We start from the raw sequence: 144179 nt of genomic DNA on the forward strand, positions 1-144179 counted from the left end.
GTACCAGTCATGACACTAGCAATGAAATGAAGGAGCAGCACATCTCCAGATACTTGATTGCCTTGTTTTCTGGTGGAGCAGGGCGTAAGTGCTACACAATTTTTCAAACAAATCCGATCGTGGCAAGGTTGTTCAAGTAATGAATTAATTTCCTTAATCCTAGATGATAAATGCAGAGGGGTGCCGAAAAGGGCGCATTCTTAGCTAGGCTTTAGGAAATATTCGAACGCCTAATATGATATTGGGTATTGTCTTTGACTTGAATTTTATGCTTGAATTTAGGTGCATCTTAAAGAACCCCAAAAGGTCGAAATTTCTGGAGCCCTCTACTTGGCGCCTCTCATAATCGTATGGCGATTTAGAGATGTTAAACTTTAATAATTATTATTATTATGGCTTTAATTTTAGAACTTCAAATTTTCAAGCATTCAAATCAAATACCATTTTTCCTGTGCACAACCCTCATAAAGAGACGGTATAATGATGGCAGGGCTCATGCTATTGTGAAGTGATACTTTGACGCCCACTAGTATAATTGATTGCTTTTAAAAATTGGGGTAAATTGTAGGGACGAAGTGCAATAAATTTTACGTATTTAACTGCGTATGGTGTGCACCCCAATTCATGGCGTGCCACGAATAGAAAAAGAATGTGTGCAGAAATGATGGCATGCAATTATTCGAATGACAGAACTGTGAAAATGAACTCGCTGTACCAGATTGGGCCGTCTTCTCTTTTATCTAACTCCAAACATTTTGGATATCAGACATTCTAATTCAGGTCTTGCATAAATCCCACTATTTAGACTCACTTTAAAACAAAACACTGATTTGCACAAGCCTACTAACTATATACTCTATGCAAGCGATCTCTACACATTCATTTTTGTAAATGGTGCTTGTGCTCAATAACAGCTTTCCCATCTATGGTACAACTAAAAATTCACATTTGCATTGGTTGTCCCTAAGAACTGCAACGAATGCCTCTTATGGTATTCAAAGCAAAACAGATAGTATTTGAGTGCAAGCTCGTATTAATCAATCAAATGCTCAGACCTCATTATAGCAAAGTTATATCTTAGACGAAAATAACTTTTTTTTATATCCGAACATCCATCAATAAAGGGTATTCTTAACACTATGTCTATAGCAAAACTATAACTCATTGACTTCGTTACAACCGATATTTCCTTATATCCTGGTTTGTTATATTGAGGTTTGAGTGTACTTGCATATCCTTAGCTTACGCGAGAATGCTCTAGAAAACAAACAAGGAAGATATTTACAGAAGTGTTTCACTGTACACATAACTGTATCGGCCTTGCACTTCATTTGCGTGTGCTGAAGCTGTTGTGTGTTCAGACTACAGTACAAAATAAAAGAAGAGCCTTGTCTCAAATCGTCTTTTATTATTACAAATCCCAAAACAGATCTCTTCTCGGCTACTTTACATTTTAGGAGCACCATACGCATCTGGCATTCGTTCAATAGAAAACCTGAAACATACAGGAAAACAACATTATTGGTTAGAAAAAGGCTGACCGCAGCAGCTACACGTACATGCATAAAGTATGGAATGATTCTGAGCTCAACTCAAGTTCTTTCCTTACCACTGAGCAGGCTTGCGTGAATATTCGAGGGCTTAGAATATTTGAACAAATATTACAGTATTCGGATTCGCCTCGATTTAAATTTTAATTATTGAAAATTTTGAAGTATTCAAAATCAATGAGAGAGAGAGAGACAGGTTTATTTACAAAAAGGCACAGAGGTCGGCCTGAGCGATAGCTTGCGCTAGCCTGCTGCTCTACACTGAGGGAGGGGAAAGGGGAGAAGAAAGACTAATGAATAAGTGTATAACAAATAAATAAGTGTATAACACCCTGTAAAGGTGGTTTCACTGCAGTGGAGGTGTGCTAGGCCATGACTACACCTAAGTAGGAAACTGCCCTGCCGCGAAGCCCCACCTCAAGATTAGCTGAACATGCATTACTACTCTCACATCTATTTATCATTTTTTTATTCAGCTTATATGCTCTCAGCATAGTAAATTTTACAATGCAACATACTTTACAGGTTATCACTTGCATTCTATTGAAAGTCAAATTCTGCTACTATTCAAAAGTTATTTCCAGTTCCTTTTAAACCGAAGAGAATGGCGTTTTCTCATGCTTGTTTTAATTTTTAGAATATCGTGCAGGTTAGTTGGTCTTTACAAATACGCTCATTTTCCTTCAGAATATGTGATGTAGACCCTCCAAATTCGACTAAAAATCATTCAAGCGAATCACTGCTCGCTTCAGATTCACTTTGAGCCTAAAATTTAGTAATTCGCACAAGCCTAACACCAAGTGATCCTGGTGATAATTCAGATCAGACAAAATGCAGCTTGGATCACTGATTACACAGCAAAATGGCCTAGAAATTTGATGATACTGCAACATTACAAAACCCTAGACCTGATCCCTTTGGGAATATGCCTGAAAGCCTGTTGGACCTTGAAATAATCTTGCATTTCATTTGACTACGAGTCAAATTACATATCACACAAAACCACATGGACTAACAGACTGCACTGCATTAGCATGAATACTACGATTAGTACGATGCACTATACTCACCGCCTCTGGTATATGTACATGATGGGGACACCTGGCACCTTGCGTATCCGACGTTTCAGGTCTTTGTCGCACGTGGCCACGATGTAGCACTTGTGCTGTTAGGAGAGGAAAACGCGTTACTGACGCCACCGCGAATGCAGCAGTGTTCGCATAACAAACGGTGCCACTGGCATAAAGGCCACGCAAATGTTGTCAAACTTCATCGAGGAATTCACCACAAGGGTGCAACGGCTTATTTTCTGAAATCTGCACAGACATTTGTCATGCGTGACTTTGGGACTGATGCATGTATGGTGGATTATTGTTGAGCAGAACGCGAAAGGACCAGGAAAATGCATCTTGGAGCTCCGCTTGTTGAGAAAGGAGCAGAGGTAGAGAATCAAAGTATGTAACCAATCACATTAGAGACAGTTTCATTAAACAGTAGTTCCTTTTAAAAAATTTCCATTTACTGAAGAGTCTACTTTACATTGTTTGAGTCGCAATATTGTGAAACAGAGATGTCTTGAGAAGACCTAGCTGTCCAAGCCTAATTGAAAAGCTTCACTACAGTGCTCGTCTGATGAACTTCACATGTGCAAAATATAATCGCAAAATTTGTTTCTAGGTAACAACAAGATTTATACATTTTTTCCTTGCTGCAATTGCTCTCATTAAAACGTCACTAAAGCGAAACAAAGAGGCTTAGATCTACAAATTGTTCCCCAAGAGCTCTAACATTGTCGATTTCACCACCATAGTTTTACCAATACGGGATAAAATTAAAGCCAATGTTTCATTTCGAAATTCTGTGCATATACTGCGCATATCGCGAATTTCAAAGCACATTTTTCGTATTTTGGCGACACTGGCTCATAAACAAAAATTTCCCGAAACTTGGTATGCTATGTCTCTGGCTTTCCCAGAGGACAATGCACTTCGTCTATGTCATGGCAACTGGTGCAGCAACACGAAGCTTGTGGTGCCACTGTCATTTTCTTCTCGCACGTTTTCTCGTTTACAAAGTATCTTCTTGCGGTTAAACGTAGTGACTTTCATAGTGTGAAAGGGTAATTTACCAGAGCGAGAAGGGTTGGTTTTTCTCTTTGGTGCATTTTTTACCTCCTTTTCTCCCTCGATTCTGCACAAGCTTCAGATGCAGTGAGGGCAAACAAGCCTCCTGGCACTGAGTTTGCGCAATATGGCGGGACTCGTTCAGGTAAGGTCAACATGTGCTTCAAGCACAAGAGCACGCATGCAAAGAGCACTCTTTTTCGAAACACTCTGGCTATTGACAAGAACAACAACAACAAAAAACTCACCTGAGTGACCCTCTCTACGAGGCAGTCGTCAGCGTATGTGCCTCGGTGCATGCAGGGAAGTCGGACGAACCTTGGGTCCTTGGCTATCCTGCAAAGCACAAAATAAAGACGTCGGAGACAACTATGCCTCGCAAACACACCTGCAACAAGATTGTTATGCAAGCACACACTTCAGAGCGGCAGCAGAGATGAAAAATATGACATTAGCATGACGTACAGTGCCCGGTAAAATAGGCACATTGAATGGCTTTTGACTTCCATTCACCTAAGGTGAATGCATAAGGGACTCCAACTTTCTCGCTCTTCAAACTTGCCATCTTAAGATTATTATTTTTACGCTTCCATTAAAGCTACGAGTACGTTCTCCAATGCTTTCCTCTCCATCATTACTTTTCCAGCTTCCTGCGGCTGTAAGGAACAACTTTGCAGATAATCCTGGTTCCATGCACCCCAATATTTTTTTTTAGTTAAGGGAAAAAATGACATTTCCTTTTGATTATAAAAGACAACGTGCTAATTTCATAACTACCAAGTTTTCCCACATCCCAAACTAGCCCTTCCCAAAATGGCCACAATGCTGCTTACAGGACTACTAACACAATGGGATACCTTTTTGACATCGCTTTTCTGGTCTTTGGCCCACGTGCTACTTTAATACCGATTATAGCCTCGTGTCTACTGTCTTGACTATGTCACGTGAAGTGTCTAAAAAAACATGCTTTCAGGTCTTGCATTTCTTTGCAGGATCAAACGCACAATATTAGTGCTGCCCAAAACACTTGCTTAATGCACACTTGCGTCACGTACCTGAGAGCGACCCTGTATTTGCTCCCCAGCTTCTCAAGTTCACCAATGACACAGTCAGTGACGTACGGGATGCCTGTCGAGATGCACAAAATTTCAGCGATGCTACACCTCATCGCTAGCTACTATCCTATGAAAATAACTGACGTGAACACTAAAGAGTTATGTTACTGCATACATATACTGAATACTTTCAAAACTACCCTTTCTGAATTTTCTAGTAAAAAAAAATTCAGTACAGGAAAAATAATATATATATATATATATATATATATATATATATATATATATATATATATATATATAAAAATATGAAAGTAGATGCGGATTATGCCTTGAAAAAGACGGGGTGCCCGTCGAAACGTCGGCAGAATAAACAGTTGTTATGTGAAAGCGCATCTACTTTCATATTTATGTATATATATATATATATACATACATATATATATATATATATATATATATATATATATATATATATATATATATATATATATATATATATATATATATATATATATATTTCATTTGTGGCACTATCACTTTAATGTGTCTATCAATGCAAGAAGGCATAATTCCAATTCTATTTGTACTACTGAGGCAAAAGTGTTTGAGACATGATATACACTCAAACCTTGTTATAAAGAATCAGAAACACTAACAACGAAATATCAGTTATAACGAAGTAAAGAAGAAAAGTCTTGCAATAGATGCCATGTTAGAAATATACCTTTTAAACTAATTCTCGGATATAACCAACCCATTTTCAAGTGACATGCAACTTTGTTATAATGAGGTTTGAGTGTATATAACTGTTCAGGCTTTATGTCCCGAAACCGAAATATGATTAAGAGGGACACTATATAGCGGAGTGCTCTGGAAATTTCGACCCTCAGGTGTTCCTTAACATGGACTTAAACCTGAGCACATGGAGGCCCAGCATTTTGCCTCCATGAAAACGTGGCTGCAGCAGCCGAGATTCGATCCTGCAACCTTCAGGTCTGCAGTTGAGCACCGTTATTGCTCAACCACTGTGGTGGGTTTGGAAACTCGTTGAATTTAACTATTGACTCCTTCTGCATATAAAGCAGTAAATTTTTTACCAATACTCCAAAAGAGGTTAGTAGGTCAAAGAAGATACTATCAAAATCCACAGCATTGTGCTTAGACAGGGCAAATGCATCACCATCTTTGTCTTATTGCTTTTTTTCCCTGTCGTATCAATTCCGTGCTCGTACAAATTCCGTGCTAATGATAACAGTGGCTTGTTCTGCATTGGTGAAAGGTAGCTTACTAATGAATCTTAACTTAATTTTATTTTTATTGTCTACCCAATTGAAACATACCATTTGGAAATGTCATCACTTGTTAAAAGAAACCACGTGCATTTTAGTAACTGTAACAAACACTGGTGTTACCATGTATCCCTGTTAACAGTATTGCAGTGTAAAGTTACTCGAATGAAAAAAAAAAGTAATGACCTGCTCCTAGAAGTTAACCAAGATAGCAACTTAGTTAAAGGTCATGCATTACTAACAACCAGATACATTGTAGATCTTGAAATTTTCAATAACATAACCTTTAAGATGATTTAAAACTATCATACACACACAATTCTGCACCACATGCTAGTTGCCGACTTACATTTGGCATACAGGCAGTCCATCATTGACTGGATGACATCCAGCTTGTTTTTGATGGCAAAGTTGATGAAGTTTGTGTCGATGAGGATCCTGAACGGAGGTCCTAGCTGTGTGTTGTACTTGAAGAACAGCGCCGAGGAGTAGTGCGGCCTAGGGACACAAGAAAACATGCGCACGTGTCAGGCACTGCGTATATTTCATCCTTAAATTTGAAAACTGCATTGTAAAATAATGCAGAGAGATGCACGCAGTACAATGTGCCTCTTTTTTGTTTTCTTGTACCGTTCTGAGATAAAGGTAATAAAAAAAACAAGTGAGAACTCAGGCAGTATTCATGCTCATTTGTTTCCAGCAGTGCTTTCACATTCGGTACCTTGGTCCTTTCATTTTGCTTGTTTTAATTAAAGCTGTCAGTTTCTATATGTGTACAAGAGATGCCCAGCTCAATGTGTCAAGCCCTCATGTTAGTTACAGAAATTATGGTCAAGCTGAAATAGCATACACACTATGCCTACATGATATAAATGATGTCCCAACAATCATGCATCACAGGGGGAAAAAAAAACAGCATAACGGGAATCAATTGCATATAGTTTCCAGTACACTGTCGCACCCACCACTAATTTTTGTTAATGATATTTAATTAATTCTTAATCATATCTGTAACTTCCCAAGTACCCACCTAGTTATCAAAGTGTCAGTGACGCAGGCATGTTCAAATGACGTCTATAGGCGCTATCTTCAACAGCATACTAATTGCATGCTCAATTTTTTTTGGCTGTTAGAGAAAACCGTTGAAATGTGAAAAACAACATGCGACTGCTCTGCAAGTCACAAAAGCAGCGGCTTCAAATGGGCTTACCACAACTTACCACTTTGCCTGATGTCTACTGCCATAGACAATGTTCCGCACTATCGAAAAAGTACGGGATGCATGCTAACAACATGCAGCGCAATTTAGAAAGGATTCTTTTCACTCGATTCTATGCCACTATTATTAATCGTCTCTCAGGGCCAAATGTTCTCATCGATAATGCGAGCTGCAACACTAAAGAAAACAAGTACCATAAAAATCTGTTATCAGCCCGTTTCATCAGTGACAACCAATGGCACCAGGAGGCCTGCAAGGTTATTGTTGTGTCCACAATTAGGCCACATATACAGTCGAGCCCATAACAATCAGAAGCTGCAGCATCACCAACTTTAGTACGTATGGTGAAATAAACCATTTACAGCAATGCACGCATGCCGCATTATTGATTATAGCAATGAATTCTGGCTGTGGGGATTAGGATGTGGTAGGTAGCCGGGGGATCTAGCCTTGCATACTTTGCAGGCTATCGCCCCGCACGGTTTCGCCATTGCTAATTGTATCTAATGTCCTTTTGTTTGTTTGTTTTTTAACTAAGCACGAGCAGGCTCTTAAAAAAATTGCGCATAGCGCAACGGAAGTCTGCATAAGCCGGCGGCGTCTGTGCTATTCCACGTGCAGTATTGTGCCGGTACTCTATCTCGCTGCACCATACACCAAACATAATTGTCACTTATTACCATTCACATTCGAGGTCTGTAGCATTCAAACATTTCAAAAGAAGTTGCGACACCTGTTTCTTGAAGATCGAGCGACCACGAGGAAACACAATATCAGTCACGCTGTCACATGGCGAGCCTAAACGTTGCATTGCCTCGAATAAACCGTACCGTTCCTTCTTAAGCTCAAGACACTTAAGCAAATAGTGTTCTATATCACCATTTTCCTTGCACTTCGGGCGTCGCGGAGTCTGATCTTATGGAGCCATGCTGGTGTATGCGCTGATCACGTTCGGATGCGATGAAGCAAGCAGGCCTCTTTCCTTGATAGCCCTATTGTCACATATGGCTGGTGAGGGGTCAGCCAAAACGAGTGAAAATAATTATTGACAGATTCTCGTAAAATATGCTAATTTCCTTTGGGAGCCTTTTTTGTTGGTGCGGTGCAAGCTCAAGAGCACTCTGAGCAAGTCTGTCAGCCACCTCATTACCCGCCATACCCACATGTGATGGAATACATTGAAGCTTAATGTTTAGGCCAATGCCGTGCAGGTCTTTAAGTATTCGCAGTGATCTTTGAGTGGATCGATCCAAAACCAAACCATGTTTTAGCCACTGCAAGGCAAAGGTCGTGAACTCAGCCCCACTGCGGTGGTCTAGTGGCTATGGTACTCAGCTGCAGACTTGCAGGTCGCGGGATCGAATCCCAGTTGAGGCTGCTTCATTTTTGATGGAGGGAAAAATGCTGTAGGCCCGTGTGCTCAGATTTAGGTGTCCGTGCTGAAGGGTTACGGAACATGAAATCCTTGAAGAAAATCAGAAATTCAAGTTGCTGAATCCCCACCCACGACTCCAACATCCCCCAGCACCCCTTTGTACTTGCGGTTTGCTACACTACACAGTGCGGCACTGCAGCAAAGCTAATTTTTAAAATCCACCACGGCATAGAAATGGTGGTGGCCCTGTTAACGGAGTTTCGGACATACTATTTGAGTAACAAGTTCAGACATGTAAGAGTTTCAGCTTCCCTAAACTTCATATGTTGCCATACATTGGATCTATGGGGCTTGAGGCGATCCCATGAACGCGTCCGACTTTTCAAGAATGTAAAAAAAAAAAAAAAAAAAAAAAAAACAGCAGCTTTGTGATCCATATCACTTGTGTCTGCCGGGGTATCCCATCTGATATCATAGTTTTCTCACGAAAGCCTGCCATCGCCTTATTTTGCTTTTTTTCGCCCAACCTGTATATATCAATTGTCAGTTATAACAAAGAAACTTTTCATGGCACTTAAGTAGTGTTAAAAGTGGGTTTTACTGTATATAATTCAATTTATGAAAAATAAACAGATGACAGCTTGCACTTTTCGTTCTGTGTTTGTGTATTCACGTGGGTACATACGTACTTTGATCTTTGATCTGTATGTACAAGGTCTGGCAAGATCTATATGTGCAAGATATGACAGTTACAGCATTCGGATGATTATATATGGGGCTCAAGTTGGGTTCTCACAGTGGTATTATCACGAAGTCTTGCTGCATAGACAAGGAGTATGAAAGTTGAAAACTCATGCAATGGGCAAGTGAATTACTTCGAGCACTGCTACACAAATATGAGGAAATGCAAAAGGCAAGAATGAGTGCTTACGCCTCGGAAACTTTGATGGCATGAGGGTCCTCCTTTTTCTTCTTCTTGGGAGGGAGACGATCCTTTTCTTTTCTGTAAAAGCACAGTGAAGCCGGTAAATCAACAGTGAGAAGCACATCTACACATGTAACTGACAGGCATTTCTGACTCGCTCCGTGGTTTTGAAAAGTGTGGCACAGATTTTACGGTGGGCGCAACAAACGAACCGCTTTGACAAACCACATTGCGCATAATTTAGGGTGCACGGTTGATGCCTGTATGCATTGGAGCAGATAGCTCACCTCAGAGCCTTAGATAAGAGAGAACATTGCATTGTTTTAGGGCGAAAGTTTATTGTGACGTTATCATGACGTCATGTATTGCAAAGCTTGCATTTATTATGACGTCACATGACATCGACGCCGGGTCCAACGTGAGCCAATCACGGAAGCAATACGAAATCAGGTGAGGAGTTGGAAGGCTTTCGGAGAGAGTCGGAGGTTCAACTTATTTGTCTGATCGTCTACATAGCGTTATTATTCACGCGCGACAGTAACGTAAGGTCATGAAACGGCATTCAGAGACATCCTACACCTTCAGGGCACAGCCGACCGCTGGCAAACGAGATGTGTCAGAATGACAGCCGCAGTGCAATGTCGGTACTCACAGCCTCTGGTCCCGCAAGCTGATCATCCGCTTCATTTTGGCGGCCTTCTGCGTCGCTTTCACCTTGGCCTACGCACAAACGAAGCAGCATTAGACACGTAATACACTCCAAACGTATTAAGCGATTGATTTGCGTATCTCCACGACCGACTGTTCCGTCGCGGGCATACGCCATTCGTTCCACGTTTATCAATTGTTCATCAGCTATGCATTGCTCACACTGTAAAGCTGCTGTAGTACATACCATTTTGCTACTGGAAACGACAGATCGGAAACGCGGACAGACCACAAAAATTTTCTTTACACGTGCAACAGACGCCGCTGAAGCGAAAACAGAAGCACAATGTTGTTGGACAGTCAAAACGATTTAGGTCAAAATAAACTAATGTTTTGTTGTTTTAATCATTAATCATCTAATTGAACTCAAATTATTACATAAACAGACTACTAATACTTAAAACACAAATGCAGTAGAAAAATATGAAGCATTTAAAGTTTAAATTAGTTTTTTTTGGTGCGTGCGGTTTTTACGTACTAGAATGGTAGTGTATAGGTGTTCTGTGCTAGAGTCTCGGAGGCTCGCCGGAATCGTTAGTTTTCGCGGTTCGGCAAGTTGCGACGTTCATTGTCTGCTGGAGTGGGAAGCTTTGAAAGCCGTTCGCCGCTGCGACGTGTTTTGTGGCGTTTGGATCCCGACGCGGGCCGCAGTTTGAATCAAGAGCCATCAGCGAACCGACTGCCAAGGCATGGTGCTGTTCCAGCAGCTGACGGAGGCGTCTCAGCTGCCGACGCCCGGCCGCAGCGACTTGCACAACCGTGAGGCCGTCAACCGAAGTCCCATGTCGACGGCCACCCAATGCGCGAGCAAACTGCAAGCGCTGTTGGCTGGCCACCGAAATGCGCCGAGCAACGAGCTGCGGCCCGTGCTAAGGTGTGCGATTGTGTGCGTGCGCAGTTCGCAAACGTGACGCAGTTAGCGCTGACTTGTGACGTGACAGCTTTCGCTTGAATGCGGAGAGGGCGTGGTCCGGTTTAAAGGGACGCGACACGCACTTGATCTACCCGTCGAAATCTTTCGGTTCTGCGTGCTGCATGTCAATGCCTGTGGGTGTAACGAGCAAGCTGTGCATAAGCATGAGAGGAGATTTAATAGCAGCAATGACAAGGAGCGACTGGCAGTGGGCCGTGCTAATTAAGGTGTGCGGTATTGCGCGTGCGCAGTTCTGTGACGTAGGTTGCTTGTGACGTAACAGCTTTCGTTATCGCAGAGAGGGCATGGACTGGTTTTAAAGTGACAAGACGCGCAATTCCGTCCGTCGATCTTTCTGTGTGGCTGCCTATTTGCATTAGTGAACACTCCGTGAATTATTATGATAGCAGTGAAAAAGAAAACAGCAGAAAAGGGAAGATAGAAGCTATACGATAAAAAAAATTCGTAAACGGAGGTGTACTCAAGCACACAAACATTGTTTATGAATTTTTATAATAGCAGTTTACTTTGATCCGGGAAGGTATTGGGGGAAAGACTGAATAAGCCTGTGCGCTCGTCATTGAGAAAAAGGATGTCTGTATGTTTATGTTGTGCATAATTATGGTTCATAAAAATTTGTGCATAGCATGTAAGCAAGAGCAGCATAAGGATCAATGTAGGCATATTATGCAAAAATTAAACAAGAGTTAATGTTAGTTGGCTTTAAAGCAATTGAAAGTGAAAGTGTCGGAAATCTGAGATGACCGTGAAATGCGGTCCATTAGTGGTCCACGTCACCTATGCTACCATCTCAGTCGGGTTGTGAAAAATATTGTTGAAAAAATTTTCAAGGTTTCTTAAAAAAAGTGGCTTTCACTTTTTGTAACGCAGCAGTAGGCAATAACGAGCACGCTTTGACTGCTTTTATGCCTGCCATTTTCGGCTCTCCAGGAAGTTGCAAAATGAGTCTTCAATCACTGAGCAAGATAGAATGCAATCTCTAGCATTCATGGTCACTGTAACCCAACAATGGCTACATTACATATTGCTGGAAATTGAGTATACAAATTAGTCTACAAGTTAACATTCATTACATAGGAAGCATTATTATTCTGAGGTACATTGTGTGTACAATGTAATCATATTGATTTGTTCTCGAGCTCTACATCATGCTTACAGAGTATGTATGTGTATTTGTGCATGTGTAGCTTCAGTGTGCTGTTCACTTACGTTTTGTTCAACTTTATTCAGCAAATATAGCGACACTCTCGAAGCAAGCATCTTGGAGACTGTAAGATCAATGAGTGGCACGTTCTGCGCTGCATACGTGCAGGTAAATCGATGGGCTTCAACATTCTCTCGCATGCCAAGTTTGCTGCATTAGTATATTGCGAACAAGATTGGCATTGCCATTCTTACTTCATTAGTATAGTAGAAGTTGTGCACTCGCAGCTCTGTGGTCTGTGGAGAAGAGTTTTCATGAAAAATGTGCAATATTTGTCATACATTTTCTGTGGACTGCTTATCCTCAATCTGTTTATGTATACAATAATGGACGAGACATATTGTGCATGCCAAAGCATAAGCCAATAGTGTATACAGGTGTCAAGTCATGTTTCCGATTTTTCATGGCGTGGTATCCCACAGCTTGGAGCGTGCAATTGGCACTCGACCTTTATAGTTTGTCATGTTTTGTCTGTTTAGTTCAGTACGTTGTGAACATCGTTGGTGAAGTGTGCATGTTACTCAAGGGTGAGCTATTAGTAGTACGACTACTTCGACAGCTTCCATAGTGCATTGCATGCACGAGAAAGGAAAGAGAAAATTGAAGGCTTGGTATTATAGTGAAGCTGTACATGGCTAGAGAAAAGTGAAATTAATCCATCTTGTACACATAAAACCTCCTAGTGCACATGTTCTTTAGAAATTAGACAGGCCCCACCACTCGCAAGCGGTCAACTAAACTTGAAGAAGCAAACAGACGGGTGGCAAACATCAATTAGGATTTGCGGGCAGACATTACCAGTAATGGAAAAAGACTTGTAAACCATTGGAAATGATTCAGTGTTACGAACACCTGGCCTGCGCATTTCAGTGTCCCCGATTAACCATCTGTACGGTCATTTTTATTAACTGCAATGATGCAATGCCAACAGACAACAAAGCTGGGGAATTCATGGGGCAAAGAATCTGTTTCTATTTTAAACTTGTTACTTGTGAACAAAAAGAGAACAAAAATATAAGCAAAGAGGTAAAAATATAGACGAACACTACATTAGGAAGCCCTTGAAAACATTCAGGGGAGGTATAAGAGGTCATAGTGTCCATTAACTCTTGCCTTTTGTTGACTCACACTGGATAATGTTCACTTCATGCTTGCTACCATTTGCTGGCATTCCTGGTGCATAAGGCCATGAGTAGGTGGCACTTTAAATATGCAAGTTTCCTATTTGGGAGGTCTGGCACAATTTTTTGTAGTTGTCTGTACTGGGCCTGTCAAAAAGAGGCAAATTGGACTCCTGACAGCATTTGCTCCTTTTCCGTCCAGAACTTGCCCGAGCAGCAAGGCAGCTGCACGGACGTTGACCTTGCTCGCCGACAGCTTCAGATGGGCGAGACGTTGTTCTACAAGGCTCTGGAAAGCATTGTAATTGAATTGAAGCACCAAAAGCCAGACACCGACCTTTCCGTAAGTGCATCCGTGTGTTTTGGCCTCAAGTAGCACTTCTGTTGTTTGGCTGTGTGAGGCCTGTGCTGGGAATGGTGTAGAATGTCGAAACAATATTTTTTAAAACCTGGGCTCTGATGTTCATTCAATATTCAAAAATGTAGCATGACTACAATAATTAGGTGATTAGTAGTTAATAACTATAGTGCTATAAAAATGTGCAACAACTATTTCTAATGCTCCCACTCACTTTAAATGAAGTATTCACAGCATTGGAATCAAATATTTTAAATTTGACCCATTAATTGACAGTAAATGATAATGAACATTGACAGGCGGCATTCTATTTCCATCAATGGTCATAAGGGCCTCAAACTGCTGAAAGCTGAAATCATGTAAACATTACCTGAAGTACTAAAGCTAACAAAGTAATGTCCTCTAGTCAACTATAACTTCATTCCATTTAATTTGTCAACGATAGTACTTTGATAACAAAAATATGTGCACAATGAAAACACAGTCATGACTATGAGTGGTGCATGCATAGCACATAACTGTATGTTGGAAAAAAAAATGAACATTGCTTTTTCCTGCATCAGAACCTTTAGGAGTAGATGATTTAATTAAAGTAGCAAGTTTTAGCTCATAATGACTCGTGTAAGCCGACATATAATCTTTGCATTTGTATATGTAACTTGTGTGATGTCGTTTATTTTTCTACGTTCAAGGTTTACCTCTGCAAGAGTGCTTTCCAGCAGTCACTGTTTGCGTGCTGCTTGGAGATTGTGATGTACTGCTACAACTCACAACGGTAACACTGCCCCTTTTTTTCATAGTCTTCTTTTTTGCACAAAACTGTAAAGGAGTGCTGGTTTATTCACTGGTTCATGATGGCTTAAGACTTAAGCGTAATAAAACTAATGAAAACAAAGATTCGATCGTGGTGGTGTTGATTCATGTTTGAAAGGACGATGTTAAAATGCTAGACAAAGGGGAATGAGAGAACGTCACGCGAGTGCTTACACTTTCATCCTTGTTGTTTTTAATGCTAAATTTTTAACATAACGTGTGGTGGTCCCCTTTTTAATAAATGCTGCAGCTAGCATGCTTCGCTGCGTGTAAATTTATTCTCTTTGCCATTAGTGTTCTTTATCACGTTACACGACTGTGCTGCTGTAAAGCTTGTTTAAGCAAATTTGTCCCTGTTTATGAAATCGACGCTGCATGAACTAGTCATATTTTCGAAGATTTCTGTGCCCATCAGACTCCTTGACATTCTTCACTGCTTTTGTCAAGATAGCGTTGTTTTGTGGACATTATTGTTTATGACAATTCAAGAAACGAGTTCAGGCTATTTAGGAGGAGCAAGCTTTCATGGGTACCATGCAGTGCATTTTATATATCGAAAGTAGAAGTAAATGGGACTTTAGTACTCATGGTAAGCACCACTACAAGAAATTGTGGGGCTGCGTTGAACACAACGCGGTACAGTAACAGCTCATTAGTTCAAACTCAAGGGGGACTATAATATTGTTCAAATTGAGTGGAGTTTAATATGCGGGCGGGCACTAGAATGAATGGAAATCATGCCACACAGCACAAGCAGAACCCAGAAAAGCCACCCCTAGAGTCGTTATTGCAAATAAGGCAATATTACATGTTTGTGGCTGGTTATTTCATAAGTTAAGTTCACAGATTACTCACAGTGAACAGAAATAAGTGTTCAGTGAGTGAAACGCCAGAAACAAGCATTCATGTGAACTCTAAGCGTTAATGTCAAAATATATTATTATTTTCATGCTCATACACAAGTTCATTTACATGGCAGAGACAATGCTATCAAAATTAAAAGTAACCAGTAATTTGTACTTGCTTGCTATTCTATCGCGACCCCATGAGCATTGTTTGTAGCTTGCCCAAAAGCTCCATTGCAGCGTCCGAGTTCTCATCTGCTGAGAAATTCTGCTTTTTTATTGTTTTGCATGTCTAGTAAACTTAGTTTCTGATTTGGTTTGCCTTTGCGACACATCATGATCACTGTGAGCCAATTTCTTCGAGGAGCATTGAAAACCAGGGGGTGTTGTGGATACCGACTCGAACGACATATCGGGACTTTCCCACACAAAAATACACGGGGCTATGGTGGTACTTGGGCTTCAGTTTGAATTGACTGAGGTCAAATTAATGAGCTTTTACTGTGTCGGGGATGTCGTAGGTTCATTCGCTGTCCCGTTTGCTTCAAGACTAGGGGAGTGGGCTAGGGACGAATGGCATGGCAATGCCAGAGAAGGCTCAGCATTGCTCTGGTACGAAGCGCAACTATGATATATTACGAGACATCAAAAATAATCATTGCGGGTGTCTATCGCCTATTTCTCTGGGCAACGAAGTTTCTATCTGGTCATGGAAAGTGTGCAATGTTAGTGCACGTTAAAGAACACCGGATGGTCAAATTTTCTGGTGCTCTTCACTGCGGCGTCTTATAATCGTATCGCGGTTCTGGGACGTAAAACCTTAGATGTTATTATTATGCCCATGGAAAGTATTTTTTAATAACCTTGGAAGCACTCACACATGAATATTGGATTTTTTCTTGTCAGGACTCTTATGCTGTGACCTAGATACCATAAATAGTGGAAATATGTGCATTTGGTATAAGCATCACTTTCAGGATGAAAAAAAAAAAAAGAGGAACTACATTGTTGATTGATTGATTTGTGGGGTTTAACGTCCCAAAACCACTATATGATTATGAGAGACGCCGTAGTGAAGGGCTCCGGAAATTTTGACCACCTGGAGTTCTTTAACGTGCACCCAAATCTGAGCACACGGGCCTCGACATTTCCGCCTCCATAGGAACTACATTGTGGTAAACTAGACACAGAAATACCACCATTCTCGTTTGCTCATTGTTGCGCTGCTTTCCCCGTTTCTTGGATGTCAGGCTGTGTGTCAAGTTTAAATTCAAGTGCATTTGCAATGAATTAATTTGAGTTGTAGTGAATGTTTGTTCAACAAGTGCCTTGAGGGCACAGTTTTGCTCGTTCAGATGGGTCCTTCAAAGAGGCATATGCACCTTACATGAAAAATCGGCTGACCTGAAAAAATATAACTGAAGAAGATTCACCAGTCAAAGTTTCAGAAATAAAAAAAAAAATGTTCTGTGCAATAAGTTTTTCTATCTAGACCTGTAACCTTGCATCAATGCTGCTTCATACAGGGCACTTTTTCTTTTTGATTGATATTGCTGCATACATCGCTTGCATGACGCATAATATTGCTCATCCTTGCAGGGAATTTCCTTGGATCTTGGAGGTGTTCAACCTGAAGCCTTACGATTTTTGCAAGATCACCGAGCCTTTGATTCGAGCTGAGAAAGGCTTGTGGAGGGAAGTCATCAAGCACCTCAATCAGGTGAGAAATAGTAATTGTGTAAATTGAACCACCGTGTTATTTTTGCAAACAACGATCCAATGTCTTCAGTAACTCAAACCTCGATATAATGAACCTGGCTATAGCAGAACATTGGGGATAACGAAGTAGTTGAAGAACAGTCTTGCAATAGATATAGTGTTAGGAATAAACCTTTATAACGAATTTTCAAATATAACAAACTTATTTTTGTGCAAGATGCAAGTTTGTTATAGTGAGGATTAAGTTATTAGTGCACTGAAACGTGATTGTATGGAATCAAGCACTGAAGGCTGGAGGCTAACAAAGTAAACCAATAGCGAGGGCTTAAGCAGGGATGAGGTGTGACATAAGATAAAATGGCACACAATACACATATTTGATATGTAGTGTTCTTAGGAGACAAACAAACATGATTGGTGAGAAGTGGGACATCAGCAAAGCATGCAGGCTATGCATAAAAGGTACAGGAAAAGGCGGCAAGGAGCCTTGTCAAGTGGAAAACGCATTACTTTTTTGGGCTTTTTGTGTCCAGACACGCAGTGTCTAGCAGGCACCTATTGTCACTGGCCCTTGTGCTTAGGGCAAGGGTACGAGAAGACAGCAGGCTTCGTGCTGTGCATAAACACAGTGCACAGACACATTGACTGAAATCTCGTCTGCAAAAGCTGTCACTGACTCGGTGTGTGCTAGACAGCATTGCAGTGCGGAGGTAGCAAGTCAAGATGCTCAACTGAGCTATGATAGGTAATTTTTCACGCATATCTGATGATTCGTAGACTTGACTAGTATGAGTGGTACAGTGAATGACACACTTTTGGGATGTACCTGTCAATTCGGATGCCTTCATGACACTGCCACGTGCTCCGCAGAACTGGTATACTATAAGGACATCTGAAATGTCGGACACATATACATTGCGGTCTGGGACTTCATGATGTGATTACGGATGTAAACAGATGTTAATTGCAGACGACACTACCGCCGTGTTGACCATCTAACAGCCTTTCACCGGCACTCCTGCACGTTAATCCACCTAATTTTGTAGCAATTTCTAAAAGTCATCTTGGCCATAACGCACAGATGATGCGCAGTCAAGCACATGCAGCATGCTGCAGTGAAGCATACATAGAATTGTAAGAAATCATTCTCACAAGACACTGTACGTCTCTTGTCATAATACAATGCCTAAGGTGCCTTAGTAAGTGCACTTGCATGCTTTCTGAGCTACATTGGAGATGGCCATGGTGATTAGAGCTTTTGAGGGTTGCAAGAGAAGTATGCGTGCATGCTTTTATGAATTTCGTATGATTGTGCAGTCCATGAAGTGTCTGACAAATTGGATGTTGACTGTATATGTGAATTGCGAATGCAAGTTTCTAAAAATGTATCTGAAGAGTGTTATAGTTTTTCATGTATGACCTGCACATATTATCTTTCAAATTCGTAGCGAAAATTGAGGCTTGAGTAATTCATGAATTTTAGTGTGCAAGTTTGCTACATGGTGTTGCTTTTTGGTAATGCAAGGAAGGCGGCTTGCAGCAACACTTGCGGTTTTTTCATTTTTTTCGAGGTTTTCACTTTGTCCGTGCACATTTTGTGTTACCGGGCTGCCAGAGTACCAGACAGAATCTGCACATATATGCACCTTTTTTTTCACGAGACACAAACTACTTGCCTGATATGTGTTACATATATGGCCTTATTTCGCGAATTCATGTTGTTTGTGGCTACTCACGAGATTCGCTTTACGGAGACTCCAGTCACAGAGTCGGGGCAAGTCAAAGTGCGAGCACCAATTGCACTCACATTTATAGTAGCTGGGTTACTGTAGCAGACAAAGTGACAGGCCGGATAAGTGGTGACACCTGGTGGGGCTGAGACAAACCAGGCAAGTATAAAGATTCTTATTTCAGAAACCTGGTGCATTGTTCTGTGGTGGTTGAAATTCCTTGCACTGTCATAATTTAGAATTAGTTACCTTTTTAATATTTTTTCCTCGTGAATACTAGGTGAAAACAAATGAATGCGAATATAATTGTGGTTGCATGAATCGTTACAAGATGTCGATACCATTCCCCATTAGCCTATTATTCAAGACACCCTTTGCGTATCCTTGAAAACCATGCGCCTTTAAAAAAAAACTCTATCACGATTTTGCAACAGCAGCGATTGAATCGTATCCTAATTAAATATGCCTTAAGCACAGTTATAATGATGATTTAGTGATTTGTACAAATGTGATTGTGTTTGGTTATATTAGTACGTAATTGTTTACGTATGTGGCACTAAAATGCTGCTAAAACGCACATTCTGGTAACATGGTAAATGCAGTTCAGTATTTCAATAACACGATAATGTTCAAACGTGTACAGGTAAGCTAGAACCTCTTCTGTTTTTTTCCTCACTATGTTGTTGTGAGTGTATATGCACAGGCAGTTTATGTGCAAGAGAAAATATGGAGGCTGCACGTCACCAGCGCCCCGTGTAAAATAGATCTGGAACTTTGAATGTGCTCAAGTAGCGTGAGGCTTGAAGGTAGGACGCTTGCTGAGCTTTGTTCAGTGCTTCCTCTTGACATCTTTTAAATCCTGGATTGGGCTGACATAGGCGTGTTGTGCAGATCGAGGAGCAGATTCTGGAGTGTCACACGTGGAAGGACGACTCTCCCCTGTGGGATGTGATCAGACGGGCTCAGCAGAACATTCCCCAATGCAAAGAGGTATGTCTCTCGCACACTTCTCTTCTTGACGTCATGATGTTGCAAAATTAGTTTAGTTCTGATTCGATTAGCTAATTTGTTTGCTACGAACAGATTTCAGTGGCATATGGTGGTTGATACAGCGAAGAAAACAAGAGCCATATGTTTTTTGTGTTTTTTTCTGAAACATAGTGTAATATGTTTCAAAGCCAGAGTGAGAATTCTCTCAAATACCAAGAAACAAATAAGAAAAGGTGTTTGCATGGAAAATGACAGTTGTACAAAACACACTACAGTTGCACAATACCGGCTACAGAATGCAGTGAATCAGGAGATCCCGGGAAAATCTTTAGCCGTATGTGACATTCTTGTAAAGTTGTGATAACTTATTCTGCATGATAATTGCATGTGGACTGGGGGAACGTCTGAGCTTTTTTATTGCAATGTAAGAGCTTGCAAACTGTCGCAGCATAATATTGATAATGGGATGCAGGATGCACTAGACGTATAAAGGAAAAAAGAAATTGAAGACAGCTGACATTTTTCCTAAGCTTTTCCAAATGAAGTTTAGGCTCAGTCAAAGCTACGGTTTGCCAAATAAAAAAGTGTCCATCTTTTATTTCTTGTAAAAGGCCCTATTACAACAGAATTGAAAGTTGGGCTAGTTGGATATACCCCGCCGTGGTGGTCTAGTGGCTAAGGTACTCGGCTGTTGACCCGCAGGTCGCGGGATCAAATCCCGGCTGCGGCGGCTGCATTTCCGATGGAGGCGGAAATGTTGTAGGCCCGTGTGCTCAGATTTGGGCGCACGTTAAAGAACCCCAGGTGGTCGAAATTTCCGGAGCCCTCCACTACGGCGTCTCTCATAATCAGATGGTGGTTTTGGGACGTTAAACCCCACTTATCAATCAGGGCTAGTTGGATATGCATGGTATAACTGTCAGTTCAAGCGCATGAATAAACAGAAAGCAAGAGAGGACAAGTGCTTTCTCGCAACTAAACGATTTATTAGAAAGGTAAGTATATATAAACAGGCAATCAAAAAACAACGCATGCGTGTGCAGGCAAAAAAGTACACCCGTGGCACATTGAGAACACAGGGTAAAAGAAGAAAGATTATCTCGGAGCATAATCTAGAAAAGCAAACTCTTAATCGTGCAGCAAAACTGAAGGCTGGCTGACGCATTGTTCTCCTCTTTTTCTTATGTGAAAAGCTTCTGTCAACTCACGAGTTAATTGATTGTTAGATCGAAAAACCACTTTATTATCCTGAAAAAGAGGATAACAACCGAACTCTCTACAATGAGCAGCGAGATGCGATGCACGCAAGGATTTCAAAGAAAAATCGGGCTCTCTAAGACGAACATTGATGCACCTTCCCGACTGACCTATGTACACTTTACCACAGCTAAAAGGAGTCATGTAAACAACGCCCATCGCGCAGTCCACAAACTTTTTGCTGTGTTTCATGTGACAATGCGGAAACTCTCTGCGCAAGCGTGAACAAATAGACTGCAGTTTGATTTTGGCTGAGAAAAGTACATCGACTTTATATCTATTACCGAGTTGCTTAAGGTCATGCAATGTCTTATGAAGGTGAGGAATTACTGCTATCCTCCTACCTTTTCTACTCTCATCATGACGCCCCGAGTGGTTCCCTTCAAATTTAAGTTTCTTAATTATGTTGTTACACACGGACGTGATGACATCATTAGGATATCCTGCTTGTACTAGTTTCCTTACTTGACTGTCAAAACTCATTTACATTCTGTGTTGGCAGGACCCAAATTCGTAGTAACGATACTTCTCTTCACTAGCTTAGAGTGGCTTGACCTGTAATTGAGTATAGGCTCTACGGATCTGTTTATTCGCGCGCTTGTACTGACAGTTATACCATGCCCCATTACACTTAATGTATATAAGCGATGTGTGTTTCTAACACGGTGAGAGCCACTTATCGTGTATTGCCGATTATAAGTCAAGGTTCTTTTTCATAAAATGGCCGTCCAAAGTTCAGGGGTCAACCTATAATTGGAGTTGACCTATATGCAGAATCGTAAAGTTGATTGTAAATCATAAAGTAGACTTTTCTGAGGGGTTCAACAAACGGTTGTTGTCCTCAGATTCACTGCTATTCGACGCATCAATAATATCAGTCGCAGAGGTAATCAAGTCACAGGAACTGCTGTCTCCCAACACGAGCGTGCCGATTTCGGAGCTGTACATTTTTACGCTCTGCCATGATGATCGCAAAACTATGGTATAGCTATGGTGGCTAGAGGAGGAGGTGCTAGCAACGATGCATCAGAGATACAGCATTCTTAAAGGCGATAGTCTGTCTTGGGGACCTTTGACGGAAAAATTTTTGTCTGTCTGTCTGTACATTTGTCTGCTTGTCCGCCCTAACGATGCCTCAAACGGCATCATACGGCCAAGCCCATCCGCAGCGCCCACCAATATTGCTCAAGGTTTAGCGTTCATAGTTGTGAGATTGTCAATTGAAAAAGCAAATATTGCGCATATCTGAGGCGCCATAACAACACGTCTATGCTTTGTATGTCTGCCTTTATACTAGAAGATGCACACACAAGTAACTCTAAAGACTGTAGCGTTTATCTCGCTGCACTGACAGTGCAATGCGTTGCTCCAGAAGGTGTTTCCAACGCTTTGTTGTGACGACACTGTGGTGGCACCTGCCCGTCGCTTTGCATTCTACACCTTATCAGCTCCAAGACTGGCGCGCATCTTTCTCCGTGGTCACGCATGCCTTCGTTTTCGAAGATGACTGCCAGATGGCTCTCGTGCCTGACGTGCCTAGATGCGCTTGTTCGCCTCCGTTACGCACTCGAGGCACTCCAACGCAGCGCCTTCAGAATACCATTCACCGATTTTCTTGCGCAGAACATCAAATAAACGTTTTGTTCACTCTCTCCAGACGCAAGACTACCGTCTTTCGAGGACATTTACAGTGTAACATGTAAATTCGGGCCAATTTTTTCTTGACGAGTCGCCAACAGCATCACGGTACCAATGGTAGTGCCACCGCATCGGCGCGTATGTCAGGCAAGATCAGCAACAACATTAGTACTCGCCGCATATAAATATGACAGTGCGCTTGGCTCGCGAAGAAACGGGACATGTGTTTATCGCTAGCTAAAAATGTGAAATACGTTTGTCTGTCGCCAAAAACTCGACATGCATTTCTCGCTCGCAAAAAACGGGACATTTATCATACGCAAAAGACGTAACATGCGTTTCTCGCTTTAGTAGACAGCGTGTCCTAACAGCACTTGCTGATGAGGCAATTCGAAAATTCAGATTTCTCACGAAGCACCATGGGTGTTCCACGAAAAAGCTGGCAGCGCCGTGTGGGCTGTCAGCACTTTGCGGGTAACTAAACCACATGACCAGTCACACGCACCCCATGCAAGTGCCCACAGGCATGTGCACGTCTTTTTGTGCTCACACCTGTTTGCCATTTCTGCATTTTGCCTCACTTGCAAACAGTGGTGTGTGTGATTTGCAAATACATCGGCAACAGTACAGCGCTGCTTTCAAGCGGCAAGCAATCCTTTATGCAGAGTCAGAAAGCAACGTTGAAGCAGGGCGGAAGTTCGATGTGTTGGAAAAGTACGTGAGAGAACGGAGAAAACAAAGGACCAAGATCTTCGCGTGCACCGCGACACGCCAATTCTTTCGCGGACCGAATTCGGTACGGTACCCTGCCGTTGAGGAGGCGGTTTGAGATTGGGTTCACGACCAGAGAAGCAAAAGCCTGAGTGTTTGCTACGATGATATTGAAGCAGAAGCACGCACTATCATGAAGGATATGTGCATCCCGCTAACCAAGTTCGCACGGAGCTCTTTGAGCGAGCGGCACAATGTGTTAATGATGCCTGGTGTGGACCGCCGACCGGCATGGTCTGCATGGCGTTTTCCACATGCGGCATCTTAGTACCACCTGCACCTCTTCCGACAGCGAGTAGCAGCAGTGGCTCACACGAGCAATGACCGTGACGGCTGCATCCTTCTCTAAAGCGACGATTAGTCGCAAGCTATGTTTCATGGCCAAATGAATGTTTATTTGCATCTTTACCTCTTCTGAACGAGTTACTCATGTTTACTGGTGTGCTATAGCCGCAGCATGAGGCTGTGTTCAGAGTCAACTTTTTTTTTTTTTTTTTGCCTAGAAGGGGTTGCAAGTTGAGAGGTCGACCTTATAATCAGAGTCTACTTATGATCGGCAATATACGGTAGTAATTTTTTACAGGCCTTAGATATCGCGCTTCCTTTAGCATATTGAAGTGTACCTCTCCTGAAGAAAAGGTCTCTCTCTCTCTTTTTTATGTCTTATCAATCAGATTTGAGGTGAGCTTGATTATCCCATTTTGATTCGTGATGAAGAAATAGTTTAGTTTTGTCATTCTAAAAAGCTGTGCTATTGGTAGCTTTAAAACAAAAAAACAACAAAACATGTCCTGGTGTATAAAAAAAAGACCATCTTACTGCTCTTGGGATAGCATAATGCAAATATTTTGTTATTTTAAGTGTAGCACTAAATTTAGTTTCACATCAATATAAGTCTTCTCTCCTGAAGTCCCTGCGTGTCACATTACTAAGGTCACATTTCTTCTGTAGGTGTTTCCTCAGTGGCGAATCGAAACATTCCAAGAATCCCTCAAAAATGATGACAGTGCATCTTCAATGGCGCACCCATCACTGGGTGGCTCAGGAAGTAACCAGGGCCACTTAGACACAAACAGAACAGGTAAGTGTTCAGCAGAGTATTCGAAAATACATTTGTCAGGGCCCGACCAGAAGCAGGAAGATGTGCTGATCAATAGACTTTCCACGTAAAACAAGCACGGTACTTTTGTAAAGACATTGATAAGTGCACAAAGAAGGCTTACAAGGAGAGTTCAACTTAGATTGATAACGGCACAGCAAGCAGTGGAAGGGAAAATTATAGGTGTAATCTTGAGGGACAAGGAGAGAGCAGAGTGGGCCGAGGAACAAATGGGTATTAAGGACATCTTAGTCAAAATCAAGAAGAAAAAATGGGTATGGACCGAGCACGTAGGCAGGATAACTGCTGGTCATTAAGGGTAACAGACTAGGTTCCCAGAAAAGGTAAATGTGTGAGAGGGAGACAGAAAGTTAGGTGGGCAGATGAGATCAGGAAGTTTGCAGGTGTAGGGTGGCAGAAGAAAGTACAGGACCGGGTTGATTGGCGGAACATGGGAGAGGCTTTTGCCTTGCAGTGGGTGTAGTGAGGCTGATGATGATGATGAACGTGGTGATATTTCATAGGTCTAAATACTTTCATTAGCAGTGTGATGGATTCTCACCCTGATGTGGAGTTAGGCATTTTTCTGAGAGAGTTTTAACCCGGGCCAGTCCTGTCAGAACAATCAGTGCTGAAGTGGACTGAGCACAGGCGATCACCATCCTTGGGAGCCCAACCATCCCACGCTTGACGAAGGGCACGGAGCTTAGTAATCATGCCGACATCTTCACACCATGACAAAGTAAAATATCCTAGCAAACTGTGCTTCGGCTCTCAAAATTGCGCCACGCATGCACTCTGTATTGTATGGTGAGAGTACACTTGAGAGACGCTGCACATTTTTTGCTGGCATACGATAACACTAATTTTATTGTTTAAAAGTTATGCTCGTTTCAACATATATAAGTACAGTGTGCACACACACAATTGAAACATGGTTCCTTGCTTCTGCTTTGCACAATAGATGCAGCCACACGCAACGCAGAATCTCACCATTGCTCACGAGGGGACATGCAGTAGTGCTGAGACACCTAGTGACCACTTTACGTGCCCATTTTCTGCCCCTTGCAATAGTAATGGTGGTGCTGGCTTCACTGAACCTGTTGTGAGCGGCACATATGTTTCTCGTTTCGTGAATGGGGACCCCACGAGAAAGCCATTTCCTGTTTTTAAGTACACCGCTCGAGTCAGCCCACTCGGGGAGAGAGAGGCACCTATGAGGAGGAGGAAGTGGGGAGGGGTACTCAGGGAGGGGAACAGCAGGCGGCGGAGCAGCAGTGTAAAAGAAAGAGCGGTCGAGAAAAGACGCATGGATGGCCGCTCAGATGTTTTCCTTGTTATGTTCAAAAGTGCCTTCGTGCCTGCAAATATTGTAAAATAAATCCAGTGTATTCTAACGAACTGTGCCTTCCCTGATCAACGTCATAATTAAGCAATTCACCACAGACCCTTTGCCTCCTCCGCCAGAGAGTTAAAATAAGTTCCTTACAAGAAATACGTTAAATGATGAAGCACGCAATTTATTTATTTATGTATAAATTAGTTCAGGATTGAGTTTAACTTGTGCTCAATCCTACGTTTAGTATCTTTTCGTGTGCTGTACTGTTTCCAGATCCATCAAAAACTCATTACCATGTTCAAACCTATAGTGCACAAATGAAACAATATTGGAACATTCAAAACGTAAATGATGCTTGTGAATGTCCAGGTGTGCAGTGGAAGATAACTCAAAAGTATGGCGAAAAAAAAGTAAAAATTGTTCCAAGATTACTGGGGCATACTACAGGCCTTTCTTCATGAAGTTCCTTTCAGTGTCGCATTTACAAAACACATTTCTCTGACAGTTCAATCGAAGGCGTGCTTATCTGAGTGTCCTTTAAATTAGCAATACCACGATACCCTATTCGAACAACACGTAAAGTAATTGAACCTGCACTGGTGGCTAGTCGATGATACATTCAGAAGTGACCGTTGGGTCTTTTTATTAGCCAACCGCCATGTGCAGGCACTTGAACATAAATTTGAACAGTAGAGCATATAAGAGCCGCACTGTTTGCATGTCTTTGAATATCTGTATAGTTTCTGCATGTTATTACAGCTGTTACTGTTTCTATTTCTGGGAAGTGTGCCTGTTTGGGGGCCTGCCACAACTCAGAAATTTTTATTTTTCCTGGCTTTTTGCGTCATTCGTTTGCCTGCAGTTTCTTTTTTAAGTAATTTACTTACTTCGTAGGCCTTCAGAAGAGCAGTTCGGGCAGTTGTCATGGCAGGACTGTAACGCAGGCTGATCCTGCAGTGCCATCGCCTGAGGCTTCCGGAGATAACAGGCCTCCACGTTGCGACTCCCTGGCTCTCTTCTTTCGAAAGGTAGGTGCGACTGACGTCGGTGGTGTATGGCCAAGGGTTGTGCTCATCTACAACAAGGCACACAGTTTATGTTTCTGGGCTTGTTGGTTTCGATGCGTACCTAAACGAAAAACGGCACTGGGAAACCGGGACAGATGGGGTAACACACTTAAGCACTGATTCGCAATTGATTTGATTTTCACCAGTGCGTGAAATGTATGACATACAGAAGCAACTGAAGACATGTTTGACAACGATGTCCACTTGTCATCTGCTTGTTGCAGCTGCTAGCTCATCTGACTTTACTCGTCATTGTTTCTCTTCCCAATCAGCGCTAGTGACGCCACGCTTGCAAATGTGTCATGGTGTTTTTCTGAGTTGGCAGCTTCTACTAAAATCTTGGACGAGCAGCTGAGCACTGTCGTGCTTTCAACACATCCTCGATCGCTGCAGTGTAATCCTAAATGGCTGTCGCAAAATTTCTTTGTTTTCGTATGTATGCTATATATTTCACGCCCTGCTGAGAATAAATCAGCTGTGTGTCGGCGCTCGTGTGTGTGCCCTTTTCCGTTCTCGTCTTCTTGCGCTGTTTTTCGTTGCAAGGCACATAGATGAGGGGTCGGAGTATGCACCCCCTCCGCCCATATCACTTCATCCTGTGTGTACAGTGGGACATAAAGTTTGCTACGAGAATTTCCGCTAGAAAGAATTGTGATGCCAGTGTCTACGAGAGCTACAAGTATGACACTTTGGCCAGCTAAACTTTGGAATCGTGGCTTCGAATGGCTTAGCAATCTAGCAAATTATTTATTTTTAACAAATCATTTGCTGAGAAGTGCAACAGTTCTCACTGTTTATGCTGACGAAAGTCCTACTGTTGCATCTCTTTTCTAAAGAGGCATCACATCTTTGCTTAGTACATTAGAGATCTAACAGACTTTATCATCCCAAGGAAAGTACAGGGGATATAATTATATCTCATTTCTATTGTGTCGAACAAAGAAAAAAATGAGCCATGTACACTTATTTCCTTTGCTCGCTAGTACAGTAAAAGCTCGTTAATTCGAATTTTGCAAGGATGCTTAATGAGTTCAAATTAACATGAATTCTAACTAACGAAATTCATTGAAAAAACAGCAAGAATTGAAACCGAGTTGTTTGAAAATCAGGCAAACTGTTTATTTGCAAAAATCTGTGATTACTTTCTGCTTCCTTTCTTTGAAAATGATTGCCATAGCTTTGTTTTCTAATGCGCAAGCGTGGCGGGAAGCATCTTCTTCATCTTTCTTGAAGCTGAACAAGAGGCGCGCGACACGCATAGCCTCCATTACCTCTGAAGCTGTCGGCCGCGTCGGCGCCTCATCCTCATTGTCCTCAATCATGTCGACGGCGAGCGCTTCTCCGCCAGTCACCTGCGCGATGATATCATTGTCGGTGATAGTGCTGCAGGCCACTGCACTGCGATCTGCATCAACGTAGTCGCCGAAGTTCACGTCCCCCAGTGCATCCCGCAGTCTGGCAAGAATGACGTCGGCCTTGCGTTCGTCGAGCTCGCCAGCTGTGCCCTCAATGGTCACACAAAAGCCACTGTGGTGGAAGCAATTCACAACAGTTGTTGCCGTGACCTGATCCCAGGCCCGCACCAACATATGCAAGGCCAAGAGCAACGTCACATCGTAGCCGTTTGTAACGCGGCGCACAACACCAAACGCTCCAACATGTGGCACCTGTAAAAGCCTTTCAAGTTCCTAATGACCCCTTGGTTCATTGGTTGCAAGGCTGCCGTTGTGTTCTGCGGCAGAAACGAGAGCTTGATCGTCTTCAAGTCCACATCAACCACGTGCGTTGAGCAGTTGTCGACTACCTAGAGCACGCTTTTGTTAGCTAATTCAAATTTGCAATCGAGCTTTATCAGCCACTGTTTGAATATTTCCCACGTTATCCTTGCCTTGCTGTTGGCTGTATACTCTGCCGGTGGTGTGCAAATGTTCTTGAAGCAACGAGGCTTCAGGGCCTTCCCTATGATCAGCAGCTGTAGTTCTTCAGTCCCGGTCATGTTTGCTGCGACCAAAACAGTAATGCACTCTTTTCTTCTCTTCCCGCCAGCACAGGTGTCGCCTTTGTAGGTCAACGTTTTACTTGGCAGCAGCTTATAAAATAATGCCGTTTTATCGACATTAAATATATAGCGCGGCGATTACTCTTGAAGGAGTTCTTGCAAAGTACCGTTTTGCCACTTTGCGCATGTCTCGCTGTTCACTTCTTTGCCTTCACCAGACAAGGTGCGGAACACAATCTCGTGCCTCTCTCGGAAACGATGAAGCCAGTCCTCTGAAGCTTTAAAATCATCTATGTTCAGGCGAAACGCGAAGTTTGCTGCCTTCGCCATAACGATGGGGCCACTCAGTGGGATGTTTTGGCTCCTCGTTTCCTTTATCCACGTGAGCATTGGGCCTCCAATTTTGGGTGCTTCGCTGAGCGAAGCCTCTTGTGACTGCCAGTGAACGCATCAGTTGCGTAGGCCTCCTCAATCGCTAATTCTTTATATATCTTGAAAGACTGCTTTTTGGGATTCCAAGCTTCCTTGCGATTTCAAGCTTGCTTGTTTTGCCACCGTCCACTTTACGAAGTATTTCTACCTTCTCCTTGAGCGTTTTGGTGCTCGGTCCTTTTCCGCGAGAAGTCATAGTAAGTGCGGTATGCTAGGTCCAGCAGTCAAAGGCAACACCATCACAAAACCCACGGCACTGAAGGACTTCGTAGCTTTGGCGCACACAAGGCCCAGCGACTGAATGTGCGGCACACAAAGGGCACAGAGAGGCGTCCAGCACAAACCACCACGCGATGCAAAGACCGCGCACAGTTGGCGCAGTCTGTCGCAGTTGCGCAACGACGCCACGTGGCCATGTATCCAGGCTCTGGATTAGTTTGGATTGAATTGCGCCTGCGCTCAGCGTTCGCACCATCTATTATAGCGCCATGAAAGTTTGCGGTGGCAGCATAAAATACCATCACGCAGCGGCCCGCAGTTCGAATTATCGATAGAGGAGTCGATGCGTGCATGAACTAACGAGTTGGTTAACTCATAGACGCATATACATCATGGCTGGACCATGACCATCAGCTCAAACTAACTAGGTGCAAATTAATGAGCTTTCACTGTACGTGAGGAAACTCAGTGCAATACATCTGCACATGGGCAAATTGGGGTCAAATATGAACAGATCAACCCACCACAATGCATTGACACTTTTCTGTGGAAGAGCAAATCATAGAATCAGTTCTCGTCGTGCACGACGGCCACATTTGTCAAAAAATGGAATATGAAAATGCTTATGTGCGAAGCACTAAGTTCACGTTAAGAAAATTTTGCATGCTGGAAATTAATTTCCCACACCTTAAGGTGGTGAATCTGGTGATTTTTGTTTTGCTTCATTACATTGAACCTTGTTCAATTACCATTGCTTTGTTGCCTTTAAGACCAACCTTCCATAGTGGCAGAATGCAAAAACTCTCATCTGTAGTGCGTTTAGTGTTTGATAAAGAACACCACGTAGTTAAATTTAATCTCGAGTGGTCTGCTACAGTGTGTGTGTCGTTTAGACCACGATCTTGGTATGCTTAAACTTTCTTTGATCACGTTTGATCGCACATGATTTCCTGTGATCACTTTGTATTGTCTTCCTCAGTGAATCAGTGGCTACTGTGCTTGGCTTCTGACCCCAAAGGTCGCGGGTTCAATCCCTGCCGTTGCAGTCGCATTTAGAGGGAGGCGCAGTGGTGGAAGCTCATGTACTATGCGATGTCGGCGCACATTAAGGAACACCAGATGGCCGATATTTCAGAGTCCTCCACTGTGACGTCTTTCATAATCATGGTGGTTTTGGGGCTTAGAACACCAGATAATATTATCATTATCACTTTATATTTGAGTGCAAGAATGAAAATGGAAATGTTGTTATGAATGCAAAATGAAAACGGAAATGTTGTTACAGCCTGACCATATAGTTTCAGCCATAACGGAGAAGGTTTTCTGGCGTGGAAATCTGTGTAAAAGTAAACCAAAAGTCGCACTTGAGGACGTATAGTACATCTTGTTCCTAAGAAAGACATAATCTTTTACATATTAAACATGTTTAACACATATGATGCCAGACAACGAACCTCAGTGTTTGCCTCCTTTTGTCTGTGCTGCTCGCTATTGTTGAACGTGGCACATGTGCCATCAACTTGCCCAAAAGGTTGCCCTGATGTGTTTGTGTTGGCTACAATTTGTGAAAAAAACAGCCTCTCGGTGCGATATTGTTCAGGTGTACCACTTGGCGGCTGTGCGATTTTTGGACATGTGCGAGAGACTGGGCATTCAGAAGGACATCCAGCACAAGATCTGGACCTGCTTCGAGCATTCCCTCGTGGCACACGTCGACCTCATGAGAGAACGGCACCTCGATCAACTCCTGATGTGCGCACTCTACGTCGGTGCCAAGGTGAGCTCGTGTGTGCTCTCTTGCACGTGTCTGCTATGGTAGTTGCAATGTGTCATTATTGCGGGTCGTTATGGCATGCTGTTCGGCTTTTGTCAAGAGCCCTGCCTTTTTTTTAACGTTTTCTGCATATCATGCACTTCAGTGCAGTTCTGTTAGCTGTGCCTCTGCTGCACAGTTTTTGTAAACCTCCATTGCGTAAGCTCGCAGATTTGCAGTCAGTCAGTCGACAAACTTTATTGGGTTCTGAGGAACTACTTAGTCGTAGTTGCGGGCCGTGCCCACGTTGGGGTCGGAAGACCATGGTCCTCGGCCTGTTCGCGGGCCCTTTGGACTGCCCTTAGGTTTTTACGGAGATCGCTGCTTCTGAGGGCTTCCTCTCAGTCCTCTTGTTTAATAAAAGAGGCATTTTGTAACGCCGAACAATGCCAGGGCATGTGAGCTAGCGAGCAATACTTTTCATGGTACTCAGGGCAGTGTGGATCGATCTCCAGAGCAAAGCGACTGAATCTTTCTCTTGATAAAAAAGATCCCATTTGTAACATTCGGAGGGTATAAGATTGAGGTCTAGTCTGCTTTGGGTGCGGGAGCGGGAATTTCCTGCGCCCAAACTGATCGTGCTTCACTATTTCGTGAAAAGAATGTAATGGGTCGGATTTATGCTCCAACCCAGATTGTTTCGCGTATTTGTGCATTGTAGCTTTTTTATCTACTGTGCCGTTTGTTGTGTGTGTATTGAGCCAAGGTTCTTTACTGCGAAACATTCGGAAAGATGAGCCAACAAATGCAGTGTGGCGAAGGAAACAGAGAAACGAGCAAGGTCTGCATAAGTATCAAATGTATGTAAACGTGCTACCATTTGAAGTAGATTCATATACAAATTCAACACCACAATTATGAGTACTGCAGTGGTGATATTTTAAGCGAGTGCAGCTACAATGCCACTCTGCGGCAGATCATGTCGCATGACGTCATGCCTGCAACATTCGTGTTTTGGCAGCTCGCGGGTCAGTGGCTCAAGCTCGTCTTGACACAATGAATGACCTTGGCAGACAGCGTGCAGTAAAGCTGTCATCCTAAAAGATCCTCACGTCTTACATAGCTGGACGATCAGCTATGGGCGGTCCAGCGGGCCAAGGAAGTCGCTAGAAGCCAGGACCTTCTAGCCGACACCTAGGCGGGAGTGTTGCCCACTAGCACACCAGATACAAAATAAAGTGTTTTCGTCCATTCATTGCTAAGATGCTTTCTTTGCATTATTGTGAGGCAGTGCCGCAAGGCCAACTTGCAAGCGAAATTTGTGCGTAATTCACTCTTACTTTACCTCCCAATTCTCTGCATATTTTGTGCGATTCAAAAGCGAGAGACTATCTGAAATGACTGAAAGACATGCAACCTATAAAAGAGGCCTCCTATCGGTATGCTTGTGAAGTTCCAAGGTAAATCCCCAGACAACACAGAGACATCCTTTGGATTCTCCTAGGATGTGCTGCTTAGGATGTGTGGGAACTTCTAAGGATGTCGCAGATATTTCCCGGAAACCTCCATGAAGGCTACGAAATGAAACAAAAAACGAGACCGTCAGGACATCCTGCACTTAGGACATCTTGGGATCATAATGGGATTATATTTGGATGTTGCACATTCCACTGTATCCAGAAATTACCAGTACATGCAGCATTTGAAGGACGCATGCTAGTTAGTAGAAAGAACTGTCTTTTTGAAAGTCTTTCATTTCTTTACATGTTTTTAATACCCCTCAATATACTCTTCCAGCGATGCAATGCACTCCTGCTTTTCCATGTGACTGTAGGCTTATAACACGTTCAATGGTTCTGTTGCCTTCCTCTTTGTTTGTTATTTTCCAAATCTTGAAAACACTGCTCCATTATGTGTTTTCACCTGCTTATTTAATATGTGTATATTTATGAAGGGTTGTGCAAGTTCTCTATATATATATATGTACAGGTGCGTTAAAAAATGATCGCTGAAAATGTACACTAATTCATGAAGCAATGTGCCTATACATGTGAGAATATCATTAAGTAGATTAATTGAAACCTCGTGGGATTATATACACCATGTCCATTAAACATCTATGCATCTGCAGATGCATGCAGATGTCACGCATGCATCCATCCATTCACGTCTTCTTCCGGGATATTTAATGGACATCCGTTCGCTGAAGTCTACAGGACATCCATACGACTTCCTTTAATGGATGTGGGACTTGGGTACTTGTTTGGAGCATCCTTAGGATTTTCTGTTTTGTCTGGGTCATTTGAATAGGTGATAACGAAGGAAATCCCTGTCATGAAAGGAAGCGTTGAAGTGTGGAAAGCCAAAATTGACTATTCAAGCCAAATAATGGCCTCTCGTCTTTGGCAAGCAATACAGGACAATTTAAATGAGTGTGGCTCTTCCTTGATAAATGAAGGAAGGGAATTTTGAGGGCTCCTTTCTTTGTGCAATACAACCTTAATGAATAACAGTGGTGTCTGGTTTTCAGTCAGCTCATCCTTGGTAAGCTGCAGGAAAAAGACTTGGGGTGAGCGCTTTCCAGGCTTGGGATTAAAGAAAACCAATTACGCTTAAGCCTCGATATAGCGAACCAAGATATAACGAACGATCAGTCATAATGAAGTAAGCGTAGAATAATAGCTTTGTGACACAGTGCTAAGGATATACATATATGACAAATTTTCAGATATAGCAAAGTACTTTCATGGGAGATGTAACTATGATAATGATGATTGAGTGTAGTGCGAAAGTAAATCTCCGGTAAACAGGCACCTAAAATTTTTTCGTGCTTTTTAGGTAACCAAATTTCAAATGAATTTCGAGGCCATTCTGAACTGCTACCGAGAGCAGTCACAGAAGAAAAGTCACGTGAGTAACACCTTTGCAGATCAGCTGGCCTCTTTTTTTCTGTTTAATGTGCCTCATAAAGAATACCTCTCAAATTTTTGTTTTTGTCTGACACTGTGCAGGTGTACCGCAGCGTTTACTTGAGACGCACTGCAGGGCAGGGTGAGGTTCACTTTTCTTTCTTGTTAATCGTTCAGTCATTACGGTATCGTGGTAATGTTTACACATAACAGACATCGCGTTATGCCATTGGGAACACGTGTCCAATTTTAAACGTATATGAACTGCACATTTATCACTACATTCACACTATCACTTGTTGGTAGGGCCTAGATTGGTGAAATTTTTCAGGTAGGTATGGGGGTTCTTTCAGGTAAGTATGGGTAAGTACCATGCGTAAGCGAATGTTAAATTAAATTAGCTTCTTAAGTAGCCAAAGCCAAGCTTAGCCACTGTGTAAAAGCCGGTGCCCTTGAATTTTTCACACTTGCATCGCTCTGTGCTTGTCTCACTACACTGACTCTTGTGTTGTGAGGCATTCAAACGCCAACGGCCAGTGCATCGATCATGTCGCAAGCAAGTGGTTCATTCAGTCATTGAAAACATCAGACTTTAAACCACGCAAAGCGACACTGCTAAAATTGATTATCTCGAAATATGACCCTGTATTAAACATGCTGACTGGAGTTGATTGCGGTGCCTTGTCTTTGCCTGCATTTAAACAGTGCATTTAAACATGCTTTCCATTTCTTTTCAGATGAACGAGGTGACATCATCAAGTTTTACAATGATGTGAGCAATGTTTAGCATTTATTTTTAATTTCGTAGACTCTTGCAAGACGCAAGTATGGATGTTTTTCTTAGGTACTGCACAGTCCAAAAAAACTACACCAATTTTTTATTTCCAGTTTACGTGGCAGTGCTGACAGTGGCTTAAAGCTGCCTTAGCGTAGGTAAAGTCATATCAGTAAACGCTTGTTATTGGTCACACATATAAATTTTTGTAGTATACTCATATGCCAACATCAGCAAAGGCACAGGCTTAGTAACTGTAATTAAGTTGAGTGTGCATTAAGACACGAAAATAAAACCCATTGTGAAAAAATGCTGTGAGACGTCACAAGGGGCGATCGACTTAAAGCACGCTTGATCAGCCCTCTGTTGTAGCCTAATAAAAAGTCTAAGCTCTGCCCACAGCACCATAGCCTGTCTGCTTTTCACCTGTCAAAGACAGTCGTGCTAGTTGGATTCTGCTTGAACTGTAAGTCATTTTTCTTGGATAATGTAAGTACCGTGCGTATCAGCAGTTAAAGGTTTGTCCTTCCTGCCCAAAATATCGTGTTTGGCTGAGCGGCAATGTCAGAATCTCCGATAAAATTACTGAGGGTGTTCAAGTTTCTAACTTAAAACCAGTGACTAAATTGTGTGTCTGTATGGTAAGCTCAAATATGTGGAACATTATACGCTCAAAGCTCGTTATAATGAAGTTGCATCTTGCACAAAAATAAGTTCGTTATATTCAAACATCCGTTATAGTGTTATATTTCCAACTCTATCTATTGCAAGGCTATTCTTCGTTTACTTTTCTATAACCGATATTTTGTTATATTCATTTTTGTTATATCGAAGCTTGAGTATAAAAGTGCTTGACTTCATGAAATTGAGTACGTGCTGTACATTTATGCAGGTTCTCGGTGTGAGGGACAGCGATGGCCTTGGGGGGAACCAACATTTTTCATTAGGTTGTGTCCAACTATACTGGTTTAGAAGCTTATGTAGACTGAATTTTTCTGGAAGACAATCAATTTACGTTTGTCTACTGCAATATTGGCCGCGGCGTGTGCTGTTTGAAATGATTCAAATTAACTTCTGTGTCCATAGTATTTCTGTGCAAAATAAATTGTTTGCCACAACGTTGAGCTCTGATTGTCGCGTTTGACCTCTTTAACACGGTGAAGCGATTGCACATACAAGAAGCTTTAGTTTCCTTGTCATTGCCAAAGTGCATCTGCCCAATGCATTGTTTTTCATAAAATGAATAAAATCAATACATTGGTGACTGTTTTAGAAGTAACCTTATTGTTCATTTTGCAGAAGTGTTGCTTGGTATTGCTGTGTGCGTTTTAGTATCAAAGATTCAAGGTATGCACATTCATAAAAGGAATGCTTAACATAAAGTTACAAAATTAGCACGGAGGTAATTTTGTTGCTTGATCAGTTTAGTTCTGGAGATTTCTTTCCCAAACAACATTTATCGTGGAGTTTTTATGCTTGACTAGGGTGTTAAATAGTTCAGAATTTTCACACATGGTTTGAGGTTGACCGCTGACATTGCATAACTTTGCAGATATACGTAAGTCGGATGTCTGGGTTTGTCAAGAGCTTCTGTTCGGGTGCAAGGATGGTGAGTTTTTAAGAATACTTCTTTACTTGGGATTTCTGCTTTTATGAAGACCATGTTTCTGTACCTTAAGGTGTAACGTTAAGAGACAAGAAGAGAGCAGAGTGGATTAGGAAACAAACTGGAGTTAAAAATATCATGGTTGAAATCAAGAAGAGGAAATGGACATAGGCCGGGCATATAGCACGTAGACAGGATAACCGCTGGTCATTAAGGGTAACTAACTGGATTTGTAAAGAAGGCAAGAGGGTTAGGGGAAGGCAGAAGGTTAGGTGGGCAGATGAGATTAAGAAGTTTGCGGGTATAAATTGGCAGCAGCAAGCACAGGACTGAGTTGATTTGTGGAACATGGGAGAGGCCTTTGTCCTGCAGTGGACGTAGTCAGGCTGATGATGATGATGATGTTTCTGTACATATGTGGTCTCTCTAAACAACTCGAAGTGGTAGGCAGATTTTGTCCGTATGTACTATTAAAGGTGTCAAAGTGCGATCAAAGCAAGTTTTTTGTGACATTTCTGTTCATATTTATAAGGTGAAACTGAGCACATATGCTCTCCTGTATTTGCACTTTTTGAAACTAGGTCTTTTACAAAGTTTAAAATGTAATCTAATGTAACAAAGTAGTATTTCCATCATTTATGCTATGTTTTTTATTGTTATGTCTGACAGCATGCCTTATTCAAAATGTAAACGGAAGTTAGGAGAAGGAGTCGCCCAATGTTGTATGCTACATGAGGAACCCACCATTTGTCGCAGAATGACATCGTTTGCCTGACACCCCTGCCGCGGGCCAAGTACATGCTCAACTCACCGAAACGCCAGATTTCGCCCAACATCAAGTTGTTCGTGTCCCCACTCAAGGTTGACCGCTTCGCGACGCCCGAACGTCACACTTACCACTTCAACCAAAGCCCAGCCAAGGTGAGTATTTGTACTAAGTACTAATTACACCAGCCTCGTCGGGTCTTTTCAGCTTTCGATGTGTCCACATCAGAATCCACACGTTTCAGTCCTGGCTTAACCCTATGTTATGCCTTTCCTATATATTTTTTTTTTCATGCTGGCACAAATACTCTGTTGTAAAATTATTATAAGGAGAGAAAAAGAAAAACTAACGTGCTTTGTGTCACAGTAGTTCTGCGAAGTTGTGCCTGTAGTCCGAAATGAATGGCTGAACATAAGGTTGTGCTTCTGGAAAAGTATGTGTTAGAGGTTGTAAGCACCAGGCTATTTACATCAAAACTCGATATAACGAACCCAAATATAACAAAATATTGGTTATGGCAAAGTGAATAAAGAATGTGTAGAATGTGCAATATATATATATATATATATATATATATATATATATGTATATATATATATATATATATGTATATATATATATATATATATATATATATATATATATATATATATATATATATATATATATAGTGTTAGGTATACACTTTTATAATAAATTTTAGGCTACAACGAACATGTTTTTGTGTAAGAAGCAACTTCGTTATATTGAGGTTCGAGTGTATCTGCGCAGTTCCGTTCATTATTTCAAGCTTTCCCGACCATGTTGCACTTATGAGGTGTTATTTTCTCAGTTCATCCTTTACTTTTCGGTTAATTTATTACAGGATCTCCTCAGGATCAACGAAACAGTTAGGAGTGCGTGCGTGGATGTAGCGAGGAAGCGAATCTTGCTCGACGGCGATGCCCCGGAAGACGAGCCGCCCACGAAAAAGCACGTGCTCTACGAGAAGGTCGAGGCATTTGTGCGGGGTCGCCAGGGCACCTAAAACGGAGTTGTCAGTTTTGAAGTGTAGGTGGCTTGAGAGTTGGAAGTGCTGGGCTCCCCACTATACTATTTAACATTTTTGTTATCATATGGTGGTTTTGGGACATTAAATTCCACATATCAATCAACATTTTTGTTGCTTCGAGACTGGCTCGATTTGTCATTGCAGCAAATCTTGCGTGACATACTTTTCGTTTTGCTGGCGTGTGTCGCTTTGACGAAAATTGTCGAACCATTGCACATGTGACAAGGTTCATTGTGCCTCCTGAAGAATGTTGATTATCCAAAAAGAACCTTTGAATGTGGTGGTGCTCTTGAAGTTGCTTAGAAGTTTATGCCTGTTGCAATGGTTCAAGAACCTTTCACCTCGTCTGTACTAAAGGAACTGCAGCACACTAGCAGGGTGTGTTGCTAAAAGCAATGCTGTTTTTGTTGGTGCTGGAATGAGTGTGGCATGAGCATTTGTTTGGTATGGCCAAATCATGAAGAATCTTTTTTTTAATTGTTTTTTTTATAAAAACCTTTGGTAAGTACAAGATATGCCGAGTGGTGCCTGTATGTGTGTTTGTGCGTGTGCAAGTATTCCGTTTGACGGTTTCCTTTCCGGTGTCCCTTTTAATTTCTCTCCAGTGTCCATTAGATATCAGAATGACGATCTGATAAGTATCGATATTCCTTGTGTGGTGTAGAGAACAAAGATAGTTGGTATTCCGACCCACATAACGTTTGCCGTGGCCTTCGTGTAATGAGACAGCTTCAACCAGTAGTGGAATATACAAACTTGGTGTTCTTTTTAAAAGTGATGCATTCTGTGTATTCAAGCATATCTGTGTATGTGTACGTGTGTTTTGTTCTTACATGTGTTTCTGCAACAAGGTATTCTGCAGCTCCTGTGTTGAGTGTCTGCGCGAGGGGCCGAAGGCCTTTGCTTGGCATGAGCGGAGGTGGCGAAGACACGAGAAAGCAGTGTTGCATTTGCACTGCTCTCTCAGAGTGTCAAGTCTGTATGTGGTTGTGTCATACGAAGACCAAACACTTTTTACTGTGTAACTATGCGCACAAGCTGCTGTTTATGATTTCTTTGCGTTTGTAATATATATATACTCATAGTGCAATGGTGTTTTTTTCGTGGCAGTGCAGCAGTTTTCACTGTTATTTAGTGATCCTCTGAAACATTAAATGATGTGCATCATTGAAACATTCATATGATTATTTATTTAATGACTACAAATGCTGCTCTTGCAAGCTTCCCTGCTTTTTTTCTTTCTGATGTTTATTTTGTGACTCTTAACTTATTGTGCATGTAGTGTTTTTATGCATGCAGAGAAATACAAACCGGTGCAGTATTCACAGATTTTGTGGCTCACTTTCGGTCTGTATTTCTTAAATGTAGTGCTAGGCCTCGTTTCATGACAACTGGCTGTGCCTAGCATAGAGGTTGACAATAGACCTGCACGGGATTGTGTGTTTTCAGAGGCTCATCTAACAGGGGTATAAGTGAAACTGAAAGGGTATGGTGCACTTCAAACGCTAGGCTGGTGCGTCAATGACTTTCTTTTTTGCACTGGACGTGCCCGTGACCCACGTATGTCTGATTTTGTAAATGGTCTCTAGATCAGCTTGTTTAATCTCACAGAGTTGGATTAGAGAATGAGGGATAACTGTTGTGCAGGAGGCTAGGAGATTAACCAGAGGATTAATATCCAGTTATGTGCTGTGAAAGGGGCTAGGGTTGTCAGAGAGGTAATAAAGAAAAACTAAGCACTGTAGTGAGAATGAATACATGACAGGGATTCACTTATTTACATTGTGGTCTCCAAAACGGCCTGTACGCGAGTACAAATTCAGGACTATTCTGAAGCGTCTGGTTTTAGTCAGATGTAGGCACATTTGAAAGGTTTCAGTCGCTTTCATGACCGGCTTCATGACGCAGCGTACAGGCAGCACATTTTTGTGTGCAAAATATAATTGCATCTCGAAGCCATGGAATGGCATTCTACTAAGCCGTAATGCCTGTTATTTGGTATTTCACTATGAATGATATTTTATTTACATAAATGTAGTACTGGTCCTAGTCTCTTTCTGCACCGCCATGGCCATTTGTAGTTCACTATCATCCATCATTTCCCATTCTATTGAGCATGGGCCAACAGTTTTACAGACATGCCTGTAGAGTCAACTTCTCCGTCTTTGTTTTAATCTCACGTGAAAGTGATTAGCTTAAAATTCCTGGAACAGGGATTGTTGTTGGAGTCAAAGTTTGGACTCTAGTCACACACGACTTCAGAAGTTCGTGACACTTCCTCCTCAAAGGCTCTTCAATGGTGCACAATGCTTGCACCAGTAGGTGCCCACTCCAGACCGGGGGCATAGGCAGTGATTTTTCATGAGGGGCTGGCACAACCTTGACCTGAATTGAAAGCTGGACAGGCAGATAAAGTTGAGTGTCATTTTGCGCTCTGTATGCCATGCCAAGAAAAAATTCAGAGAGGAGGAAGCCAGGAAACAGGCCCAATGCACCACCCCCTGGCCACGCTACTGCTCCAGAACACAGTGGACACTCATAAATGGAACCTGAAGGGACTGGGAAAATGTGTTCCGTTCAACAGGAGTTCCATTTACTGAGAGGTGAACTGGGGTCCAGTATGCAGGGATTAAACCAATCATATCAGAGGCAGTTGTTCCATTTAAGCAGCAGTTCTGTTTAATAGATTTCTGTTTACCGAGAGTCCACTGTAATGTAGTGAGGCTCGCTTTTGAAGAACTTTGCCTAGTGCGCGAGCAGGACTATTTCGGTAGCCGAAGAGTCGATCCGCTGTAGTGCTTCGGTCGTCTAGGCGTAGCCTCTCCAGACTTAATAATTTCCATTCAGCTAAGTAGTCTTGGCTTCTTCAAGGCTGTAACCTTTAAGGAGACGAGACCGCTTGTTGAAACGACGCTAGCAACAACCTCATCTCGCAACTACACGGAGCATAACCTGTCGCAATGACGGGGATAAGTAATTCGGAGAAATAGAGTTGATATGGTATAGACTAGACCACCTTAGGTCCTACAGGGGTTAGTTCAAGGCAACAGTGCGTCACTGCACATGAGATAAAGGGAGTCGCTGGGCCTTCGGAAGAGCGAGGGCTCGTCTGGTAAACCAGTGCCCAACCGCACGTCCGCTGGTCTGAGCGTGGGGAGACCTACGCAAACTCTACTGAGAACCATTGGGTTAGTGAGGGCTCATCTGGCAGCGAGTGCCCATACGCCAACTCCGACGGTCGATGGCAAGCTAAGGAGAGTTCAGAACAAGGTCTACACACTGACAACACTTGGGAGAGTCTCCGCTTCTTCGCTCCCGGCGGCTGCTTTAACAAGCCCATGCACTCAAGGTCAGCGAGTGGCATGGGGCCATTGGCTTTGTTCAGGGAGGTACCAATGTCACTGGCATCTTCTAAAATGTTTGAGAGGAACAGTGGGAGAGAGGGGAAATTTCTAGTGAGCTGAAACATGGAGCAGGCATTTTTTCTTTATTTTCAACATACATGGCACCCCTATTCAAGAAATTTTCGTCAATTTCATCATCTTTTCAACTGTCTTGCTTAAAGTGAGATACAGCATGATAAGCTTGAATGTGATTGTGGTAGTCTAAAATGCCCTTGCTGTGCCCATTTGTGCAAATCGGGGAAAAACGTGCATATTTGCACAATTCTGAAGGGGTAGAGTGTTGAAAGTACAAAGACATGTACAACGTCGCTGTTTGTGTTCGTTATAGCATTTCCTGCATTTGATTAAGCTGTAAAAATGAGTTGTATGTAAGGGAACTACATTGAAATTTGTTATTGGGAGTGGCTAGTTCTGGATAGAAAATGAAGTGGGTTTCAAAACAAAACATTGTTTTTGACACTGTAATAGAAGAAAAAAAGATAATAAAAAAATAAAGCCTACCAATGAGAACTTTCAAGAATCAAGAGCATCCTTGCCAAGATTGTTCGAGTATAGTGGGGTGCCAGTTTACAGCCAAATATGAAATTTTGTTGCAGTCAAGTTTTTAGAGAGCTGCTGCACTTGCTGCCAATGATTTAACTGTTCCTTTTTGGGCGAGCAAAGTTGTGTGTAGAGTTTGCTTCCTCGGGATTGTTTTGTGGGTGTGTGGTACATACAGTGATGCGGTTTGCTTCGCAACAGTTGGCTACTTGTTGCTATTCGGTGCTTTGTCATTATTTTGTGCTGATGTATTCTACATATTGTGTGTGTGTGTACTGTGCATAAAGACCAGATGATGTGATATGTGTGGTATTTTATGTCACGAGGGCCAGTAATGGCGAAACAGTGCCGAGGAGAAGGCGGTAGAGGGAGGAAAGGCAGAAAGGGTGTGGCTCTGCCTTTCCAGAATGTGTGGGCACGCACCCGCAGAAAGAAGGGAAAGCAGCGTTCCTCTTGAATTTTGAGCTATTTCTGTAGCATGTAGCGTTGCGAATTTCGGCCGACAGGATCGTGAATGCCCTATGTATGCATTGCGCTTGTCAGCTGGAAATTGTCAAACCTAGTGACCCACTGTTTAGACACACTGTTTAAGTCTGCATGTTACCTGCAATGTGTACATGCGTGTGCGTACCATTCAAGTAATGTGCTATAGCCATAGGTTAGCACACACATTCGTGAGTCGACTGACTCGGACTCGGATAGAGCCGCGAGTCTGAAGCGAGCACGGGTGAGAGATTTTTTGAGAGAGTCTGAGTGAGTTCCACTTTTGTTTGCAACCTATACGTCCTATCTACTCATCTTCAACATTACTATTAGCCTTATTTGCATTCACATTTGCACTCATGCCTACTGACACGTATTCTAAAGCAGTGTCATTCATAAACCATTTCAATATTTGTTTATTGGAGGCATGAATTATGTTAGGAGGGTGCCCCACCCACTCTTCCAGGGAAGTTCTTAATAAAAGGTATCTTATGTTGTCATTTCTTTTCAGAAAAAAGTCATTTATTCACAACCACTCATGACTCGTATTCTAAGGTTCTGGACTAACAGACTCGTTAGTCGACTCACTCAGACTCGGATCGAGCCGTGAGTCTAAGCGAGTTCAGAGGAATAATATTTCGGTGAGTTTGACTCTGAGTGAGTCCAGCTGAAAAAAACATTTGTGCGTGTGAGTTCGGCTCAAGAAATTTTCGGCCAGTATGAGTCTGAGTGTGAGCTTTAAGGGCAGAATGTATCTAATGAGTGAGTTTGAGTGAGCTCCACAAATTTTGGCTGACCTATCAGCATTATCTTTTTTTGTGCAAGGATTGAAATATTCATATGCTACGGGGAAACAGCACTCAAAATTCCACATCTGTAGCACTTGTATAGGTAACTTGTACATATGTTTAACAGTTAATTAGGTACATCATCTCAGAAAATACCATTGAAAGTGGTGTGCAGTACAAGAGGGCTTTTAAAGCTCGTACACGGAAAAACCACTTGTAGAAGCTTGAATGCCAAGGTGGGGGGCCCTTCATACAATGCTTAATATCTGAACAAGAACAATATTTAATACGTACATAAAAGCTGAACCCATTAAAAAAATGTACGTTATTATTTTGCGAACAACTGGACTGACACCCAGTGTCAGTCTAGTTTTTCGCCCTCAACTTTGCAGTGCAGCCTTTACCTACTAGTATGTTTCAACTAGCCCCCACACAAGCTTTTCTGTACGTCTGCACTCGTGCCCAAACTTGCTAACATTATATAGTCAACGTCAGCACACAGCACATACACATACAGGATCTGTACGGATTGATAAAAACTTGTAATCTATCTAATGCATTCATACGTCACATGAGGGTGGCTTTATTTCAGTCTAATTAAAGCGCGGTTTCATGCCAACTGAAATGGATTGTGTTAGCACGTATGCTTGAGAGTAATATCGAGTATGAAACAATGTACTCAACAGCCGATCGCAATTATGCACACGCGTCGAGATGAGTGCTGATGTATATCGCACGCGCACACGTGCCCAATGAACGCCAAATAAACGCCCAATCAACGCCAAGCGCAACTCAAAAACTTAAAGGGTCACTCGCCAGGCCCCATACGAAATTTTAGTTAGTCCGTAAAAGTTATGGGGTGTCCGATGAGGAGCAGTTTGCCACAAAAATGTTTCCAATCGGTTCATTACGAGCTGAGAAAACTGTTTTTTTTTTTTTTTGAAGCGGCGTGAAAGCAGGATGAGAGGAGGCGAGCTCGAAACCCTTGCCGCTTCTCCGCGTAGCCTTCGCAAGCCGAATATCTTCCCTGCCCTCTCCGGCATCCGACCAAGAGGTCGCGTGCGCATGACGTGTCCGAACTAGTCCAACCCCGCGCACGCAAGCGACGTTTTTTTTTTTTTTTTTGTCGACTTCTGTTTTGAGGTCTAATGCCTGTTTCTGCGGGACGGTTTGGAAACGTTGGCTTATACGCGATAGAATAGATTAGCACAATGAGTGCGCGAACGTGTTGGAGTGTTTCACGGCTGCAGTCTGCTCGATGAAGTGAAATTAACTTTATTTGGTACTGGAGTACTGGTCAGACACCCCCCTAAGAGGTGTCTGCCGCAGTTATTGGCCACGTCCACGCCGGGACTGGAAGACCGTGGCCCTTGGCCCGTTCCCAGGCATCCTGGACTGCCGAGTATTGGACAGAGAGCTCGGGGCTTTTAAGAACCCTCTCCCAGTCTTATTCTGTGCTGAACTTAGCGCCATGTAACGCCGGGCACTGTCAGAGCATGTGAGCGAGTGTGCAGTTATGTGTCTCACAACTAGGGTATCCTGGAGTTATGCCATCAGCAAAGTGGCTGAATGTGCTACGAGATAGGAATGAGCCTGCCTGTAGCATCCGAAGAACCGACGACTGCGGCCAAGTGAGCTTAGAATGCAGAAGTGGATACCTCCGCCTAGACAACTGAGAATGGGACGTCACTTCGTTAAAGGTGCCAAGTGGATCGTTAAAGTTGTCCGCGAACCCACCTTCGTACCCGCTCGGACCGCCGCGGCACGTGATTTCTCGCGCAGGGCTATGGGCGAATTCGTTAGCGTTGGGAAGAGTTGAATGCACCTCTGAGCCTATATATGTGGTCCAAAAACCAGGTGATTGTGTGGTAGCCTACTGCACCCCTGGTTCTTTGATTCGCTCGCTGGATTCCGTGCCGACTGGTTGTGCCCGCGCGATTTCCGACGACAGCGTAGCTGTGGCCGACTGGGTTGGTCCTACGCCACCTCCTGCCGCCGGTCCCCAACGACGATGACAGCGTAGCTCTGGCTGACTGGATTAGCCGTATACGTCGTCTCCTGTCGCCGACAAAAGCTATCGCCAGTGGTGCCCCGTCCTCGGACTCCTGCTAACGTGTCCTTCTTTCCCGTCTTCTCCACACTTCCGTCGCTACCTGTCCCACCATCTAATTCTCTCCTTCCTCTCTCTCTATATCTCTACCTTTTGATCCTATCCTTTTATTCCCTTCTATACCCCCATCCCTCTTGAGCTACTGTTGAGGTGTCCTCCCACTGAGAGCGGGGCTCACTTTTCTCTTCTTTTCTTTCAAAATCGCTTCCCCTGGATTTTAAAATATCAGCAGCCGGGGGGGAGAATACCCCCCGAGACAAATGCACGGGTGGCAGCCCTGGAGTCAGTAAATATCTCTGGACGCGAAGGGTCCGTCATCGCCAAGGCTATCACTACCTACTCTGCTACGGAGGCAGACTCCTTCCTCACGGAAGGCGAGTCAAGTACGTGACCTCGATGATCAAAGACCACAGCTGCAAAACGATCGTAGCGGCCATACTGCGCCGCATCGACGAAAGCTCACCAAGGTTGAAAGGTGGGCATGTTGGTATTCTATGTTTAAGAAGGGCAAGAGCGCACTGAAAACCACGTGTACCTTACGTACACGCGGTTTCACATAATCTTAAAAAGATTGCCCAGTGGGCCAAAGTGCGCGTGCTCATTTCTGCGCCAAACAAGTTGGAAAGGTTGTGCACGATTACGACGAGAAATTCAAACGCAAATCGGGGGTGCAAAACTAATCACAAAATTAAGTTTGTTGATTGCGCTGAGTGTGTCGTGTATTGCCTGCTGCTATCTTGTGGTCGCTGCTACGTCGGACAAACCGGTCGTTGCTTGAATGACCGGCTGCGTGAGCATCATTACAATGTCAAAAAACGGGGCAGATGGGTTCTTAGCAATACATTGTAAAAAGCGTGTCGAACAGGGGCATTGTAAAAGTGCCCCTGTTCGACACGTGCGTGGTTTTGTGAAGAAATAGGAATCGGCTTACACGCGAGATAATAGAGGCAGGAGAGAATGAAAAGTTGGGTGACAGGTGCGTTAGTATGCTTTCTATCGCGCTGACGAAGAAGGAATTTGATTTCTTTGGTGTCCGTTACGATGCGAAGTAATGTTGCGGATACGTCTGCGCAGGAGTCGTGCTCGTCGTTGTGCCCTATAAGTAGTGTTGTGATCACAAAAATAAACTGTTGAAAGTAGCGCGATGTGTGTGTGTGTGTGTGTGCGTGCGTGCATGTGTGCGTGTGCGTGTGCGTGTGTGTGTGTGTGTGTGTGTGTGTGTGTGTGTGTGTGTGTGTGTGTCCTTTCTTTGGGTATTCGTATTCAGTGCGCTCTTACAACACCACCTAGACTATTGACAGTCTAGGTGGTGTTGGCTCTTACCCTTCTTAAACGACGAAAGCTACACTGCCCGCGGACCTACCACAAAATTAAAGGAGAGACTTGGCTCGTGCCTTTCGCCGGTCAACATTGTACTGTGGATGCACGTTACGCGGGAATGGTGCAACCTCGTACGTGCCCTTCATTGTTTGTGATAAGAAGATCTTCTGTTCCTCCTCTGTCGTATTATGATATCCCAGCGACTGTAGGAGACGCTGCCCAGCTTTCGTGGAAGAGAGTCGCGCGACCTGAGCTAGTGTTTGTGCCTCGGTCACCTCCGTGAGGGTGTTGTGCATGCCCAGATTCGTGAGCCTGTCCGTGCTGGTGCTCACAGGGAAGCCTAGTACCCTTTTGATGCTTTTACGCATTAAAGTGTCGAGTTTATCATCCTCACATTTAGACCAATTTAGCGAGGATGACACGCAATTAATGTGGCTCATGAGAAATGCGCGGAAGAGCCGAAGGAGATTGCTCTCCTTCAGCCCTCCCCTGTCAAAACCTGCGAATTTCTGCCGTTGGATTCAAGAAGGAAGCCTAGCACCCGAATACAATTTACTCTAGGAATTGACTGCCCATCCCGTGTGGTTATAGTAATCTTCACTTGATCAAGCGGTGACTCGTTCCTTCTTCCCGGTCGAGCTGGTTGATATAGAAGCAACTCCAATTTAGAGGGGAATAGCTGAAGCCCTGTATCCTACAGAAAAAGTTCTGTGATTGACGAAGTAGATTGGAGCGCCTCCTCCACTTCAGCATCCGAGCCACCCATGCACCAGACTGTAATGTCGACGGTTCTGCTCTACGCGCTGACCGCAGGGGCACGAACGCATGTGAAACGTCGGCACATTAGCCTTGCATTTGTCGCAATTCATGGTGAAAATAAAAAAAAGAACGCTCACATTCACTTAATGCGTTTCATTATTCATCTAGAGATTTATTAATCTCTTCATGCAACAAATACATAAACTACGCATGCCGTGTTAAATCATTTTCGCCATGTCACGCGCCACTGTTGTCTACGTCAGAGCACACTCGTCTACAAAGAGGACCAACGTCAATGCATTGCCATGTACGTAGGGCCATTCATACGCGCACATCATGCCCTCATTCTCTGGGCGCGCGCCGGCAGAAGGGAGGGGGAGCAGCGTTCGTCTTGACATTTGACACATTTCCGTGGCGTGTAGCGTTGCAAATTTTGGCAGACGTGATCGTAAACGCCTCATCTAAGCATTGCGCTTGACAGCTCAAAATAGTCAAACCTGGTGAGTGGCCCTTTAACATCAGACGCGGCCAACGTGCGCGGAATTGGACTGTTTGCTCACCTCAAAGACACGGGTCGACGACACGTACGGGAACACGTTCGCGAGCGAGGAAAATAAAGAGCAGAAGATACCCCACGCCCATTTTGGCCTATCCCAGGTATAGCAGGCGATCACGAGTGCACTTAGACGTTGCCCCGCCGCGGTGGTCTAGTGGCTAAGGTACTCGGCTGCTGACCCGCAGGTCGCGGGATCAAATCCCGGCTGTGGCGACTGCATTTCCGGTGGAGGCGGAAATGGTGCAGGCCCGTGTACTCAGATTCGGGTGCACGTTAAAGAACCCCAGGTGGTCGAAATTTCCGGAGCCCTCCACTACGGCGTCTCTCATAATCATATGGTGGTTTTGGGACGTTAAACCCCACGAATCAATCAAATCAGCACTTAGACGTTGTCTAAGCAGACATATACACGTTGATAGAAACGCTCGAAGTGCTTGCAAGTTCCTTGACTACCTCTAGCCATTCAGAACGTAATAGTCACAAGTCAATATGGTTGATTTGACGAGTTGGTGACATACGATTGTTTGAAATAAGAGCGCACTGCCTAAACGCGGACAGGATGGACTGGAAAGAGCGCTTCATCTTGAATTTTGAGCTATTCAGACATTACCGTTTAGGATAGACAGAGCTCTTTTCCCTGTCTACCCTGCCTGCATCTACGTAGTGCGTGCTTATTTCAAACAATCATGAATTAATTTGAATCCCAATGTGCCCCAACCATCGCATCCTCGGACATAGCTCTAACAGACGTTTTTTTTTTCTTTGCAAGCAGTCAAGTGACAGTCTTAGTGTACAGGTATGCATATGCACTGCTAAGGCCAAAGTGCAACGGTGTTTTCTGGAATCCTGTGCATCCGGTTGTCACACCTGGTCATCGCAAGCGAGCCGTACAAAAAAAAAAGTATCTGAGGAGTCTTTTTACCGCACAACGATAATGGTAATCTCGAACACTGGGTTATATATGTATATCGCCGCGCACCTTGTACGCCCAGGTCACAAATGGGTTGAGGTGCTATCAGCATAACATGGCATTTTCAGTATAAAACCGAGCCTGCAGTGTCGGACAAAAAAATGACCTGAATCTACATGTTACACTATAAATGTCCTCGAAAGACGATAATCTTGCGTCTTGAGATAGTGAACAAAACGTTTATTTGATGATATGGGCAAAAACATCGGTGAATGGTATTCTGAAGGCGCTGCGTTAGAGTGCCTCGAGTGTGTAACGGAGGCGAACAAGCGCATCTAGGATGGATGGATGGATGGATGGATATGGCTGTACCCTTTAGATCGGGCGGTGGCCAGCGCCACCAAGCCGTATTACCTAATGAACCAAAAACTATATTTTTTTCCTTAAAAAAAGAGTTTGAGGATCCGTACTTTGCAGTGAAGAGTTTAATTTTCAGTCGTGCCTTGACTTTAGCCACCAATCAGATAACCTCCTTCTAGTTAAGTCTACCCGCCTAAAGTTTATTTTGCCCTCCCGGTCCCTAAACCCCAGTGCTTTGAAAAACTCTGCGCCATCATCCTGAACTATAGGGTGAAGCCCTTTACAGAACATTATCAAGTGTTTGGCAGTTTCTTCTTCCTCTCCACACGCACTGCATACTGTGTCTACCCCTTCGTATTTGGCCCGATATGTCTTGGTTCGCAGTACTCCCGTTCTGGCCTCAAACAGTAGAGAACTACCCCGAGTATTATCATAGATCCTTTCCTTGGCAATTTCCTGCTTAAACGTTCGATAGATCTCTAGTGCGGACTTCTTTATCATGCCCATTCTCCACATGTCAGTCTCCGTTTCCTTCACTTTCTTCTTAACCGATAGTTCTTTTTGGTTTGGTCACCTGCTGTTTTCTAAGTATTTACCAGTCAACTTCCTGGTTCGCTTCCTCCATTTTGTATCGACATTCTTCATGTACAAGTAGCTGAAAACCTTCCTAGCCCAACGCTCTTCCCCCATTTCTCTCAATCGCTTCTCAAATTTTATCTTGCTGCTAGCTTCCCTGCCCTCAAATGATGTCCATCCCATATCACCTTGTACTCCCTGATTTGGTGTATTCCCGTGAGCTCCTAAAGCAAGCCTACCTATTCCACGTTGCTTAATTTCTAATCTTGCTTGAACTTCTGATCTCATGCACAAGACCGCATTGCCGAACGTCAGCCCAGGAACCATGACCCCTTTCCATATTCCTCTCACAACATCATACCTATTGTAATTCCACAGTGCCCTATTTTTCATGACTGCTGCATTCCTGTTACCTTTAGTCGTCACGTATATTTCGTGTTCCCTCAGATACTCGGTCCCATTGCTTATCCATACGCCCAGATATTTGTATTTATCTGTTATCTCTAGCGTGACCTCCTGTATTCTAAGCTCACTACCTTCGTTGTCATTGAAAATCATGACTGCTGATTTTTCCTTACTGAATCTAAAATCTAACCTATCTCCCTCATTACCGCAGATGTCCATCAATCTCTGCAAATCTTCCTTGTTGTTGGCCATTAGCACTATATCATCTGCGTACATTAATGCTGGTAGTGCCTGATCAATAAGTTTTCCTTGTTTGACTAAAGAGAGGTTGAAGCGCAGTCCACTTCCCTCTAATTTTGCCTCTAATACTTGTAGGTACATCATGAATAATAAGGGTGACAGGGGGCACCCCTGCCTAAGCCCCCGTTTTACCTCTGCAGGCTTGGATACCTGTTTTTCCCACTTTATAACTACCTTGTTACCTTTATAGATACCCTTTAATAGATTAGTGACTACATGTTCCACGCCTAGTGTGTCCAGTATTCCCCACAATTCCTCTTGAACCACGCTATCGTACGCTCCCTTGATATCCAAGAATGCTAGCCACAGGGGCCTGTGTTCCTTTTCTGCTATTTCGATGCACTGCGTCAGTGAGAACAGATTGTCTTCCAACCTCCTGTGTTTCCGAAACCCATTCTGCAGTTCCCCCAGCACCCCCTCATCCTCTATCCACGCCTGCAGTCTTTCCTTTATAATCTGCATCGCCATCCTGTAGACCACTGATGTCACTGTTATAGGACGGTAGTTGTTTATGTCAGCTTTTTCTCCCTTTCCTTTATAGATCATGCTCATCCTGCTAAGTTTCCATCCATCGGGAACTTCACCATAGATTATTATTGTGCTCACTGCCTCTCTCAAAGCCTGCTTAGACTTCAGACCTAATGTCTTTATCAGCCTAATTGGAATGCCATCTGGGCCTGTTGATGTACTACTAGGAACCCTTTTCTCAGCCCTTTCCCACTCTTGTTTTGAAAATGGAGCCATTGCACCACTTGATTCGTCCTCGTCTATTGTGGTGCATAAAGTACTTCTTTGTTGAAATTTTTCTGTCACTTTTGTTCTTATATATTCAATAGCCTCGTCCCCTTCTAGCCTAGCACCTTGGGCTGTAGTTATAAATCTCTGCTCTAGGCTCGTCTCATTTCTTAGGGAGTTTAGATGGTTCCAAAATTTGGCAGCTGCCTTTCTATCTTTTTTATGTACTTCTGCCAGCCACTGAGCTCCCTTCCTTCTAATCTTTTCATTGATCAGAAGGGATGCATCCCTTCTACAGCTTAGAAAGGTTGCCCATTTTCTTTCAACATCATCTGTCGGTTCACCCCGTTGCTTAGCATGTCTGTGTTCCCTAGAGGCTTCCTGACGTTTTGCTATGGCTCTCTTAACTTCCTCATCCCACCAACTTTTGGGTTTGTGTCTTCTTTTCCGGGGTGACTTGTCACGCGTCTTAGCAAGCTCTAGCTCAAAGAGTCTAATTAGATTCGTGTATGTCCACACTGTCTTATTATCCTCCGTGATTACTTTCTCAATTTGTTTAGTGGCTATTTCAATTTGCCTTTCTGGATAAAAATTTTCCTGTAGTTGCTCATCTTGTCTTCTTCCCACTTTCACTCCTCTTCCAAAACTTAGCTTGATACGTTTGTGATCGCTACCCAGACTTCTGGAGCCACCTTCATCTATGTGCATTCCCCTGAGCTTATCATACATCCTATGTGACATCAGTGCATAATCTATCGTCGACTGAAGCCTTCCTACCTCCAATGTTATTTGCCCTTCACACTTCTCGGTACTGTTGCAAATGATCAAATCAAGCCTTTCACACATATACATGATCATTTTGCCTGTCGGGTCGGTATACCCATCTATACCTTCTATGTGCGCATTCATGTCTCCTAGTATAATTATCTCGCACTCTCTTCCTAACTCCTGAATGTCCTTTGATATACACTCTACCATTGTCTGGTTTTCCTCTCTGGCCTTTGCTCCCGTCCACAAGTACACGAAACCAAGGAGTGTCATTTGACCTGCCACTTTCCCTTTTAGCCATAAATGTTCCTTGCACTCCTGCTTGACCCTTTGCCAGTCTGTACTTTTATGAATGAATGCCCCAATACCACCCCCCTTTCTGCTGCCTTCTGTTCTATTACAATATTCCCACGCGTAGTCCGGATTGTTCGGAGGTTGTTCCTTGTCCCTGAGATGTGTTTCTACAAAACCGTATACCATCGGCCTCTCTTCCCTTAGCTGTTCTTCTATCTCTTCCCACTTCAGCCTGTTCCTACCACCCTGCATGTTAATATACCCTATGTCTGAATTGGCTCGGCGCTCGTGGCTACGTCTATTTATGCCCCGGACTCTATCTATCTTAGATATTGGTGCCACTTTGGAATCGTATCTGTCCATACCACCTGTCGAAGAGTCTCCTTGGTTGTTTTCCTCGTTACTAGCTATCCTGCACCCCGAAGGGCTCGCTTGCCCCCCAAAAAAGCTACTGCGCGTCCTGCAAGTCGCCAACCCACCTCATGACCTAGCCGCCCATCGAAGTGAATTCTGTCTCGTTGAAACCCCCCCCCCCCCCACCTATGCACCTCTCTGTTTATTTCCACCACCTCAAAGCCTTTATCTCGACTCATCCACCATATCTCTTGGTTTGCGTTGACCACCGCTCTTTGCAGGTTGCTATCACGCACCGGTACCTCCGGTATCGTGCATATCACTACCTGTACCTTAGGAGAAGTGGCGCGCATGTCATCGACGCCTTTCGCCAGTGTGGCTGCTAGTCCTGCTGCATCTCCATTTAGGACATCGTTTAAACCGCCTGAAATTATCACTAGGTTTCGTCTATCAGCTGTCGTTTTGAGCTTTGCGCTCGCTTGCCTCATGACTGCTTCCAGCTTGCGTCCTGGGAACGCCCCTACTGCCACCCTCTTGTCACCTCTTACCCCCTCTTTGATGGCTTCTGTGCATCGATTTAAATTTGAGTCCCCGGCGATTATCACATGCTGCGACTTTTCAGCTGGAGCGTTCTGCACTTGGGGGCTACTTGCACCTGTGACGCCGGCTGCTTTGTTCCCTCCCTGCCCCACCACTACCTCGCTGAAACTGGGCCTTGCGACAGTTGAACCGGCTAAACCTGTTTTTTCCAAACTTGCTTGCTTTTCCTTCTCCACCGTTCTGGTTGCCGGTTCCCTGCTGTTCTCTCGGTAGGTCGCTTCTTTGTTCAGCTCCGCTAGCGCTTCCTCGGCGGACTTCAGTCTTTCTCCCATTGCCCTCGTTTTCTCTTGCTCTGTCGCCAACTCAGTCTCGAGTTTGGCGATTCTCATCAGCAGTTCACTCTGGGCAACCATCATTTTCTCCATTTTTTCCTCGACCTCACATTGCCTACACTTCGTGTCAGCCTCTTCTCCATCCGCTTCTACGCTTGGGTCCACTTTCAAACCCACTCCACATCCTGAACACTTTACAGTCTTTTTAACCATGCCTTTCTGACACCAATTGTCCCTATACTCGATAATTACTAAACTCGAGCCCTGTGCTACGAGAAAAAAAAAATCTAAGCTCTACTACAAAAATTTGCGTGTTCAATGTACGCGCACCTCCCCCACGGGGTGGCAAAAGAAAAAAAAAACAACAAAAAATTCAAACACACACACCCGCACTAACTAATAAATACCTGGTGACTGGCCCCCGAAAAAGCCGTACCATAAAATAAGTGTTACAAAGATTTCAACCGCTGCCTTATAATTATAAAGACAAGCTCAAAACATGCAAAAACACTTATCTGCGCAGTCGATGCGGAGCGCTCAAAAAACACGTCCATCCACCTTGACAGCCCAAACGAAAAAGGCACGGTAGGCACGAGCGCCATCTGGCAGTTATCTTTGAAAACGAAGGCGTGAGCGACCGTTGAGAAAGATGCGCGCCAGTCACGGAGGCGATAAGGCGCAGAATGCAAAGCGACGGGCAGGTGCCATTACCATGCCGTCGTAGCTAAGGTCCCTAGATGAAAGAAGCTTAGTCGTAGCAAAGCGTTGGAAACACCTTCTTGAGCATCGCGTTGCACTGTCAGCGCAGCGCGTTAAACGCTACAGTCCTTAGAGTTATTTGTGAGTGCCTCTTCTAGTATAAAGGCAGACATACAAAACATAGACATGTTGTTATGACGCCTCAGATATGCGCAATATTTGCTTTTTTAATTGACAATCGCACAACTATGAACACTAAACCTTGAGCAATATTGGTGGGCGCTGCGGATGGGGTTGGCCGTTCAGTGCCGCTTGAGGTATCGTTAGGGCAGACAAACAGAGAAATGTACACAGACTCTCACAGACTCCCCAGGTGGGCTTCAGTCTCAAGTTCATCAGCTTGGTGAGGGCTCTCTACCTTCATCCTAGTTCTGCTGTTGTCATACAAGATTGCGTCTCGAAGTCGTTCGGTGTGTGCCGTGGAGTCAGACAGGGCGACCCACTGTCGCCCGCTCTCTACGTGCTCGCATTCGAGCCGCTCTTGCAGAAGCTTTCTAAAGACACCAGCATAGGTAGATTTCCCCTTCCGCCAGGTCCCCCCCCCCCCCCCCCGTGGCAATGTTTGCCTATGTAGATGACCTCTCTATTGTCGTCCCGGACGAGGCAACTGTTTGCACCGTCTTGGACGTTATGGAGGGGTACTGCTCGGCGAGCGGCGCCAGGATAAATAAGTCGAAGAGCGCAGTCATGTATCTGAACTTCGCTCCCTCTAGTCCACGTCCTGTACATGGCCTCCCCATACAGAAGCGTCTACGTATATTAGGTTTTCATTTCGAGCCAGATGGCCTGACTACCGAAAACTGGTGGTTAGCAAGGCAAAAGCTGACCGACAGGATTAAGGAACTCGGTGCCTTGTCTTGTCCGCTTACAGCTAGGGCCACGATGATTCGATCACTGTTGTTTATTTTCCTTACGTACATAGGTTCGGTTATGCCAGTTAAGCCCCCCACCAAAGTTATCTTGGAAAATAAATTTTTTGATTTCTTTTGGGGTCGTGCCTCTCATTTTGTGTCGCGCCCCGTGTTATATTAGGTTTTCATTTCGAGCCAGATGGCCTGACTACCGAAAACTGGTGGTTAGCAAGGCAAAAGCTGACCGACAGGATTAAGGAACTCGGTGCCTTGTCTTGTCCGCTTACAGCTAGGGCCACGATGATTCGATCATCGTGGCCCTAGCTTTGTCGGGCCTCCCTGGTTTGTACGCCGGGAGGCAGGCCGCGTCTGTTTGGCGCCTGGCGCCGAACGGTGGCCCCCTTGCCAGGTCATGGCTGTCTGCCCAAAACAGGGCAGATAAGCCACCGCGCGGAAGGATAGCCCCTGTGTCAAGTCTCGCTGGGCCCTAGCGGTCAGGAGACGGGCCATGACCGCAGCGCACCCCACGCGTTGCGATAGTCCACCTCGCCAGGGTACGTTTACTTTGTGCGTTGCGACCGAAGTTGCTTCGCCGAAGGGTAGTCCCTTTGTCGGGCCTCCCTGGTTTGTACGCGTAGGGACGGAGGAGGACTAGGTATTCCCGACCTTAGCGTTGTGACCACGGCATTACATGTTAAGTGGACACGGGTAGCTCTTGATTCAGATATGCTTCTTACTAGAAGCTTCGCGTCGTATTTTCTGAGCACGCGGCTGAGGTTGTTCTCGCCTGGGGCATTTTCGAATTCAGTGCCTCGAGCGGGAACGCCTTCTGCCTTCTATGCAGGGGCCGCTTCTACTTTGGCCCGTCTCCAAGAGGGCGACCCCGAGATAGATTTAGTTTTGATCGAACTCCGCGAGTTAGTCGATAGACTCGCTCCAGAGTTACCTGAACGCTGTAGAGAACATGACCTGTCCCAACATAGTCCTAACTGGTGGTTAATTACTGCCAGTTTGCTGGACGCCAAGCGCGCTACATTCATGTATCGCCTGGCCAGAGGGTGCCTGCCTCTAAAGTTCAGGTCCTTCACGAGAATTCCTCAACGAGGAGCGTGCCCGTTTTGTGGCACTATGGAGGACCTGGTTCATGTGTTCTCACAGTGCACACTACCAGCTGCCCTCCATCGAAGGATAGCTAGCTTGTTTGGCCACCCAGGTGTTCCTTTCAACACCGTTTGTTTTCTTCATCCCCTGTCGGGACAAACGGCTAAGCAATACATGCTTCTGCTTGTTGAGTGCTCCTACCAAGTGTGGGTGGCACGATGCTGTGCCGTCTTTGACGGCAAGCGACCCGGGCTTCACGAAGTGCTTGCAAAAGTACGGAAGGAGGTCTGGTTCGTTCTCCACCGAGAGTGGCAGCGCCTAGGTGCAAAGAAGTTTTATGAGATGTGGCACCGTCCGGCAGTGATTTTCAGTGAGGCAGGAGGGCAGATAACTATCAACTTTTAATGATGGCTTTCTCTAAGGCTCCACGACTAGGCCTAGTGAGCCAGTCGCCCTCGAGTTTGGTCTGTATGGTCTTTCACCCGAGCTTTGCATGTGCTAAGGTGATCCTGTCGCCTTGTTGGGCTTTCCCCGCAAGGTCCGTGTTGGCCCCTTCTGCAGGCTCGGCGACACTACTCGTCGAGGCTGAAGGTGGCTCCCTTCCTCGAGGAGGACTAAGCCGGCTTTCAGCCGTGCCGGTTTCCGTGGGTACGTTTGGTTTGCGTGCAGCAGCACTGGCCTCTGCACCAAATAGGTGCAGAGGCCAAATAGTCCCGTAGACCCCACAGGACGGATTGTGTCTCACTGCGCCCTTGTTGTGAGGAGACGGGCCGTGACCGCAAAGTGCCTCGCGCCGAGCGATAGCCCATCCATCCTGAGGGGGTGTCGTCGCAGGCTCTCAGCCACGCGACAGGGTGAGGGCACAGGCACTTTGGTTGTGGTGACTGAAGTTACCGCGACCGAGGGCAGTCCCGCTGCCACGTTTTTAAGTATGCCCGCTTTGCGTGCGGTGTCGAGAGCCACTGCGCGGAAGGATAGCCCCTGTGTCAAGTCTCGCTGGGCCCTAGCGGTCAGGAGACGGGCCATGACCGCAGCGCACCCCACGCGTTGCGATAGCCCACCTCGCCAGGGTACGTTTACTTTGTGCGTTGCGACCGAAGTTGCTTCGCCGAAGAGTAGTCCCTTTGTCGGGCCTCCCTGGTTTGTACGCCGGGAGGCAGGCCGCGTCTGTTTGGCGCCTGGCGCCGAACGGTGGCCCCCTTGCCAGGTCATGGCTGTCTGCCCAAAACAAAACGTCCCCCCACCCACACGACCCGGGGGGGGGGAGGCAGTGCCGGGACAGACGTAGGATGATGATGGGTTGATGAGTTAAGTGTGACTCTAGGACAAAGCTCTTCGGCGCCGCGTCTCCTTTCTATCGGACAACGGCACCTAGTACTCTAAATCGTTACCCACTTTTTCTACACAGACAGACAGGCAAACCAAGTTTTTTCCGTCGAAGGTCCCCATGACAGACTATCGTCTTTAAAAGACGTGAGGAAGCCAGGCAATGGCGTGGCAGAAGACGTCGCCCCAAGCACGCCATTCTTTCTGGAGAGTGCTGTATACCGGAAGTCAGCCCGCAGTAACAAACGGTAACGTTCAGATTGGAAGCGTAGACACGTCCTTTCAAATACATTAAAAATTCCATTACATTTACTAATGCCTCCCACAGTTACACACACACATGCAAGATTTCCAAATTAAATGTTACTGCACAATGCAGGGAGATGACTATTACCCGGAAGTGTGCTGAATGATGTTGCATATATGGTACAAATATCAAACACTGACTTTCAAACATTCGTGTTGATTTCGTTTATTTCGTCAAACAACGGAACATTGTGTATCCTTCAGTTTTATTTGTAAAGATCTACGCGCTTCGTACATTTTTGTTGGTGGTAACTAACCTCGGTAAATTTTTGATCGCTCATTGTGTATAGCCAATGCGACAGATTTCAGTCATTAATAGGACGAAATTGCCCAAAATGTTCGCTACGAATTATATAATACTTAAATGCAATATAAATATCACTACCGATTGATGGAAGGCTTGCGAAACGCTTTTTGTGTACCACAAACTGGGTTCTCGGTGAGGAAGTGAATCCATCCGCACTAACAAAACGACCAGCTGGGACGTGTAACATATCGCGAATATCATACGCTAACACTTATAAATGTTCGCTATAAAGCTTTGAAGTTGGAAAAAAAACAATATATGCCATCCCCACGCCCACTACTTCTGCCTTCAACCTCTGGAGCGTATGTCTACGAAAGGTCTGTGAATGTTACTGGCCATGTGCACAACACTCAAGTTCTTGAATACGCTGATTGGTTCAGAGGTTCTGAAAACGCTGAGCCGCTGACGACTGTTTGAGCGAACACGAAGGTAAGGCAGATGTCTGCACTGAGTTGCGATACGACTGTCTTTTATCAATGATTATATCGTAAATTATTTTACAAGCACCACGCGCGTAGCGTGGCACTCCAAAAGTGCAGGCATTCAGCGCCCCCTGGCGGCGCCGGAACACTGCTTAAGGCGCCGGCCCGGCTGGGCGATGGTGCGCGTCCGGTACTCGGGCTCGTTGGAGAACAGCTCGCCCGGCATGTTCTGCCAGTCGAGTTCATTGGGCAGCCGGTACCGGTGCTTGCAGAGAAGCAGCAGCACTGGCAACGGGCGCGTATCGGGGTCGCCCTGCGGTGAGAAAAGAGACAATTATTTTAGCAGTAAACTAAAGCTGGCAGTTAACAGATAAGGTGACACATAGCCCGGAGGTACCTGAAGTTGTTATCTATGGCGTCGGTCTCAAGCTAACTTTGGCTAGAGGGAAATTTAGTCCTACAAGTATCTGTACAGGGAAAGATGGCTGGAGCATGGGGAAGGGTAGCGAACGAGTCTGAACAATAAGTCAGCTAACTGCCATTTTAGAGTAGGCCTTCACAATCATGCAAAACATAAGCCATTTCTCAAAGGAATTAGATGTCAGAATTGGCGAAATGTATGTACGCTGATCTATAGAATTGGTTTTGGACACGATTCTCCAATAGAGAATATTTGTTCCCTGGTACCCCCGTGTTTCAGGGGAGGGGTTAAAGGGTACCTCCATACCCTATAGCCTTCCCTCCCCTAAATTTGTAAGGAAGGGTTTTTTTTTGCCGGATATAAATAATGGTAGATGTTTTTCAAGGCTGTCAACAATTAAGTAGGCCCCCCTCCCCCTACCGAGGAAAAAAAAAAGATCCTGGCTACTGGCCGGACTCATCAACCTACTTATTAAAATGACATGATACAATGACGTGTGTGGGCTGGGCGGCCAGATGATGGTCCTTGGGCCACCTGTTTGAGACCCTATGGGGGCACTAAAGAAAGAAAGTGTAACACTTTCGCAAGTTAATCACAGCCTATAGCAATAAATTATTCCGCACTTATTTCAGCGCCGTCATTGTGGCCGAAGCCTACGCCCTCGTTTGCATACTGTCCAACCACCACCACCATCTCTAATCACGGTTTTGAAAGGAGTCTCACACTGTACAAATCAATCGTTCCCATAAAAGGAGCCGTCAATAAGTTTTAAAGTAATCATCAAATGACAGCAGTATTACAGCACACTGCCTCAACAATTGACCGTGGCAAAATTAATCTAATCAGTCAATAACAAGCGAAATTATAGGGATTGGAGATGTGTGCCTGATCTCTCGTCGCAATGAGCGCACTGGAAGCTGCACAGAGAGGGACGAGAAGAGAAAAAGAGCCACGTCAGCATAGCTCACGAATCACAATCGCTCCCTTCTGTCGAGATTACTGTGTGCGCTAGTGTGTGTAATCATAGCGCGGCTCCAGCACGTGGTGACACCTCCTGGCAAGAAGCGCACCTGTGCTAGATGCAACTTATAAATTATGTCAGCTATCGGCAAATAGCAGCAATCTTCCGTTTGATGCGCAGTTTTTCATCACAACATTAATCACTCAATTATGTTCTTACGGAAGAATGAAGTTGTGACGAGGCTATCTTAAAACATAGTGGCTATCTTAAAACATATATATATATATATATATATATATATATATATATATATATATATATATATATATATATATATATATATATATTGGAGGAGCGTTTGTCGCCGGATCCGGGAATAATAGGAGAATAAAAGGAGTTTGACTCACAAGTGAAAAGATTTTTTACTTGACGTTTCGACCGTGGGCCCGGCCTTCGTCAGAATGAAACAAAACACAGCAATGGTAACCACTTATATGCCAGTTGGTCACATGGATTGTAGATAGGTACAATCAATACACGTGGAAAAAATGCGTTCAAAATGTATCAACATACTGTTCGTCAGTAACATACTCGCGTAACAAGAAGATTCAACAGCAATTGACAGCTCATGTGGTGACGAAAAAAACACCGATAACAGAAGATTAACACGTGAAAAACAGCACCTACACTGTTACGGACAATTTTCAAGGATATAATAATAAAAGGTGATCAATGCGCATGACATATTACTGGCGCAAGAACGTTAAGGTGCCGGGATTTTCGTTGAGACCGAAAGCAATGGTACTGAATTTGTGGATGAGATATCTTCCTTCAGCAAGATAAAAGCTACAATTCTAGAGTCAGGCTTTAGCTCCCATCGTGACAGAGAAGTCCGGGAATCATATCTCATCCACAAATTCAGTACCATTGCTTTCGGTCTCAACGAAAATCCCGGCACCTTAACGTTCTTGCGCCAGTAATATGTCATGCGCATTGATCACCTTTTATTATTATATCCTTGAAAATTGTCCGTAACAGTGTAGGTGCTGTTTTTCACGTGTTAATCTTCTGTTATCGGTGTTTTTTTCGTCACCACATGAGCTGTCAATTGCTGTTGAATCTTCTTGTTACGCGAGTATGTTACTGACGAACAGTATGTTGATACATTTTGAACGCATTTTTTCCACGTGTATTGATTGTACCTATCTACAATCCATGTGACCAACTGGCATATAAGTGGTTACCATTGCTGTGTTTTGTTTCATTCTGACGAAGGCCGGGCCCACGGTCGAAACGTCAAGTAAAAAATCTTTTCACTTGTGAGTCAAACTCCTTTTATTCTCCTATTATTCCCGGATCCGGCGACAAACGCTCCTCCAATGTCTCTTACTCTGGATTCCGGTCGACCCACAGTGAAAAGAATATCATGGATGTTTCCAAGATGCCAGGTTTCCACAATCGTGTTGGGTGATTCGCAGACCAAGTATTTGCATCAACATTTCGATCCCGTTGTTCCCGGCACACCTGCATTTGTTTCGTTGTGCGGTGCTCTCATTGATGACGTTCACAACTTGCTCGACTTCATCCCGGATACGGCACAGACTGTGATTATCCATGTCGGCACAAATGACCTTGCGTCCTCTTCAGGTCGCTTCGCCTTCAAAAAGTACTGCTCGCTACTAGAAGCGGTGATTGCACAGCACCCTAATGTCAGGCGCATTTACGTAAGCCTTATTCTTCCACGTTCCGAAAGTCGTCGAAGAAAGTTTAGGAATAGAGCATTCATTCGCCGTTGCAATCGAGAAGCATGTCACTTGAATTTTTTGCTACGCAACCATTGCCGATTCTCCCGACAAGTGTTCTTCATTGATCATGGGTTGGAATGGCTTCCCCCCAGCCGCACACTATGCATGGATGGATTACATCCAAGTTTTGAAGGAGTCGCTTTAATCGCCAGCCATATTCGCAGGCTGTGCGGTCCTTTTCCTAGAAGCACGCCCTCTTCATGGCGCGATTCCTCTTCGGTTGACGCTTTACCAAATGCCGATTTCACTTCCGAATTCCCTGCTCTACCTGCCGTGTCAAATGCGCACCCATCGCCAAGTCCTTTGCTGCGGCTTCCAGTCGACACCTTCGTGCCCGCCTCTACCCAGTCTTCCACCCTTCCTTCCACTACAGCGCCTGCGTCAATGACCTCTTCCAGACTTCCTTCCGGTTCTACTCTGAACTCTTCCCGTGTATCTGTTGGTACACCAACATTTGGGTCTCTTGGTGCACACCGTCAATCCTCTTCGCTTCCTGGCCCTTCTAGTTGTGCCCCTCCCGCGAGGACCAACAAGCGTCTTCGACGTCCTTCTGACTCTGGTTCTCCAAGCCCCCCACCTGTCCGACCTAACCTGACCTCCTCTCCACCTAGTGGCCATCGGGCCACCGCTTCTCCCCCAAGCGCTGCATCCTCTGGTTTTCTTGGCAACCCATTCGTTCAGTGCAGAAACTCTGATGCCACTACGTTACAGCCCGAATGACTACATGTTAGCAATGGTACGTATTCTGCCTCCAACAATACCTATTTTTTGCGCACTAGAAAGGTAGTTGAAAAAACGATACGATCAGAGTTGCATGTTTCCGCATTGAATGCTTACGTGTCAGAATCAGTGGTTCCTAAAGGTCTCATGATTGTGCATCATCCAGCCGTTAAATTGTCGCCCACTCGCCAAGCAAAATGGGACGATGCACTAAAGAATGCGTCCTTGAATTTGACCCGTATCATCCTAAATCACTATGAACACTCAGCAAAATCTTTGTCGAACACTGTACGACAACTGCTTTCCCAATCAAGGTTATCATCAGAACAAGTAATACTTCTCGATGAGTATCGGCTTAAGAAACGAGATGAGATTGTCAAGATTAAGATGAGCAAACTTGCGCGTGATAATGTACCTATACCGGCCTCTCTGACGACTGTCGCGTCACGGGCTACGTCAAGAACTTCCTGTAGAACATCCGAGCATGATAACATAGTAAACCTTTCCAATCACTGTTTGTCAGATGACGAGAAGTCTGTATTATCACGTGGCCTCAATTTTTGCCCCGCTTCCGGTGGGTATAACGAATTTCAGTTCCTACAAGATTTAGACAACTTCGCCCGCAACATGAGGCTTCGAGAATTTTTCTATAATATGCCTACGTCGAGTAACTCTACTGCTCCTTTGTTTTCGAATAAGCGATGGACACCTCCAATTCAACGCGAGAAATACCTAGATCTTTACATTGAAGCGGTCCAGCGAGATCTACTCGAAGCATATCAAAAACAACAACCATTTAAGAGCAACATTTCTATTAAGGAAAAGGAGGCAATAAAGAGCTTGGCTAACAATACCGACATTGTCATCAAGCAAGCAGACAAAGGAGGCGCCATTGTTCTTATGAATCGAGTTGACTATATTTCAGAGGCTTACAGACAGTTACGAAATGACACCTTCTACAGACGCTTGGAAATGGACCCCACTAACGATTTTAAATGTGTCATCAAAAAAGAATTAGAACAACTCGTGGCAGATAAAAAGTTAACAGTCAAGGACCTATCTTTCTTGCTCCCGCTAAGTCCTTCAGCAGGAAGGTTTTATCTACTACCCAAAATTCATAAGACAGGCAACCCCGGCAGACCAATAGTTTCGGCTATCGGTTCCGTAACTGAGAAGATTTCCAGTTTTGTTGACACCCTCATTAGCCATATTCCGCAAACTTACCCGTCCTACATCAAAGACTCAGGCCAATTCTTGAGCGACATTGCCGATTTAATTATTCCTGAAGGATCCCTCTTGGTTACTCTGGATGTTTGTTCCCTATATACAAACATTCCACACAAGGACGGAATCGAAGCTGTTCGTCAGGAATACGAACGTTCGGCCTCCGACCATTCTATAGATGGCGCAACATTAGCAACATTATTGAAATTAATTCTTCAATACAATAACTTTGAATTCAACGATGACCATTTCGTACAAGTGAACGGGACTTCCATGGGGACTAAAATTGGCCCCAATTACGCTAATATCTTCATGGGTGTGCTGGAGAAAGAATTCTTGAGTAGTCAAACATTAACGCCACTTTTTTATAAAAGGTACATTGACGACATCTTCCTGATTTGGGAACACGGGGAGCATGCATTACTTTCATTTATAACAGCGTTCAACAATGTTCACAGTTCCATATCATTCTCCCATTCATTCTCGGACAAGCGCGCAGATTTTCTTGACATTACTGTTTTTTTGCGGAACGGCAGACTAAGCACCACGCTTTTCAAGAAGCCCACAGACAGGCACCAATATCTTCATTTTCACAGTAGTCATTTAAAGCACTGGAAGACCAGCATTCCATACAGTCAGGCACTCCGTTTCAAACGCGTTTGTACACATGAGTCTGATTATCACCAGAACTGCACTTCCCTGAGGGAATCTTTAGTTAAACAGAATTATCCTGTCCGTCTCGTAGAAGACGCTTTCAAAAAGGCTGACCTCGTCGAACGCAAGACCTTATTAAAGGCACCGAAAAAGACTGCCACCTCACGCCTAACCAACCTGGTCCTCACTCATTCAGCTTCGGCTCCCAGAGTAAACTGTATTCTTCAAAAGCATCATAATATCCTCTTGCAAAGCCAACGTCTCCGAACAATCTTCCCGATTCCACCTAAAGTAATCTACAGACGCTCTAAAAATTTACATGACTTAGTCACATCCTCTAAAGTTACTAAACCGCAATATTCGGGTTGCCATCCATGCAATAAATCACGCTGCAAAATTTGTGCACATATGACAACATCACTTTCAGCTCAGAGTACCGCCTCCGGTTTCAGTCTTAAAATAAAGGGTAACTTTTGCTGTTACACATCGAACGTAATCTATCTTCTGGAGTGCTCTGTATGTGGTATGCAATACATTGGACAAACCGAGACCAGCTTTCGTCTACGTTTTAATAATCATAAAGCACACGCGATTTCCCTTCCTAACTTACCGTTATCGAAACACGTTGCGCTTCCAGGTCATTCCTTCAGCAAGATAAAAGCTACAATTCTAGAGTCAGGCTTTAGCTCCCATCGTGACAGAGAAGTCCGGGAATCATATCTCATCCACAAATTCAGTACCATTGCTTTCGGTCTCAACGAAAATCCCGGCACCTTAACGTTCTTGCGCCAGTAATATGTCATGCGCATTGATCACCTTTTATTATTATATCCTTGAAAATTGTCCGTAACAGTGTAGGTGCTGTTTTTCACGTGTTAATCTTCTGTTATCGGTGTTTTTTTCGTCACCACATGAGCTGTCAATTGCTGTTGAATCTTCTTGTTACGCGAGTATGTTACTGACGAACAGTATGTTGATACATTTTGAACGCATTTTTTCCACGTGTATTGATTGTACCTATCTACAATCCATGTGACCAACTGGCATATAAGTGGTTACCATTGCTGTGTTTTGTTTCATTCTGACGAAGGCCGGGCCCACGGTCGAAACGTCAAGTAAAAAATCTTTTCACTTGTGAGTCAAACTCCTTTTATTCTCCTATATATATATATATATATATATATATATATATATATATATATATATATATATAGTCCAGTAGATCCTCCGTGAGCGGTCACAACGTGGTTTATTTCGACGTTTCGGCCTAGAGTCTGGCCTTCATCATCGACGTCTTTTGCAATGATCATCATACTGATGAAGGCCAGACTCTAGGCTGAAACGTCGAAATAAACCACGTTGTGACCGCTCACGGAGGATCTACTGGACTATATGCAACGCTACGGCCACTCAACCACCATGCCTGCCTATATATATATATATATATATATATATATATATATATATATATATATATATATATATATATATATATATATATATATATATATATATATATATATATATATATATATATATCCCGGCTGATGAGTGAGGTAGGTTTGCCCCCCCCCCCCCCCCCCCCTCGTGAAGGAGTTTGTACGCCACTGCTCACGGCAGTGCTGGTCGTTCGCAAAACGCTTTGTTTCGCCAAGCCCGAGCACTTGTTCAAAGCCCATTTAAATGTGACGTACACATGCACAGATAATGCCTCCTACATGATTTCTGGCCTACTCACTGTTCCTGCCACGGGCTCTGACGTCACCCTCTTTTGATCGTCGTGTTTCGCTGCACAGAAGTGACTATGCTTGCCATAGGTGTTCTGTGGCTTGCCCTCGTCGCTCGACAGACATGGATCGCAAAGCCTGGAGAACGCTTTCGGGGCGCGCTTGTTGGCGACTGTGTAAGAGCGTGCTTTTCTGTGTCTGCGAACAGTGACGTGGCTATGTGATGCTCATTGTGCACTGAATAATTGCATAGTATATGGCTGCCAATACACACGATGAGGCGATGCTGTATGCCTAATTGTCGTGGCAATTACGGCAACGGACCGAAGGTGCGAGTGCTATCGTTTCTTACGGACGACTGAAGAACGATACAGGAACGTGCCGTTCGTCGACATGACGTCCACGTCCATTGTCTTCGTGACGTGAAGGTGCGTGTGCGTCCTTACGACATACTTCTAAGTCGTTCCAATGGTGCTATCTCCAACATGTTCTCTTCTTGCTTTAAAACAAAGACATCGTGGGCGCTTCTGACTTGTTAGCGCAAACCCTGTCATCAATATACGCGCGCTGCAGTACATTCTCAGAGCAGGTGCTTTTCCTTTACGGTCGGTATAAACATTTCTCTGTTTGCGAATGGCACTGCGGGCTTCTTGTAATACCTCCGTTAAGAGAAAAAGAAGGAGTTGTGCCGGTGTGTTTCTTAGCGCATCGATTTTGTGCACAGTATTTGCTTGCCGGTGCTCCAATCACATTTTGTATAGTAGCATAATTTTGTGCCAGTCTCGTCAGCACCTTATTCTAATATGTTTTTTTTCCAAATATGTATTAATATATTTCAGCAGATTGTAGATGCCTACAGACACCTGCGGTGAAGCGCTTTCTTAAGTGGTCGAGCTCCACTTCTAGACAGAATGGTGAAAGAACCATACCGATCCAAGAACCGGCAGTAGAGTATATCAGCTACCATAGGGGCTACACGGCTGGACTCTAGACGCAGTGCCTACAATTTTTCCCGCGGCTCTAAGTTACATAATCTACTGTACACATCAGTGCGAGAGAGGCCAGAGCAAAATTGGAAGCACCGCCCCTTCCCCCCCCCCCCCCTCCTTTATTCACTTTTCACAAGACATTTCTGTGAAACGGAAGATTTCGACGACTTTTGCAATGATCCTCATACTGACATTGTGCTGAATGGCATACTTGTGGCAGCAGTGAACACTCTGCTTAATAAACACGTCTCCATGAAGACGAATGTTCTAAAGGTTAAAATAAAAAAGAAAATTGCATAAACTTAGCAAATGAGTGGGAACCATTTCTGCACATCATCTAGATACGTGTGTATGTGAGCACGCTCCCGTGTGTGTGGGTGTGTGAATAATGAACAAAATTTATGTTGTTGCACCCGTACTGTGTACTCTCCTTCATCCGTGTTTTATCGCGCAACCCAAATGAGTGTTCAACAAAATTTACCGCATTAATTTCGTCACTTCGATGGACAATCAAATTTTGCTCCTTCAAATTGACCATACGTTTGATAGCGCACATTCTTTTCTGGCTTTTTCGTGAAATAATGAGGTGTGGCTTAGAAATAAATCGCCGAAGACTTTAAAGTATTATACAATACTTAAACCGGCGCCTTTGCAGACGCAGAAGGCAGAATAAAGCTGCTACGCATGCAAAACTCGCCGCGAACGAATTTTTTTAAACAGGAGACGATAGGGGCAATGTATTAGCAGCTTCCAGCACAGATAAAAAACAAGTGACGTCATGGCTGCAGTGAGCAGGCCTGAAAATATTTTTGTAAGTGGCATTAGCTGTGAAAAGAGAGCTGCGATTAGCGGTACTAGTCCCGGATTCGATATACAGCTAAAGTTCAAGTTAAGAAACGTCGTTGCGCTGAAATTAGTTTGTTGAATGGGAAAGTTCGTAAAATCGAGAAGAATACTTCTAGGTACCTCGAAATTCATAACCAATCAGTAGTATCGCCAGAAATGTTTTTCGAGGAAGTGGGGGGGGGGGGAGCAGGGTGCGTTTAAGCATACTTTATGTATGTTCGTGCTTGCATTTGTAAGCGTGTGTATTCACGAAAACCTGGTACCCATATTTTTGGTTGGTCTTTCAAAGTTCAGACCAAACTGCAATCATGTAACTCAGACATACAAAATAGAAAACATTCAGGAGGGAGGGGGGGGGGTTGAACCCTCAACACCCCTCTTTGCTACGTCCATGACTGCAACTTAGCGACACCCAGAAGCTATCGTGGCATAGTAATTGCGTTATAAAACCTACGATTGCGGCCCTGCCATGGGGCCTCCCAGGTCTTGGCAATGCAGACAAGGTACAGGCTGCCGAGATATGATGACATCAATATATATATCAGTGATGGCGCGAGAAGAAAGCAAGACAACTGCGAGAAAACAAGTGTCGCCTCTCAGATCAACCATGCATGGAATAACCAGAGAGAGCACCATCGTGTTTTTGTGGGAACATGTAGAGAGACATAACACCACCGCCTCTGGTACACCATCTTAAGAGCGCTACCAACTGTTCAGTCTATTGTCCTGTGCGCTCGGCGTGCAGCTTCGTCAGGATAGAACTGGAGCCGTGTCTTCGGCGGCTTTATACGTTCCAACTCGATCAAGAGCTTTAGGGCATGCCCTCGAAATAAAAATAAAATAAAAGTTTTCCAAGAGAGCATCAGATGTTTATTTCCAGAAAAACTTCGCTAAATGTTAGTTCCGCCGTGTTTGTTTCGTTAGTTCGGATTGTTAAGCCGGAACACTAAGAGCACTTGCTGTATAGGACGTATTCATCTTTTCCCGCTAGATCGGTACGTCCACAAAGTTAATTGGCTTTCGTTAGGTCGAGTTTCAACTCTACATGCAGCTTACCTCTATGTCGAGGCAGCGCACGCTCTCGGGCACGAACTGGGGCCCGAAGAAGACGCGGTCGCCGTTGTTGCCCCGCGTGCACATGGTGCCCTGCACGAGCACGGCGCAGTCCACGTCGTCGTCCAGTACGACTCTGCGGGCGCGACCCAGGTACGGCAGGCGGCCGTCTTCCACGTAGCGCCGGAGGGCGCCCGTGTCCACGCCCTGCGCACCAGAGTGAATTATGCAAGGCTTAATTATGCACACCATCTGTACAATCGTTAACTTGGAACACTACGTATAACTTAGAGACGACCGAAGCAACGTCACATTTCTCAACTTTCGCCTATTGGCGTGATAACGGCAGCAGAAGGAATTGCGGCAACTAGTCTCATGCAGTAATGTATAGATACAACGAAAATATGAAAATCATCATTCTGTGTAAATATTGTATTAGTTTCAACGCGGAATATCCCAAGTTACAGTCGGTCACTGCGGATGCAAGGCAAAATTTATTGGATGCCGATTTACATCTGTATCGCTTCAGCTGCACCCATCTTTTACTCTCACTGCTTAACCCTCTCCCTTGACTTCATATATGTTGATTTGTAAACAATTGTGCCTAATTCGTGTGAACTTATCAAGTGCCCGTTAATTTATCTGCGAACTTCTGGTTATGAGCTGCCAGTCTCGTCCAGCAGGTCATCAGGTGCCGCTGTAATTCCGGCTGCAGCAATGACAATCAAATCTACGTTGTCGCATACGACTACGTCTACGGCATCAGGGCTTGCTGCTATAAGAGCCGCTTTACAATATCTCGTTCAAGAGTGTTCAGGAAAATGGGTCATATTCTGTGATTCGAAGGCAGCACTTCAGAGTTTGCAGTTTACCATGCGTAAGAGGAATCATGAACAATTGGTACATGAAGTGAGACATTGCCACCATCAAGTTCAAGCACGAGGGCATGATATTATATATCAATGGCTGCCTGGCCATATCGGTATTACTGCATCATCGGCTAAATCAATTAGCCGATGATGCAGCCTGCTCCGCCCACGAAGGAACACGTGTGGTTCCGATTCCTCGATCAAGGACTGATGCAGCAAGACAGCTTTACTTGCTGGCTCGAGATCTTACACGCACGTTCTGGTCGTCTACCAGGTTCCAAAGGTGTCACTTATATGAACTGGATCCTTCGCTCAAGATACAGCTAGCATCACAACTTTCCCGCTCTGATGCGACACTGTTATGCCACCTTTGTTAGATTGTTGCATTCACAAAGGTGTACTCCTTTCACATCGTTATGACAGACATGCTACATGCGACTCCTCCGGAACTGTAGAAATCATTGAACACGTCCTGTGCAGCTGCGCTTGCTACGACACGCAGCGATGCCAGCTCCGGATGGTTTTGAACCAACTGGACTCTAAACCATTTTCTGTGCAGAAGATTCTGGGACCTTGGGCGTCTGCGTCAATAGCATAGAAAGCGACTAAAGCACTTTTACATTACTTGAAGACAAGAAGCCTGAGCGACCACCTGTAGACTGTGAGCTCCCCCGAGTGTGCTCGTGATTGTGTGAACCTTTCTTGTCTCTCTGCAACCTCTTTTCTCCCATTCATACCTTCCCCCGTGCAGGGTAGCAAACTGGATGTGCGTCTGGTTAACCTCCCTGCCTTTTCTTGCATCTTTATCTCTCTCTCTCTCTCTCTCTCTCTGGTGCCAAAGTTAGAACTAAACCCCTGCCGCAGGCACTGCGCCGTGCTCCCGACCGGGTCGCAGAAATTAGGTGACTTTTCTCATCTTCTAACCACTATACCACCACCACCTCCGCCGCGGTGGTCTAGTGGCTAATGTACTCGGCTGCTCACCTGCAGGTCGCGGGTTCGTTTCGCAGCTGCGGCGGCTGCATTTCCGATGGAGGCGGAAATGTTGTAGACCAGTGTGCTCAGACTTGGGTGCACTTTAAAGAACTCCAGGTGGTCGAAATTTCCGGAGCCCTCCACTACGGCGTCTCTCATAATCATATGGTGGTTTTGAGACGTTAAACCCCACAAATAATTATCATCATCATCATCATCATCAAAGTTAGAACTAAACTAACATTTAATGTGCGGGAACTGCGTGGTGGTTTTCGGTGTGCGCTCCGATGAACGTTAGCGGATTGATTGTTTCAAGTGGAGCGTACATCAACAGTTTGTGCATTTCGTCCCCACATCAAGATACGGTCGTGAGAACTGGAAACGTGCAAGATCCAAAATATTCACTCGGCGCCTGCTAGTCTTTTTGGAACTAGACTACATGTGGTGCTGCCTCTTCCCAATGAAATCAGCTGGGAACTTTCGGACGTTAATATTGTCGTAGTTCGCAAAGTACGTGGGCTTTATTGTAGCGAACAGCAGAACGTCGTCCTCTCAGAGACACCAAAGGTAGACTCGGCCAAAAAACTCCGTCTTTTGTTTTGTGATGCGCCTCTCGAGTGTATCGGTCATCGTCTTCAGCGACGCCAGCGGCATTACCCTCCCTCCAGAGAGAGAATCGTCTCGATGCTCACCAAGTAGCACTCAATATGCAGTTAGCTAGTCGGTATCTCCATCAGTCCGAAAGATATAGTTTCATGAGTACCACGGGCACTGTCTCAGGCAGACGCTGACGGCGTCTTGAGCAAAATGATCAGTCAGCAACAACCTCGCCCCTAACGTCGCTGAGACGGCGCAGCATTTTATGCGGTCTGACGTATCGGCGTACAAGTTTCTCTGATAGTCTGTGTAACGTACTGTATACCGCCAACAGTGTGGCAGATTAAGGCCGATTGAGCCGGGAATGCACGCAGCTTTATTTTGATACTACTTAGCGGCCATCTTCTTCGCTTACCATCTGTGCGGGGTCGCCTTACTACATGGACACTACAGCCTCGCCGTCGCACAAATGACCAAACCCAGACTCTTTCCCGTGGTGTATAAGCTGCAATTCGGTGACGGAGGTATACCAATGGGCATCACGTTCTTGTTGGCTGTTATTCTGACCCGGGCAAGCTGCCTCGCTTGCTTAGCGTACTCAGTGAAATCTATGGCATCTGTCTCCGAATCTTTGGAATCATGAGGCAGCATAGCATCGAGCACTTCTCGGCCATAGATCAGGACAAACGGAGTCATTCTCGTCGTTTCCTTGCGAGCCGTATCATGTGCGAATGTGACGTATGGCAAAATTCTGTCCTAATTTTTGTGCTCCACGTCGACGTACATGCGAAGCATGTCCGCAACAGTCATGTTATTGAGTAAGCCCATTCAGTAAGCCCATTCGTCTGTCGGTGATAAGCTGTCTTCTTCCTATGCGCCATGACACTGAGAGTAAGCAGCGTGTGCAGAAGCTCAGTTGTGAACGCAGTCCCTTTTTTCATTATGACGACCACGGGAGCCCCGAGCCTCAACACAATGTTCTTAATAAAGAATTGTGCCGCTTCAGCTGCTGTGCCGCTCAGAATCGCCTTAGTTTCCGCGTATCGGGTGGGGTAGTCAGTCGCCACTATAATCCACTTGTTGGTATTATTCGCTGTTGAAAATGGGCCTATACGAGGTCCATACCAATCTGTGAAAAACGTAGTTTCGAATGCCGAAATCATATGTAACAGCCCAGCAGTCAATACAAATTCTAACGTAATGTTTCACCGCCACTGCACGTCTTGTCCAGTAGTAGTTTTCTCTAACTCATAGAAATATTCCGATATAACTGAGATGGCTCGAGGTGGCTTCGTCATGGCAGGCTTGCAAGATTTCGTTTCGAAGAGTTTGGGGAACTAGCAGGAGACATTTCTTTCCTGTTGAAAAGAAATTCCTTTTGTAGAGTATTCCGTTGCATGAGCAGAATGATGGCAAACTTCTCGGGGTTTATTTTAGTGAACGTCGTTCTCTCAGAGACACCAAAGGTAGACTCGGCCAAAGAATTTCTTCTTCCGCTTTTCGTGATGCGCCTGTCGAGCGTATCAGTCCTCATCTTCACCGATGCCAGCCGATAGCTCGGTCCAAATAGAGACGCGGCATTATCATCATCAAGGTGCTTAAACAACAAGAGAAAGAACAGTTCAATTCGGCGTGCGCGTACGCTAAGGTGGCCACGCTATATGTGGCTTTGCCTGCGTTGCGCCAAGCGATGGCGACAGCATGCGATCACAGCCTGCGTCAGTGGGGGCCCTTGAAGTACTTGGAACTTGAAAGTTGCAGCCATTGCAGTCTCCAAAGGGGCGTGAGTAGCGAAGGTGGAGTGTGCACTCCCATCTCTGCTCTCGAAGGCGTTCTTCGTAAGCGTGCTGCCCCTGGGGCATTCTCGCAATAGACGGTTTCAAGACTGCCAGCGTTGTGATCCAAAAAATTTTCCGGTCACCTCATTTACCAGGTCATATAACGTCGAACTAAAAGCACGTTTTCAAGTTTCTTTCAAGTATAAAGAAAGTCTCTTTTTAGTTTTTCAGATAAAAAGAACATGCGCAAGGTTCAAGGCATTCTTTTATAATTTTTATGTAGCTGAAAAGAAAATTTAATAATAATATTTTGTGAAATAATGGAAGGAAAATAGAAAATTAGCAGGCTATTTTCTAAAGCTATTCTTGCCCACCGATGCCATGGACACATTGTTAGACGAAACCAGATGTCGTCAAGGGCCCGTGTTTGTAAACAGTGAAAGGATCTGTAGAGAGTTTTAGTTAAGCGCGCAAGGTGGTACGTGTGCAACGGCTAGCGCGCTATGTACGTTGCAGCTGAGGCTGATTCCTGTAGTATTAGTTTAACGTACGCGACAACGGACACATGGACTGCGCCTAAGCGAAAACACTATCGTCTTAGAGTGCTACTTTGCGTCACCTAGTGACTTGGCAATAAACTACAATGGCCAACCATAGTTGACACGAGTCAAGACATGAGACATGAAACTGTGGACATTCCGGGCATTGAAAGGCATCCCCGTCAGCTCCTGTATTTTCACAGTGATCAATGTCCATTGCACAGGATCCGCGAACGGATTTAATCTTTTCACGTAAGCAAGAAGCCCCAAATCGAGGGCAATCGTAAAATGTACGCGGGATTTACTCGCAGCTAGGGATCGCTGCCATGGCCGCACTGCTGCTTGTGCTACTGTTGGTCGTGGCCATCTTGGTTTTTGTGCTCTCACCCCGGGGAGGTCTCGCGACAGCCACTGCTTAGGTACTCAACGACTTGCGCAATATAAGAGCTGAGATCTAGCGTACGCATCCCTTACGTGCGCAAACGCACGCATCTCTCTTACGTACAGCGCATGCTCAGCTGCGCTCCCTCTCGGGAGATGCGTGCGCTATGCCGCTGCGCGTCCTAAACTAAAACTGTCCATTGACCACGCTTGGATGCAGCGCCTTGAGTCGACTGACGTGACGAGGCTCTCGAGATACGCGTACCACACTGCTGAAGCTCTTTACCTCACCAGATGTTGCATGCCCTCCGGATCCAGCGCACCTTCGACCGGTTGCCAATGTCAGCCGAAGATGTCACGAACGCCGAAGATGACGTCGCAAAAGTCCCGATGACCCTATGTGACATCGTCGTTCTATCGGAGGAGGTGGCGTTGGTTATTTTCTGTTCGTAGACGCACGCCGACGCACGACGCGAGATCAAGCAGGTATCCCATCTATAGCTGGGTCGTTATATCCCCCCCCCCCCCATAAAGTGTCTGGACACACCTGGAACTCCTCTCGTCCGTGCAGCAAGTCGAGGGCGATGCGTACGGCGACCCACTGCCACATTCGGTAGAGGATGCACGGCGTTGAGCCGTCCCGGGCAACGAGCTTTTCCATCAGCCGCATCGGAATCACGCACGCCTGCATTTGGGGAGATCGAAAGATGAACATGCCAGTCGACTGCCCCAGAACGTGGCACACCCCCCTCCCCCGTCACCCAGATAGCTTTGCCATGGTATACAGAAGCACGAAGTAACACACGACATCATCTGCTTGCCCACCCCCACTTCAAATAAAGCGCCCCCTTCCTTCCCTTCTCCGTCGAAAACCTCATTTGAGAACCACTGCTGTATACTATAAAAGGTATACTTAATTCTAAGGAAGATAGCGTCTATCACGCTGCGCTGACAGTGCAACACTTTGACGATACGGTGGTGGTACCTACCCGTCGCCTTGAATTTTGCAATTTATAGCCCCCGAGATAGCGCGCACACGCCGCGCGCTCTCTATATCGGAGGCCATCCTTCAGTTTTCCAAGATTACTGACAAATGGTGCTCATATATCACGCTGCAGGTCCAGAACCCCATTCAGCCATTTTCTCACGCAGACCATCAAATAAACGTTTTATTCACTCTATCTATACTCAAGACTATCGTCTTTTTCTATTTCTACTTTGTTATTCTTGTCGTCATCCCAGATGTAAACACGGTTATTAATGAACAGCTTGTTGTACGCTAACGACACCTTGTCATTGTTTTCACGGTTCTGCTTACACCTGTCCCAGAGTTTCTTGCGGGTTTCTCTAAGTTTTCGTGAGAAGTCTTCTCCTATCGAATAATCCGCATTCTTTAGCTTGACGCCGTTTTTTGAGTATTAAATAGTGCTGTAGTAATAGAGAGAGTTCATTTTACTTCTTAATCCACCGCCCTATAGTTTCAAGGTGGTTTCTATTGAGCGGTCCTCCTACACCAATATGTTAGCTGTTATCGATATATTCTACTCCATAAACTTTACTCTTTTTATGCAACGCAGCCCCGCCGTGGTGGTCTAGTGCCTAAGGTACTCGGCTGTGGACCCGCAGGTCGTGGGATCAAATTCCGGCTGCGGTGGCTGCATTTCCGATGGAGGCGGAAATGTTGTAGGCCCGTGTGCTCAGATTTAAGAGCATGTTAAAGAACCCCAGGAGGTCAAAGTTTCCGGGGCCCTCTACTACGGCGTCTCTCATTATCATATGGTGGTTTTGGGACGTTAAACCCCACATATCAATCAATCATTTTTACGCAACGCAGAATAAATTCAAACCTTCCTTTCGGTGTTCATTGAATGCTTTTGCAAACGCAGCTACGCAATATAGTGGTCACAACAATCGCATGACTCTGTCCAGGCCACCGGCACTGTGAAGGGTTCCAGCACGTGGACGCCAGGGCAGTAGTATTGTTGAAACGACGTTTAATTTTGCAGCCCAATAAGGAGCACGGCGCAGCGCTAGGAAAGAGGAAGTGGTAAATAAAGGGGAAAATAGCAGGGAGAGAGATAGTAGAAGGATAAAAAGATCATCAGTCGGGGTCTCGACCAATCATGGGGGAGGGCAAATGGGAAGTAAGTGTCCAGCAAGTTGCGGGTGCCTAACGGTAAGCGGCGACTCCAGACGCCTCCAGAGGCCAGCACAAGAAGAGAAACGTGTTGTAACCTGCTGCATTACCATCTCTATCTTTTTTTTGCCTGCTGCAACCCTGTCACTAAAACCAACAGGACCACAACAAGTGCATAGACGATAGCTTCTTTTTAGATGCGAAGCATCTTTTACTCGGGCCTATGTCCCGCGGCAGTGGCGTCGTCCGCACACATGCTACAAATACGGAACTTGCCTTCTTCCCTCTCTCTAACAACTGTGCCTTACTCTCTCTACTTCTCTCCCACCACCTGCTTGCGCTCGATTCCCTCTCTATTCTCTAGGCATTCCTCCCAGCGGCGTTAACGCCCCCATTGTGCATGGGCATCCCATCCCTTCTCTATCCTATGCTTCTCCCTCTCTCACCTCACAATGCTGCTAACCTACGCTTGCTCCGGCTCTCCTCTAGGCATTCCTCCATGCGGCGTTCACACGCTACCCCTGTTTCACATCACAACGCCGAAGCAGGCAGCGTCTTCTAGCACGTTTCTTGATTGGAAAAAAAAAATCAACTGTTCGCGCTGCACAACCATTCACTGGCCACCATGTATATATAGGCACTGGATCTTGACTTCAAAGGTAGTGCTGGTGGGAGATTTCTCCTGTGCGTTGTTCAACAATAAAAAAATCGCAGCATATCCACGGAGTGAATGATGATGAGTGGGGTGAAGCGTTCGTCCATTCATTCGTCCGTTCATGTGCCCATGCGTTCAATAGCGTTCGAGAATGCAGAAGACGCGCGGGTAACACCGACGAGACGCGAGCCAAGGAAGCCGAGTGCAAGAGTCTTCAACGCGCCCGCCGCTCTGCTTCGTCCATGCCCCACCAACGATCTACCACGTACGGTAACTATCCAGTAGACGTAAGGCTGGTTAACACCGAGGGAAGCGCTGGAAAGCTAGCGAATGGGCTTCTCGAACCGGTGAGGCGGTAAATGCGTGCACTTGTTCAAACCACCCGCCTCCCATGGATCGCCAAGCGGCAGAGTAGGCGGGCATCTCACACTTTTGCGCACGTGTCGCTATGCCGTGTCAGTGCTTCTCCCAAACGTACACCCGCGCAACCACCACGCCTCCACTGCGTAGTGGTGGCTCTGAGAGCGATCGCCCTTGCCACCTCGTTTTCCTCCCGCTTTCGCCGCCTGGAGAGGAGATTTTCCCCGCTTCCGCGCTTCCGCGCTGCCGCTTCGCCCCTTTGCCCACCCCGCCTTTCGTGTGAACGAGCCTTTAAGGCGCATTCACACATGACCTCGAAAAAAGCGAAAGCGGCGAAACTCTCCGGAAACTGTCTCGTTTTGCCTCAACAAGCGGCCGGAAAACCAAGCCATGCGGCCGGCGCGCAAAAATCGATCCGAGACCGATTTTCCCGCCACGCGAAACCGGATCCGGTTTCCGCTTCATGGCCTTGGCTGCGCTAGGCCAAAACCACGAGACCTAACCAGCCGGCCACACATTCAACGTGGCGGCAAATACATCGGCGGTGGCTCGCATCGGCTCGAATCGCAAACTACCCGAGCAGCACGACGATGCTTGACCCGCCTCTACGAGGACGCGTTCTTCGAGAGCCTGGTTTAGATTACGGTCGCCGAGAACTCTGGAATTAGACGGTGCAGCAGCAGCAAGTAGGCATGCCTCAACGTGTCTCGCGTTCGTGTACAGCCAGCTGAATGCGCTGCTGCCGGTGCGTTCGCTAGTGTCGTTTCTGCTGGCTTATTTCCCAAAACAACGTTTGAAAAGGTGCGAGCTGTTTTTCTTCACTACTTTGCGTGAATAACTAGAATTTGGTACGAACTTTAGTTCTTACAAAGCAGGCAAAATCTAATTAATGGTCAAGGTATTGATGGTGGCGGCGGCGGGATGGAGCAGAACGAGTGTGAACGTCTTTGACGCGCGCGGTCACAGTTTTCCGGCCGCTTTGGCGTTTTCGTTTCTCTTCACTTCTCAAGTGTGAACACGCCATTAGAGAGGCACTCGTTCTCCGCGTACCCGGCATAGATGGCACAGCAGCCAATCAGAGAGTAGCGGTAGAACGCCATCTAGAATATCCTCACTCAACTGCAGTTTGTATGTACTTCTATGAGACAGCATCGTCTATTATACTGTTCGAGAGATACCACCTTATTTTCTTTCTCGTCTCTTCTCTCGGTTACGCGTGAAGCATGACAACGTTAGACTAAGAGGAGCTTCACCCCTAAAATTTTCAGCGTGCGCGTTTGATAAAAGCGGACTGCGGGTCTGTGCGTTCAATCGGATTCTTCCGTCTCCTATTTCTCATTAGCTGCCATTGCCATGTTGCAGTAGGAAACACTGGTCCATTGCTGCGTGACTTGTTGCTCCCCAATATCTCTCCTGCGCAACGCTTCGGTGAGCGCTAGCGTCAACCGCGCCGCCAATGTAAGCGTTACAGCCTGCTGCGTCGCATCTACGCATGGTTCCCTTTAGTGAGAGACAAGACGTAATTTTTTCATGTCTGATCAGATCAGCCCTTTTCTTGACTCATTAGTAGACAGTGTAAAACTTGTAGGCCCCTTTACTTCCCCCTGAAGAGTGGAACGCGATAGCGTAATCGGGCCCCGTGTACATTGCCTTCTCATTTGCTAGTCAGCGTCGGTTTTCACTGGATGCATGAACCATGCCGCTAGGAAAATAACGTCTATGCGCGTAACATTAGCCGTTTCAAACTGTCCTACAATACCTGCGGCAAATACAGCTGCCAAGTGTCCGCTATGCCATAATTCTCCCCTTTGTGGATTAGCGAGGGGCCCATTACGCTTCGGTAAGGAAACCTTACACAGCTGCTCACTTTGTTGATGATTTTGCTGATGATTCAATGTCTCTGAGCACAACACAGTGGGTGCGCCTTTAGAACACCCACTCGTTGCGCAAATCACATGTTTTGACGCCTGGTACGATTCCACGCAATATTACTTGCGCTAAGGAGACGCCTCCCACTAGAGGAGATTTATATGCCGTTTTTTTTCCTTGAAGTAGTTCCTAGCAGTGGCGTGTGCTTGTGGTAGAAAGTCTGCCTGCCGCACAGAAGGCCAGGGTTAGATTCTTACTCGAACCGATGATATTGTATCATTTGTCGCATTTGCATAATTCTCAATTTCTCGCTCGCAAGAAGCGCCGATATTTTGCTCGCTAGTAACGGAGTGGACACCGACACCGGAATATCTTCGAAACGAGCTGTTCCGCTATCGTGTTACAATGGCACTCACGCCGTTTCGCTTTCACACTGCTCGCTCGAGCAGTTCCCAACGTGATAGAACCTCAAGATGGCGGGCACAACGACGTCGACGTGGTTTTGGGGGCTTTACGTCGACGCGCGTTTAATCTGTAAATGCTGGTTTTCTGTCGCGGCGTCGCACCCTTTCCCTATAGGGAGTGTAGCGTTTTCTCTCTCTCCCCATGAGAGAGGGCGCGGTGCCGCGTCAGAAGGCCGTGCGCTGACGCGCTGCAACGTGTACATGTAGTCAGGCCTTGAGGAAAGCGCCCCTCTGCGGGCGTACCTCAATATCGGTCTCGCAGATGACGTCACAGACGGAGTCGCTCTTGTTGAGAAAGCCAATGATGCCGAGGGAGCCCGGTGCCACCAGGAAGTCTACGAAGGAGCCCTCGGACGTGTAGAACTTTAGCGAGTCGGCGTTGGCAAGCAGCGGCTGCTGCCGGGACGCACTCTGCTGTCTGCCCTCGATCTGCGGCGCGTGTGATTGGCGATTTCTTAAAGGAAGCGGCCGCCAGAGCACACGTCATTTGTCCATTTCAAATCGGCGACGAGGGTGCTTAGTCCGCATCTGACAGCCGCGAGCATCCGTGTTCAAAAATGTACATATTTACCTTGCTGAGCAATGGATACTAATAATTGCTTTAATGTATCAATTATTTTAGGTGTTTCATGTATCTAAAAATTTGCTGCCGAAATTGGTTACGAAATAAAAAAAGTGTACAACCGCTATAGTAATGTTGGCGTAAAGTGGATAAAAGAGAAGTTGAAAATTTATGGTGCATTAGCTTATTTCGAAGCAGAATTAATAGTTGGTAAGATAACTCATTTGCGAACAAGGACTGAACATGAGGCTGGCATTTTCACACGTAATAAGAGACTTTTGGACCAGATAAGTACGGGGTTTTGATATACAATCTACAGCATAATATTATCTTAGAGACCCACCAGATTAAATTTGTACGTCAGATACAAAGAATGACATACGTCGAGTTAACATTGCACGTAACTTTGCCGCTGTCGGGGCTGGGTGCATCACACTTCACTGGGGAAAATGCAAAGTGCCATTGTTGCCTTAAATTTAGGAGCATGCCAAAGAACAGACAATGATTATAAGCCCCCACCGCCGCGTGCCTCCTTGGCCTCAATAGTATAGATATACACGCGAAAAAAGAACGATTATTACTAAAAAAAGGTTTAAAAACCTTGCTGTCTTCGTAGTATTGAGTGAATACACGCATATGTGTTCCGATAATACACACCTTCACTATTCCTGAGAAGACGATGTGGATGGCTTGGTGCGGCTTCCCGTACGACACGAGCTGCTTGCCCTTGTCGTACTTTCCGCAGTAAAACTGAGGGATGACAAGGAAAAAAAAAACAAAATCATAGCTTGGCAGTGCGATATATACCTATATGAAGGACATATATCTTATACGGAAACTCCCTTCGACGGCGAGAAAGTGCTTGTAAAGTGTTCATATTTGCGGTCGCAATAGGGTAGTATAAGGATCTGCGCAGTTTAATGACTGGTTCTCCCATTTTTTTATCCCTATACTCTATGGTGAAACGCCCCCCCCCCCTCCAAACGCCCAAATTGTGTTGGCAACCTGTCAAATGATCTAAAATTGAGTCAACAAAAAAGTAATACGTACATTTTCATGACTGTTCACTCACTAATGTCGTCTTACGGAAGGAATTGAAATACAGCAAACTTTGCGAGGTGTGTCGCATGGGCGAAGCAATGAATGTGATATCATCAAATTGAAATGCTATAAGAAGTAAGGCCAGCAGCCAACTCCAGTAGAATCCGATTTAGTGCAAGCAAGAAATGCTGGAAATGAGAAAACGGCCGCTTCAGGTCATGCTTTTTTGCTTCAACGCAAATAGGAGAGAGCGCAGTACGTACAAGGGTATGAGCTATCTACTGATGACAATCGAGATAGCACGCGTTCGGATGTTGCAACTGATCCCCACACGACGCACCCCCACCAGCGGCAACCTTTCACGCTCCTTTCTCCATCGTCCGACGGAGCCAGCCGGTGCTTTTCATCTGTTTTTGTCGCGTGCGTCCGCCGCCTTCGAAATATTTTTCTCGCACATACACATACGATAGGAAGGGTGATGAGCCTGATTTTGAACTTCATAGGAAACACAACGACGCAAATGCGCGTGTTGTTTTGATATAAATATTATCGCTATATATGACTGCTGACAATTCGCCCCTCAGTACTTTGGACGCCCCTTGAAAAAATTTATCATCGGAAACCTTTAGGAGTGTCCCTCCAGAAATATGTCTTTTGTTGCAGTACTCTGCAGAATGATGATGTGTAATCACATTTGAAATATGCAGACTAAGGAATTCGCGCGCAACTACGTAGTCTTTTTGGACCCCCCAAAAATAAACAGTCGGCTGTAGCAGGTCGTCTATACAAATTTGCACACCTAGGTCGAAAGGGAGAATGTTGGATTCTGGTGGTGGTGCGTTCAAATTTCAGCGTAAAGTTTGTTAATAAACACAGATTTCCCCGTGAACAAGGCTTCCGTGTGGGAGCCGAAACATCTTTTTTTGTGTTTGTTCTTTTTAAACGTTTACTTTGGGCGGCGCAGTGTTTCCAGGTTTTTTACCTTCAACCATGTATCATCCCGACCAGACGGGCTTCCGTCAAACTTTAAACTTCCACACAGCGATACAGAACCACCGGCAGCTGAGCGCCGCTAGTAAACATTCCACACATGGTGCGCTTTGGAGCGTGTCGAACATAGATACTAAAGATGGATGATCTATATCGCTGGCTAGATTTCTATACTTTAGAAGGATTTACTCCGAAGGCACGTGCATACAAGTTCGCATCAATAAGCACGTCTTCTAGAAATCATCAGCCATACAATCGGCCTCTCTGCCCCCTCCTGGCTTTAGTTGTAGACAGACAGACAGACAGACAGACAGACAGACAGACAGACAGACAGACAGACAGACAGACAGACAGACAGACAGACAGACAGACAGACAGACAGACAGACAGACAGACAGACAGACACACACACAGACAGACAGACAGACAGACAGACAGACAGACAGACAGACAGACAGACAGACGGACAGACGGACGGACGGATGGACACCAGACAGACAGACAGACGGACAGACGGACGGATGGACACCAGACAGATAGATAGACAGACAGATAGACGGACGGACACCAGACAGATAGATAGATAGACAGATAGACAGACAGACAGACAGACAGACAGACAGACAGACAGACAGACAGACAGACAGACAGACAGACAGGCAGACGGACGGATGGACACCAGATAGATAGATAGACAGATAGATAGATAGACAGATAGATAGATAGATAGATAGATAGATAGACAGACAAACGGAGAGACAGACAGCCAAACAGAGAGACAGACAGACTGAGAGACAGACAGACTGAGAGACAGACAGACAGATAGACAGACTGAGAGACAGACAGACAGACATAGACAGATAGATAGATAGACAAGCAGATAGATAGACAGACAGACAGATAGATAGACATACAGACAGACAGATAGACATACAGACAGACAGATAGATAGATAGGTAGATAGTTAGATAAAGAGTCACCTTCTTGAGGCGGGCCACGCTCTCTGCAGGTAGCCAGGGCACGCTGAGAAGGAAGCTGACGGTGGTCTCGGGCACCGACACGGAGCTCGGAAGCCGGTTCAGGTCCCGAATGAGCTGCTCCAGGCACTGAAAGGCGAACAAAATTGCACACAACACCTTTACTGTGGTTACACTGTGTAGTTCACAACGATCGGCCACACCAATATTGCAAATCGAATGTGCAGGTTCAACTGCTCTTATAGAGGAAATACAGCATCAGTAATCCGAAGCTATAAGCCACGTAATATAAAGGGATTTTAAAGAGGACAGAGTTTTCTATTATTAGAAAAGAACTATTCCTCAATACCAAAATCACGCTGCCTTTCGCGAGAAGATGCTTGGTAAACGAGGAAACGCACGATAAGAAAAGGAGGGTGGCGACAACAGCTTGAATTCATGCACTCATGACTATGATGGCCTACGTTTGAACGCCGTCTGTTATAAGGCCTGTGTAGTTCCTAATCAGTAGACGTGGCGTACATTGTCCACCGGAGCGGAGGGGGGGGGGGGGGGGTAAAGGGCAGAGACTTAGCCTATACCAAAGTTCTCGAAATGTTTCGAGCCAACGTCCCCAAATTCATGAAATACACTTTGAATTCGTGGCGTCACGTGCATGAAATTGAGAAATGAAATTTCGACCGTGATTTGCTCTTATATAAGTAAATCTATGACAGAGAAATTCAAAACGTTAGAGTTATCAGAGTACAATTTACCAGTATACAAATTGATTCTTTGTTCCACTTTATAGTGTCTTCTTAATGAAAACATTGATTTCCTTCGTGTCGTGCTGCTGGGATTAAGGACACTGGTTCGATGCCCGTTCACGGGGGTCGCACTTCGATGGGGGGACATCCGAATAACGGCGGTGTGCTTAGATTCAGGCGCTACCGAATGCGAAGGTGACAGAAAGCTCCGTTATTTCACTGTTTAGGACACGAAAACTCTCAAGGCAGACGGCCACAGTAAATGTCTAAGCGGAGGCTGTACGACATACGACACACTGACGCCGTCATGTTTGGTTTTTAGACGATTGCTATCGCATTTTGTATATCTTAATGACAATGATTAAGATCGGGAAACGCCTGTATTGCAGGTGCAGTGGTTGAGCTGCTCGGCCTCCGACCGGAAAGCCGCGGGTTTGTTCCTGGCCGTGGCGATGGCGTTTCGCCGCAGGCGAATTAAGCTCCCGTAAAGGAGCATCAGATGGTCAAACATTTCGGAACAATCTACTATAGCGCGCCTCATAATCTTATAAATCATGGTTTTGGGTCGTAAAACACCAAATATTAGGGGTGAATCAACTTAATGGCGAGGCTTGCCTGTCGCGTCCGTGCCCGCAAAATAAAGTTTAACAATAGATTAGGATCAATCAATCATAAACGAACAATACAAAACATCTAGAAGCACACAACCTTTATACTAGACTTCGACTTCAACGCAGACATTATGGACCTCAGGACCTAGCTTCGCCCACTCATCATCATTCACTTCGTGGAGATGCGCGGATTTTATTATTATTATTATTATTATTATTATTATTATTATTATTATTGTTATTATTATTATGAAAAATACCATGCACAAAAACAAACGAACACACACACGTATAGGTAGTGAAAGAAAGGGCAAAAGTGCCCAAAAAGCGAGAGGCAGGCGTTGGGCATAAAAGCAAACTGCTGACGAACTTAAAAGGGCCAGTCAACAGGCTCCGAAGTACAGTAGAAGCTCGCGCATTTTCCTGCGCGTGACCAACCTTCTTATACGCGCAGTGACGTCAACTCGGTGATCGGCGACTTTGACTTCATTACTCTTTCTTAAAACCTGGTTTAGACCAATCAAGGAGCTGCATGCTGCGTCACGTCGCTGATCACCGAGTTGATGTCACTGCGCGTGGAAGGAGGTTGGTTACGCGCAGGAAAATGCGCGAGCTCTTCCTGCACGTTTCGGAGCCTGTTTACTGGCTCTTTAAGGCTTTATTGTAATGCGATAGCATTAGAGAGCTCTTGTCGTAGAAAACGCGCCACCGGCGTCGGCCCTGTTGGTTGTGTGTGAAAAATGGTCTGTGTGTCTGCAACTGAAAAATCAATTTACCGAGATAGCCGCGGGAGGCCGCTGCTTGTGCACGCGTGCGCGCGCGATTACACTGACAAAGCCGCGCATTCGAAGAAAAAAAGTAGTCAAGGTCACGAGGCGCGGTAGTTTTTTTGCCCTGCCCCCCCTCCCTGCTTAGCTTCCAGTGCTTTCGTCGGGACGAGAGAAGAGAGAATGCAATTGCAGCATTTGACAAACCTTTGTAACTGGACGGATTTTTAATATGTTCGCGGCGTTGAATTCGTGAGGCAATAAGCTCTTCTAGTGAATTCACTCCATGGATACTTGAAAAACGTGTTTCAGAGCCCCTTTAACGCATTTTGCTTGACAGGTGTCACGCTGAAAACGAGCCAATTCGGCGATAATAGCACGTGCTAATCCAATCTACTGTTTACGTGTTTGTGTGCGTGCTTGCGTATGTAACAAAACATAATTATAAGTATGCCCTTAGCGGTTGAAGGGTGCACTAGGGGCCGGATTTCGCTATCGCATTTAACTCTTAAAGGCGATGCTTAAGGGTCCCCCCATTTTTGATAAAGTATTTAAGGCTTTTCATCCCAAAAGCATTATATGATTATGAGAGATCAAGTAGTCGAGGGCTTTTAAAATGTCGGCCATCTGGTGTTCTTAACGTGAACTGGCACTCTGTAGCCTTGCGCGTGCGTCAAAACGCGACAGCCGCGGCCGGGATGGAAAACACGACCTACGGGTCAGCAACTAAGCACCATAACCAGCGACACACCGCGGTGGACTAAAGCATCCTCTTACAAGCGCACCCGTATAGAAGAGATAATCCAGTTTATTCTCGTGTAAATCGACCGCAGGCGGGCTGATACATGCTTTCCCCAAATGATCCGTCCTCGGCTGCTCATAAACTCTTCCCTTTGAGCATCCGTGGTGATTTAATGGTTATGACACTCTAGTGCTAAACCGAAGTTCGAGGAATTGAACCACGGCTGCGATGGATGCACTTTCGATTAAAAAAAGAATATCTCAGGCCAGTGTACTAGATTTAGGTGCACGTCAAAGAACCCCAGGTGGTCGAAATTTGCGGAGCCTCTCACTTTGGCGTCTCTCGTAAGCGTACAGTTGTACTGAGACGTAAAACCTCAGATATTATTTCTTATTATACACGACGTGGTACGATTAACGCGTACCGTCACGAGCTCGGCGTAGTGGTGCTCCTCGACGAGTCCGCTCTCGTGGAGGTCGTTCAGGGCGGACAGGGTCGAGTTGAGGATGCGCCTTGCGATGAGCCGGGACCGGGCCACGCACTCGAGCGGGGGGTACCGCTGCTGGATGCTTATTATCTCCTTCAGCAGCTGCAACCAGTTTTCAGAACCAGAGTGAACGTTACTCGGTGTTGTTGCTGTTATTCATCAAGAAAATTGAAAAGGAAAGCTGTGGAGCAACCAGTTGGCTGTATTCTGCAATTATTCTGCAATTATTCTGCATGCCTTCCTCATCAATAGAGCATCACGGTTAAGGAACAATTCGTCTTAAACTAGGGAACATTCTCAGAATACGCATTGATCAGACCTTATGCGTAGTGGATTGGGCTAATCCAAAGTAAACGATCTTTTTCCGCTTCCTGAATTTTTCTCCAGCTTGCTGGACTCTGTACAACTAGTTTGTTATATCCGTGTAAACGAATAAAGACCACGAAAGAAAAAGATGTATGTTAGCACCATTATATCGTCTAGTTTTAGTGAAATTGTGTCATTGAAGAAGCCCAGATGCCAACATGCGTAAAAAACAGGAACAGAAAAAAAGTGCATGACAAGAAAAAAGTCAGAGAAGATATGGAGAAGACCAAATTTACTCGCCATAGGTAGGAAATTAGAGGTCCACAGGAGCTGTCGAAAACCATCTCTATAATGGCTGAAGTTGCCATGCAACGCTTCATTGTTTTGGAACCAGGGCATGAGACAAGCGTCGCACGGACCTTTTGTTAGTACCCGGTCCACGTACTTTTGTGTTATACTGTTTTAAATATGTTCTTGAATATGTTGATAACATAGGCAGACCTGGCGATTCCCAAGCATGCTTCTCGTAAAGCACCCCATGCGGCCACCAAAAACATAAAAGTGTTTCTCAAAACCCGAGATCCATTCGCCTTCGAAGGTCTCCCATACACGATATGTGGCAAAGCTCTTCTTTCAAATGGCAATGTTAGCTGTGTCTAGAAGGTGCTTCACACTGATCATGACGTAACTTGCCTGCAGCTTGTTGTAGTTGGCCTCTTCGCGCATGAAGATGGTCACCTGGTCGACGTTGGGTGCAGTGGTGGTGCTCTTGACCACTTCTTCCTCGGAGTTGATGAACGCCACCGCCATGTCATACATGCGGAACACGCGCTGGTTGATCGCCTGGTCCACCCAGTGGAGCCATGCCTCCGACACTATCTGCACAGCGTGTGACGATATTGTGTAGGTCACAAGGTGTCTCTGCTTCGAGATCCCGTTCCCCCGCACGAATGTTTTCTGCGATCATCGCTGTGGCCAGGTCATTACGTAGGGACAATTTTAAGGACAGAGCTCCTTGGGGTCGAGCCATGTCCGTCGTGACACACAATGGCAATGATGATGAACAAGCATTTTCCGCACTATACATTCTCTTTCTGCCATCACGGCACACTACATGAAAGACATCTGCAGTATACGTCATGACGATGACGCTCATGATGACACATTCTATTTCTGCCACGGAGAAAAACGATCGCGAAAGCGCTCTCACCCACGAAAGGTTCTCGCGGAGTCGACGCTTATGACGACCAATAAAGTAACAGTGTATATATCGTACACACCTGTTGTCACTCGTTTGCATTTTCGAGTGGGAAATGTACTGAGGATTCACGGTTACCCAAATGATGCCCTGGAACCTCGCCCAATCATTATCATTCACTTCGTGGACATGCTGTGAAATGTTAGGTTAGGCTATTTGAGCAAGCTCCGTTTACATACGTTGAAAGTTATTTGACCATGTAAATGGAAAGTACGGTGTTTACTACTGGAACATGCCATGGGCATTGAGAGAGAGACGACTCCGATTGGACACAGACACCCGCAGTCCGATTTAAGTTAACGCGCTCGTCGTGAATTTTTCTTGTTCTACAACGCACAGAAGAAATCCCCCACTGGCACTGTATACCTTGGAGGTCCAGAGCCAGTGCCTATATATACAGGGTGGCCATTGAACGGTTTGGGCAGCGTGAGCAGTTGATTTTTTTCAATCAAGAAATTCGGTAGCAGACACTGCCTGCGTCGGCATTGCGAGGCGAGAGAGGGTGGAAACATAGAAAAGGAGAGGGGGTGGGAACGCGCATGCTCAATGAAGGTGAACACCTTGGGAAGAGATGCCTAGAGGAAAAAGAGGAAGAAGCGTAGGAGGAGAGGGAGTGAGGGGACGCGCATGCGCTGTAAATGTGGTCACACCACACACCTGATTGAACTCAACCATAATATGCTGCGCATCTAAGATGAGGAAGGCGTTTCGGCCGCACGAGTCTGCACTGTGATCATAACCACGTTTGAATGTGCATGGGCTGTGAAAGGAGTGCAGGTGGCCTCTTAGAAAAATAATCATGGTGCAACTTGCGAAACAGTGCTGAGCGGCAGTACTTCGGCGTGAAGTATGCTTGAAGATGAATGCTAAACGTAAGCCTTTGACTTCGTACACAGGTGAACAAAAATTTGGTTTGATTAAGGATAATAAAGGAACGCGGTTATGCTGGACTGTTTCACTGATAGTTATTGTGTAGGTACGATTGTGGGGAGACGTAGATGAGAAGTGCCACAAGAGCCTACTGCCCTTCAGTTGAGGGTATTGCTTTTCGCGTTCTAATCACCAGATAATTACTTTTATTTGTAACCAGTGAAAGAAGTTTGCTATGATTATGTCGCGTGGTTTTTTAATGAATTTGATTGCGTAGCCAAAATATAAAAGCTGCCACTTCTAAGTCTTTCACATGCTTGATTTTCAACGTTACGTTGCTATACATAGTAAGTCCTCATTCAACGCTATTGTCAACGCATCTGTGGCTTGTCACTAGCAGACCTAAGTATGCCTGTCCAGCCATTAAAACTCAGTTACAATCAGCGCTTGCGCAGCGCGTGTTTTTTGTTTGACGCTGGTTAAGTTTGCACTGCTATCCTGAAGTACATTGATAGTGCCATCAAATTACAGGAATAAGAGTACGTAGCTTATTTAGCCCTGATAACACAATATTCAGAACCGTGTATATACCCTGAATTGAGGTCATGATATGTATATCGGTGTTCAATTCTTACAGTGCATATTGCTAGTAGGACGTTTCTGCGCGAAGGTGACAACAATACACCAGTAGATAAGAGTGCAAAGACGAGGCTTAGACATAAATTATACACAATATGCCCATCCACATACACAAAAAGACTTTTGTTCATCCGTAGTATCGCGTAGTCTAAGTCAAATCATGGGGGAGTTTCAGAATTTCAAGCGCTGGACGAGAGCTCGATCACGATTCGCTAGTTTCCAAACGTGGTCAATATATAGGGACAATCAACGATAACGATTGCGTTCGAGTGCACGGACGTACTTCAATACTAAAATTGAAGTGAGAAGGCAATGCAAGCCTGTGCACGATTAAAGTTGCTGATAGAGCACGCGAAACTACGGTATACACTGCATAATACGTTCAAAGCTGTGACGAAGCAGTTGTCACGAACAATCCCGCGCTTCTACGTATCTTGAGGTATAGGTGTTCTACGTACATCACATGAAAATTTACGCTTTGTGAACGAAGCTGCCACAGCACGCCGTATCTCTCTACTTTCTGCACACGTCTTCACATCTGTGCACGTTCTTTCTATAGGCCCGGGCGATGTTAAGTGCACACGTAGTACGCACCCTGCGATGCACCCAGAATTTGTGTGCCCGGCATGCGGCGAGCGCGACGAACGCGGCGACAGGTGGCCAACTGTGGCGCAAGGGCGTGTCCGAGGCCGAAAACCAGGCGGACACGCAGAACAGTGCCAGCTGCAACAGGTAGGCGGCCAGGTCCAGGCGAGCCCAGATGTCCACGGCCAGGAACGACGCCGTCGGGCTGCGCGAGTACTGCGCAGGAGAGTCGGCATATAGGCTCGTGACACGACACCACAGACTGCTGTGCAAGCATAGCACGCTGAGTGCTGTTTGTTCTGTATATTTATTCATACTGTCGATCCCATCAGGGATCTTTACAGGAAGGGCATATTGAATTGTTACAATATGACAATACAAATATCAAATATTCAATTATACATAAAAATATTGGCGGTTAACAAAGGCAGACGAAAAGACGTAATAGTACATCATAATAATAGTACATCCTAATACGTAAAATGTGTTTGGTATCAGCCTTACAGCCACCCTAATGCCTAGCATATAGTAAGCGGCCTTGATACAGCATCTATACCGTCATGGGTGAAAGAAGAGAGTCTTAAGAAAATTCGCTGTTGTACTATAGTTGTTTTGTATTAGTACACATAATCGTAATGATGCACGTCTTTACCAGAACCGATGCTCATGATTATGATGCTTCTAGTATGACTTGAACATGCCCCTTGAGGGGACTCAACGAAGAGTAGGACGAATAAAACACGATTTTATCCTAATTCACAGTGAAATTAGGACGTCGATTACAATGGGTGGTTGTTCTTAGCAAATATGTACACGAGAACCACCGGAATGTTCTGGCAAAAATGCACTCCCGCCCTGCAAAGCGCGTGGTTTCACTGAGAAAAAACTAATGCTTCCAAAATATTGAAATAGTATATCAACCATCAAAAACGCAAACAATAAAAGTACAAATTGAAGAGAACAAATCGAAAAAAGAAAAGCCCCAAGACCGTCAGCTGCAACCTGACCAGAGTATGCTTTCTTTCAACCCCAAGAAAGTATCTACCACATTGGATAGCTGATACATGGTGGTGCGTGGCAGTATGTAGTGATAGTGTCCAAAAACTGATCAGAATAGGCCCAGCCGATTTAGCATTTTTTAAAAGAAAAAAAAAGGCAAGAAGTTCAGAGTTAGCGCACAAAGCTTAAGGGACGGCTGAGCTAGTCCATCTTAGGGGCTGAACTCTTGGCTGAGGAGTGGAGTCGAAGCACAGCCTGTCAGAGACCATGCAAAAATGTTTGGGCTTCAGCGCCAGAAACTATAGACCCTTTTCGAAAAAGGCCGCCCCTAGTGCCATGGACGCGAACTAAAGTCTGCCGCCATTGTCAGGGCACCGCTGCAGCTGTGTGTCCCAGCGACGCTGATGCGCGTTTCTTGCAGTGCGCACAGACACCTCTTGCGTTCCTGCAGGACGCGGACCACGTTGGGAGGGCACGCTGATGAAAGTCTCTTGCAGGCCGGATCCATGCATTGCTAGTCATAAGAAGCCAAACTGCTCGTCCAACCCGTTGAAGGGTACAAAATATTGCTCATTGTGCAGTGGAAGCAGCTCAGAAAGCTTATCGGAGTGTACTAGGAGCTCGTTCAAACTAGAAAGCAGCGCGATTGCAGCGAATGATACGAAGAGCTAGCCGCCAACACAAAAATCCCAGCACTCGCGCATTTGACGGCTCGCTTTCTATGCCCCCATGATGGCGCTAGCCATCCCGCGCTCCTTTGCGAAGCGAAACTGACGGAAAGCTCACTGTCAGGTGGCGTATTTATGAAAAGGGTCTATAGTATGTAAGCCTGACTGCGGCACATCCGGTAAGAACACTGACTTTTCGCCTCTTGTATACGCTCGCGCCAAGCCGGGCGAACTCGGCGCGGTGGCTGCGCCCCCTGTATTCGTATTTAGGCGTGGCTTGGTGGTGGCGGATCCTCGGTGCATGCTCTCCTAGTGGAGGTTAAAACCAGGTGGTGCGCATATGTGGCTTCGTTATCGATATGTTATTACGAGAAAGGTTTTTGCGAACAACTGACGTTTTACCTCAAGCTGTAAGAGCTTCGCCCTTAAAAGAACTCCTCCACACTGACCATAGTGATAAGCTCCACCGAGTGCAGGAGCAGGATGCAGCCCTGCAGCGCCACCGAGGCCGTGGTGAAGATGGGCGAGTGATGCTCCAGGGCGGCCACCAGAACGCCGGCGAGCATGGCGGCCAGCGAGAGCGCTCCCAGGGCGTTGAACAGGATGCACACCTGGGTGCGCCGGAGCCGGTTGCTGGCCGCCTGGCCGGGAGACAGCAGCTCGATGTCCCAGTTGCTCGTCGACCTCGTGCTGCTCTCGCTCGGCTCGGGAAGCGCCGAAAGGACCTTGTCCTTCTGCACGAGAAGGTCCGAACGGGAACGGGGGCGATGGAACCGAATGTAATACCGAAGCGGCCTCGGAAGGATAAATTTGTTCGTTATATACGGTATTCGTTATAATAACAGACACAAAGATTGGAAGTCAGGTTCGTGCACAAATGCTAGATACGAATGCGCATTACGCTTGCCTTCAAAACAACAACAACAACAACAACAACAACAACAACAACAACAACAACAACAACAACAACAACAACAACAACAACAACAACAACAACAACAACAACAACAACAACAACAACATGAAGATGAAGAAGAAGAAGGACAGCAACAACATGAAGATGAAGAACAACAACAACAACAACAACAACAACAACAACATGAAAATGAAGAACAACAACAGTGGTTTGAAGACCAAAAACCACGATAAGGTTACCAGGCATGGCATTATGAAGGGCTCCGGAAATTTAGATCATTCGATATTCTTTCACCTGCACCGACATCACACAGTACATGGGCCTCGAAATGCGACCCGACGTGTCTTGATTCCTACCCGCCACCTTCGGGTCAACTACAAATGACGCTGATGCTTGTCTGCCTACTTGTAGCATTTCAAACTCAATACACTAGTACACGAAAAAGTGAAACCAAAACAGAGCAATTTTGGTATGACAAAAGAAGCTCACGTTCACATTTATTTGAAGCATGCGGTGATCGCTTAGTGTATTTTCGCGGCAGTGCGCATGATGGAGTTTTCCGCAGCGTTCATGCGCGAGCCGGGAACCTCTTCTACACTGAGGCTGTTTCGGCCCTCGGGAATCTCTCTTATTGGCTTTTCAGCTGTCTAGTCTTACGCGTGGTGTCTTCGTTGCTTGTCGGCGGTTCACTATGTTCACTGCCAGTTGCGCCATCGGTGCTAGACATAATGACACTAAGAAAAGGAAATGTGATTGTGAACCGTATTTCGATATTTATTTTCATTTTTATTTAATCTTTCGGCTGTCGACCCTCGCAATAATCAAGTATTTCTTGCTCACAGCTTATAACGCGGTGTCTTTCGCGTTTTCGATATTGTTATAAAATATAAACATCACTGAAGTGAAGCAGGACCACCAAGTTTTTTAGTTGATTATAGCCTATAATTCGTTATGTTGCCTATTTTTATATCTAGGTAAACTTCATTCCAGCAATCACTAAATTTGCAGCACTGTCAAAATTGGTAATGAACGTCATTTAACTGATCAGAGAGACCACTTAGCAGTATTCCAGGCCGGCCAGAGCCCACACGAAGACAAATTCGACAGTGCCCCGCCACGGTGGTCTAGTGGCTAAGGTAATCGGCTGCTGACCCGCAGGTCGCGGGATCGAATCCCGGCTGCGGCGGCTGCATTTCCGATGGAGGCGGAAATGGTGTAGGCCCGTGTACTCAGATTTGGGTGCATGTTAAAGAACCACAGGTGGTGGAAATTTCCGGAGCCCTCCACTACGGCGTCTCTTAAAATCATATGGTGGTTTTGGGACGTTAAACCCCACAAATCATCATCAACAAATTCGACAGCATGGCGGAATTCGTTGAAGCCCAGAGCAGCAGGCTTGTGCAACGTGTTGGTCGCAGTAATAATAATCAGTGGACTGCCGCGGGAATGAGTAGAGTCGCAGAACGTCAGTCAGAAAAGCCCTCACAGCGCATGCTTCAAAATACGGACTTACTATTCAGAGCGCAAAACTAACAGGGTCCCTTAATGCGTTCGCTTAAAGTAAGTCGAAGCCGAAAACCATCTTGTTTCTTCTCAGTCAATGTATTGATTCGCCCCACCACGCTTTCAAAGCTCTCTGCACCTACGAGGTTTTGTACGGCTTCCAAGATCGAAGGCACCTCATCTGGCTTTACATTGCCTCCGTGATCTAACTACTTTTGAGCAATCTACGGTGCCACGTGATGACGCCATCATGCTACGTGGCGTCAAAGTTATGTCATTATGACGTCCCAAACTTTGGAGATCTGCCACGTCTCCGTGAAGCCATATGGTGAGTCATCACGTGATGCTGATTTTTCGCATTACAGATTTTTGTTGGTGCGGGACGCCGGTGATCAGATTTCGCGCTGGATAATGCAATAAAGTCTTTCGCATTAGAAATTGGGCCATATTTTTATCTACATTGTCACACAGATTGAAATGTATGATATACTATAGATAGTATAGCTATGCTGCATGTTATACAGGAACGCGACCGCGTACGACACAGCCCGAACCCATAAAGTAGCGCAGAGCTTAGCACAGTCAAGCACTGGCCCGTCCCCACTGGTATTCACCACTGGATTCACCGTCAATCGACACCTCTTGGTTCGAGAAGCGCGGCTTCCTCCTCGAATCTTGACATGGCAAGAACTGCATTGGAGTCCTGAGAAAATGAAATTTAGGAGAGCCAGAAGGCCCCTACCCCGCTCCAAGATCAAGTCGGTGCCTTCGCCCACGGTAGCACCGAAAAGTTTCGTCACGACGTCGAGGGCCCTCTGGACGGCCTGGAGTTGATCCCAGCCCTGCTCTTCAGGGATGCACCCCATTGCTTCTTCGTGATGGGTGAAAATGCATTAAGGGCCGGGCACAGTCATAGTATGGGATAAAAAAATGACAGCATGTCCACGGAGGGGGGCGAAGCTGGGTCCGCACGCCACTGCCGCACTGCTTCGGTCTTCCGTTCTCGTATACACTGGGATCTTGTTGGCACCGCCACGCAGCTTCACGGCACGCTTCTGCCTCGCGCGCTCGCACATCGGGGTTCTGTCTTCGGGCACGAGTCGCCGCTGCCTTGCACGCACGCCATTCTGCAGCCTTGTCCATCCGCCGACTTTCTGAACGCGCGCGGGTACCAATACTGCTTTTATTTACTACACTGCGTCCCCTAGCGTACGGCACCGCCGATGAACACGCGATCGCCGACGTCTTCGTGGGACGTCATTCCTATTTTCTCGCGCACTCGCATCTACGCGCGAGCCGCCACCACCTTGCGCATATCATGCCTTTTATCGGCAAACCATGAATCCTACACTGGTTGCGTCCGTCGTCTGTCTGTTTGACGCACGAGAGGACGGACAGACGCATGGACGAATGGACGCACGAGTGAACGTATGAACGCACGGAAGGACGGATGGATGGATGCATGGACGAACGCTGGGACGGACGCATGGGCAGACGTACAGATGGAAGCACGAGAGAACGGACGGGCGGATGCATGGACCGATGCACAAATGAACGGACGCACGGATGAACGAATGGATGCACAGACGGATGGATGGACGCGCAGATGGACAGAAGCAAGAGCGAACGAACGAATGGAAGCGCAGACGGACTGACAGACGCTTTGCCCCACTCATCATCATTCCCTCCATGGACATGCTGTGATTTTTAATTATCACACTACAAGTAAAGTCCTCTAGTATCGTGCCATGTGCATTTTTCAGCGTATATGCGTTTCGTTGTATGTATATACAAGTACCGCCCTTTATGGCCGGTTCAAGAACTAATGAAAGGTGGCTACATATGTTTACGACAGGACGCTCAGCCCACGCCTTAAGGAGCTTCGCTCCTAAAACACGAGACATGGCCACATTTGGGTCACGATTGTCAGTGGTCGGGGTCTATCTTATTAAGGCACCGAGGAGTTTAGTCCAAGTCTGCTAGCCTGAAGCTCGTTCAGCTTTGGGATAGGGGCTGGAATTTTTTTTCTTTGTCAGATGGTAGCGGGAAACAATTCGGTGAAATGCTCGTAGGGTCACTCACGGCACAAAAAGGACAGAATAGTCGTGAGAGCCAAGGCCATCCTTAAAAACGCACAAACTAGAGGCCCTCTTGGTCTGTTCATCGTCGGGAGTACGCAGTCTCTTAAGGAGCCTGGATGGCTGTCTCAGCACAAGAGGGCGCAGCCTATGCTATGTGCTGTAGAGTGGGTTTGCACGTGACCGTTTCGTTGGTGGGAGTGGCTTACCTGAAGCGCACGCGCAGCGTGGCCAGGTGGTGCGGTATTCAATCAATTTCTTTCTCTTTGCGCTTATGGCTCTAAACTGCCATGAAACACTATGAGTGGCATCTACATCGCTCGGTAGCTTGGTGGTCTTCCATCGCAGAGCACGTGGTGTGCTCGGCAATAGCTATGCGATGACGAAAAGGCAATGAGATTGCTTAACGATGAAACACGGCATCTAGTGGGCTTCTAAGCACCCATTACGAAAGAAATAAAAGTTTATGCGTCCGTGTTCTATAGTTACTTCTTTTTTTCTCCTACGAAAGCTGCACTTTTTCGATGCCTCCAAAATGAACATGATAAACAAAGACAACCTGGGATTGCACTGTGGTTGAATGAGCTTTTTAAACACTCTATTCAACATCTCCATGAGGTTTGAACAGTAATGCTCCGTGACAAAGCGCACTGCTCTCCCACGCATAGTTGAGTACGCAATACTCGAAATCTTCAAACCCTTTTTATGAATAGCCTCCGAGACTTAGAGTACCCAGTACCCTAAATCGTGAACCAGTTTTTATAAACACACAGGTTCCGAGGCTTCATGTGGCGCCTGGGATAGGGTGTGCTTCCCACTTTCAACCACCTCGAAAGGTGAAGAATGGTCCAGTCAGCAACATGTCCGAACTGCTCCTTTCGGGAAACAAATCAGCATTTTCTGAGGCATTGTGTCATTGCACGTGTTTTTTTTTTGGAGAGCCGTACTTGCTGGATTTCGCTGCCTCAGAGTAAACCACTTAATTTTTTCTGAGCGTTGTTCTGGAGTCCGCTTCGCTTGTCCTTTCGTTGTTGCTGGTTCTTTCTGCCTCTGGCGCAGACGACACGAGGTGGTTGCAGCAGGCCGCCACCGCCGCGCGCTCTTCCCGATCCTAGTACGATTGTACTCGGAGCTGCTGTCTGTTTTGTCGGAGGAGCCCTTCTTCCTCGGTGAAGAGGAATTCTTTCGGCACTGGTCTTGCCCGATTGTGTCGGTCTGTGACGGACGAGTGAAACTTCTCGTTCGGCCAGCCTGGCATTGGTAGGCTAATGTGTCGATGCACTGGCAGAAAGAACATGCCTACATTTAAATATGTGAAATGTACATATTGTTACGGGGAATAATATTGTTAATATTGTTACGGGGAATACGGTTAATAATATTGTTACGGGGAATTGTCACGTTTTATTTGTGCCTCTTGTGTACAGTGCAATATTCATATGTGAATCTGTCTTTTCGTGACACATTTTTGTGTGGCTGTGTTTGTGTGAACCATCAATTTTACATGTTTTTTCCGCGTCATCTCATATCCATGTTCATGTGAATGAAGTCTGTTTTGTCATCATTGTTATTGTATGTCTAAAAATAAATTCTTATCTTGACATGTTATTGACATCTGTGGCAATAAATTTTTCTAAACATGTTGGTTTATGCTGCGTGTTTAGCATGTGAGGCCTACGCGACGGCTTTATGCTCTCCCATAGTAGAGTAAGAAGTACTGTAAATTGTTAACAACTTTTTATAAACACAAATACAAATTGTTGTGGCAGTAATTTGAACTACCGCCTGTTGATGATTATGATAAATGGGACGGCTTTCTGGTCTCCCATAGTAGAGTACAAAGTACTCCAAATCGCTAAGAACTTCCAAGCACAGTTTCAAGCCCTATTAGTGACCGCTGTGAGGCCCACGGGACGGCTTTTTGCTCTCCCATAGATGAGTATCTATACTATCACGCGTTACCAACTTTATCTAACCACACATCGTGTCTCTGCGGGTAAATTGAATAGCATAATAAAGTTTTCCTTGACGCATGGCTTTCATTATGTCGCGCGAAGCCATCACATCTACAACTACAATATCTTAGATCGACAACTGCCTAGAACGTGTCATTAAATCCCATCGAAAACGGAGACCGTGAATGGTAGTGACAGATTCAAGCACCTTTTTATGATTTGTGTAGAATTATGTTTTGAATCGCGTTTGAAAGTAGCGAAAATTGGCATTTATCGCAGCCCAGAGGACGCGTCTTGACGCAGAATGCACTATGAAGTAGCATCCTTTACTGTAAGTAGGCAGGCACGATAAAACAAGTACGACAAACAGGTGGGGAGGTTGGTGATGGCACCGTGCAGGTAGGACGCATTGCGATTGGCTCCAGTGATTTCTTCGCTTCTTGGTGCTATGAGAAGCCGTATTCACCCGAAATTGGGTCGCAACGGACTTCTAAGATCACCGGGACGCTGTGGACACAAGAATAGCACCGGCGGGTGGACTATTTGTACATTAATAAGTGACTTTCGTGACGACGACGCTGAGTGTACAACTACAGACGTACAGCGTGGTGCCTGTGCAACTACAGCGTGGTGCCTGTGCACCACGCTGACAGCGGCCCGGCCGCGCCGCTGTCAGCGTGGTGCACAGGCACCGCGTCTCAAACAGAAAAAGACTTGTTATCGCCCCATTAAGAGATGGAAGATGAATAATCGAAGACTCCGGGGGAGGCTGAAGAGAATAGGAAGAATTCCGGATGGATTACAGGGACTAAAAAATGATCGGAAGTGAGGAAAGCCAGCAGAGCTGCTGGCGCCGGAACGCCGGCGTCTGAGACGAACACTCAATAACCTACGCCCGGCTGTCACAGCTTCAGAGATGTCAAGAAAAACCTTATAAGGAAAAGCAAGATGCCACCACTGCCATGTGAAGAAACTAAGGTCATGATGAGGCCGAGAGGCGGTCTGTGTATTAGCAATTCTGGCTTGTCGGTCGTGGCAGATGCCGTATGAAGTGCGGCGGGGCTCGGTCCGGAAGAGAGAAACACGGACACAATGTGCCCTAATCCCCTGCAAGATATTGTTACGCATGCCTGGGAAGAAAACGAAGATGGGCGAACAGGCTGGCTGCCCGAAGCTTGAGGAAGAAAGAAGACGACGACACTGCGATCATCAACCTGTTGGCCGCTCCGGCGCTTCTCTTCGCGACCAAAATAAACGGCCCCCTTCAGCCGTATACGTCCTGGTCCTCCTTGTGCGTAACAGATTGGTGGAAGCGTGCTGGGTAAGACAAGCCCAACGACGGGAGCTTCACTACTTGGACTACACCGCAGCCGCTGCCTTGCCGGACTCCCGCCTGCGCCGACCATAATGGCCCAAGATCAGTCATCTAATGCTTCAAGGCCAACTCCAATGGGTTCCGTGCCCTACTACCAAGTCCCGCCGACCTTCGGAGGAAAATCGGGAGAGGATGTCGACGCGTGGCTCGTCCAGTACAAGCGAGTCAGCAAGTCCAACGGCTGGGATACCGCCGCTCAGCTCAGCAATGCGGTCTTTTGCCTTACGGATACTGCGCTCGTGTGGTACGAAAACCACGAGGACACACTGACGACGTGGGACGTTTTTGTTGCAGAGCTGAAAGCGTGTTTCGGCGACTCGAGCGTCAAAAGGAAGCGGGCAGAGCAGACATTGTCTCAACGCGCGCAGCTTCCAGGTGAGACATGTACCACGTATATAGAGGATGTGCTGAAGCTCTGCAAGGTGGTCAATGATCAGATGTCAGAAGACGACAAAGTAGGGCATTTGCTGAAAGGCATAGCCGAAGATGTCTATAATTTTCTCATCGGAAAAGAGCACCTGAGCTCGGTGTCCGACGTGATTCGGCATTGCCGAACTTTCAAACAGCTGAAAATGCGCAGGATTGCTCCAAAGTTCGGCTGGCTTACAAACGTTACAACGGTTGCCAGCATCGACAGGAGCAGCTGCCCAGACCTGTCCTCGACGATTCGAGAGATTGTTCGCGAAGAACTTTTTCGCTATAGAGAACAGATGCATTCAGCAGTTGATCACCATTCTGTAAACAAACAACATTCGGTATATGTGCCACGTGAGGCTGTGACTGCACCGCCGCCTTCTACGACCCCTTGGCAATTGATGGTTAGTGCAGCAGCTGTTGAGTACAGCGCACCCCCACAGCCAAGGAGAGCACCACGCTTGCCAGCTCCTCGCCACGACCGACGCCCCCAGGGTCCGCTTTCTTCGCGACGCCCGGTCTATCCCTACGATATACGAAACGAACCGACCCACTACGCCAGGAAAGACGATGTTCGATTTATCGACGAACAAAGAGAGTTTCGACCTCTCACAGTTTGCTACTCCTGTGGTGTACCAGGACATATTTCGCGATTTTGCAGCCGTCGACGAGTAGCCCCACGGTATGGCTACCCACCACGCTTTGCACGGCCTTCCGAACGACGTCGCGATGACCCGCGAGCAATGTACTATGGCTTACCACAACACTTCACACGATCGTCTGATCAACCGTACGACGACCCTAAGGCAACACACCTGCTGCCTCACGACGACTACTGGACACGCAGCTTCCGGAACCACTCCCCTACATCTGACAGGAGCTTGATGCCTCCACCGCCTCGTGTTCCCCGTTCTCCTTCACCACGCCTCCTTTGCGTGGTGAAGGAGGCGTCTCTCCAACACGTCTCCTTTGCCACAGGAAAACTAGCAAGCGCGGCCGATGGAGGTGAGGTCGCCGGAGACGTGCTAATATCAGAAATACCTCCTGTGTTGATGCTCAAGAACAAAGTACGTGTTTTTGTTGGCGATGTCCCTGTGATGGCTTTGGTGGATACGGGGGCAACCATTTCGGTCATGAGTGCGTGTTTTAAAGATACCTTGGGGTGCAAGATTTTATTTAAGTGGAATCAAGCTTCGAAGTTTCGCGGAGTGAGTGGTGAGGCACTGCATCCTGTTGGTGTGTGTCAAGCTGACGTGTTTCTCGGAGGCCGCGTTATCCCAACGGAATTCATGATTATTCCGCAGGCGACACAAGATGTTATTTTGGGTATGGACTTTTTGAGAGAGTGTGGTGCGACTGTCGACTGCCGCACAGGGACAATAGTCTTGAGCGATCACGTTCCGCCAGCACTCCTGGAAAACCCTGTGGATGGTGAGACGGCATTGCGTGTCTGTGGTTCTGTGGTGACACTATCATACTACCGTTATCAACCGTTTGTGTACCTGTTGGTTGCAGCGACAGCTATTCCGCCAACTTTGATGCCAACGTAGAACCAGTGTACACCAACTGCATGAAAAAGAATGTGTTGATCCCGCATTGTGTGGTGTTGATCAGACGTGGACGTGCTGGTTTATGGACTGTCAATTGCTCTACAGAACCCGTGATGTTACCAGATGGTCTAAAGTTAGCCGTCGTCAGTGGACAACACGAGGCCTTACTGGTGACCGAGCTTAGAGATGCGCCGGAAGAGCATCGTAGTCACAGTTTTGAAACGGCTCTTCTGTCAATGGTGAATAAGTCGCTGGGCAGAAGTGAACACCGAACATTGGACAATGTACTTTCGAAGCACGTCTCTGCATTCGACTTTGCGCAGAAAGACAAAGCACCCCTAATACCCGCTTCTCGGACATGTCACACTATCAACACGGGTTTGGCCAATCCGATTAGACAAAAGCCATACCGTGTTTCGCCATCCGAGCGGCGGATTATTAACAAGCAGGTGAACGAATTGATTGAAAACGGTATCATTCAAGAGTCGGTAAGTCCATGGGCAGCTCCAGTAATTCTCGTTAAAAAGAAAGACGGATCCTGAAGATTTTGCGTCGATTATCGCCGATTGAATGCTGTAACAAAAAAAGACGTGTACCCACTTCCACGCATTGATGATGCCTTAGACTGTCTGTATTCGGCCTCTTACTTTTCCTCTGTGGACTTAAGATCGGGCTACTGGCAAATTTCCGTGCATTCTGAAGATAAAGAAAAGACAGCCTTTGTAACCCTTGACGTCCTCTTTGAATTCAACGTGATGCCATTTGGACTGTGCAACGCGCCGGCGACTTTCAAGCGATTTATGGACACTGTTCTTCGTGGCTTGAAGTGGAGCATTTGCAAGCGCTATCTCGATGACGTCGTCATTTTTGGCCGCACCTTCAGCGAACACAATTCACGTCTGGATACTGTACTGACTTGCATAAGAAACGCTGGCCTTGTTCTTAACTCAAATAAATGCCACTTCGAAGACCGACAAACCTTTGTTCTCGGACACCTAGTCGATCAGGAGGGCATCCGTCCAGATCCCCAGAAGACAGCAGCCGTTGAAACGTTCAATGTGCCGCGCTCTGTGAAGGAGCTGCGCAATTTTTTTGAGGCTTTGCTCCTATTTTTGCCGCTTTATACCTAAATTTGCCGATGTCCCATATCCACTGACATGTTTACTACGGAAGAATACTCCCTTCGAGTGGACTCCGGAGTGCGACTCCTCTTTTCGTCAACTGAAGTTCCTCCAGACGTCGCGGCCTATTCTTCAACACTTCAACCCATCAGCTCCAACCGAACTGCACACAGATTCCAGCGGCATAGGAATCGGTGCCGTCCTAGTTCAACGCTATGGTAACCACGAGCACGTGATTGCATACGCAAGGCGCTCCTTGAGTAGGCCCGAGCAGAATTACACTGTCACAGAACAAGAATGCCTCGCAGTAGTATTTGCGATTCAGCGGTTTCGGTCTTACCTATATGGACGCCCTTTTACAGCCGTCACCGACCACCACTCATTGTGTTGGCTCGTCAACCTTCGGGATCCTTGCGGCCGTCTAGCGCGCTGGGCACTTTGGCTCCAAGAGTATAACTTCATAGTCTCGTACAAAAGTGGTCGACGACACACCGATGCAGATTGCCTTTCGCGCATGCCACTGAGCACTACAGAGTGTGACGCCGATGACCTCGATCACCTCGTAGCTTCTGTGTCACCAAAGTTTCCCGACTTCAGTACTTTCAAAGATGAACAGCGAAAGAACACCAGGCTATCATCGCTTTGCACAGCTCCTACGACATGCCATTTCTGTGTACGCAGCGGACTCCTATATAAGAAGAACTTTTCCCGCACTGGCGCACGTTTCCTCCTGGTAGTGCCAGAAAGCCTTCGGACGGTGATTTTAGGTGCTATGCACGACAATCCTACGTCCGGACATTTAGGTTTTGCGCGGACGCTTTACCGTGCTAAGGAACGCTTTTATTGGCCAGGAATGCGACAGTCAGTCGAGGCGTATGTGGCCAGCTGCACACAGTGTCAACGCCACAAACGCCCATCTACTGCTCTGGCTGGTCTTCTACAGCCCCTGCCACATCCAAGCACACCTTTCTAACAGGTGGGCATTGGCCTCGTGGGCACTTTTCCAAAGTCGTCTAAGGGCAATCGCTGGACGTCCTGGTCCTCCTTGTGCGTAACAATATTATGGTCGTCAGCCCTTCGAGCCTAGAGAATGTTAAGCGCTACGTTAACGTTGAAGTTATTACGGTGGCTGGACAGCGCCACGAAGTCAGTGCATGCACGGCTGCTCCGCATGCCACCTGCAAGGGAGTCATCTATGGGATCCCTCTTAGTGATGATCCAGGAGCCATCGACCGAAGATTGTCAACGCAAGAAATCCACTGGCCGTCGAAGCAAAAAGAATCAAGAATGCTGGCGTCGTCATAGTGCTGTTTGACGGGTACAAGGTTCCCAATTATGTTTCCTATGGCGGCAACCTCATCAAGTGCACTTTATACAGGAAGCAAGTTGATGTTTTCTATGCCTGCGGCTGACTAGGACACCGCTCTGACACATTCCCGACGCTTCAGTCTGCAAGGCTTGCAGACAAGCTATCCAGCAAGAAGAGGATCATGTTTGTGAACCAATATGCAGTTTGTGTGGCGCAAAGCACCTCACCGCATCCAGAGAATGCCAGCACCGATATCGGATACCCTATGTCGTCAGGCGCAGGCGAGGCCTGAGGGCCCGCGCCCCTCGGGAGAGGTCTCCATCCGTCAATGTCGATGGCTTCCTAGAGCTCAACGACTGTCATCAGCAGGGCCAGCCTGGACCATCGGCTCCTGGAGGCCGATTCAAATCACGAGAAAGATCCAGAAGCAGAGGCAGTTGCAGGAGTCGTTCCACGTCAGGTTGCGTCTCTGGTCCCGTTCGAGATCCGGGGCCCGCTCCATGTCCAGGACGCGGTCTCAATCCAGGGGTGGCACCAGACCACGTCCCAGCTCCGGTGCCCTTTTCGGATCCAGTCTCGGACCTGGCCAGGGAAAGACTGACGCACCGAGCACCAGACCGGACCCTTCGCCCAGGGCAGACTGCGGGCACGCACGGGGACTCCAGCTGTCCGGGGCAGTCCACGACACCAAGGACCAGAGCAGAGGCAAGTCAAACCTAACCTGGGCCGACAGGGTTCGCAGTAATAACAGCGAGCAACCCATGCAATGCGGCCCGTCCCCAGAGCATGCTAAAGACACGGAAATTTTACGATTGAAAAAAGAAAACGCCGAGCTTAAGGATGTTCTTACTAAAATGGCAAATGAAATCCTGCAGCAGTACTTTAAAACGATAACAAAGAAATCTCAAACTATAGCCCTTCAAGAGACCTTAGCCTCTGAAGTGTCCCTTTTTGGTTACCGGGCAGTCCCTGGCCAGTCAGGAGGACGAGGTGTCTGCACACTAATAAGTAAAAAGCTGACACACGTCACCCACAACTTGAAGATAGCCAGATAAAATATCGAATATGTAATGGTAGAGATCCTACTTGACACACCTCGGGACAATCTGTGGAAAAACAGTGTTTTTGTATTGTATGTCTACAGTAACCCTAGGCGCAGGTGCCAGCAGTTCAACACGTTGCTCGAGAGGGCAGTTGAATTTGCCGGTCCTCGGCCCCTTGCCATAGTCGGTGACTTCGATGCCCCACATGGCTTATGGGGATACGTGTATGAGACGAGAAAAGGTCGCGACCTCTGGCAGGACGCCACCAAACTAGACCTTACCTTAATCACTGATAAGGCTTTTCCTACGTGGATAGGCAACTCTGCGACCAGAGACACGACGCGAGACCTCACTTTCATCAAGAATGTCGAAAAGAGTACATGGGCCAACACCGCCATGAATTTTGGCTGCGACCACTATGTTCTGCAAACTTCTATTATAGTCGACCGCAGCAGAGTCTGAGAGTTCACGGTGGTTGACTGGGATCTTTTTCGCAGCATTCGCGGTACAAGAGCCAGTGCTCCTGACAATTTCGAGGAATGGTGTGAGGGTATTCGCAGAGATACCACCGCTGCAACCAAGAAGATAAAGACAGATTTGAATGTGGAGAAGATAGACAGTAGGCTTGTCCACCTGCTCGAAGCCAAGACAGGTCTATTTTCTCGATGGAAGAAGCAGAGGCACAACCGTAGGCTGCGGCAAAGAATATCGAAGTTGAGCAAAGAAATCGAACAACATTGCGACACACTGTGCAAACAGCAGTGGGATGAGCTGTGCGAGTCCGTAGACGGTCAAATCAGAAATGGCAAGTCCTGGCACCTTCTGAAGCACCTCTTGGACGAGTACAGCACTAGAGCCAACCAGAGACACACTTTACCCCGTGCCGTTCACGAAGCCACCAAGACACAGGGGGTTGACGAACTCGTTACTCGATTAGTTTCCAAGTACCTGCCAGTCGAACGAGAGGATGAAGACGGTGTGTTCCCAGAGTATGGCGGCCCTCCTCTACCTGAACTAGACGAATACTTTTCAGAGGGTGAAATCAGGAGAGTGATACAAATGCTCAATCACAAGTCGGCACCAGGGACAGACGGGATCACAAACAGAGCCCTCAGAAACCTCGACGACGCATCCATAGAACGTCAAACTGGTTTCTTCAATGAAGCATGCAAAACGGGAAGGGTTCCTGAGGAATAGAAGCTAGCTGACATCGTACTGATTCCCAAGCCAGGAAAGTCTCCTAGCGTTGAGAATCTTCGCCCCATATCACTCACGTCGTATGTGAGTAAGGTGGCAGAGCACGCAATTCTCAACAGACTTAACGACTACCTGGAGGGAAATGAGATTTATACCCACAATGTGATCGGGTTTCGTACCAGCCTTTCAACGCAGGATGCAATGCTGCTTATTAAGCACAAAGTTCTTGATGGATACTCTCGAGATACAAAGGCTCTATTTGGCCTAGACCTTGAGAAGGCCTTTGACAACATCAAGCACGAATTCATCTTGGAGACTGTGGCGAAACTCGAGCTTGGGCCCAGGCTGTACAACTACATCAAGTCCTTCTTGTCTGGAAGAAAAGTGAGGCTGCGCATCGGGAACTTCTCTGAAGGCGTACCACTCAGACATCGAGACACGCCCCAGGGGTGTGCGATTTCTCCGGTGCTGTTCAGTCTCTGCATGATCGGACTGTCGAAAAGACTGGCTAGCGTGGGCGGCATCCAGCATACCATCTACGCCGACGACATCACCATCTGGTACGTTGGCGGCAGCGAAGGCCGGGTGCAAGATGTCCTTCAAGAAGCAGTCGCCGAGGTGGAATCGTACTTGCGCCAAACGGGACTCAGATGCTCACCCGCCAAGTCGGAGCTTCTGCTCTATAGAAAAGAACGAGGTAGCCGACCTAAGGCATGGAAACCCGTCGAAGAAAGCAATATGCACATTTACACGAGTTACGGGGAGGAAATTCCGAGACACCATCTGGATCCTCGGCATGTTTATTGAAGCAACGGCACCGCTCTTCGGAAGATTGACGCCAAGACTGACAACACTTTTCGCCTCGTCAAAAGTGTCTCCGGGAGACACGAGGCCTTAAGGAAGACAATTTGTTAAGGCTCATCAATACGTTTGTGCTTTTCCACTTTACCTACACCGTTGCAATGCACAACTGACTTAGGTCAAAGTGGGACAAGCTCGACGCGATTATCAAAAAGATCGCCAAGAAGGCACTGGGGCTTCCCGTACGCACACACACCGAGAACTTGCTCGGGCTCGGTGTGCACAACTCTGCTGCCGAGATAGCGGAAGCGCAGCAACGCTCGCTGCTGGCTCGGCTGTCCATTACGACGGCTGGTTGACGCATACTTGGCGAGCTTAGTTTCAATCCTATAAAGCTGGAAACAAATAGCGTGCGTATATCAAAACATATACAGGAAAACGTCATTGTTGCCCCAATAACCCGCAACACTCACCCTGTACACAACGAGGGACGTCGTCGGGCAAGGGCGATGGCTTTGCTGAAGCAACTGGGAAAAGGTGGCGTAAATGCAAGTTTCGTTGATGCTGCAACATATCGAGACGACAAAAAGTTCGCAGCGGTGGTCATGGACCAGATGGGCTTGACTACGAAATGCGCCACGGTACGCACCATGAACCCCCAGGTGGCCGAACAAGTGGCCATCGCACTCGCTCTGCTAAATGGTCGGTGCGAAGAGGTGTACAGCGACTCCAAAGCCGCAGTCAGAGCCTTTCGAAAGGGCCGCATATCAACACAGGCAGCCAGGATCTTGAACAGCTCCACCAGCGTAACGATTGTCCCTCACACCATACATTGGTTCCCCGCGCTTGTCGGCTCCATAAACGACCTTGCGCTGAACCCGAACGAGTCGGCCCACACAACAGCGTGCGCGCTCACTGACCGCGCTGCTCTCGACCTGGGCGACGGCTCCAGTGCCGACGACGTGGGGCATAAAGACACACCTACTACACACAACGAGATTACGAAGTATTACTACATGGCGAGGCGGGCATTCCCAATGCCACATTCAAAACTCAATAGAGCACAGGCCGTCTCGTGGCGCTTACTTCAAACCCATTCGTACCCGTCGTTAGCGTACCTAAACGCAATTTATCCTCACAAATTCCCCGATGCCGCCTGTGCCGCTTGCGGGCAGACCGTTACATTAGCACACATGCTCTGGGAGTGCGGGTCGCTTGGACCGACTTATAGCAAACCCGAGTGGGATGCGCTTCTGCACAGCCCAGAACTTCAGGACCAATCCTGGCCGTCCAGTGTGCCCGCGACAGGGCCGTCAGGCTAGACCTGCCGGTCCCCATGTGGGAGTAGCCGGGTGACGCGTGGCAACCTCAGCGTCTGCACTGGACCATAATAAAGTTCTCACTCACTCACTCACTCACTCACTCACTCACTCACTCACTCACTCACTCACTCACAAACAAGTGATCATGAAAAATGATCATCGGCGTCTTTAACGCAAAACCATGGTGAAATAACGTGTAAAACAAATACAAAGAAGGTCCCGAGGGTTATCTTCTAATTAATCTATGCAACTCTATGGCCTTAGATTAGTAGTGTAGTACTAGCTAACTTCAGGCAGTAACTCCAAATATGTTGCTCTTCTCGATAGTAAGCGAAAGTGAGTAACTGGAAGGGGAGCAACTGTTACAACCGTTGGATTAGTGACTGTTGGTGTCAACTCATATTTGTAGAATTGGTAGCAACAGTTACAAACATTGCTTGCAACCAGTGAAGAAAAGAAGCTCTCCCTCTAAAGTACTCTGTTTAGTGTAGGAAGCTGAGCTGCCTATAGGGCGCTTAAAGGAAGCGGGTAAATCAGCAAGCCACAGCGCGCTGTCTATGAATTGCTTCAATGGCTTGTAGCCGGTGTCTTCATTTTTTTTTTCATCCAGCTTGCTTAGTGACGGCTTGTATGTTGACGCGCCCGGATAGGGTGGCTGCACGAGAATCCGAGAGGAAAGTAGGATGCATGTCAGCTGCAACTTACAAAGGCGAACATCCAGGGCGGCAGATACAATAGCGCCTTCATCGTCGGCAAGTCGAGAAACCTGCGTGGAAAAGGCATGGGAACACATGTTTAGTACGTTCGGAAACGTGTACTGCTTAAGGCAGATCACACAACACCGCAGTTAATTGAAAAATTGGCAGTGAAGGAACAAAATCTGCATTCACGAAATCTCTACTGTAAGGCTTCATTCACACGGGCGACTCTCGAGCGAGCTCAACCAAGGTGGTCGCAAATGACTACCCGAAGTTAGCAAGCACTACTATATTTTTTCGGGAAGTGTATAGTTGCATGGATTAATGAAAGCACCCACACTACAGCATCGTTGTATTGCTCCTATACATTATTTCACCATGATTTTGAATTAAAGGTACTGTCGACAATTTTCGTCGTACCTGTTCATGGTACCTGTTCATGGTGCCTGTTTTTGGGTGCCTGATACTTACAGCCAACGTAAAGACTCCATAAGACTAGCTGCGTGAAAGCTGCTATAAGGACTGTTTTTTTGTGAATATTCATTGCAGTTAAAATATAACCGCACTGAAATAACTTAAAAGGTGCTTGGATATTTCACTACCATTCGCGGTGTTTTCTTTTCCACTGGGATCCAATGATACGTTTTGGCCTGTAGCCGATACCTTCAAGATAATGTAGTTGTAGATGCGAATGATTTGGTGGGAATTACTGGAAATTGTCAGCTGCCAGCTGTCTCAATCTGTTTTAGTTATCAATTGTCAGCTGTCTCAATCTTGTTTCAGATTTCTGACGTAAGAACAACTCAGTTTATAAAACTTATTCAGAATAAAGATATCACGTGCACGTAAAAAGAGATATTCAAACGATGATGTCATCAGGCGAAAAAAAAGAACTAGAAATACTGTTAAACTGCGATGCTCAGCCATCAAATTTATTCCCACAAAACTAACGCATCGGCGCTAGCCTATGGCGCCATTTCATTCGCGAAGTATGCGTGGCTCCTTTAATTATTATTCGTTTCACCACCTTCCTCTACATCTGCTGTTGAGTGTGTGATCATAAGTGACCGATTTATATAGTAAGTGAGCAAACCGACCGACCGACCGAACGACCTAATAATAATTAATATTATTAATTTAAATAATAGTAATTAAAGGAGTAGTTCTTACGTCAGAAATCTGAAACAAGATTGAGACAGCTGACAACTGACAACTAAAACAGATTGAGACAGCTGGCAGCTGACAATTTCCAGTAATTCCCACCAAATCATTCGCATCTACAACTACATTACCTTGAAGGACCGACCGACCGACCGACCGACCGACCGACCGACCGACCGACCGACCGACCGACCGACCGACCGACCGACCGACCGACCGACCGACCGACCGACCGACCGACCGACCGACCGACCGACCGACCGACCGACCGACCGACCGACCGACCGACCGACCGACCGACCGACCGACCGACCGACCGACCGACCGACCGACCGACCGACCGACCGACCGACCGACCGACCGACCGACCGACCGACCGACCGACCGACCGACCGACCGACCGACCGACCGACCGACCGACCGACCGACCGACCGACCGACCGACCGACCGACCGACCGACCGACCGACCGACCGACCGACCGACCGACCGACCGACCGACCGACCGACCGACCGACCGACCGACCGACCGACCGACCGACCGACCGACCGACCGACCGACCGACCGACCGACCGACCGACCGACCGACCGACCGACCGACCGACCGACCGACCGACCGACCGACCGACCGACCGACCGACCGACCGACCGACCGACCGACCGACCGACCGACCGACCGACCGACCGACCGACCGACCGACCGACCGACCGACCGACCGACCGACCGACCGACCGACCGACCGACCGACCGACCGACCGACCGACCGACCGACCGACCGACCGACCGACCGACCGACCGACCGACCGACCGACCGACCGACCGACCGACCGACCGACCGAGGAGTCAATCAAACAGTCAAACAAGTAAGCGAGTGAGTGCGTGAAGTAAGTTAAGCTAAGTAAGTTAAACAAGTAAGCGAACGTACGACTCGTCCTTAACTTTGATCTGTATGGCGGTGAGAATCTTCGCGTAGGTCTCCGGGTGGATCATGCCCCTCTCGAACTGCCTCCTCAGGGACACCTGCGAGTGCAAGGCTACGGGTTACCCTGCGTAGAACGATCTATATTTCTGGTAGTACTAAGTCGCGACATGTTCATTCGCTTTGCTCATACGAATGTGTAAACATGAACTTGCAAAACTGTTTTGCACACCGTCTTATACATACTCTTTGCCACTATAAGCAAACCAGAAAAGTCCAGTGTTCACTGGAAGAGTAGGTCGGCAATTATCTTTGGTCGGTTTATGCTTGTAATTAGAGAGGAAGTTTCGACCCGAAGGATGGTGTTGGCGAAAAAAATGTGTGCCCGCGAGGACGGTTAGGCCTGCCACTACATACAATGACGATTCGCAGCCTGCACCGAGCAGCTCTGCTTCCTAAGTGAACGAAGTAAAGTACTACCGATGCTCCTAAGCTTGCTGCATAGCAACAGACTGCTTTCGTAGTTGAAATTAGCCGTTACCACGCTTGCATCAGGTTTAGTGCTTGAAGCAGGCTGTGCTGTCGAGGGCTCAGCTTTAGTGTGAACAGCGTTACTGGTTGGCGTCATTATACAAAACTGACAGCGTTGCGCTAAGGCTTCCCGTTGCTCCGAGTACTGACCGTCTGTAGTGTGCGGATGTTCCTGTTGAGCTCTGCGTAGGCCTTGGCTGGGTGGGCGTGGCTGGGCAGCGCGCATAGGGATGAACCCTGGAAGAGCAATTTAATGTTTGAGGCGAAAACTTTAGATACTGCGCCGAACTCTAAAATTGACAATCAGTGGCGACAAAATAGTACGACGTGATGACGTCACCATTGACGTTATAGGTTAGTGAAATATGTGGCGTCATGGTGCCATCACATGTAAGTTACATCATCACATAACACCGTCATTTGGCCAAAGGATGAGGCGATTACAGCAGCAGTTCAAAACCGGGTGAGCTGCTCATAAATGTCTTTATGGATACAGGCTCGTTTTCTCGCTTTTCGCTGCAACATAAAAGTTCACAATTTATTACGTATATGTTCTCGAAGCGTTCGTTCAATGTCTACCTGCGTTACTTTATTTGCAGTGAAAATTATGAGCGTGCATGTTTAATTGGTTTGGCTGCTCTGTTGTTGCGCTTACATTCGAATGGTGTACATGCATGCCAAATGGGTAAAAGAGTAAAAGCCTCTGTCGCCCAATGTGACTTATAGCTTTTGAGAACGCGATACAACAGACTTTGAAATCTGCAAGCATGTAATGTCACCGAGCCTGAAGCTAGCGCGAAACAACGTTAGCTTCAGGAAGCTTTCAAAGGGGGAGGAAGAAGTATGTTTAATAAATCGACTGATAAGAAAAAATTGCACCATATCTGGCTAAATGTTACCATGTGTGGATGCAAAGCAGCGGGGAGACTGCTCGCTTGAGCGGGACAGTCAGTCAGTCAATGAAATTTATTTACAAATTGTCCTGAGGAGCCGATTCCCCTCAAGAGGGAGGGTCGGCTGCGGGCCGCACCCACGTGGGGACAGGAAGAGCGAGCCCCTCCGCCAAATTGCGGGCCCTCTGGGCAGCCCGGATTTGGACCTCTCGGTCCGAGCTGGTAATTGCCGTCTTCCAGGCAGCTTCTGTGCTGAGAGGCTCGCCATCGCGCAGCGCCGCGCATTGCCAGAGCATGTGGGGTAACGTGCAACGTCTCTCTTCGCAATGAGGGCATTGCGGCTTTATGCTGTCGATAAACTTGCTGTACACTAAAGGCGGCGGGTAAGTACCCGTTTGCAGCATTCTTAAAGTGACTGACTGGGCCCTAGAGAGTTGCGGGTGCGGGAGCGGAAAGCTACGCCTGGCCAATTGATAATTTTTGCAAATATCGTTAAAGGTGAGGAGCGAATCAAGCTGCCGGATGCCATCCCCCAAATTAGATGCCGATTGCCCGTCACGGTGGGACAGTTCGCGTGCTCGGGCATGGGCAAGCTCATTGGCATTGAGGATAACAGGGTGGACATCCTTGCCCATGTGGGCAGGAAACCAGGTGATGTGGCCGTCAATTTCCGTGCAATGTGGTCTTTTGGTAAGAAGATAGGCCGCCTGCTCACAGACTGACCCGGTCATGAACGCTCGTGCAGCAGCTCAAGAATCAGTGAAAATGCGCGTGCGCATGGGAATCGCCACGGCCATTGCTATAGCAGCCTGCTCTGCCCTAGCCGGCGTGGTATCTCGAAGAGATGCTGCTGTGAGGATTGTACCGTGAAGGTCAGTGACCACTGCCACGAAATTGGATGTGCCGGGATACTGTGCTGCGTCAACGAACGCCACAATTTCAGGGGTGGCAGCGGCGGAACTGAGGAGCGACCTAGCCCTAGCGGCCCGGCAGCCGACATTGTAGAGAGGGTGAACATTTCTAGGAATTTGTAAGACCGTAATCTGCTCCCTCAATTTGGGTGGAAGCTGTATCTTTTTGTATGCTACCATAGTTGGTTCGCAGCCCAGAAACTCCAGGATGCATCTCCCAGCTTTGGAAGAGGACAGTCGTGCAGCTTGTGCTGTTTGTTGCGCTTCTGCAATCTCACTAAATGTATTATGCATACCAAGAGCCTTGAGCTTTTCCTCATTTGTGTTGTTTGGAAGGCCCAAGACCCTTTTAATGCACTTTCGAATAATTGCATCCAGTTTCCCTTGTTCTTTCCTTTCCCACCTATGCGCTGCGGCAATGTAATTAATGTGACTCATAAAAAAGGCATGGAAAAGCCTCATGAGGTTGGCCTCACAAAGCCCTCCACGCCTGTTAGACACCCGAAGTATAAGCTTGACCATGCTCTCCGCCTTTGCCGCAATACGAGTCAGAGTATGAGAGTTACTTCCGTGCTCCTCCAGGAACATGCCTAATATCCGAATTTTATCGACACGGGGGACGGCCTGCCCTGACCGTGTGTGAATTTCGATCCTGATCTCTTCCGGCGGAAATGGAATAGTGGTGAACTTGCGTTTCTCCGGCTGTGTGTACAGGAGGAGCTCCGACTTGGCGGTCGACAAGTGCAGCCCCATGCTATCCAAAAACTCCTCCGTGCACCTGAGGGCCTGCTGGAGGGACTCCTCAACGTCTCCGTCCCTACCCCCAGTGCACCTGTGATGTAGTACCTTAAAAATGCGAGCATAGCAGACGACAGCGCCACATTACCTGGAAGATGAGAAAAATGAAGAGGCATTGCAGCGCGCCCATTAAAAAAAGAAGAGGAGACGCTCGCGGAGAACGAAGCCGTTCGGACGCCGGCAAGACGACGCAAGGGAGCCTAGGGCGAACCCGCAACTACGCGCGAGGTTCGAAAGGCCGGGTTCCTGTCCTCGAGCCATTGACGTCCTCGGGGCACGGCGTGTCGGCGTGGCCAGCACGAGTTCTCGGTGAGTGGTCCTGTGGACATCTCCGGTACGGCGAGCGCCCTCGAAAGACCGGAGCTGCTGACCACGTCTACCGAGCCGACGTCGCTGACAGTGTGCGGCTACGCCTAAACCTGGTGATGCCCTCGACAGTGGTATGCTGACCTGGCACCCAAGCGACGACTGCATCCGAGCACGCAACGGGTCCCACTTCAAGGCACCGGGCTACGGCACAGACTGTGAGACTGGTTACTCTTTTCTTTTGTGTGTGAACCACGCGTGTGTATAACTTATAGTACTGTATGTGCAATAGTTTTTTTTGTTCTTCGTCCAATATAACTCCCTTTTGTTTTCCTCACTGTCTCCATCTTCCTCGCGTCACACGCCTTGCTATGTGACGAACCTAACACACGACATATCTGGCGTCCGCGACAGGACTACTCTTATTACATCTAAGGAGAGTATCACATCGCATATGTGTGTGTGACGGTCGATGATGGAGGCAGATAAGCTGACGGCGATCGGAAAGGAATTGGGGTTAAGTGGATCAGCACTAAAAGAATGGATGGACCAAGAACGCGCACGCGAAAAAGAGGCACGTGACGCTCGTCTGGCTGAACGAAATGCCGCGAAAGAAGCCGAGGCAGAGGCAGTCGCTAGATTACAAGCAGAGAAAGAAGTTCTTGAGCTCAAGTTAAAGTTGCATCAGTTAGGTGCAACAGCAGGTAGCACAACTACTGGGCAGCTTACCGAGGGTGCGCCCGTAGGCACCACGCAGAGCTACCGAAGTCCACATAAACTCATCCCAGCCTTTAACGAGGAACGCGATGAGCTGGACGCATATATACAGCGATTTGAGCGCGTCGCTACTAGTCAAGATTGGCCGCAAGACAAGTGGGCCCTATCACTAAGCCTTTGCTTGACCGGAGAGGCCTTGAGTGTAGTTGGTAGGATGGCACCAGAACATGCCACAGACTACGTAACGTTGAAGAAAACGCTACTACAACGCTTCAGGTACACAGAAGAAGGCTATCGGACAAAATTTCGATCAGCCAAACCAGATAATTCTGAAACGGGCACGCAGTTTGCCGGGCGTCTATTAGGTTATTTTGACCATTGGCAAGAAATGGCCAAGACAGACCGGACCTACGATGCTCTGCGAGACAAAATTGTCTCGGAGCAGTTTCTCGCGCAATGCCATGAGAAACTCACTGTGTTTCTTAAGGAAAGAAACTGTGAAAGCCTTGAAAAACTTGCGGAGGCTACAGACCACTACTTGGAGGCCCAGGGGTTGATTAACCTTGGCAAATGTAAAGGCCATATCCTGAACAAGCCTCCAGGTCAAACTCCAACGTCTGAGCGGCAAGATGACAAAGAGAGACCGCAGTGTTTCCTTTGCAACAAAAAGGGTCACAGAGCAGCTGATTGCTGGACCAACACAAGGTGCCCAGGTACAAAGCCACCCTTTTGTGGAAAAGGCCGCCGCACTGGGCATAAAACAGCTGACTGCTCCAAAAGGGCCAACAGCGTTGAGAAGGCCTCATGCTCTTTTCAACAAAGAGATGGAGCCAAGATAATTAATTCAGAGTCGCAGGCTTCCCTTTGTGTTCCTTATAGTCCGGAGTGCGCAGAAACGCGTCCAGCCAAGCTGAAGGAAAAATCGATGCCCACGGGCGAAGGTGTACTCGAAGGATATCCCGCAACAGTACTGAGAGATACCGGATGCGATTCAATCATTGTCAAAAGGTCTCTTGTGGCGGATAGCAAGCTGACTGGAAAGATTTCCTCGATTAACCTCCTGGACGGTCGGTTGATGAAGCTGCCTGAAGCACACGTGGAAATTTTTTCACCGTTCTTCACTGGCAAAACTCGAGCCCTTTGTATGGATACTCCTTTATATGATGTTGTCTTGGGAAATGTGGAAGGCGTTCGAGATGCTCACAATCCTGATAACGATTGGAAGAGCCGTCTTTACACCCAGAACACTGCAGAAGAGTACTCTGGCGCAAAAAAATTTGGTTCTGCACAGGGACCCTTGTATGCAAAGACTTCAACATCGGCTGCAAGGAAAACACGTTGCAAGACAAAAGTTGCTGCAGTAAACCGAAAGGAAGGAAATCCACATCTACTTCCGGCTCCAGTTATAAACCCCTTAGACATCAGCCCACAGGACTTTAAAACCAAACAGGAGGAAGACAGCAGCTTGCGGAAATGCTTCGAAGCCGTCAACAAAGAGGTCAAGACCAGGTTTGCTAAAATATTGTTCTTCACGAAGAATGGTATCCTCTATCGCAAGTACACCCTTCACTCTAAGAGGCAGGTGAATCAGCTTGTGGTACCAAGGTGCCTCCGACAATTTGTTATGAAAATGGCCCACGAAGGCATCCTTTCGGGCCATCAGGGAATTAAACGAACTACCGACCGGGTACTCGAAGAGTTCTACTGGCCAGGGGTTCAGTCAGACATCACACGATTTGTTAAATCGTGTGATATATGTCAAAGAACTATTCCCAAGCATTTGGTGGGTCATGTACCTCTCGGCAACACTCCTATAATTGACACCCCTTTCAAGAGAGTAGCCATTGATATTGTGGGTCCATTATCACCGATGTCAGAGGGCGGAAACAAGTACGTACTGACAATGGTGGACATGGCAACGCGTTATCCCGATGCTGTAGCACTGCCGAGCATTGAGACGGAGAAAGTCGCTGAGGCACTTCTGGAGATGTTTTCTCGTGTAGGTGTCCCACGGGAGATAATCAGTGACAGAGGCACGTCATTCTCGTCACGCCTAATGAAGGAGCTAAGCCGACTTCTCTCCTTCAAACAATTGCCAACAACCCCATATCATCCCATGGCTAATGGCCTTGTAGAGAGGTTCAACGGTACCCTGAAACGAATGATAAGAAGAATGTGTCAGGAGTGTCCGAAGAAATGGGACCGGTACCTGGCACCCTTACTCTTCGCTTATCGCGAAGTTCCCCAGTCGAGCTTAGGCTTCTCCCCGTTCGACTTGCTCTACGGCCGTTACGTCAGAGGTCCCCTGGCGATATTGAAAGAAATATGGGCCGCTGATCATCTTGATGATGATTTAAAAACATTCTACGGGTACGTAGTCGAACTGCGGAATCGTCTTGAAGACACCTGCCGTCTAGCAAAGGAGGAGCTTCAGAAAGTGAAGCTAGTACAAAAGAAACATTATGACCAAAAGGCCAGACCACGTCAATTATCCCCTGGAGACAAAGTTCTGCTTCTGCTTCCATCGGATACCAACAAATTGGCTCTGACGTGGAAGGGACCCTTTAATGTCCTTGAGAAGAGAAACGATGTCGACTATTTAATTGACCTCGGTACCAGAAGTACGCTATTCCATATAAACCTACTGAAGAAGTATGAGGTATGGCCGCCTGCACCACCGCATGAAGCATCAGCTGTTTGCCAGGCGGATGACACCGAAAGCGACGAGCTACCATGCGTTCCATTCCAACGAAAGGACTACTGCACCCAGTCTCATACGCAAGCCGTATACTGCAACCATGCGAAGCTGCTTACTCTACAGTGGAGCGAGCGGCCCTGCCTTTTACGTGGTCGGTCCGGAAACTTCGTGTCGTCTTATTCGGACGCACATTCATTCTACATAGGGACCACAAACCGCTTGTGTACATCACGTCAGCCAAGCATGTGAACAGCCGCGTGTTACGGTGGAGCCTTATTCTTATGGAGTACGACTTTTCGGTCGAGTATATTAAAGGCAGAGACAACATAGGCGCAGATTACATGAGCCGTTTGCCAACTCCGTAAGCAACGTCTGTAGGAAGAGTCGATGCTCAATGGTATTAATAGCTTATGATGTGAACCTTACAGCGCGGTACAGGTATCATGACGCTTTAGTTCTGTGACTTGTTTCTTTTTTTTCCTGGTGTGTACTTTTGTGACCGAATGTGCCGAGTGTGCGGGGCTCGGAACTGCTATAGTGTGCAGTGGTGCTTACGTGTGTGTTTCCGACTGCGAACCAACGTGCCCCAGTGCCCTCAAGTTCTTCTACCGGAAGAACTTTCTTAAGTGGGGGGTGATGTGATGTAGTACCTTAAAAATGCGAGCATAGCAGACGACAGCGCCACATTACCTGGAAGATGAGAAAAATGAAGAGGCATTGCAGCGCGCCCATTAAAAAAAGAAGAGGAGACGCTCGCGGAGAACGAAGCCGTTCGGACGCCGGCAAGACGACGCAAGGGAGCCTAGGGCGAACCCGCAACTACGCGCGAGGTTCGAAAGGCCGGGTTCCTGTCCTCGAGCCATTGACGTCCTCGGGGCACGGCGTGTCGGCGTGGCCAGCACGAGTTCTCGGTGAGTGGTCCTGTGGACATCTCCGGTACGGCGAGCGCCCTCGAAAGACCGGAGCTGCTGACCACGTCTACCGAGCCGACGTCGCTGACAGTGTGCGGCTACGCCTAAACCTGGTGATGCCCTCGACAGTGGTATGCTGACCTGGCACCCAAGCGACGACTGCATCCGAGCACGCAACGGGTCCCACTTCAAGGCACCGGGCTACGGCACAGACTGTGAGACTGGTTACTCTTTTCTTTTGTGTGTGAACCACGCGTGTGTATAACTTATAGTACTGTATGTGCAATAGTTTTTGTTCTTCGTCCAATATAACTCCCTTTTGTTTTCCTCACTGTCTCCATCTTCCTCGCGTCACACGCCTTGCTATGTGACGAACCTAACACACGACAGCACCATATAGTAATATCGTCCGCATACAGCGCGTGTCCGATGCGGTCGATACGAGAGAGTTCGAGCGAGAGTTTCCTCATCGCGATATTAAAAATTAGCGGCGAAATGACCGATCCTTGAGGGGTTCCCCTAGGTCCAAGGTGAAATTCCTTGGAGCAGAGGTCCCCGAGCCGAACGGTGGCAACGCGATCCCTGAGAAAAGAGCGGACGAACCCGTAAAAGCGGGCCCCCAATCCCAACTCAGAGATCGAATCCAGTATGTGAGGATGTGAGATATTATCAAAAGCTTTCTCCAGATCGAGTGCAAGAATCCCTCGGACATCTCTGGTGCCTATGTCGAGAATTTGATGTTTAATCATTTTCATAACGTCCTGCGTAGAGAGCGCGGGACGAAAGCCAATGAGATTGAAAGGGAAGAGCTCGTTTTGTTCAATGTGATGGGAGATTCGGTTAAGGATTGCATGTTCCGCGACCTTACCCACGCAAGACGTGAGCGAGATCGGTCGGAGCGTGCCGAGCCCGAGAGGTGTACCAGGCTTGGGAATGAGGACGACAGAGGCCGTTCGCCACTCCTTCGGCACCTGCCCCGACTCCCAAACCCGGTTGACCTCGTCAGTTAGTAGCTTGAGCGGGAGACGCCGTACTTCATTGCGAGCTTGTGCTGACACTAACACTGCCAGCGGCGTTGACACTAGCGCTCATCGTGGCGTTGCGCACGAGAGAAACCTTGGGAGGCGCAAAGCACGCACTGATGGACCAGTGTTGCCTACTGGAACATTCCAATCGCTGCCGATTGGCCGCGAGAGACAGAAAACTCTTATTGGACTCGGAGACCCACAGTTGCCTTTTAGTTAACACGCACAATGTGAATTTTTATTTTTCAAGCACACAACGGACCAGCCAGCCTCCGGCACTACCCTGGAGGTCAATACCCAGTGCCTTATAGAATGGCCAGTGAATGGTTGTAGCGTGAGCAGTCGTATTAGGGGCGAAGCTCCTTATGGCGTGGCTTGTGCATCCCTCGTAGTACGTAACCACCAGTGGCACATACCCGAAATAGGCATAACATTTGACCTCGAGGTGGTGCCGGTGAGAGATTTCTTCTGTGCGTTGTTCAACAATAATAAATAGTGCTAAATGTAAATGCCAATGGCTGCTAATGGGGAATGAGAGACAGGCACATTCGGCTTTTACTCAACGCGCACGCTGTGATCCCCATTAGCAGCCATTGGCATGTACATTGAGCACTATCGGACAAGAAAGGGTTGCTACATTATACTCGCTGGGTGTAACCTCCTTAGTTTTAGAAAGGTTTAGCGAGCGTTGAGCCGCAGGGCCATGAATACAATGAACTAGTATATACCATGAATGAATTCGAGGTGGCTAAAGGCGGGAAAAGATACGAAGCGCAAGCCGTAAGAAATTAAAAGCTGAATCCTCCTGTCTCTCATTTCACATTAGCAGCCACTGGCATGCACATTCAGCACTATCTGACAGGAACAGGTTGCTACGTTATACTCGCTGGGCGTAACCTCCTTAGTTTTAGAAAGGTTTAGCGAGCATTGGGCCGCAGTGCCATGAATACAGTGAACTAGTATATACCATGAACTCAAGGTGGTTGAAGGTGGGAAGTAGACCCGAAGCGCAAGTTGTAAGAAAGTGTGCGTGTGCCACCTCTCGTTTAGTCCTTGGAATGTCCACTGAATGGCGGTGCTTCTATATGGGGAATATATGATAAAAAGATGCGAGATGGTGGGACTTGGAGTGTTGAATAGATGGACGAACGGACACACAGACAGATGCATGAATGGACGCATGAACGGACGCAGGGGCGGATGCATGAACGAACGCAGGGACGGGCGCACGAACAGACACATGGACGGTCACACAGACGGACGCATGGACGGACGAATGCTTCGCCCCACTCTCCATCATTCACTCCGTGGATATGCTGCCATTTTTTAAAAGGCGAAACCCCTTGAGGCGTGGTCTGTACATCCTCCAATGTATGTAGTAGTAGTAGCAGGTAGCCACTGGTTGCACATACTCACTCTAGAGCGGGTATGTGCCACAGGGGATGTGAGATTGGAGATGGTGGTACTTGGAGTGTACGCTAGATGGACGCGCGGACGGACGCATGGACGGATAGACAGATTAGCAGACGGACGGACAGATGAATGGACGCGTGGACGTACGGATGGACAGACGTACGAACGGATGGACAGATGGACAGACGCATGGATGAACGCACGGATGGTCGCGCGGAGGTACGGAAGTAAGAATGATGAATGGACGTTAGCACGGAGGGGCTGATGGACGCTTCGCCCCACTCATCATCATTCACTCCGTGGATATGTTATGATTTTTTTTCGATCGAGAAATTCCTAATGAACTTTTTCTATTAAGGGGGCAGCTTGTTGCTCTCCCATAGTAGAGTACAGTGTACTTGAAATCGTGTAACATTGGTTCAATAATTTAGAGTACACTACTCTAAATTTGGAATGGCTGAGTTCCCTTTCATAGTAGAGCACTTATAACGTGCCCGGAATCGTCAACCACTTTTTCTAAACGCACAGAAATTGATATGTGGTGTTTAACGTCCCGAAACCACGGTACGATTATGACAGACGCCTTAGTGGAGGGATCCGCAAATCTATACCACCTGGGATTCGTTGACATGCACCCAAATCCGAACACATGGGCCTACAGCATTTCCGCCTCCATTGAAAATGCAGGTGCCGCAACCGGGATTCAATCCCACGACCAGCGGATCAGCAGCCGAGTATCTTATCCACTAGAACACTGCGGTGGGGCTTTCAATTAAGAAACTAGCAAGCAGACGCTGCTTGCGTCGCAGTTGAGAGGGAGAAAGAAGAAAGAGGGGAGCGGACGCGCATGAGCAGTGAGGGCGAGGGTAGACATCGCCGGACTGAGGGACACAGTCCCCAGCGTAAGATGCTTCGTATCTAAACGATGGCTTTCGCATTGAAGTATTTTTAGGCGATTGCACAAGGGAGACTCAGTTTTGTTGCCTTTTTATGTAACATATAGATGATGCAGGAGGATACATGCGTTTCCTATGCGTATGCTTTTCGCGCTTGGCCAGTGGTTAGATCGGAGTTGCGTCTGAGTCATTTGTCAGCGGTATGTGCCGAACGCGAGTGTTGGTTGGTAACACCAGCATAAAATAAGGCTTGAGGCAGCGCTCCGTGCTTGAAACCGGGACGACATTTTTGGTCCACCCCTTGATCATGGGATTTGTTAGATGGCCCGGCCGTTATTCAGGCTTCGTCGCGTAGTTGTCACGTGAAAGAGTTCAGCAGTGAAACTGGTGGCTATCGGGCTCTTTATTGGGCATGCCTGCACCTTCAACAAAATAAGACATTCGCAGTACTAGGTTGAGGGCCGACAGTGGTGTCGCTGGTCGAGAATCTATACCGTTGTCAAACATCACCATTTTACACGTGAAGCACGGCTCTTTCGTGCATCTCGATGGCCTGTTGTCGCGAACTTTCCAACAGCAACACAATTCCAGCTAGTCGGTTGTTCCTACCAAGGCGAAAACAGCACGCACTTGATGAAGACGAAGAGCACCCGTGTCTTGTTTCCTTGGTCCGTCCTCGTCAAGTCGGTCCGAAGTATACCATATTGTTCTTTTTAAGCCGCGTTTAGACAGCAATCGCATCTGCCATATGTGTCGTATTGTGTAACAGCTCTATCGTCCCTTTGCGTAGCTAGTGACCACGTAAGTTCTTTTGGGTACGCTACGTTTTAGGAGCGAAGGTCTTGAAGGCGTGGGTCGTGCGTCTCCTGTATGTAGTAGCCAACTCGTACTTTAGTCCTTAGAATGTCCGCTGGAAGGCGGTACTTGTATATGATTAATATATGATGAAAAGATGCGCAATGGTGGTACTTGGAGTGTTCACTAGATGGGTGGACAGGAAGGCCGACAGACCGACAGGACGAAACGACATAACAAACAGGCGGACGAACGGACAGGCAGAAATACGGATGAACGGACGGACGGACGGACGGAAGCAATGTATCATTTTTCTTGTTATTTCGTGTATGCATTTTTTCATTGTTCAGTATGTATTTTCTTGTCCCCACTACTGCATGGGCCGTCAAGAGCCTGTAGTATGTTAAAATGCAAAAAAAGCATGCATGGACGTAAGACATGAACAGACAGACGGACGGACGGATGCAAGCACGGACGGACAGAAGCAGGGAAGGATGGAGGGACGGAAGCACGGAAGAACGGATGAATGCTTCGCGCAACTCATCATCATTGACTCCGTGGATAAACTGTGTTTTTTTTTACGACGCGCCAATCACTACTCTGAAGGTGCGTTGCACCCTTGCTAGAATTGTTGAAGCCTAGCGAGGTTCGCGTGTTAGGCCACAGCTGCACCGACCAAGGAGACAGACACACTACTGCATGGCTGTCGAGATGCGCGCGAAGGCGTGGATACTGAGGAGGCAGGAAGTCCCGCGAACGCATAGGGAAAACCGAAACTGCTTTGCTCATGCATGGGTCGTACGTAACGGTCGCATCAGTAGTTGTAAAATATGTGGGCCCTACACCATTTACGCTGCAAACAGTACGCACTTTACGCTATAAATAGAGCAGCGGCTGAACAGATTCATTACGTTGCTTGCGTTTACGTTTGTTATCTTTACCGAGGATCTGAACGTAGCGCACGTATTGTGAACATGGCTTTATGCGCGTTCTTTAGCTGCAACATCGGAAAGCGTTCGGTGATTATAATTATCAAAGGAAGTGCGAAAACAACGACGGCGAAGGGAGAAAAGAACTGCACAAGCACATACTATTAAGCGAGATTTGTAATGTTCGAGAATGTTATGCTTGATACGTTCAGGCTGGGCTCGCAGCTAGCGGGAGATTGACAGTTGTGCTGCCTTTCGACAAGAGTGAGCAATGCGAACCAACGAGCTGCATGAGGCCCTCGTGACACTGTTATCACTATGTGGCCCTCCGCATGACCGAAGAAATTATTTCCCCTACCTTAGTAACTTCTTTCGGTGGCAGCAAAACTCTTTTGCTATTAAACAGTAAACATAATTTTTATTCCAGCTTGAAATAAAAAAAACGCTCTTAATTCGGCGATTTTTTTTCTTGCTGCCTGAAAATAACTCAATTTTGCTGATCTGCCCTCGCCAAGTTGCCTTCATGAAAGTGGGGCCTCCGGCTCTGAAGATTGCCACCCCCCTTCTTTTAATAATCGGCGGAGCGTGGTCATAGTGGATCAGCAATATCTATAAGTGGGTCATCAGACGGGGTAGACTTTATGCTACGCTTCATACTTTGATGAGAAGGTAAGGATCTCAGGCTTGTATGCTATCGGTGCCAAAACAAAATGTTGCGCCAATGCGTCCGTTTACGAGTAGAACCCGTTAACATGCACATAGGAAGGTTTAGGTGCTTAAGTCAAAATAATTTGTGGAGTTTTACACCACCGGAAACCAGGATGTAATAAAGAGGCACGCGGAAGTAGAGAGCTCCTCAAATTAGGACCGCCAAGTGTTCTTTATCGTGCACTGACATTGCACAGTACCCGGGACTTCACGATTTCGCTTCCATCGATAGGCGACCGCCGTAGCCAATATAAAACACACGACTTTTATGCCAGCAACCGAGGGGTGATTAAGCACTAAACTTCGAAGCGGTGGTATAAGCGAAGTTCCATCACGTGGGCATGTTCAATGCACTTACGAATCGTTCGGTGAAGTCGTCCTTGAACATGACCTTGGTAATCCGGTTGAGCCTGTTGGACAACTTTCGGCACTTCTGCTTTCTCGCTGGTTTTGACAGTTCCTGCGAATGCCACGAGCGGTTTTCGAAGGACACATGCATGATGGCGCGATGTTGAGGTAATACAAAAGATAAACTGAAAATGGAACTCATTGACGAGAGCTGCGTTTACTCAATTTGACCGCAATTTAGAAATAGTTTTTATTATTGTATACCATCGAAAAGTTCGTTCCTCGGAAAGATACCGGGCATGTCACCCTACACTCCAATAAACACGTATTTGGTGCATCTTTCTTCACACTACCACAGTCGTCCTCAATCTCACATGCGTTCCTTGCATTGTCTCTATGCTCCTGGTTCTCACTGGCTATGAAATGCTTTGGTCAATGGAATGACCAAGAATATAAATATTAGCGCAACTAGCACTAATTTGCATATGTCTGGGTCACAGCAGAGCTGGTCGACACCTGGCTTATCCTGGCTTGGCTAGGCTTTTATTTACCCTTCCACTTCCCACCTCCTGCCTCTACTACACTACACCATACTGTACATGGATACGCCTACTGTCACCAAGAACTTCTCTGTTTCCCACTCTTATTTCTGTTTCCCTATTTCTCTCCCTGTACTCGCTGTCTTGCCTCTCAGAGTTACTGCATCTCTCGCCCGATAAAACGGTCGCACGTGTTCTAGGAGCGAAGCAGAAACAGCAATGAAAGAAAGCGTTTGCCAGTTCTTGATGATGGTAATTTTCTATCAACGATGCACGAAAAAAAATCCACCTTTTTGGTAGCAAGCAGTGCGTAAAAAAGAAGACAGACACACAAGAAGCAATGACGAGAAACGGCGCTTTCTCCCTGTGTATTCATCTCGTTTTTTTTCACGCTGCTTGCAACCATGAATCTATACCAAGTGACCCAGCTCAGAGTTTTCTAAAATTTTCTAGAGAGGACTTTGGCGCTGCTATCTTTGAGCGACCATAGTAGTGATGGTTAGTACACGGATTCGCCTGGTCTTCGTGCTTGCGGTCTTCGAACGCATTAGTGGCTTTCCTTAGTGCAGAGCTCTGGTTTCTGTTTCGAGTAGAACAAACTGTTTTGGACTTAGTTAACGATTTGGATTGGTGAGCCTTAAAAGTAGTGAAGTGTAACTGCTGAACATTCGCCGATTGTCGTTTCATGACAAAGCCACTTCAAGCCTCACGAAGCCGACCGGAGCTGAAAGTACGAAAGTTAGACAAACCCATGCCCTACCCATAATTTCCATGCTCGCTGAATCGTCGTGCGTTGCAGCTCCCTTAGACACTAGCGCCAGAGTTCCCTCCAGTGTATTTATAGGAACCTCTATGGCCCAGCTATCTACACTTTTCTATAACAGCTCTGCATTTAAGAATACGTCTTTCAACTTCGCGGCCTCCTAGGTAAATCCTCAGTGGAACCTTGTTTAGCTAATTCTGCGTTAAAATACGGCACTTCAACGGCAGACGAGAGAACACGCGACGTGCACGTCACCCCCCGATGTTGCAATGAGTCTGAGTCTTCTACAACCAGCTTCTCTGACCATATTCCTGTCCTTCCGAGTTTTCCGACACATCGCCAGCTTTTGTGCCGGGCATTGAAGTCTCTCTGGGCTTTAATAAAGACAGCTGCAGATTAATGTGCGTGTAAATCGGAGTCTACTGGCCAAAATCTACCCATTGACACATGACAACAAATGACCACTTTGCGGAGAACACCCAACGGTTTATCACGTTACATAGACCCACCAACAGCAAAACGTGATGTCAATGAACAATACACCAGAACAGTGGGAGGCTTCGCTGTTCTGCTTGAAGCCTGAAGAACAGCTCAAGCTGATCAACGGAACTCTGAAGATGGCAAAGGCCACGGGGTTCTGTAGTGAGCGCTCCACCTCCACCGAGATGGTTGCTTTTCTAGCAGTGTTTTCATCCATTCAATCCTAGAGAAATGAAGCGTCTAATACTTGGTCACGTATGCGCTCGAGTCAATATGCGTATGTATAACATAGGTAAGGCGGCCACTTACCTGGGGCTCGACCTTCTCCAGCTGGTATCCGACGGACAGCAGGTCGGCCAGGTAGATATGCTCCTCGATCCACTTCCAGTCGGTGCCGCTGAAGTTCCTCTGGGCGCGCTGGCGTTCACGAGACATTGCTGCCGCCTCCCAGATGGACTTCATCGAGCGCCGCACACGCGACGACTCCGGGGCATCCAGACGAAGCATGCCTAGCAGTTCCACGGGGCACAACGAGACGCTTTTAGCTTAAACCTCCTCAGACGCTAAGATCGTCCAATACATCAATCAATCAATCAATCAATCAATCAATCAATCAATCAATCAATCAATCAATCAATCAATCAATCAATCAATCAATCAATCAATCAATCAATCAATCAATCAATCAATCAATCAATCAATCAATCAATCAATCAATCAAATTTTGTGTTGATTACTATAGAAAACTGTACATCACAGAACAACAATAAGTCAGTCGCGACAGTACCCACAAGCCCTCACGCACTTTCCTTTAAGCGCTGTCCTTGTAAGCCTCTACTGTCCATGTCTTTTAGGTGGGGTTCAACCGAAATTTCAAACATGAACGTCATCCCACGGGGCTAACTTGCCATCTTGGCACAATGCCTTAAGGATGTTTGTTCGGTCCTCACCGGTGGTAAAACTGTTTTATCGTTTACATTATCCCGCTTTACTATACCTAACTGTCATTCGATCAACAAACTGCAAGTACTGTGCCCTATGCTCGCTTTCGCTTCGTTGTCTGGTCACTACATTGTGTTGCGTACAACAATGAAAAAGCCCCTCTATTCATTACCTTTCTCTTTTTTTAATGCCATATCCAGGTGATAGTACTAGCGCAAGGGCCAAGTTTGCTGTTCCACGTTTATTTTCGCCACACCATACTGTATGCCCAAGGCAAGGTTTAGACATTCTAGAACTGTCGCTTAATGTGTAAGTAGGGCCTCACCGAGGAACCTCATCAGCGGGGTGACCGTGAATGCTGTGATGAGGCAGCCCTCGACCACGGACAACACGTGATACAGGCGCACCTGCAAGTGACCACCACAAGCGCATCAGCACGTGGTCAGCCCAGCGGACTTTTGAACATTTACCATGCCTTCGTACATCAAAGTAACCTCGAGTGGTTGGATAACTGAAGTGGCAGGCTTTATCAACATTTTCTGACGGCCATTGTGCCTTTTAGACACGCGGGTCCATGTATGATGTCAATGCTAGAATGTGCACCTTATGCAGACCAATCACCCAAGACAATGGGTGCTAAATGAGAGGTCAAAGAACCGCTGGTTTTTGAATTGGTATAAACACATTTTTGCGCATAGGTATGGGGCAATAATGCACCAGCAAAGGAAACAACCTGATTCCTTGCCGCAGGAGTATAGCACCCACCACGCCTCAAGAAGCCATGTTCCTCGCCATATTTCCCGATTATTCTATTGCACCATAAAACACAATATATCGGGTTGCAGTTCTCTACAATTATCGTAACCTGGCTTGCGTTTTCATCTCAAAATTTGAGGAATAAAGCGGAGTGAAAGATAGCAGCGAGAAAAAACGAGTTTGCGAACTTGTTGGTTGGTTATACTTGCGTACAAGTTGAGCATCGACATGCACAAGGGGAAGAGATGTACACACATGGGTGCTATTATAACAAAAATAGTTGAATTTTTCACCTTCCGGCTGATATACCAGCCTTGCGTACGTGAATGTGTACGTGTGACAGTCGTGCGCAAAGCAGCTATAGCAGTCGGAAGGTAAAGAAAATAAACTGTTGTTGTAAGTAGTGCCCGTGTGTGTGCGCCTCTTCCTCTTGCCCGCGTCTTTTAGTGCGCCCAAATCGTATAAGAAATAAGAGATAAAGTCTTTTGATAGAGGCACTATATCGTAGCCATTGTTGGTTAAGTGGTACAACGTTCGCCACTGATGGCACAAGTGTACGTGTGACTTGACAGATAAAGCAGGTACACGACAAGCGCAGACCAAAAACTGAGCTTTTATTGCAAAAAGCGATGCCAAAGTGCTTGCACGCCATAGGGACCGGACGACGCGTTGAAGCTGTCTGAATATTAAAAGCTGGGGATAACTGCGTGGCTAAGCCGCCCCTTGCGTTCAACAAGGTAAAGGTAATGTAGCTGGATACACACATCTGGGGTTTTTTGGTTTTGCTCGTGGTGAACATGTGGTTTTGACACAGACGCGCACACATACATACAAACACACATACACACATACATACACACACATACAAACAAACATACATACATATATGAAAGTTCAGTTTGTAATGTTCGCCTGTGTTGCACTTTTCTTCGCAATGTCCCACGTTTTTTTTTCGGGCTATTTTTGCACCAAGATTTACTGACTCGCCCAGCAGCCTATCCTCTTAAGTCTACTCAGTTCAGTGACCGCCGCGTCAGCCACCCATGGCCTTTTCTATAATGAAGTGGAATGCACTCCAACCTCATACTCTAATCAACCAGTCGTAGTACCCTAATAGACAACCCAAATACACAATTAATTCGTTCTCCTCAATCTTTCACTCCCGTTTTCTCGTTTCCATTGCCAATTTTCGAACGTGAGAAGGACAGCATGAAAGACGAACCGCGACGAAGTTCACGTAGCCTAGCGCGCCCACGGCTCTTGTCGACAGCCCCACCATGGTGACGGGTCCCTTGAGGGTGACCCAGGCTAGAACCATCGCCTGGCGGGCGCTCAGCTGGTAGCCCGTGCGCCGTAGAACAGGAAACAGCACCACCACCGTGATCACCCTGCGAGTCACACGTAGTCGATGCATGTGCAACGTGGCCTCAGACATGAGTAGAATATTGGCAAAGATTGGCAAAGGCAAACGTGGAATGTTGGAACGATGGCGAATTGCTATATATTCATGCACTTTACTTTCTTCTAGATCGCATCGTAATGAGTATACATAGCATTCCCTACACTTTCTTTGGTGCCCCGCCGCGGTGGTCTAGTGCCTAAGGTACTCGGCTGCTGACCCGCAGGTCGCGGGATCAAATCCCGGCTGCGGCGGCTGCATTTCCGATGGAGGCGGAAATAATGTAGGCTCGTATGCTCAGATTTGGGTGCACGTTAAAGAACCCCAGGTGCTCGAAATTTCCGGAGCCCTCCACTACGGCGTCTCTCATAATCATATGGTGGTTTTGGGACGTTAAACCCCACATATCATCATCAATCGTTTTCTTTGGCGTTCTTTCTCGTTAGTTCTCATTATATTAGAATGGGAAGAGGATGATGTAGCCGATTTACTTATTAAGGCTTGCGTGAGATTGAAAACAAAATCGCAAGTCTCTCGAAATGAGGATGATTACAATGAACAAGTATTTATTGCTAAATTTTTAAACAAATAAATTAGGAAGATAAAAACGCAGTAAATAGTTTTCGTTTGCAACTGAACATCACGATATCACGCAGTTTTGCGAAATGCTCCTCTCAAAACATGGAGAGCGGCTAAAACTGACACACGTGGCAAAATCGGTGCCTCAGTGAGATAAACCTTGTCTGCTTATGTTTTTTTTAGTGTGTATCGATCTAACTCCACATGTATACGTTCGTTGTTTCAATTAATTCCTAGTCGACAGTTATGGCTGCGTGAGTTCCTTTTTTATGCATTATTGCGTATAAAATTTCGCGCATTAAAGCTTGAAAATGAATACTTTATAAATGTGATGCTAACTTGTGAGTGCCACTTTTTGGAAACCCTCGTGGCCATTGCAATACATTCATGCAATTTTGCTTTTTTATTATGTGCTGTGCAGATATACAACAGATACATCATACGAAACAGATATTTGTGCTTGTGGTGCATCTCAAAAGGTCTGTAAGCCTCACTGATATATATCTAAAATGCTGCCAACACCGGTAATTTTTAAAATAAGAACATGACGACTAAAAAAAAACTGTGCTTCATAAACAGATATTTCAATTTTTCTTTAAATTATAAATGAGTGAATCATTTTAGGGACCGGGCTTGTAATTTTGTCTTACGTGGCGTGACATATAAAGGGCATAATACAGTCCATATAAAAACGCTAGCAAGGCTCAAAACTGGGCAAAAATGAACGAACGTGGTCATAAATAAAATAACTAACGAAAATGACGATGACTTCATTGCAACAATTAAGAAATCACTGAAAACATTTCGGAACGCTGTGGTGAACTCCGGGGCCTCCCAAGAGAAGGTGCCACCACCTCACCTAGTGGGCTATGGACCCTCCCCATATGTTTCGCCAGCGCTGCATCCTTACATCTGATGGTGAAAACAACCTGACGGACCTCGCTGCAGATGACGCTCATCTCAACTGCCGTGACAAGCAGACAAGCAAGAAGTCCTTAAGCACGCAAAAAGTAGCGCGCATGTTTCGCGTTTAACACTCGGATCGCTCACCATCTAGCAAGTGAACCGAGTACTAGTGGTGCGAGCGACAAAGCACCATCTAGTGGGCACTCCGACTGCTAGCAGTGGCTATGATGTTGGACAAGCGCACACCCCAAGGAACTTCGCCTCTAAAAAGAGTGGAAAGTGGGGGCAAGCTGGCTGCTACTCCACGTAAAACTGACACTGTTTTTCAGGCATTCAATGAGGACGACTCGAAGGCAAGCACCATCTTCTTTTTCCTCTCAGCCGATGCGCTGATGCTGCTCCACGACCTTTCAAAAGCTCTCTACACCTAACGTGGCTTTTGATGGCCTCTTAGACCGAAGATGACACCTCACCTGGCTTTGCATTGTCTCCGTGATCAGATCACCTTTAACCAAGCTACGATGCGATGTTATGACTTGATGCGGGGGCCGCTGTGACGGGCCGCAATGACGACGTCACAAAAGTTTGCGATCTGTGACTGTATGGTGACGTAATCTCGTGATGATAACTATTTTGCATCACTCGTACCCGACGCCGCGGGACGCGAGACGCCTCCGAAGAGGTGCGCCGTCGGTCAAACTTCACGTTTGATGAGACATGTATATATTTCGCCTTAATAACAAAGTGTTAACCAATGAAGACTTAATGGATAGGAGTTGTAACTATCATGAAAACGCAAGTGTAGCTGGAAAATCGCCAATTAAAGAGACTGGGTCTTCCAACACATCTACATCCCAGCAGTAAGCGAACACTAAGTCCTCACACAGCTTATTTATTGGTGACATTGATATTTGTGATTAAAACAGGGTAATGTCGGTGAGCAAGTGATCAATGTTGAAAGGGCGTTTCTTGAACGGTTGGCGTGGGAGCTCGAAGTCCTTCCTGGCTCTGTGAGCCCGATTGCACTGTCAGTTGTTCTTTTGGTGACACACCACGACAAAACAGGAAGACAGGACACACTTCTGTGCAAGTTTGTCTTGGTGTATTCGTATAGCGTATCCGTATAGCGCAAGAAAAAGACTATGGCATACCAGGTAGCTTCCATCGAAGCTTTATTCATCGCACTAAGATAGGAATTGGTTCATTCGCACCTCTAATGGTAAGGTTTAGTGTCCCAAAACCACCATATGATTGTGAGAGACGGTGTAGTGGAGGGCGCGATAAATTTCGGATCACCTGGGGTTCCTTTACGTGCACCTAAATCTAAGTACATGGACATCAAAAATGTCCACATCCAACAGAAAATTTTGCCCGCCACCACCGGGGTTCAATACTGCGAGTCGGTCAGCAGTCGAGTACAGCAACTATTATACCACTGTAGCGGGCACACCGAGACCTATATCCTTGAAGACAGCAACCAGATGCGCTAATCTGGTTTTGGGGTGGCTAACCACATGTTTTGGGGTAGATAACTACGCTAATTCGGGGGTGGCTAACCACATGCCACCCCAAAAATTTGAAGGACACTTTCGAACTAAACTGTGTTCTGCGATAGCATTGGACCATTGGATTGACAATGCCTCGCTTATTCTTGACACTTACAGTGGAATGGCCAACAAGCAGAATGTTTATGTGTTTTTTTACTTTATTCTTTAACCGCGAATCGCAGCAAGACACGCCGCTAATATGCCTCCTTTTCGCATGTGTTCGTATTCTCGTGCTTTGCGCATTGTGCAGACGCTATCGGCGTTCGAGCGCTCATAAAACTAATTTATCCTCCCGCTTGAGGCGGAGGCGCCACCGCACGGGCGGACGCTGGTCACCGTGATTATCGGACTAGAGAGGGTATAAGTGCAAGATACCCCAAGATGCATGCGCACACACACATTTGCGCAGCTTTATATTATTCGGGGGGGCAGTGAAAAGTACAGTGTAAATACGCGAAAGGGGGGGCCTCCCGGAACAGATACTCTCCATTAAAGGCTTTCGCTTTAAAATTCGCACTGTCCCTTATGTAACTGCCTAAAAAAAAAAACACGAAGCCGAAACCCATGTTAAGCGCTGCCTATGGGGTCCTCCAACTTTTGCCCAAGCTACGTTGTCGTTTGATGATGTCACAAATTCTGGCAATATGCGATGTCACGTTGACGTCGTGTATCTTTATATGACTTTGCGGTCACGCGACTTTTGGTAAACTCACGACACACACTGTAAAAAAATACTGACATTTGGGGACATTTGGGAGAGTTGGATGCTGTTGAACATGTTGAGTGGGTTCAGCCAAGGAGGTTTAAAGAAATTGCTGGAGTGGAAGCTCCCGCAATGCTTTGCCAGCAGTAGTGAAGCCAGGTTTAGCATTCCAAAGATCTCAGAAACACGCTATCTTGGGGTGCAGCTTACTTTGATTGGTTAGGCTTTAATTGGTTAGCCTAAAACTACGTTAATTATAAAGTAAGAGATAGTTGTTTCCGAAGAAATATTCCACAGAGACAATTATCGGTGACTTATTCTGCAAGAAAAATTGCCTTAAATTCAAGGCTTACTAAATAAAACTAGTAACACAAGGACGCACTTCGATGACTATTTGAGCCAAAAAGGTGAAGTGTCACGTTGAAGTAGTTGAGCGGGCGAGGTGACCACTTCTTCTCACACACGTTTCTTTTAAAATACCAGTTGCAAATGGTGCTGTGAGGCCCACGGGACGACTCAATGCTCTCCCATAGCAGACCATCAAGTACTCAAAACCATTAACCACTTTTTCTTAACACACGTTTCTTCAAAGTAAGTGAGAAACAGCTAAAGTGTCCAGTTGTCCCGTACTAGCCATGCGCCCACTCTAGTTCGCATGCGTAAGTGTTATCCTGTAAAATGTGATTAACTTGATTCATTTTAATTTTCCTTTCACTTGTAATATTTGGATATCCAGTGATCAAATAGATTTTGGGGCTCATTTGTAAGAATTATACACTGTCTTTACTTGACTTTGATGCTTCGTTTGTGTACGTACAAGTTAAGTGTACAAAAACTTAACCGCCGAACGCCAACAGCTCATCATGCCTTTAATGAGATGGCTGCCGCAGCAAACATCTTACGGTTCGCCCGGCTTCACTCGTGGGGAAGAATTTCCTCTCCAGCAATTTTATAAAACCTCCTTGGGTTCGGCGCGATACAACCAGGGCAGAGGTAAAAAGAAGAGACCAGCGCTGGTGTTCGTGTCCCTTGTTTTACCTTTATTCGTGTTGTAACGCACTGAATCCGCTCAACACATGTACATTCACATGAGTGTCAGTGACGTTTGAGAAACTTGTATTGATTGTTTGGACCATTTGCGAAGTTTAAAGGTTGGTTGCACTCCTAGCGCCTGGATGTGAGTTATTTGTTGGGGTGCCAATTTCAAGCAGGTGACGCTGTGCTTTGAAAAGAAAAGATTACAGCATCTCCAACAAAAAAATTCCAGTATATCTATAGAGTGATTGATGATGCGTGGGGCGAAGCGTCCGTACATCTATTCTCCCGTGCTTCTGTCCGTCCGTCTGTGCGTCCGTGTGTCTGCCTGTCTGCCTGTCTGTCTGTCACTCACGCTAGCGCCACCTGCTGAGTGAGTCGTACAACTAGGTGGTTCCAAACTGGTCACAGACATGCATGGACAAACCCATGGCTTTGGGAGCTTCGCCCCTAAACGAATAGTGAAAATATAGCCATGGCTTTGGGAGCTTTGCCCCTAAACGAATAGTGAAAATATAGCGATAAAAATTGGCAGATCCCACGTGCAGTGAAAATCGATGATATGCGAAGCACGAATGAGGAATGTTGATATGCCACTTTAATATCAACACAACGTTACGACATGGATGTAAATGATGCCATACATGACTTCCGTCTCATGATTATCATGTTTGGATGTGTCGTTAACCATCGTCATCTACTCACGTCACGTGATACCAAATTTAGTATATGTGGAGCTAGCGAAACGGCCTCGAGCACGCTATGAGCGTGGTATGTTGTCATGTTCTTACATGACACGCGTGTTTGGATTATCATGTTTGCACCAGTCATATACTTTCATCATCCCTTGATGTCACGTTACACCAAATTTGGTATATGTGAAGCTAGCGAAACGGCCGCGACTGCATCATGAAGGGCCCAATATACTCCAATGTAGCGTTGACACGCGCGCGCGCTGGGCGCAGCGACGCTGCGTTAGCAAAACGCGAGCCTTCTGTAGTCTGACGCCAGGCGCGACCAACGTTCGTCGGCGTGACCCAACGGCCACCGGTGCAAAATGCAACGTGCTGCATTTCGCGCCGATGCGTTACCCAGACAACACTGCGTCTCTCTCTTTTCGCGACGGAGGGACGCCGGACGCGCTGAAACACGCATGCGTCAAAGCAACGCAGCGCGGCGTGCGCCTGCGAGTATATGACAGGACCGGCGCGTGGCGTGGCAACACCGGCGTGACGCGACGAAATGAATGCCGGCGAGCACGTGCACCACGTCACGTCGAAACGTACTGGCGCCTTGACTGTGGCATGCAGTCATGGTCTCACATGACACGCATATCATGATTATCATGTTTGCACCAGTCGCATACTTTCGTCATTCATTGACGTCACGTATTACCAAATTTGGCATAAGTGAGGCTGGCAAAACGGCACCGAGCGCATCATGAGTGTGGCATGTAGTCACGTTGTTACACGACAAGCATGTCGTGCTTAATATGCTTGGATGAGTCATTTACCTATGACGTTCATTCCCGTCACTGAATACCGAGTTTGGTGCATGTAAAGCTAGCGAGATGGCCGCGAGTGCATCTTTAGCATAGCATGCAGTCAAGTTATTACATGACACGTATCTCATGTTTATAATGTTTGCACCAGTATCACACCTTCGTCATCCATTCACGTACCGTAATGCCAAATGTGGTATATGTGACTCTAGCGAAACGGCCGCGAGCGCATCATGAGTGTGGAATGTAGTTATCTTGTTACATGACAAGCATGTCATGATTTTCATGTTAGGGTCTGTCGCTTGTGTTCGCCATGCAATTATGCCACACCATACCAGTTTTCCAACATGCAATGCGAACGAAACCACCGCAAGAGCTGCAGGACCAGACCATGAAATGTAAATAATGACATTCAAGACTTACAAGGCATAATTTTCATGTAATGACGAGTCAAATATGTTCTTCATACAGTCATGTTATGTCATACGAAGTTTGGTATCGATACCATTATTGAAACGGCCAGGAGAGATAAAAGTCGTAGGCAGCTAGATAGATAGATAGATAGACTCGAATGTAAACATTCGACAGCAGTCTGTCTGGTTGGGCATGAAACTGGGAGATGATTTAGACTCCAACCAGAAGTTTTGAAGAAACCCGACGTTTCGGAACCGACTTGGTTCCTTCCTCAGGGGTGACTGTGGAGGCTACGTAGCAGCGGCGTCTTCAATGCACTCGCGGGGTGGCTAATGGCCCCCCCCCCCTCCCCTCGTCTTGCAGTGGAGCGCAGCCCGTGTGAATACACTGGGGGAAGGGTTCCGAGAGAGCGGTTGATATTATCGGCTGTCCTCTGTATGTGCCACGACTCGAGTAAAAACCTTCTTCGCTAGTTCGGCTCGCTTTCAAGTATGGCTGTCGGTTCTAAATTTATTTTGGGATCCAACGTCTCAGCATGTTCGGCGACTGCGCGGCGCTCTTTGGAGAACTTCCAAAAATCGTTGTAGAACTTCCGCAAAGCGGAAGTTTTACAAAGAGCGTAGTTCTACAAAGAGCGCGTCAGAGTTCTAAAAGGAAGTTCTACAAAGAGCGCATCACCACTCTCTCGGAACCCTTCCCCCCGTGTATTCACACGGACTACTCTCCCAACGCCGACTAAATTTCAAGGCCGAAAGGCTGCCGCAGTGACGTCAGAGGGTGGGGACCCAGTTACGCCGCGAACGCGGCGGAAAGTCTGTTAGAAGTGTGGCAGCTTGGGCTAGTTGGTATGGCATGATGATAGTTATAGCGCGAGAACAAAACGACGACACAGAGACAAGACAAGAGACAACGTGTTTCGTTCACGTTTTAGGAGAACCAACGCTCCCGCTCTCGCAGCTGCTGCGGCTTGATTGGACCGAATAAAAGATGTGGAAAAAAAAGTCTTGCTGAGCATGCTCAGTTGGGCAACCGGGCCCCCAACCTCTGACGTCACTGCGGCAGCCTTTCAGCCTTGAAATTTAGTCGGCGTTGGCTCTCCACGGCAAAACGAGAGAGAGAGAGAGAGAGAGAGAGAGAGAGAGGTCATTAGCCACCACGCGAGAGCTTTGAGGACGCCGCTGCTACGTAGCCTCCGCAGTCACCCCTGAGGAAGGAACGAAGTCGGTTCCGAAACGTCGGGTTTCTTCAAAACTTTTGGTTGGAGTCTAAATCATCTCCCATAGATAGATAGATAAATGGATAGATAGATAGATAGATAGATAGATAGAAGATACGCTTAAAGTCGCCGAAGTTCGCTAAGAAATGCTTCGCATTTAAAACGAGCCATAGATTGGTCCATAACGAGGGTTCTCGGCAGACATGCGTTCGCACGCCTGTTCTACCTTGTCGTGAACAATTATCGCGCGCCATCAACAGAGTTTCACCTCCTCCTGTGCGTTTTTGACAGCGCAAGCACCGTACTACCGGCTTCAAATCAAACCAGAACATCGGAAAGTATGACGAAAGGTACACTGCACGCAGTCCAGTCCTCACCGCCGACATGCTCAGAGCTGCGAAACCAAAGTGCTGTGCACGTGACAATGGCGATGACTGGGTGGTGCGTATCGTTCCTGATGTTTACCGCCGTTCGGGTTTCATGGGACTCCGATAGAACGTAACAGCTCGTAGCCAAAAACCATGCGATCCTGGCAGCTTCAGCGCTTAGTGTGGACATTTCCCTCCTATTTCGCGATAAAATAAATGGCGAGGAGGAAATGGCTCCCTTAGGAACGGTAGTGACGGCGCTAAAGAAAGCGCTATCTCGTCTTTGAACTCGAAGTGGTTTAGGTACCCTTTAGGGTAGCTTCGATCGGAGTACAAGAACTAACGTGACCTGTTGCTGAGGCGGATGATGCAGTAGACGGTGGGCATGTAGACGGGCCGGCCGTAGTTCCGGATGTGCATCAGGTCTCTGCCCACTCGCATCGACGCCAAGAAGGTGAGCAGCACGCACAGGACGTAGCGGTACGTACTCCAGAACCTGCGCTCGCATTGCAGACCGTCGTGAAATTAGTCCCGACCTAATAATCAATAAGGATAGACTTTGACAAGTTTAAGCTTGGGATTAAGCTCGGACTTGAAAGCAGACGCGCCCGCTATGTGATCCTGACAATTAAGCAAAGTTATTGTGCTGCTAAGTTACTCAATGTAGGTTTCATTAAAATAGGTTTGACTCAAGACTACGGTGGCCCCAGTTTAGAGGCGCCAATGTGTAAAAGAACCCACGATTTATATTGCGCGTAAAACATCAGGAGCAGCACAGTTCATTCAGGTGTCCCTTAGTATTGCGTGCCTCATATTCATATCATTGGCTTGCTAAAGACTTGCGGACGTAACAGAATCGAAAGTTGGGATAGTTGGTTATGCATGGTATAAGTGGCGCTCGTGCGATAGCTTTCAAATCACGCGCGACCGTATACCTTGTTGAGCCGAATAATCGATATGAGAATGAAGTACCGTATTCATTGAAACCATCAATGGTTTGCTTGGTAATGAATGTTATGAGAAGACAATACGATCAGACACCTAAGATTCCCGACTTCTTTGGGTGTGCCCTTATATAATTATCCAACACAACATCGCATACTGGATAAGTGTCTTCAAGCGTACGTCTACACGCCACTGTAACACCATAGCAGTCTTACACCCCCTTATGACATCAATGCTCGTGTGGCGAGTGTGACTGCACAGGTGTGGTGCGCCCACCTGAGGAAGGGCTCGTCGTCGGTCATGGCGGACGAGGTAGCGCACGACTTCATGGTGAGTCCCATGGCGATGACACCCAGCATGCCACCGCGGAACATGAACAGGTCGGCCAAGTAGTAGGTGATGTACACCGAGGCCAGCGAGAGGCTGCACATGAGCGTCGCCTCGTAGTGCAGGTGGTCCAGCACGTAGGCCATGGCGTGGCCCACCGCCTTGCCCAGCACCAAGCTGCCCAGCACAAACCACGCGAACCACGTCGCTACGCCTGCGACACGCGCGCCTGTTAGGACGTTTCGGGTATGGAGAGCGTTTAAATAGAGGTTGGCGATTCGGTCAAGAAGTTGGTTGATGAGAACGAGTTCGTTTTAGCGATCACAATAGGAGAGCTAAGAGGGTGAATGCTTGTGAAAGTAGTTAGCTTTTGCGTCAATGTGAATTCCATGGACACTCGTCAGTCCCCTTAATACGAACGCAATCGAAGCAACGTTAACACGCCACGTCTCTTGAAACAGTTTGATTGACGCTAGCACCGCGTAGTCTTAGGTTCTCTTGCCGAGATGTTACCCATGCATGCCGACATACTATCCAAGATACCAAGGCATCATCCCAGCAGGATCACCCAGTGCTTCGCGACTGGCATCAGTGATAGTAGTCAGGTCAGGCTTCGGGGCTTTCGTGTTAAGCTTGCTGATGACTGTGCTTGAAAAAGAACGAAGTTTATGAAAGGGCGACACTTGCGCACTCAAAGCGCACGTCATGTTACGTATACGAGCGTCTCAACACAGTTGACATGAGAGCTTCGTGCGTCCTGCTTCAAATATTACGTGTCTCTGCCAGTAAGTAAGTGATAGCTTGTCACGCTAGTGTTCTCGTAGCTGTATAGGCACCGCACACTGACCAGAGGGAGCTGCATTGCTCACACTGCCAAGTCTCAATGTTTCGGACATTAGCCGTTAGGGGCACGCAAAAGAGACGCGCCCTCGCGTCCCCAATGTATCCCGGGCACAATCCGCTGACAGACGCAGGGCGCGAGACGCGCGCGTCGCGTTCCATTTTTACCGATGCCGTCTCAAAGTTTTTATTTTATCCGCTAGGCTATGCAATCTGGCGCTGCAGTCAGACTGGAAAGCTCCACTGAACGGTGCCTTTGTTCTGTGTAATTTATGTTTTGTGAATTTTCGGATCATCTAGATGATCCTCGCATAAAACTATCTCTCATGGGTAAGAGGAAACAAGTGTCAGGATACGTCACTAATACTCCATACTTTCAGTAGTTTTAGAACGCTGCAAAAGAAACGTGATTAGTGGGTCTGATAGCAAAACCTCCCAGGTCACTCGGCCAACATTTAGATAAAAATTCTGAAAAGCTTTAGTCACCCTCGACCGGTTCCAAGAACTTTTCTCCTCAATAAAAAATTCGCATAGCTTTTTCAGTGAGTACACAGAAGATGTTTCACCTTAAATACGTCCTACTTGCACTGATTTCAAAACGATTCCGTGGCTGAGAACACAAATGGTCGATTCCATGTCACGTGTATGTTTTGTGTGAAAAAGAAAAACACATTAATCACTGAATTGCTTCTCTTTTCCATGTGCTTGAATGGACTCTAGGTCTAACTTTTAGCGGAATAAATGTTATATGGCACCCGTTTTCATGGTTTCTGAAAAATATTATGAAACTTATATACCCAATAATTGTTTAGAGAATCATAATGTATATAAAAGTGGAATGTCGTACTTCGAAGTCAAGGGGAGGAGACAGCAATCGCGGAATTGTAGTTTCAAGTTCCTTGAAAGTTGCTATACGAAACACGTAATTATAAATACTCGTCGTCCAGTAAAAACTTCAGGAGACAGCAATGAGAGATTGAAAACTAATGCGTGGTAGGGTGCGCGACATGTTCCGATAATACGAAGGTATTTTATTACTGATGAGTTTTCATTGTATTTACTAAGTAACACTTAAATTTTCAAATGGTGTACAAGGTCATAGCTTTCTGTTCGCTAGAACTATTACACAGAAAAAGCTTCAAGCCAATTTCGATGTTCGGCTTATTGTTAGCGATATATCGTGCGTCATACCCGTCTGCCTCGGTGAAAAAGCGGCTATGGTGCCCGGCTGCTAGCTCGATGGTCACGAATTTGATAGAAGTCGCTGCGATCCCATTTTTCGTGTAGGCAAAATGGTAGAGGCTCGCGTACAGTGCGATTTCAGTGCACGTTAAGCGAACAACAGATTGTCGAAATTTCTTGAGCCCGCCACTGTGGAGTCCCTGAGTGTCATATCGTAATATTGGGGCCTGAAAAGCCAGATAGATTAGCGTCGCATTACTCACGCGTTGTGCTGACGCTGTCCCAGGCGTTGTCGACCACCTCCCAGAAGAAGAACAGTGAGGTGGACACGAGCGCCTCGCCCCCAAGCACGGTCTCCATGATGCGGGCCTTGACTGTGGTAGTCAGCGTTGCCACGTATCGCAATGCATAGAATTTAGAATAGAACAATACGATTTCGTTGAGCGAGCAAACCGAGGTCACTACAAAACGGCATACTTTATGAAAGCGGCGGCCGCAAGCGTACCGATCGTGAGAAGATCTCAGGGTCGAGAGTTCGATCCCCACGTTGGGCGCCAAATATAGGCTCAGAGTTCAGAGTTGGCTGAGACACCCGGAAAGCAGACAGAGGCAGCGTAAGGAAAATCACTTTTACTGACCGCAGACCCGCGATCGACTCTCAGGTGGCCGTTTTCCAACGCGTGCGGGATCTTGTGCGCTCAAACACAAAAACCCAAGGTGATACCCACAAGTTATGCGTGTTACAAAAAAAAAAAGTATACGAACCAGTTGCAGTAGACTTCATTAAAATGCATTCGCTAAAGGACTGCCAGCTGCACTGTGTGAAAGCCGTGTAAATAGTACAGCTGATTATTTTCGCGAGCTTTTCTAAGTACTTATGTTTCGCAAACCATCTTCTTGTTAAGCAGCTACAATTAGCCAATGACGCAGACAGCGCCATTGTTACTCTGTTGTTTGTGACTGGCTGCGGCAGTAGAGCGCTGGTGTGCCTCTTTTCTTACCCCCCCCCCCCCCTTCCTCCCGTTCGCGGACCTGAGAGCACTGCGTACAACTTTCAGTGCAAGTAACGAGGTAAGGAGGCACGAAGGTAGCCTCAGTGCTACCTTAATTTGAGTAAGCTAGGAGGGAGGGCCTCAGTGAGGAAACCTTAGTAAGGAGCCTTCCAGAATACGCGATAAGTCATCGTCTAGCAGTTGAGGCCCCCTCACAAAGGTAAGGAGCGTTCAGTGTATGGCCCTATGTTAAGCTATGATGCGACTGCATCCCGATTGGCGACTTAGCTGTAACTCAAGCCGTGTTGCATGAGGATACCACTGAGCACGACGTGCCCGAGTCGTGCTTCGTTGCACGTAGACTATCTTCCTTCCAAAGGGGCTTGCCCCACCGCGGTGGTCTAGTGGCTAAAGTACTCGGCTGCTGACACGCAGGTCGCGGGTTCAAATCCCGGCTGCGGCGGCTGCATTTCCGATGGAGGTGGAAATGTTGTAGGCCCGTGTGCTCAGATTTGGGTGCACGTTAGCGAACACCAAGTGGTCGAAATTTCCGGAGTCCTCCACTGCGGCGTCTCTCATAATCATATGGTGGCTTTGGGACGTTAAACCCCACATCATCATCATCATCATCCAAAGGGGCTAGCGTACAACGAGGCTCCTGTAGTATTCTCTCATTCTCCTTTATTCCCATCCCCCGCGAGTGTTTCGAATGAGGCGTCCTCACTGAGTCTCTGTTTCCTCTAAGTACACTAGAAAAAACTCTTGTCCTAGTGCCTACAGGGGTTGAAACGTATGGCGCTCCAATCAACCTGTAAATAATGGGTATTACACGGATTTGCCTAAACTTCGTTCCTTCGGCCTTCATTTGGCTTTGCGTGGCCTGGGAACGTTTTGTCGCAAGACAAAAATTTGGCATATTTTCAGCCGTTCCACTTTCCCGCCATAACGCTTTAGGCCTACCAAGTGAAGTAAGTTCATGAAAT

The 144179-nt window shown here is 46.4% G+C and overlaps 3 protein-coding genes and 1 long non-coding RNA gene across 4 annotated transcripts; 1 reads left to right on the forward strand and 3 right to left on the reverse strand.

Annotated features, from left to right (window-relative positions):
- Positions 1-1388: 1388 nt before the first annotated feature.
- On the reverse strand, positions 1389-10536 carry LOC119167345 (rRNA-processing protein FCF1 homolog). Its single transcript, XM_075884648.1, has 8 exons — positions 10435-10536; positions 10192-10259; positions 9546-9617; positions 6370-6518; positions 4729-4801; positions 3922-4009; positions 2621-2715; positions 1389-1495 (listed from the first exon to the last, which is right to left on the reverse strand). Exons 1-8 carry the CDS (start codon positions 10435-10437, stop codon positions 1447-1449), a joined length of 597 nt encoding a protein of 198 aa, XP_075740763.1. The 5' UTR covers positions 10438-10536; the 3' UTR covers positions 1389-1446.
- Positions 10537-10786: 250 nt separating this feature from the next.
- LOC119168449 (retinoblastoma-like protein 1) lies at positions 10787-38745 on the forward strand. The gene is made up of 15 exons (XM_075884652.1): positions 10787-11121; positions 12412-12493; positions 13709-13849; positions 14557-14639; positions 17122-17242; positions 19863-19961; positions 24579-24708; positions 26960-27093; positions 31383-31559; positions 34374-34445; positions 34547-34586; positions 35182-35216; positions 36772-36828; positions 37582-37746; positions 38457-38745. Exons 1-15 carry the CDS (start codon positions 10937-10939, stop codon positions 38616-38618), a joined length of 1683 nt encoding a protein of 560 aa, XP_075740767.1. The 5' UTR covers positions 10787-10936; the 3' UTR covers positions 38619-38745.
- Positions 38746-59369: 20624 nt separating this feature from the next.
- Positions 59370-95805, reverse strand: LOC142787019 (uncharacterized). Its single transcript, XM_075884640.1, has 10 exons — positions 95716-95805; positions 92970-93254; positions 90863-91069; positions 88195-88380; positions 87133-87297; positions 83846-83971; positions 81492-81584; positions 75335-75472; positions 69652-69855; positions 59370-59561 (listed from the first exon to the last, which is right to left on the reverse strand). The coding sequence occupies exons 1-10, from the start codon at positions 95803-95805 to the stop codon at positions 59370-59372; spliced, it is 1686 nt and encodes a 561-aa protein (XP_075740755.1).
- Positions 95806-109733: 13928 nt separating this feature from the next.
- Positions 109734-112676, reverse strand: LOC142787047 (uncharacterized). Its single transcript, XR_012889231.1, has 3 exons — positions 112565-112676; positions 111890-111984; positions 109734-109870 (listed from the first exon to the last, which is right to left on the reverse strand). It is a non-coding gene; the product is annotated as an uncharacterized LOC142787047 (long non-coding RNA).
- Between the last annotated feature and the right edge of the window lie 31503 nt (positions 112677-144179).

The sequence above is a fragment of the Rhipicephalus microplus genome, unplaced genomic scaffold (assembly GCF_043290135.1).
Source record: "Rhipicephalus microplus isolate Deutch F79 unplaced genomic scaffold, USDA_Rmic scaffold_42, whole genome shotgun sequence".
Taxonomy (NCBI): domain Eukaryota; kingdom Metazoa; phylum Arthropoda; class Arachnida; order Ixodida; family Ixodidae; genus Rhipicephalus; species Rhipicephalus microplus.

Bases quoted from the DNA above. Each gene is read 5' to 3' on its own strand.
- LOC119167345 (XM_075884648.1), bottom strand. The intron at 9,618-10,191 runs GTGAGTACCGAC...GTGCTTTTACAG, and splicing joins AGCTTGCGGGACCAGAGGCT to AAAAGAAAAGGATCGTCTCC. The intron at 1,496-2,620 runs GTGAGTATAGTG...TGTATGTTTCAG, and splicing joins ATGTACATATACCAGAGGCG to GTTTTCTATTGAACGAATGC.
- LOC119168449 (XM_075884652.1), top strand. From the start codon at position 10,937: ATGGTGCTGTTCCAGCAGCTGACGGAGGCGTCTCAGCTGCCGACGCCC. The intron at 11,122-12,411 runs GTGTGCGATTGT...AACTTTATTCAG, and splicing joins GAGCTGCGGCCCGTGCTAAG to CAAATATAGCGACACTCTCG. The intron at 13,850-14,556 runs GTAAGTGCATCC...TCTACGTTCAAG, and splicing joins AGCCAGACACCGACCTTTCC to GTTTACCTCTGCAAGAGTGC.
- LOC142787019 (XM_075884640.1), bottom strand. From the start codon at position 95,805: ATGGGGTGCATCCCTGAAGAGCAGGGCTGGGATCAACTCCAGGCCGTC. The intron at 88,381-90,862 runs GTGCGTACTACG...CACGCTGTGCAG, and splicing joins AATTCTGGGTGCATCGCAGG to ATAGTGTCGGAGGCATGGCT. The intron at 69,856-75,334 runs GTGTGTCCAGAC...TCTGGTGCGCAG, and splicing joins ACGGACGAGAGGAGTTCCAG to GGCGTGGACACGGGCGCCCT.